The sequence below is a fragment of the Pseudoliparis swirei genome, chromosome 20 (genome assembly GCF_029220125.1).
Source record: "Pseudoliparis swirei isolate HS2019 ecotype Mariana Trench chromosome 20, NWPU_hadal_v1, whole genome shotgun sequence".
Taxonomy (NCBI): Eukaryota; Metazoa; Chordata; class Actinopteri; order Perciformes; family Liparidae; genus Pseudoliparis; species Pseudoliparis swirei.
In genome coordinates this window covers 13,369,660-13,513,838 of record NC_079407.1, presented here as the reverse complement: position 1 = coordinate 13,513,838, position 144,179 = coordinate 13,369,660, and the positions used below count along the sequence as shown (strand labels likewise).

At 41.6% G+C, this 144,179-nt stretch overlaps 3 protein-coding genes and 2 long non-coding RNA genes across 5 annotated transcripts; 1 reads left to right on the top strand and 4 right to left on the bottom strand.

Annotated features, from left to right (window-relative positions):
- The first annotated feature begins 26,392 nt into the window (after positions 1–26,392).
- LOC130210776 (uncharacterized) lies at positions 26,393–26,803 on the top strand. The gene is made up of 2 exons (XR_008834855.1): positions 26,393–26,517; positions 26,609–26,803. It is a non-coding gene; the product is annotated as an uncharacterized LOC130210776 (long non-coding RNA).
- Positions 26,804–28,269: 1,466 nt separating this feature from the next.
- On the bottom strand, positions 28,270–29,522 carry LOC130210775 (uncharacterized). The gene is made up of 3 exons (XR_008834854.1): positions 28,584–29,522; positions 28,421–28,459; positions 28,270–28,324 (listed from the first exon to the last, which is right to left on the bottom strand). It is a non-coding gene; the product is annotated as an uncharacterized LOC130210775 (long non-coding RNA).
- A 48,543-nt stretch (positions 29,523–78,065) lies between these two features.
- Positions 78,066–83,518, bottom strand: treh (trehalase (brush-border membrane glycoprotein)). Its single transcript, XM_056441265.1, is given in 16 exon segments — positions 78,066–78,843; positions 79,093–79,146; positions 79,237–79,280; positions 79,283–79,348; positions 80,333–80,429; positions 81,688–81,746; positions 81,749–81,879; positions 81,881–81,902; positions 81,994–82,173; positions 82,613–82,641; positions 82,747–82,850; positions 82,852–82,882; positions 83,118–83,203; positions 83,205–83,235; positions 83,417–83,431; positions 83,433–83,518. Coding segments are annotated over 16 exon segments (1,173 nt in total). The 3' UTR covers positions 78,066–78,705.
- Positions 83,519–87,035: 3,517 nt separating this feature from the next.
- Positions 87,036–100,109, bottom strand: ddx6 (DEAD (Asp-Glu-Ala-Asp) box helicase 6). The gene is made up of 14 exons (XM_056441360.1): positions 100,022–100,109; positions 98,718–99,301; positions 98,534–98,597; positions 97,866–97,970; positions 96,849–96,978; positions 95,743–95,889; positions 95,072–95,166; positions 94,807–94,929; positions 94,553–94,681; positions 94,170–94,286; positions 93,496–93,559; positions 92,107–92,208; positions 91,800–91,979; positions 87,036–90,078 (listed from the first exon to the last, which is right to left on the bottom strand). Exons 2-13 carry the CDS (start codon positions 98,906–98,908, stop codon positions 91,810–91,812), a joined length of 1,437 nt encoding a protein of 478 aa, XP_056297335.1. The 5' UTR covers positions 98,909–99,301; positions 100,022–100,109; the 3' UTR covers positions 87,036–90,078; positions 91,800–91,809.
- Positions 100,110–102,302: 2,193 nt separating this feature from the next.
- Positions 102,303–116,827, bottom strand: bcl9l (bcl9 like). Its single transcript, XM_056441937.1, is given in 10 exon segments — positions 102,303–107,068; positions 107,351–107,605; positions 107,693–109,543; positions 109,546–110,125; positions 110,438–110,522; positions 110,720–110,897; positions 111,342–111,464; positions 113,044–113,452; positions 113,769–113,842; positions 114,974–116,827. Coding segments are annotated over 8 exon segments (4,587 nt in total). The 5' UTR covers positions 113,369–113,452; positions 113,769–113,842; positions 114,974–116,827; the 3' UTR covers positions 102,303–105,878.
- Positions 116,828–144,179: the final 27,352 nt, after the last annotated feature.

Sequence of the window (144,179 nt, the reverse complement as noted above, 5' to 3'; positions counted from 1 at the left end):
CTTATGGCCTGAACACGGCGAATGGTCGAGCGAGTAAACTCAAGCGTTTTGGGCGACGCGAAAAATCGCACCTTTAGAAACGAGGGGTATGTTTTTCACATACGTTCATCATGAAGCTTTTGAAACTTAGGATATATGTGTTTTTGTTGTTGTGAAATACATTACATTTTTGGAAAAAATTAACTTGGGGTGGCATATTTCTTTAAAAATCTAAATACTAAATTCTATGGGGTTGAGTTATTTTCCCTGTCTCAGTTGTTTTACAGATAAGATTGTACTACAATATATTGCATATCATATCAATATATTAACCACTTCTATGGCCTTTATTAGTTTTGCCTAACATACACTTGTAATATACAGCACATGTTCTGAAAGCGTCTGTGATTGCAGTTCCCAAAACCTCTTCAACAGCAATATTCCGCCTAGCGTTTTTGCTATAAAGCTGTTCTCTATTAGCCCTCAATATTCCACTTGTATTCATCATCTGAACGGCAAAATGCATTCATGATGAAGCTGCTTCCCAAGAGAAAAATAAATGTTTTACAGCTCCACTCGTCCATTATTGTGGTAGAAACGGAAGAGGTGTGATTACTTCTCCAGAGGTGTTTCCATTTGTGTGCAGGCGGTAACATGATTCCAAAAAAGTCATCAAGTGGGTTTTGTCTAACCCTGTATAATACTGTAGAGCCCTATATTGATTAGAAGTAGCATGTAAGCCATTTAAATGCTTTGCATTTCCTGGATCTAACAACATATGATTCAACAAGTGATTCAACTCCCATTCCTGTGCCACATGCAGGCGCATGAGAATATTAGCCAATCAGAGCAGACTGGGCTTTTTTTCCGAGAGGGGTGCTTAAAGAGAAGCCGTTTCTCAATACGCATGGTTGTCCGATCTTCTCTGTACTTGTGGACTCGTGAAACGTCATCAGTCTCAACCCGGGGACATGTTCCAATTCAAAGTTCGCTTCTCACAAAGCACGGTCAAAATGCCCGGATGTGACTTGATCCTCCCACTTTCCGGAGGATGCATCAGAGGAGACTTGTGCGTACTCTGGCCAGCCGATATCCCAGAATGCATTTCACACCAGCAACCGGAAACGATAGCGGAGGAGAAAATAAACTACTGACAGTTGACTTCTTCTAAATACTCCTGTTGTTGAGTCACGGAATGTAATTTTACGATGTTTTCAGGCGAGAAGTTAGTTTAAAAATAAAATCTGTGGAGGTTTGTTATGATTCAGCCTCATAAAGATCTGCGCCGTAGATTTGAGGCTCTGCTCGCTCACTGAGCCCCGCAGCGCCGGGCGGTCAGCGGGCTGTGTGGCCGCTGAGAGCAGCCTGATCTCAGCAGGACTTTTTTAAGTGCTCCGCTGGCTCTGATGTCTCGGTAGCGGTTAAACAGAAATAATAATTGGGTTTTGGAGGATCTAACGAGCACAAAGAGTTTATTATTTGTTCACAGTTAACGTTAAATCAGTTTGACTGAGGATTAAGATTCATATCATAATATTTTAATTAAACTTTAACGTTGAACTATAGTGCTGTATTTTTACTTTTGACCGAATTGTTTGCATATATATATGTATATAATATATTATGTATACATTATATATATATATATTTATATTATATTATATCTAAATATTATTTATAAACATATAGTTATGTCTTAGAATATTAGTTCAGTATTTATTTTTCTGTAATGCAATTAAAAAAAAAAAATTATTAAATTCTGGAAATACATGTTGACTCTGAAAATTATTGCCTTTTTTTCTTTCTATATTTGCTGATTTTGGCTACAGCTTAAGAAAACTGAAATATCCTATCTCTAAATATTAGAATATCATGAAAAGTATACTAGTAGGGTATTAAACAAATCACTTGAATTGTCTAATTAACTCGAAACACCTGCAAGGGTTTCCTGAGCCTTGACAAACACTCAGCTGTTATAAATTTTTTTTACTTGGTCTGAGGAAATATTAAAATTTTATGAGATAGGATATTTGAGTTTTCTTAGCTGTAAGCCAATCAGCAATATTAAAAGAATAAAAGGCTTGCAATATTTCATATATATAATCCAAATATATATGTATGTATATAACATATTTATATATACATATTTATATCTAATCTAAATATTTATAAACAATATATATATATATATATCTTTTTATTTTTTACACAATATATATACAATTATATGCGTATGATTATTTTAATTTGAATTGTGTGTATAGCAATAAATATATATTTATTGATGTACACACAAACCCTGAAAAAAGCATGATTGTCATATTTTGTTTGACTGTAAAAAATAATTTACAGTGAATAATTGGAGTAAACTCATGAGCAAGAACAGCTGATGGGGTGATGTCATCAAGTTAGCTGCTGTTCCAATCGCAGAAAGACCGTCCTCCCGTTGTCCCGTCCTCTCATCCTTTGGAGTCTGGACTCCCAAGACCAGACTCCGAAGTCCAGACTCCAAAAGAACACAAGTCTGTACTCGGTGTACTTTTAATTGAGAAACGGCTAGACAGAGAGCTTCAGACAGGTATACTGGTATATCCAGAAAGACAGTATGAGAACAATGATGTGGCCTTCACCATTAAAGCTTGTGAAACATGTTGTAAAAGAAACTCAGAACACAAGTTTGAACCTGAAAAGTAGCAGGTTACGTCCCCTTTAATATGTTCCCTTTGCCATTCACACTGCGTTTTTATTTCAATACAATTGTCATATAATTGCTGCACCATAGCCCTCGGAACATGTTAACCCTGCAACCTTTCACGACAAATGATTCAGTCTCTAGGCTTTAAGGCAAAAAGAATGGATGTAAAAACAGATAGGAGTTGTACAAATTAACAGACCGGTGGTGGTTGGGCGAGTGTTACAACTTGTGGACTCAGTGTGACTCAGAATGGAGCATCAACCCACTTTCCTCTGTACCCACCACTTGCTAAACTGTCTCTTCACGTCTTGCTGCTGTTATGAGTTTGAATATGGCCCTAATTGAAGCAACATAATTAGATCAACATACCCACGTGACGTAAAGCGGCTTTAGCTCACAATTCTCATAATCACATTAACATCAAAGCATTACTGTGCACGGAGAAAATTTACAAATTTCTTGATGGAACGCCTGAATTGGAGGTCTCCAAATGCCAAGCTTTACCTCCCACAGCCAGGTTTTCCCTCGGGCAAGTTATTATGCAACAGAAAGTGGCAACAGAGTGTGTTTCTTTTTCTTTTTAAGAAGCTTTGGAGACTGGTAGAGAAAGACAAGGCCACTTAAAGATCCTTTCACCCTCCTCTTAGAGCAGTTTAGTTTTTTTCTCGACACGACTCTAAACTGTGAAACCAGATCCCGCTCACACTCTATAAATTTAAGATAAAAAAGATAAAACTGTCAGCCTTCAACCACAAGGAGTATTCCTTTAGTTTGTGTACAGTCGCTTTGTTCAGTGAGCAGGTTGAACTTCTCGTCCCAAATGGAATAAAAAAATGCAACGTACGATGAGCACGTTACTTCCCCCAAAAGTCATGTGACACTTCACCTGTCAGTGGTGGCGTGAAATTACTATTCGTACATTTCTGAAATCTCAATATGCTGATTAATGCAGAGTAAATACATATTTTGATTTATATATCGGGAGTCGAGAATAAGTCAGCTGGGTTGATTTCAGGCTCAATTCTATTTGAATGTATTTTATTCTATTGAGACGAGTCGAGTTTGGTCTCGTCTGTTCTATCCCACTCTCCTCTCTTCTGTGGTTGTCTGAATATGGCTCTAATATTGTCTGTTGCAGCTAATTTGCCTTTTGCGGTGTGTGTAGGTGTTTGCCAGTGCACTTTATCTTGTTCTCTGTTGTTGTCGCCGCCAGAGAGAGTAATAATATGCATAGTTTAATCTGCTGCGGTTCACCTTATTCATATACTGTATGTGTTGCTCATTATTCTATGAAGCTGGTCGTGGCCTTTACTGTAAGTGCACCCAGCGCGAGTCCCAAACAGCTCGTTTAGTTGCTGATCACAGGAGGTAGTTTCATCAAAGACTTTTCCTGTTGGATTATGTTCCTGTCATGTTCTCCGGTGACTTTTAATTGAATTCTTTTTTTTTGGTGCACACATTGGGATTCATCTTCTTAAAGCAGCTATCTAGCTTTGAAATTATAGCGGCTCGCTCTACAATAAAATCAGTGAATTTGACAAATCCTCATCATTTTTGTGCCTCGATGGAAATATCCTGGCTTTTATAATTGACTGACACTGAGTACAGATGTGATACCAGTGATTAATTAATAAGTGTTATGTCTCAATGTCTGAAAATGTTTGAAATCATTCTTGTATGTGTAAGGTTAAATTAGGTTTGACTAAATCATTGCTTTTATAACTTTGTAAATCTTAATATCACAAACAAATGGATAGAGATGCAATAAATTAGTATTAATTAATAAACTATCCAAAACGGTTACAAGTGTGAACTTTATAAATGCAGCAACAAATTGGTCAAAGCGTGAAAGGTTTCAGTATATAATGTGTATAGTACAGAATTGCATTGAATAGAATCGCCCCATTGGCACTGATGTCCACTGATGATTGTCCAGCTATTTGAGTCACTGTTGAAGGGATATTCCAAAGTCAGTACCACTCCCTCCAGGAAATAAACAACACCGTCGTTCTTGGGTTACTGATAGATTTATTGTGTGCACCTCAGTCAGCACCACCGTCGAACTCTATAAATACATTTAACAAAGGTTGGCGTTCACATTACATAAAAAGAGTTTGCACAGAAATATGTGCGACGAAAACATTAACATAAAGAACTTACCTCGCTGGCTGCACACAACCAAGAGGGAATGGGTCCACTTAGAAATACCAATCTTACACTCACTTACACTTCTTTAGTGGACGCAAACATAGATCCCATCAAATAAACACAAAAAAGAAACAATATTCTACTAACGAGTAGTACAAAAAATAATATGCAACCAAACTTATTATACATTACATAAATAATATGTATGACAGTTAGTCAGTTTGACAACTATGGATGAAATCAACAATATAAAAATAGGTTTTCTCATATTAGTACACATCGGTTTCTGACAAATCCTTGGGAAGTTAAAATAATCAAACTGATGCCCAGTGCCATGGGCTGTGTTCCACTCATTCATTTATTTATTGATATTTTCTATATTTACTTTTTTTTAAATACAAAAACTAATATTATAAACAAGGTAGAATCACTGGGCCTAATAGTGTTTACATGTCCTAATAGTATGTAGGGAACAGGATGAATATATTCACATAAAATTAAATGACGACATCCTTTTGATGGCAAACGATTTGAACCAGATGAATTCAAAAGCAGCATGTGTGACTCTAATTGGGTTGCAATCCAACCAGTGAAGAAGAAAATATACTTGCCCAAATTATTGTTACAATATGAAAGACAAGGATGTATTTGACTGTAACAAAGAGTAGTCGTAATAAAATAATCTCAACTCAAAGAGCTTTTACGGTCTCTCGCTCATTTTGTGAAACCCTCATCATTCTCTAAACTGTAAGTGCTTTCAAGTGTTTCGTGGGACATCGCAACTCTACTGCACGCCTGCAAATGTTGGTCACTAATCCAAAATACTTCAGTTGAGTTTATTCGATCAGCAAAATATACAACAATCAGAATTAAACAAAAGAAGAAAGTTGCTGACCGAAAGGGTCAAGGCTGAAGCTATCTCGCTTATAAGTGCCATAACCTATGATTTCTCAACAAAAAAAACGTATTTCAAAGAACCATATACATATACGTATGTATATACGTATATATATATATATATATATATATACACACATACATACAGGACTGTCTCAGAAAATTAGAATATTGTGATAAAGTTCTTTATTTTCTGTAATGCAATTAAAAAAACAAAAATGTCATGCATTCTGGATTCATTACAAATCAACTGAAATATTGCAAGCCTTTTATTCTTTTAATATTGCTGATTATGGCTTACAGCTTAAGAAAACTCAAATATCCTATCTCATAAAATTTTAATATTTCCTCAGACCAAGTAAAAAAAGATTTATAACAGCTGAGTGTTTGTCAAGGCTCAGGAAACCCTTGCAGGTGTTTCGAGTTAATTAGACAATTCAAGTGATTTGTTTAATACCCTACTAGTATACTTTTTCATGATATTCTAATATTTAGAGATAGGATATTTGAGTTTTCTTAAGCTGTAAGCCATAATCAGCAATATTAAAAGAATAAAAGGCTTGCAATATTTCAGTTGATTTGTAATGAATCCAGAATGCATGACATTTTTGTTTATTTAATTGCATTACAGAAAATAAAGAACTTCATCACAATATTCTAATTTTCTGAGACAGTCCTGTACAACAGAACAGTCATGTTTCTTCTATACAAATCTCTGTTTTGGTCTACTTTGTTGTCTGTCTAACTGAATGTGTAGCACACTCAGCTTTTCTGAAAACCCAAATTAAAGGTTTCTTGGGAAAATATATACTCTACAATACAGTAGTACATAGAACAGGATATGCACTTTTTATTAGTATCCAGTAACTGTGTGTCCATGGCATAGATATTTTTGGATTGTACATGTACGTCTGGCAGATTTTGACGATTGCATGATCTCTCAAACCGTGGAAGGATGTTCCAAAGTGGTGAAGAATGTGACAGTTGCACTGAGAATCAGCTCATCATTTTTTTTATCAGCAAGACACTAGTGGTTATTGTGCAACTGTGTGCCAAAACATGTGAAATGTGCTGGAATAAGACAAATTATGATCTTGTGAACAAAGAACTCGTTGTTTGACAAAATATTATTCTTTGAGCCAAAAGGAAAAAATAAAAACTAACATCTTACCGTCTTCATCAGTGAATGGAACTGGTGTCATATTCAAGGGGCGTTGGACACAACACTTTTTAAAGGAGGGAGATTGTAACCTCCATCTTGGTTCAAGGATAATGTTATCTTGTAGATAAATTGGTGTCATTCACATGATTTTTTTTGTTTACGGTTTCATTTACGTTCACTGTGCAACGGACTGTGCTCGTGATCTTATTGTCTGTACATTCCTGATATAATATTTGATTACCAAGGTTCATTCCTGGCTTTGGACACAGTGTGACAAATGAATCCGATGTCAAAGGTCTACAGACAAGCTTTTTTTGTGCTTTCAGCCAGATCTCATTGTTCAATTTCACAACAAAAATGGCAGAGAGCCCCTACACAGCTTCACCCACAGACACAAATGGTGGTCTACACTTCGGCACCATACCACAGAATGCTCGGAGGTCAAGAGAAAGTGAAAAACGTGGGCTGTGTCTACTGTGGATAAAAGATACATTTATGCTATGTTTGAATACATGTATTATTTAGCTCATTGCAGAATTGTAACCGTACAGAAGAGGGTTAAATACTTCGGGCCGACTCGCCTGCACAATGGAGAAGTACTGACGGTTTCGAAAGAACGCTCTCTAATAATAATAATAATAATACATTCTATTTGGAGGCGCCTTTCAAGTCACCCAAGGTCACCTTACAATAAAATCAAACAGGATACAGGATAAAAGTATGAAAGATAAAAACACCATTAAAACAGAAGTTCAACATAAAAACAAGTGAAGTGTACAGGATCCAGTTATAGAGAGAATGCTAGTTTGAACAGGTGAGTTTTGAGTTGAGACTTGAATGATGTGATGGAGTCTGATTGTCTTATGTGTGGGGGGAGGGAGTTCCAGAGCCTGGGTGCTGAGCAACTGAAGGCTCGGGCACCCATGGTGCTGAGGCGTGACGTGGGGATGGTTAACAGTCCAGAAGAGGATGAGCGGAGGGTGCGGGAGGGAGTGTATTCCTGAAGAAGGTCGTAGAGGTAAGTGGGGGCCAGACGATGGAGAGCTTTGTAGGTGAGGAGAAGGTTTTTGAAGTCGATGCGGTATTGTACAGGGAGCCAGTGAAGTTGGATGAGTACAGGAGTGATGTGGTCCGATGATTTGGTACAGGTGATGATCCGGGCGGCCGAGTTCTGAATGATTTGCAGTCTGTTGATGAGTTAGGTGGTGAGTCCGGTGAGGAGGGCATTGCAGTAGTCGATGCGGGATGTGACAAATGAGTGGACCAGGATTTCGGTGCTGGACTGGGTCAGTGATGGGCGGAGTCTGGAGATGTTGCGGAGGTGGAAGAATGCAGTCCGGGTGATGTTTTGAATATGGGGTACAAATGAAAGGGTGCTGTCCAGAATGACGCCGAGGCTCTTGACTTGGGGGAAGAAGGGTACAGGGAATCCGTCGATGGTGATGGGTGGAGCTGTGGTGTGTTTGGATTTGGTGATGATGGATTTGGAACCGATGAGCAGGGCCTCAGTTTTATTGCCGTTTAGTTTTAGGAAGTTCCTGCTCATCCAGCTCCGGATGTCTTCAAGGCAGGTGATGAGGGAGGTAGGAGGGATGGCCGCATTCGGTTTAGTGGAGATGTAGACTTGTGTGTCGTCGGCGTAGCAGTGAAAATGGACCCCATGGTGACGGAGGATTGTGCCCAGGGGGAGGAGGTAAATGGTGAAAAGAAGGGGACCCAATACTGACCCCTGGGGCACTCCCAGTAAAACACCCGAACACCCAGACTTGTGGTTCTTAAGTTGAACGAATTGTTGGCGGTCAGTGAGGTATGATGTGAACCAGGAGAGTGCAGTGCCAGTGATTCCAATGTCAGCCAGGCGGTCCAGGAGCAGAGGGTGCGAGATGGTGTCAAATGCTGCACTGAGGTCGAGGAGAATGAGAATGGTAAGGAGTCCGGAGTCTGCTGCACGGAGGAGGTCGTTGGTGATTTTTACCAGGGCTGTTTCAGTACTATGTTTTTGACGGAAGCCAGATTGGAAGGGTTCTTGAAGGTTGTTTGTGTCAAGGTGGGACTGTAATTGTGCGGCAACCACCCTTTCTAGTGTTTTGGAGATGAAGGGGAGGTTGGAGATGGGTCGGTAATGGTTTAGGACAGCTGGGTCAGCACCGGGTTTTTTCAGGATAGGTGTGATGGCAGCCACTCTCTGTCCCACTTCCGTTTTCTACGCTTAAACCGCTCATGACAGGAAGTGGACTCATGATCGCCGCTCTCGGACAGGCGTACTGATCTAAAGCCGCTAAAGAACAAATGACCCACGAAGAAGGAATCATGGACGTGAGCCAGTGTGGGTGGAGATACCCAGTGCTCCAACCAGGCCGCTCTGTTTTAAACTTAGCTCCGCCTGCAGCTTTGACTTTAACCAATAGGCTCCCTTCAGGAGAACCTATGAAACCCGCTGCGCACTATAGATTAAGGGCCTTTTTTCCTTAGTTTCGTCTGCTCCCCACGAGCCGACGTAAATTAGGCCCGTGCACGTTTAACTGCCGGACAACCTTTCAGTTACTGAATGAACTCTATTGCTTGAATTGAGCTTAAACGCCTCGAACTCAGTCTGTTTTAGGATATTTCTCACTCAACACTACTACCGGACACTTGAGCACTTCGAGCACTGACTTTCAGTGCTTAGGGCGCCACACTGACAAAACCAGCAGAATTCAGTGCACTGAAAGTACCCGGATGGCGCACTGCAAACGGGCAAAAAATTTAGTGTAAAACGATGGACACTACTGGCCCTAAACGGGCGCCATCTTGGCTACATAGCGGAAGAGGAGGAGCCCTTCCGCCAGCTTTTCATTTTATTTCTAAAACAATGGCGGACGAGATGGCTACGGTAGCACAAGCGGTAGACCACGGAGGCTCCTGCCGCGATTGTGGAGGTATCGCAGTTTCCACATGGGGTGGAGAAAGGGTAAACAAGGGACAACAAGAGGGCAAGAAGTGCATTCATTTTGTCAGTTTAAGTTTCGCGGGTATCGCAAGCAGATTTGCGTACGTCACTCCCGGCTTAATTTCGCGGGTGCCGTGAACAGATTTGCGTCCGTCACTTCCGCCAAGTGGTTAACGTAAGTGTTCCATTTGAGACAGCACTTATCAGCGACGCAGTGCACTACAGATGTCAGTGCACTGTATTGCAGTGTACTTCGTAAAGTGTCCGGTAGTAGACACAGCCTTGATCTTGGGGTGTATATATGTCCCTCCCACTGATTATGTGATGCCTCTCAGGTGGTGTTGCTCCAGGCGGACCAGACCTGAAAGAGATAACTCCACCCTCTTCCTGGATGAGGGCTGTCTAAGTCAGGGGATGTAACAGAGTCAGGAAACTCTTGCCATTCTTGACAGAAGATGTTTGTCTGTTCAGTAACAGACAACATCAAAAAAGCCCACACCCACAAAAACTAATCACCCTGGTCCAACATTTAGAGAAATAGCATTCTGGAAGAGGTCCTACTGGGCAAAGAAACATGACCCAAGACATCTCCTCTTTGGTGAAGGCTATTGGTGAAATGATGGAGCAGTGGATGGATGGGTGAGTCCGTCATGGCCAAACAATGCCAGAGCCAAATCTTGTCCCCGATCTGCTGTACTTAGTGGCGGCCGAGTGTTACAGGGCTCTTTTTTTAAATGCTGCACTGCTTTTAGCTTTCTCTGTCTGGTCCCTCTCCAGTTCGCTCTGTGTGTGAGGGGCTCTTGCTCTCCGTCTGGCAGTGCTGTAAATTGCTTCTGTCGGCTTAGATAAACGGACCTCTGGATTTGTCCATCTCCCATCCACAGACACACACCCTTACTGGTTGATTACACACACACATACACACACACTCAAAGATTATGCTGTAATTGATCTATGTTTTGCCAGTGACGTGAGACGGAGTGATGGAGCAGTCGACTCCAAAAATGTATCTGAAAGATGTCAAAAAAGGATTTCAGATGTAGTGTCAATAATTGTGTTGAATTCTCTCTCCTGCATGGAAGGAAGCTTCCTCACTGCAAGTTGGGGGAAATCAAGCAGGAGAAAAAACGTCACACTGACGGAGAGAGAGAGAGATTGCAACATGAAGCATGTGGGATGGAGAATCTTCTTGCTTCATGGTGCAGCCACAAACCGTTGTGCAAACTGATTCCCCTTGACTGACGCAGTCTGATGGCACTTCTTCCTCCTATTGGTTCGGGGACGTTCTGATGTCGACTCTTCATTTCTGTTGAGATGTGATTTAGTCAGACAGTTTTGTTCCCTGTTGATTTGATATAATGAGACGAAGCAGCGTCTCTCATGTTTGTTGAAGCATTTAGCTTTTATTCCAGATGTCTCAAAACAACACAAAAAAATGAAAGAAGAGTTAAACAATAAAAGCACTGATGCAAATTAAATCTATTTTTGTAGTGAAGTGAAATAACACCATTTAAGGACTGGCAAACCGTTAAGAATGGATAGATGGATCATAATTCATTTGAAATTGTGTAATTGCTGTGTTTGCATGTGGTCCTGCTTTCACTTCAATATCTTTCCTTCATAATGTCTGCATGTATTTAAGATGAAAAGGGAATTAATTGAACAGAGACTAATAAATAATTGAGCACATGGCGATATTCTAGATACCCTGCTTTTCTGGGGAAAACCGGGAGCAGGAGTCTCAATACACAAATGACAAGATTGGAGTTCATTGTCTTGCAAATTGTTTCTCCCATTATTTCATGAGTCTATATTATATTCCCTTTTTCTTCAGCACATTAATTAAAGCGCAGTTTGAGAACATTGCCGCAAGAAGAAAAGGTTGACCCATAACATAACGATAGCCATAGGCCACAAGTATTCCTAATCAGCAGTTCCATCGTCAGCACTGCCAATAGGAAGTAAATCCTTCATTAAGCTGGAGTTTCTCGCACTTGTTTACCACAACCCTCAAAGCACTCAGCAGCAGAGGTGTTTTGCAAACAGGAAGTGCTGCTAGAATAGCCGGGCCTTCTGTGTCTGAGGGACTGAATTTGAAAGCTCAAAGTGCTGATCGCTTTCTTTTTTTATGTCTCTTTTGGCTTTTTGCCAGCACCTTTTTTTTTCTTCTCTCATACAAAACTTAGCCACACAAAGGAAGACACTTTGATGTACTACTGTGTCGTATATATACACACACGTGGGCTCATTTGCACAAACACGCACCCTGGAGGTACACTGAAGATGAGGCACAATGAGGGACTGGTTTCCTCCTGGAAAGCTCAGCAGGGCTAAGTGTAATTGCATAGGTGAATGGGAGTCTAATGTCGGTATTATGGAACCAAATTATCGTTGGTTTGCCTGCAAAGATATTCCAGTACAGCCTTTTTCATGGAGTTGTTAGGTTTGTCCTGAGGGGGTACAGCTCAACATCTTCTGTCTATCTTGCACTCCCTGAAACACAGACTCTCTTAGAGCTGAGATGAGGTACGAATTGGAAATTGTGTGAATATAATAGCCCATGGCGAGGGATCATTACAGTGCGCACTTCAAATTTGTTTGCCTTATTTTCCAACCATTTTTTTACTATGGCCTGCATGACCTATAATCGAAATACACATTTCTTATTTTTTTCCATTTGTTTAGCTTAATCACTGGTAACTAATCATCTTGCATTGCTTCCAGAGCCCGATACCCTTCTTGCAGGTCAATACATATCCTGTCCTGATTGTTCAGATTTAGTCTAAAACCAAAATTGTACTGCACTGTATCTCTGATCAAATCTGTATTCCTCTTCTGGTCATCTTCTTCTTAAAGCCTCTGTTTGGATTTTCTTATCTCTTACAAACAAATATCCTCTGAAAATAGCCTGTTTCTTAGATGATATCAGAGTTTTCACAGATTTTCATAAACTGCACTGGTTTAAGTATGTTACACATTATAGTTCTAAACTAATTTGTCAACCATTTAACCCAGGACAGACAATAAGCTGAAAAATTGCCACGATTGTTTGATTCTTCAATTAAATGAAAAATAATAATAATTTATTATCAAATAATTATTTAAGTTATCAATCAAGAAGAAAAGTGTTATCTTCTTTGTTAGGAAGATGTGTTGCTTTTTTGAACTCGTGTTTCCCATCTATGCTTTTGGTTCTGGATGGTTGGTCTGACAAAACAAGCAATTGTATGACATTTAAATGCTCATCTAGGGACGGGGATCGTACATTTACTCATTCCATAAATGTTCCGGTTTTCTGGCATTAGTTCAGGCTATATACTTGACCCTACCAAAACAAATGATATTTTAAATAAACAAGACATTGTCCCCTCGGGCCATATTTCAGCTTTTAGACATTTCATAAGCCCCTTCTGCACAGCCTATTCAATGTGTGGATATTGTGCCGTTATTCAGAGCCGAAGTACCTGTGGTTGCCAGCATGCGTCATTATGCTGCCAGTCACAAAGTGGCAACTTAAAAAAACATTTGTTTTCATAGTTCTAATCTGCAATGCAGTGACTATAATAATAAATTGTATATTGTATAAGCCTGATTTTAAAACTTTCGGTTGAATTTTTAAAACATATATGTTGGACAAAAAATCGTGATACTTAATTTGTGTTAATTTGAAATTGTGAGACATTTAAAAGTACTAAGAAGTAGAAGTGGAAATATCCAGTGCTTTCTGATTCACAAACAATCACCATCGTAACTTTTTTTGAGCAATTAAACATCTCACTTGTTCTGCCTGTTTTGTGATATAAATGCCTAAAAGGTGCCGAATATTTCTTTACTGAAATAATATCAGCATTATAATTATTATAACTGCTGATTTTTTTAGTTGCCTATTTTTTGGTGCCATACGCACAGCGCGTAGTGCGCGTTATGGTGGCGCTGTATCAAGGTGATATCTATTGATTTTAAATGATGAGTATTAAGACGCTTGTGGTGTTTTTTCAGGGGACACGCATTGAGTCTGAGGTATTGACTGGGTACTAATCCACGCTGACCTACTCTTATCACGCAGACCCAAGGTAAAAAGTTTAATGAGGATGGGACAATTAGACGTAACTACCTTGTTTCTGGGGCATGCAAAGCCATGAGAGAGAGGTCGAGAGAGGAGGAGGATGATGATAACGACGACTACAGTGAGAGACCCCCCCCCCCCCCTTTCTCCTCAAGAGAGCTGGAGGCCACAGCACAGTGTTGCAACAGTGACACTCTGTGGCAAAAACGCTCCCTGAGAGAATGAAGGCTGCGGGCATTTTTACATAAACACAGCACCAGTTAGTTCAAGAGAGGGTATCGCTAAGTGGCATGTAGAAGAGGTACATTTATTTTGGGGTAGAATAAAAAAAGACTCAAATGACCTTACTTTAACTGAGGAAACACACTCACTGAATCTATGACAAACAATTTACTAAAAAGATCACTGTCTTGAGGAGCAGCTTTATCACAAATTCAAAATAAATGAAATAAAAAGTGCAATTGAAAATAAATAAAATAAAAAGTGCAATTTAAAAGGATTCATATATACAAAATTAAGTTATTGTTATTACCTCATCAGTTGGTAAATACTGAAACATTGTGCTTTACAGAAAATTAAGCAGCACACAATTCAACCTGAGGTGTAACACTGACAGACTTGAGTCTGGAGGAATTTATAATGGGAGAAGCTGAATTTTATTTTCAGTAGGATGTTTAGTTTAATTATCCTAAAAACCCAAAGTCTCCCCCGTATCAGGATGGTTTGATCCAACCTGGCCCACGCTGCTAAAAAAACATGGAGGGACGAGCCAGCAAAACAAATTACATTCCGCTGCATACAAAATTCCCTTCAAAATAATGCCATAGGATGAATAAATTATAATAATTCAAATTTGTATTTGCCCAGGAAAAGGCCAGCAAACCCACTTAAAACGGGTCCACCAGTTGAGAATTACTGATTTAGACTTTCAGAGCATGGTTCAATGTGAATGTAGGAAAACTAACAATTGTCTCCAAATAATATGTGAAATCTAAAATATGAGATCTTTATTCCAACACAAAGCACTTCAAACCGTAACTTGTAATGATTAATGTACTATTTAGGTCAGTTATCAAGCAAAGATGCTACAAGTTCCAGCCTGTAAAAGATGAGGATTGTGTCTGTTTTATGTTCCTCCAAACTGACGGTAAACAAAGAAAACGCAATTAGAAGATGCCCCTGTGTTTTTTTTTTACTGGGTTTATTTAATAAGGGACAGTGCACATTGATAAAAACATTTCAGTAAATGTGCCAGAGTTAGCCAAGAGGCTATTTTTCATCTGTAGTCCCAATGTTGCTGATGTTAAGAACAAACCTAAAAACATAAGATTACAAATACAATCTACGGACATAGCAAATAAAATAAGGGAGAACAATGTTAAAATGGACAGAATAAAAACATCATGTCAGAGACACAACGTAAAAGCATACAGACTAAATGTGCTCTGGGAACATGTTAGGGGCCTAAACAACTCTTAAAACCTGAAAAGAAAACAGAAAAGCAAATAAGCTTGAGAAATGTCCCTGCTAATGAACTAGAGACCAGCTAATTGCTATTACTACAATGTATGTATTCATTAAACTGATTTCATTTACACTACCCGATGACTGAACAGTGTCAGGCCGAGATTCCGATCAGGACTCAAATGCTGAGGCGTCAGTGAGCAGATTGGTAATCAAAACAAAAACTCTCCTAAGAGGTGGAGGCTAAATAATGTCCTAAGAAACCAAACGCTGGATTATGAAAACTATAACAAAAATCGCTCTTTCGAGGTTGGTAATAAGTTTCCAAAAAGGCTCGGTGGCTATGAACGTGGCCTTGGTGAACGACCATGAGACGAAACACTTTGGCACAGGACAGAGGGAAGACGCAGACTATAAGCACATGAGGGTAATGGGGAACAGGTGGAAACAATCAGGGATCAGGGGAAACAATCAGACCGGTGACACATGAGGAAGGGCAAGTGACCTGAAACGAGAGGAGAGTTAGACTTCAAAATAAAACAGGAAGTTACGAGACAAAACCCCAAGACAAGACAAGCTTCACCACGGTGTGACAAACAGACTATTCGTTTTGAGGTTTGAGGTTTCCCCAACACATATGGGTATGTTAAAGCTTTTTAAGTTCAGTCCCTTTTATGTTTTTGTTTATATTTTACTAGATGGGAAACTTGACTTTGCTGGACAATAAGTCTACCTTGACTTGCTAAATCATACAGTAAACAAGAAGCAAACAATGAGGTTAGTCGGTGTTGAAATCTTTGAAAAAAAGAAAAGAATATATGAAATGAATACATCTGATGAATAATATTGAGGTGTTTTTTTGTCATTTCCATTCGGGTTTTTCTACAAACTTGGATTTACTCTTTTATTCCACCCACTGAGGTTTTAACCAACCAGTGAGATTATGTATGACTCCAGACTCTGAAATGACTATGCCTCCACAGGTTATATCAAAGAGGGTTGTGTCTCCTCTGAAGGGCTGCAACTAACGACTCTCTCCATTATCAGGTCGTTTAGTCACATTTGTCTCTGGATTGTCAAAAACGTGCACTTAAGCCGAGCCGAAGGTGACATCTTCAGTAGAAAATAAATGTATTAATCAAAAAACTGAAAAAGCAAATCACTGTCTACAAGTTGCTATAGCAAGTGAATATGTAGCATTTATAGTTGTGTTAGCAGTATATGGCTAAACGTCGGGTTTATTCATCAGGCTCAGCTTCTACCATGCCAAGATTAGCATTTAGCTCTTAGCATTGCTGTACATATAAGTACATGCTTACAACCTTTCTGTTATGGCCATTGACTCCAAGAATGTGTTGGTTGCAAAATCACAGAGAATTAATCAATTTTCGTTTTTAAGTCGGTTAACTTTCTGTTGATCGATTGTTAAAGCAATTGGTTCAGCACTAATCTTGTGCCTGGCTGTCAGACTTGAGTCCATAAGCTTCTCTGACAGGAGGTTGGAGTTGTTTTTCGTTCTTGTTGCGAGGGTGCAGTATCATTTCAAGGGACTCGCATTTCTAAACAAGTTGGTGAGAATTGAGAAAAGCCAGTGCTGCCGGCGAGATGAACCAGACTCACTCAGGGTAGTGGGGAAGAAAACGATGTTTGCAGTCTGCTATTCTGGACAATATCCTCTACCCTCTGGATGACGAATTGTCAATGCAATGAGGCACTTTCAGTCGGTGGCTCTTTCCACTGAGGCGTACCAAAGAAGCACTTCAGGAGTCCGTCTGACTGCCCACTGCTACAATGACCCGTCCCTTGACAGCCCCAGACCTTGGTCTCCCTTTATACTTGCCTGCAGTCTGTCATTTACTTATTTCTCCAGTGGGCTGCATTTTAATTTCCTCCCCTCGCACACACACACAAAACTTATCAAACCCCGAACACAAGCTCTGGCCCCGTCCGTTGGACTTGGAAGTGCTTTTGTTCTTGTTCGTCCCTCTTTCAAAATTGTCTGTTCTTTTATGTAGAGCGAAAAAGAGATACATTGATTTGACCTGATCATTACCAGCCTTTATCCTATCATCTTAGCTGGGAGGTTGTAAAGAGCTGTTTTGTCATGTACCCAAAGCCAATCTCTGTCTCTCCTCCCTCCTTTCAGTCACATCTGGCGAGGAGGCGCTCACAACATCGCCCTGCAACTCTAATCAGCTGCTAATCTGTAAAAGAACTATATATATATATAACAATGTCAAACATTAAGTAATTCGTAACAAATTGTGTACTCCGTTAGTCAAAAGTTTCTACACCAGATGTCTAACTGACAGTGCTGTAGCTAAATTTAAAGAAGTGATTCCTTCTGCATTTGATTCGATACCACGTCTCAATATAACAGAGGACTCCTGGTCTAACTTTAGTCCGTCCCAGATTGATCATCTTGTTGACAGTGCCACAGGCTCTCTGAGAATGACACTGGACTCGATAGCCCCTCTGAAGAAGAAGACAGTGAGGAAGAGGAGGTTTGCTCCCTGGTATAACCCTCAGACCCGCAAACTGAAGCAAACGTCACGAAAGCTTGAAAGCATATGGCGTTCAACTAATCTGGAAGAATCCCGCTTAGTTTGGCGAGATAGTCTTAAAACTTATAATATGGACCTGGTGGCCGGTACAGAATCACAAATAGAATTGGCTGAAGTGTTTTCCAGGTTGGATGTGAAAGACTAAGAACAAGGCTTTCATTGTATGTCATTGACATGACATACAATGTAAAATTGTTACAATTTCCCTCAAAGTACTTGACACATGCTGTGGTGGAAAGCTCCAACCGAGCATATGCAGCACACATGCTGGGAAAAAGCCTTTAATAAAGCAACCCTGTATTATAGAAATGACATTTCAACCCCGGAACTAAAACCTAAAGTGCAATTACCTTTAATAATAATAATCATCAGTCTTATATAGTGCTTCTCTAAGTACCCAAAGTCACTTCACAGAGTCCAGTAGTCATACACACACAGTCATACCGGTGGTGGTAAGCTACATCAGGAGCCACAGCTGCCCTGGGGCAGACTGACAGAAGCGTGGCAGCCAATCAGCGCCTACGGCCCCTCCGACCACCACCAACATTCATTCATCCATACGATGCGGTGCATGTCTTTATGATGGTGGGGGAAACCGGAGGACCCGGAGTAAACCCACGCAGGCACGAGGAGAACATGCAAACTCCACAAAGATAGGACCTGGACAGACCGGGATTCGAACCCAGGGCCTTCTTGCTGTGAGGCGACAGTGCTAACCACTGAGCCACCGTGCTGCCCGAAATGCTACCTTTAATTGAAATGTATGTATTTGACATTTTACAACTACATTCAAGATCAAGATTCAAGATGTTTTATTTGTCACATACACACACAGGGTGTGCAGTGAAATGAAAGTGGCATTGCTCAGCAGGAATGTGCCTATTTACAAATAAAAACAACACAATATTTACAGTAAGTGTGTGTGTGTGTGTGTGTGTGGGGCAGTGTGGGTCTATGGTCCTGATGGCCTGACCGTCTCAGTCTCTTGTTCTTGCAGCGTGACTGCCGCCTGACCGCAGCAGCTGAAACAGTCTGTTGTTTGGGTGGTGAGGATCATGATCCTGCGCTCTGGTTCTGCACCTCCTGGTGTACAAGTCCTGCAGGGTGGGGAGTGTAGTTCCAATAGTGCGCTCAGCCGAACGCACTACTCTCTGCAGAGCCTTCCATCAACATTTTGTCGCGATTTAACTAATCCACGACTACGCGTGCAGGAAAGACCAGCCGTACTTCAGGAGGATTTTAGTTGAACTACAATCAGGTTTATTCAACAGAGTATCACACAAGCTGAATACGTGTACACGGGTCTGTAGGAAGGGCCTCCGCTCGCTCAATTCCTGGCAGACTAAAGCCGGTTCTCAATATGCGTTCTTGTGTGTACTTTTCTGTACTTGTGTCCTCGTGACTCGTGAAACGTCATCAGTCGCAGCCCGAGTACATGTTCCAATTCAAAGTTCGCTTCTCACAAAGCGCGGTCAAAATGCCCGGATGTGACTTGATCCTCCCACTTTCCGGAGGATGCATCAGAGGAGACTTGTGCGTACTCTGGCCAGCCAATATCCCAGAATGCATTTCACCAGCAACCGGAAACAATAGCGGAGGAGAAAATAAACTACTGACAGTTGACTTTTTATAAATACTACTGTTGTTGAGTCACGGAATGTAATTTTACGATGTTTTCAGGCGAGAAGTTAGTTTAAAAATCAAATCTGTGGTCGGTTTGTTATGATTCAGCCTAATAAAGATCTACGCCGTAGATTTGAGGTTCTGCTCGCGGGACCACTGAGCTCCGCAGCGTCGGGCGGTCAGCGCGCTGTGTGGCCGCCGACAGCAGCCTGATCTCAGCAGGACTTTTTAAATGCTCCGCTGGCTCTGACGTTTCCGTAGCGGTTTAACATGAGATATAATTCGGTTTGGAGGATCTAACGACCACAAAGAGTTTATTATTTATTCACAGATAACGTTACATCAGTTTGACTGAGGGTTAAGATTCATAACTTAATATTTTAATTTCATTTTAACGTTGAACTCATGGTGTCATTTTATTTTTGACCGAATTGTTTGCAATTACATGTGTAATATAACTATATATACATGCATATATATACATATATATATATGTATATAACATATTTATTATACATAATCTAAATATGTATAAACTATATAAATAAATGTTTTTATCTTGTACACAATATGAATACAATTATGTGTATGATTATTTTATTTTTAAGTGTGTATATATATATATATACATAATTCAAAATAAAATAATTATATTTAAAGAATAATGAAAAAAGCAGCGTTGTCATATTTTTTTGACTGTAAAAAATAATTTACTGTGAATAATTAGAGTGAAATCAGGAGTAAGAACAGCTGATGTGGTGACGTCATCAAGTAAGCTGCTGTTCCAAATGTAGAAAGACCGTCCTCTCGTTCTCCCGTCCTCCCGTCTTGGGAGTCTGGTCTTGGGAGTCTGGACTCCCAAGACCAGACTCCAAAAGAACACAAGTCTGAACTCAGTGTACTTTGAATTGAGAAATGCCGAATCAGACCGGCTACACATGAGGAAGGGTAAGTGACCTGACACGAGAGGGGGAGTTAGGCTTCAAAATGAAACAGGAAGTTACGAGACAAAAACCCAAGACAAACCTCACCGCGGTGTGACAATTATATAATTCATCCTACTATTTTCAGAAAGGTCACTAGCTATTTTGTAATGATGACAATGCCTTCACAAAATAAATAAAAAGACAGATGAATAGATAACAATTAGAAGTAATATTTAGACCAACTATGCCATGGCCCTGCTGAGACTCCGCCACTCCTCCTCTCTACCTCCATCTGCCTGATGGATCATCGAGGTCTGGATCGTGGAATATGCCTACTACCAACTATGCCACTGCCCTGTTGAGACTCCGCCCACTCCTCCTCTCTACCGCCATCTGCCTGATGGATCGTGGAGGTCTCCATCGTGGAATATGCCTACTACCAACTATTCATACACTCTGTCATATTCATTGAATGTGTTTTAACTGTAATCTGTCCTTCTGTACACATTACATCTATTGCATCTGTCCATCCTGGAGAGGGATCCTCCTCTGTTGCTCTCCTGAAGGTTTAAACCAGTGGTCCCCAAACTACGGCCCGCGGGCCGAATCCGGCCCGCCTCCCCATTTGGACCGGCCCCCTGAACAATACCAGAGACGCGTTCCGATTTATTATTTTTTTCACCTGGCCCGCTGCCGTTGAGATTGCAGTGAGACGCGGAGAAAATGTGGAGTGGTGCTCTTCGCAATAAAACATCTTTGATGGGATTTGTCGCGGCCAATCAGCGTTCAGATGTCCACAGCATTTGGGAAGTTAGGTTAGCTTGAATGTTAGTCCGCTACATCTGCTGCTGTCACGCTGCACGGTGTAGCGATACTAACAAAGTACCCGTACGTTAAAAACGATGTGATTTCGCATATTTTTAGTATCGATACTTCATTAAAAGAGCGATCAGCGCGCACGCGCTGCATCGCTCCGTTACATGCTGTCTGCACGCGCAGCGCTCAGAGCGAGTGGCGCGCGCAGCGCTCAGCCGTGATGCGCGCGCACACAGGTGAGCACACTCTCACTAGCAGTTATTAGGGAGTTTTTCCTGATCCGATGTAAGGTTTTGGGGCAGAGATGTCTATGTGTACAGATTGTAAAGCACTCCGAGACAAATTTGTAATTTGTGAAAATGGGCTATACAAATAAACTGAATTGAAAATACCTAAATCATAGGTAAAACAATACAAAGAGTCTGCGGCCATTAGGCTCAGTAATACTTTGAGCTAAATGCTAATATCAGATTGCTAACATGCTCAGAAGGACAATGGTAACAGGCTGATGTTTTGAAGGAATAATGTTTACCCGGTTTACCATCTTACTTTAGCATGTTAGCATGCTAATATATATTAAAATACAGTACACAAAGTACAACTGAGGCTGATGAAAACCGCATTAGTTGTGCAGGTATTTGGTCATAAACCAAATATTGATATGTACCACATTTCAGGCTATCCCAGGAAGTATGCTGCTCATAATAAAGAGACATCAAAAGGCAATAGCAACTTCATTTTGAATGTAAAAATATGTTGTACTATTTAGTATTTATCAGTATTTCAGTCCATCTTCAGTATAGCTATCTGTCTATGTTGATCTTTTTGTTTAATTATGTAAATCAGAGAACTGGATTTTCTTAATTTTTGCCCGCCTGTTGCGTGTCAAATCAGTCACCACCAGTTTCACACAGATGGAGAATAAGATATGCAGCCAATTCATTTTATTATATGTTGAGGGCAACATTTACTGCAAACGCATTAACCAGTGTGGGGAATAGAAAAACAGTCCACAAGATTAGTGGCTTGGGGTTCAGCACTTAATATTCTACGTATAGTCAATGTTGATATTTTTTTAATTAACTATAACAGTAATAATCCCCATTTTGATCAGCTAATTTGTCCCAATTTTTTTAAGTTTCATCAGCCCATCATGTAATTGACTCAACTGAAGAACATAAGATGGAGAAATTAAATGAGATACAAAATGACTCATATCATTGATATATAATATCTAAATAAAACAGTCAAAACCTATAATATTGTAAAGCTTAATCACTTTTAAACAAAACTTATAGTTGCATTATCAGCACTTGTCTTTCTCCTGATGATTTGGAAATCCTCCTCTTCTCACACATTTGCATGGGGAAGAATCCAAATCGTGGGCGAAGCCGGATGTTCCCAGGGCCAACCAGCGCTGAAGCTAGAAAGCCTCACAACATCTGGGGGGGGGGGGGGGGGGGGGTTACCGACTACAACGGGAAAACGCTCCACGAAGATGTAACATCCACTTCACGTTAGCTATTCTTCCACCTGAGACTACCACGAGTGAAGAGAGTAAGTCTGGGTCACTTTTTTCCGGCGGCAGACTAAGGGTTTATGGCAAGAGCCTCATCAGCCAGGAAGTACGTGCAGGTTCAGAGACGTACCCGACAACGCACTGAAAAATTCAATGCTGCGAAGAAATTAGAGTCACTGCCTGTCTGTCAACTAGAGAAATTTAAAATGGGTGGCCAGCTGTCCACTGGCAGTTAAACCAACAGTGGTGTATCGCTCCAGTTCATTGCCGTTGGCCTTTGCCTTCCTCAGCCCTGCATGTTTGGCAGCAATTCAGCTTTCGTCCCACATCTCAAATTAACATTTTGTAGGGTTGCAACATAGTGTGGGTCTGTAATGATGCTTGCAAGCACCGCAACGAAGCAAGCTGGCACCCAATGCACTGTTAGCTCTCTCTCTCGTTTCCCCTCTCTCTTTTTGTCCCACTGAAACAACCTTGAACCAGTTTGTTCGCATCCCAAATGAACAAATGTTGAGATCTGAATAGCATAAATAAATGAATGAGCAAAGAGACCAGCACACGGACGACACCGCTCGAGTGCCAATCGAGGGCTTGCACTCCCTGTGTAATGATCTGCAAATAGCTGGCTGCTGAGATGAAATTCAATTGAAACTACAAACTGCCACTGTCGGCCACATGGCAAATAGGCTGTTGTAATTTCCACCAAGAGATTTGCCCAGCACCTGGTAACATCCAAACACTTCAAGTCAATAGGCCTGCTGGGTAGCATCATAACAAGACCACATGTTGCCTGCCTGTTAAAGTCTCATTAGTCAGGAAGCAGTTTCACAAAAACTAAGTGTTTCCTGGGATATATACTGTGTGCAGGAAGATAAATAGGGCCCAGACAAAATATGTAGTTTAGTTTTTTCAAACAATCCAAACTAAATATCTAATTGCTATATTTTTCTGGATCTTTCAACATACATTTACGAAGATTTGCAATAAAAATACTTGGTCTTGAATATATCACTATCAGCTGCAGCTTGAGTCCTCACTAAGACCAGGAAAGTGGATCACATCACTCCAGCTCTGATGTCTTTGCACTGGCTTTCTATGCAACAAAGAATTTACTATAACATCCTGCTGCTAGTTTATTAAGCACTGAATGGTTTAGGGCCTAAATACATTTGTGATCTGCTGCTACCTGATGAACCATGTCGACCCCTCACGTCATCTGGGACTGGTCTACTTTCTGTTTAGAACTAAACATGGAGAAGAAGCGTTCAGTTTTTCTGCTCCACATATCTGGAACAAGGTCCCTGAAAGCTACAGGTCTGCTGAGACCCTGAGGGACCCTCAGCTCCTTTAAATCCAGATGAAATACTTTCTGTTTGCTGTTGAACACGATTCAAGGTGATCTATCAATTTCTGCATCTCACTACTGCATTTAATTATTTTTGACTACATTACAACTTGTATTCTATTTATTGCTTTTTGACTGTTAGAAATGTTTTAATCAGTGGCGGCTGGTAATGCATTAGTCTCCATTATAGGTACAACACTACCAAATATATAAACACCGATATGGCCTCCATGTGCCTCATGTGGAGGAGGAATGCAGTAGCAACAGGTTCATCTTGGTAGCCCAGATCTTCCACTACCACATCCTCAGGCTCTGAAGACAGAGAGGATATTATGTAATCAATCCAGTGTTTTCCCCAGGGTCTTCTCCCAGTTGGACATGCCCATAAAAACTCCACAGGAAGGTGTCCAGGTACAGAAGGGATGGCGGTGCATCGAGGAGTCTGGATGGTTGGTGGTGTATCGTGGCACTGGAGGCTGTGTTTGTGTTTTCCCTAGAGGCTTCAGTGTGTGGGCCCATGCGGGACCTGGGGAAAGTGAGGCCGTGAAGCAACACTACATGAGTAGAGGCAGGAGACGGTCTGCTGAAACCTCGTAACTCAGTTACCCAAACTTAAATTTACCCATCGTAAAGCAACCCAAACCCATCATAAAAGAGACCCATTACAAAAGGCACCTGTGGTGGTCAGATGTGATCCAAACCAACTCCCACCCCTACAAAAGAGGGGGAAAAACAAAGAATGAGGAGCTGAAAGTATTTTTTCCAGTTTAAATTATGTCTCTTCTTTCGTTGCTTGTTTTTTTATAGCAATCTAAAATTGTGCACAAAAGATTTATTGTTAGAGAATGAATAATTAAATGAAAAATACTTGATATCAAAACAGAAAGCTTTGGGCCATAAACACATAGTGTGCGTTGTATCTCCTCACAACCTTCAAAGAGGATAATACTCAGCGATGCAGCAGGATGTGAAGTTGGAGATGAAGAGACTAGGCAAGGTCCAAATAAGGTAACATCTACAATCCCCTCAGTTGTTAAAATAAGGTGTAATCACCGTTGTGTGTGTATGTGCGTGCGTGCGTGCATCTCCTAAGAACTCAGGCATTCAGTTTAAGCTACAAGGAGTTGGATGCACCCCACTTATAAAAAAGAATAATCATCTTGCCAGTCAATATATATACTCACATGGCGTTAATGGTAAATGGACCTGTACTTGTAAAGCTCGATGGTGTTTTGAGCCCTCACCGGCGCCTTCCAGGCAGCCGCTGCCTGGAAGGCGCCGGAAGGTGGTCCCGCCCCCCAAAACTCTGATCCAATCAATGCGCTACCCCCACTTGGAGCGGAGCGCATATTCAAATCCACTTTTTGGAGCGCATTGCATATTCAAACCCGCGCATTTGGAGCCAAACCCACTTGGAGCGCATTTGGGCGCATTTAACCCACTTGGTTCAACAATTCCAAAGGTACGTAGCTATTTTTGGGCGGCTAATGTTGTGGTAATGTTATTTCAACCTGCTAGCTAGCAGATAGATGATGCTAATCTTAGCTGTGGTAATGTCATTTCTACCTGCTAGCGAGCTAAATCTGGTTAAAACATTAGGTAACAAAGTAAGATTAATTACTGCAGATTAATCACTGTATTTGAGTGATTGTTAATGGTTAGTGGTTATCTTTCAAATGATGCCTGTGAGGCACTTGACGTTGAGACTGGTTGACTTCCAGGCTGCTTTGGAATAAGGATACCTCTGAGGCAGCCACCAGTTTTGGATAACTCTGAGGCATCATAGGTAGTGTTGACTGCCAGGCTGCCTAGTCGTTGGTATACAGGTTAACTCACAGGCATCCAGTTGGTTTTAGATACCTGTAAGGCATCTAGACGGACATTAAGAGGGCTGACTCCCAGGCTGCTTCCTAACACTGGTTAGCTCTCAGGCAGCCAATTAGCTTTGGATGCCTGTGAGGCACTTGATGTTGAGACTGGTTGACTTCCAGGCTGCTTTGGAATAAGGATACCTCTGAGGCAGCCACCAGGTTTGGATAACTCTGAGGCATCATAGGTAGTGTTGACTACTTTATATCAATAAATAACTACTTTAAAGACTTTAAAGACTACTTTATATCAATAAAGAACTTCAGAAAGCCAGCTCCAAACTATTACACCCCAGTGTCAATAAGTGTTTCATTGTCACATTGGTATGTGCATCAAATCTGAATTTAATACTGTGTTCGTGTCATGATATGTCTTTCCCATCTCTGTTAAGGCGAAGCCAAGGACCTGTGCTCCTCCGTCGGTGCTCTGGCTGCCAGGAGCATCGAATTTAAAGAAGTGGCCATGCTGCCGGCATCAGACCCCACTGTGGCCACAGGGAGAGCCACGGAGTTCAAGTAATTTGCAATATTCCACATCCTATATCTGGGCTCTGACAGGTTTAATAGACATTATTTATCCTGAATTTATGTTTATCTTTTCCTCCAGACAACAGCTCCAGCACCTCGCCAACCAGGTGAGGTCAAATGAGCAATTTGACCTCCTCACGCACACCTTGGGGCCAGGAATGGTAGAGGTGGTGGTGGATATTTTTTAAAAGTGTGTTGACACACACATTGAAAATATTAACAATTAGCAATTTGTTGTTTGTTGTGTTCATTAATTAAATATCTTCATGTTCTACATCACTGTGTATGTGTCGTGAATTGGAAGTGTATTGAACTTGGCATCTTGATTTAACTAGTCTGATAATTTAGCTAGCTGGGCCTGAAATCGCATGGTGTAAATTACAGATCCGACATGTTAGGCATGTGGATTAAGGCAAATAGTCATGGTAACACAATATGTCAACACTAATTTCTACAGCTTCACATAAGGGTTTATTCCAGTAGAGTGTTACAAGTTAATGAAACCCCAACTTACATTAATTTTTTTTTTAAATGTATCGTCAGAGGACACACACATGATGGAGGAGAGACATGACTGATGGGGTGTGACATATTCTTTATTGAAAATAAAGGCCAAATACAACCCTCATACACAGTAAAATGGTAAAAACAAAATTTCACACGCAAACAGCTTAGTTTACTAAGCACTAAGGATGGCAGAATTTAATACACTATAAATATTATCTAAATATTTTATTGGGGCAGTGTGGGACAGGTCGGAAAACTGGGGAAAGACTAGTTACGGGTTCGCTGTCTTCGCCTGCGCTTAAATGCCCCGTCGTGATGGACAGTTTGTATCTGCCGCTTGTTGTGGTCTGTCTGAATAGTTTGCAATCAGGTGGAGCAGTCCTCCTCCTGATCTCCTCCACCGTTATCTGGTATCTTTGTAAAAATAATTTCTGAGTCACACTCAAAGAAGGTTTCAATGTTTCAACAATATTATTCGTAACAATATTAGGATTTCATCTTCTTTACATACAGTACAGTATTGTACACATGTAATGTCTGTACATAGCCCTTCTGTCTTTACTGCCATCCCAACAGATGTTCCTATAACCCAAAACTGTGATGGGCTCTGGGGAAACCAGTCACATGGTGAAAAGGGACATTGTTGAGATTAGAGTGAAAATACTAGTAGGTCGAAACTCAGTATTTTGGTGAAATTGGGTTTTGATTCAATTATTATTCTATAACATGTCTATCATCCCTAAACATATCTACTTGTTTTCATTAATTGAATGTGTTAAAATGTGCTTTATTCAACCAGCCAGTCTATTTAGAACCCCTCTCTTTAAAGTTGTTTTGTCAAAATTCTATTCCATGAAATCTAACTGATCAGCTGACTTTGGGCAATCATAACATTTGAAACAGACAAATAATGAAAACATATTTGAAACAAGCTTGAAGTCAGCTTCCAAAGGTCAAATTTCACCATGTGACTGGTTTTCCCAGATCCCATCACAAATGGTCTCAGCACTGTTACTACCACACTACCACTAAAAATATAAACCTGTCTTGAAGAAACCTATGCCTAGCTGTGCACTTCACCTTTGCTCCGATGCCCTGAGCATGTCCTCAAAAGGCTGTGGACATTCTGAAATGCCGGCTGGGATGGGGCAGTAGGGCTTGGTGGAGCAGCAGGGCCGGATGGGGCAGGAAGGGTGGATGGAGCAGCAGGGCTAGATGGGGTTGGGGCTGGGCGAGGCTCCACCAACCAGTGGTGACTGGTGGAAAATTGCGATCTTTGCAGATGGTCCTATAAAGTAACAAGAAGTAACCAAATTTGCTATATGAGGAGATGAACTAGTGTTGTAGTACTCGAGTCCAGATGGCAAGATAAAGAATAACTTACCACCTTTTGACACCTGCAGGGCCTTCCGCTTCCGTCCTACTGTATAAAGACATTGCAAGGAAATAATAAGTATTTTTGGGGGAATTATTGAAGTCATTGTTAAATGTCAGTGTGTGAAAGAGACTTTTTTTAGTCATTAAAGTAGGTCTAGGTTGAACCTTACCCTTCCTGGGCGCCATTTCTTCATAAACTGAAAGAGAAAGGCAATATGAGTGTGATTAGTATTATCACATAATGTTAGGCATATGCAATGTTAAAAATAATCTGGCAGATTTATTCAATAGGCCTATCTGTATGAGGAGGCATGAGGACAATTTAACTAAGGGATATCAGTCTACAGTCAACCAGTCTCAACGTCAGGTGCCTCACAGGCATCCAAAGCTAATTGGCTGCCTGAGAGCTAACCAGTGTTAGGAAGCAGCCTGGGAGTCAGCCCCTCTTAATGTCCGTCTAGATGCCTTACAGGTATCTAAAACCAACTGGATGCCTGTGAGTTAACCTGTATACCAACGACTAGGCAGCCTGGCAGTCAACACTACCTATGATGCCTCAGAGTTATCCAAAAACTGGTGGCTGCCTCAGAGGTATCCTTATTCCAAAGCAGCCTGGAAGTCAACCAGTCTCAACGTCAAGTGCCTCACAGGCATCATTTGAAAGATAACCACTAACCATTAACAATCACTCAAATACAGTGATTAATCTGCAGTAATTAATCTTACTTTGTTACCTAATGTTTTAACCAGATTTAGCTCGCTAGCAGGTAGAAATGACATTACCACAGCTAAGATTAGCATCATCTATCTGCTAGCTAGCAGGTTGAAATAACATTACCACAACATTAGCCGGCCCAAAAATAGCTACGTACCTTTGAAATTGTTGAACCAAGTGGGTTAAATGCGCTCCAAATGCGCTCCAAGTGGGTTTGGCTCCAAATGCGCGGGTTTGAATATGCAATGCGCTCCAAAAAGTGGATTTGAATATGCGCTCCGCTCCAAGTGGGGGTAGCGCATTGATTGGATCAGAGTTTTGGGGGGCGGGACCACCTTCCGGCGCCTTCCAGGCAGCGGCTGCCTGGAAGGCGCCGGTGAGGGCTCAAAACACCATCGAGCACTTGTAAAGCGCTTTTCTAGTCTTCTGACCACTCAAAGCACTTTAACACTACATGACATCATTCACACACTGCTGGGAGGACCTGTGGTTCCACATGCGTATCAGGCCTACCTAACATTCACACACCCTAGGCACATCTATATATGTGCCCAAAGCCACATCGGCATGGGCTAGTGGAGCCTGATTGAAGGACGACCCTGCTCGCCCTTAATACATGGTATGGGAATCATTATATGTGAACGTGAATGTTGTTCTTCAACGCCACAGCAAAAAAAGTGCTGCTGCAATTTTAGGCAGTTATTTTAAATTTAGTTCATGCCATTCTAACTTGTACTCACAAAACATGTTTCTTTAATAATAGAAATCCTAAGTGTTCGGAAAATGTAGTGCAATTGTTAGAGCGTAGCAAAATTAGATGGCTGGTAAAGCAATTATTTTGCGAACGAACTTCTCTCTTTCTCTCCTCTTTCCGGGAGACCTTTTGTAATGATTTGGCTGGGAGCCACGGGAAGTAGGACTCAATAGCAGACCATAGAGACGAGGTAGTCGGATTCGAGAAAACAAAGTTCTTTACTGGCAAACATTTAGAGACGAACCGACACAGACAAGAGGTCGACACAGACTAAATACACAGAGGAACGAGGCACAGGTGGAAACAATGAGGGTGGGGTCAGCAATCAGGGCGGCGAGGAGGAAGGAGTCTGCAACGAGAGACAAGGTGAGTGACAGCCAACACAACAGAAACAGACAGTGAACACAGAACTACCCAGAAGATCTGGGTGTAACACCTTTATTCTCTGATCACCTGTAAAATACAAGCTTGCATGCGATTGCAATCACAGCGGGAGTCCTCTCCAATAACACCGGTTGAACACTCCATAAACTTTAATTGTTATGCAGATGATACTCAACTATATCTATCGATAAAACCAGAGGAGAGCAACCAACTCGGTAAAATTCAAGCATGTCTTAAAGACATAAAAACATGGATGACCTGCAACTTCTGGATGTTAAACTCAGACAAAACCGAAGTAATTTTAATCGGCCCTGAGCACCTCAGAGATCAATCATCTGGTGATGTGGTTTCTGTAGACGGCATTGCCCTGGCATCCAACACCACTGTGAAGAATCTGGGCGTTATCTTTGATCGGGACTTGTCCTTTAACTCCCACGTAAAGCAAATCTCAAGGACTGCATTCTTTCATCTGCGTAATATTTCAAAAATCAGGCACATCTTGTCTCAAAAAGATGCAGAAAAATTGGTGCATGCGTTCGTTACTTTGAGACTGGATTACTGCAACTCCTTATTATCAGGCTGCTTTAATAAGTCTCTTAGGTCCCTCCAGTTGATCCAGAATGCTGCAGCTCATGTTCTCACTAAAACTAAGAAAAGAGATCACATCACTCCTGCACTAGCTGCTCTGCACTGGCTCCCAGTAAAATCAAGAATCACTTTTTAAATTCTTCTCTTAACATACAAAGCCTTGATTGGTGATGCACCATCATATCTTAAGGAGCTTGTAGTACCATATTGCCCCACTAGAGAGCTGCGCTCACTAAATGCGGGACTACTTGTAGTTCCTAGAGTCTTAAAAAGTAGAATGGGAGCCAGAGCCTTTAGTTATCAAGCTCCTCTTTTATGGAACCAGCTTCCAATTTCAGTCCGGGAGGCAGACACAGTCACCTCGTTTAAGAGTAGACTTAAGACCTTCCTCTTTGACAGAGCTTATAGTTAGGGCTGAATCAGGTTCACCTGGTCCAGCCCCTTGATATGCTGCTATAGGCTTATAGCTGCCGGGGGACATTTTAGGATGCACTGAGTACCTATCTCCTCTTTTTTCTCTCTTTAGGGATGAATTTTCATCTCTCCATCACACATTACTAACTCTGCTTTCTCCCCGGAGTCCTTTTGACTTCACGTCTCATGGGGTCATCGGACCCTATGAGACGGCATAGATCCTATCTGCCTGATGGATCATCGAGGTCTGGGTCGTGGAATTCCTGCTACCAACTACGCCACTGCCCTGTTGAGACTCCGCCCACTGTTGAGACTCCGCCCGCTCCTCCTCTCTACCTCCATCTGCCTGATGGATCGTGGAGGTCTCCATCGTGGAATATGCCTACGATGAACTATTCATACACTCTGTCATATTCATTGAATGTATTTTACCTCTAAATCTGTCCTTCTGTACACATTACATCTATTGCATCTGTCCATCCTGGAGAGGGATCCTCCTCTGTTGCTCTCCTGAAGGTTTCTTCCCTTTTTTCCCCCTGAAGGGTTGTTTGGGAGTTTTTCCTGATCTGATGTGAGGTTTTGGGGCAGGGATGTCTATGTGTACAGATTGTAAAGCACTCCGAGACAAATTTGTAATTTGTGAAATTGGGCTATACAAATAAACTGAATTGAATTGAATCGTTGTGGATTTACATATATTAGTACATTGATATTTGACGGTTGAACTATCTATAAGGGTAAATTCGCAAATATGAATTTTCTTTTTGCAACTTTTGAATAAACCCGGACATTTTGCCTTGGCTGACTTTCATGTAGCTCTAGTATAAACATCATCTAGGTCCACCTAGATAAGGCAAGTTGTTTTGTATCGCAAATTTCAACAAGGCAATTAAAGTGCTTCACATGAAACCATTAAAAGCATCGAAATACCCAGCTCACTCTCAAGGGCTATGCCACTTGTAGGCAACATAGAATTCCCTCCCTCGATATGGGACAGTGGATTTCGACAGTGGGCTGTAAAAGGTCTTAAAACCATCAACCAATTATTTGATGTAACAGAACTCAAATCATTTTCTCAGCTGCAAGAACAATATACACTTCCATCAATGGACCCTTCAAATGAGACACTACATTACAACCCATAAAGACAGACAATTAGTTTTAAAAAAAACTAATGTAATGGAAGACTATTTTATTAGTATAGCAGAAAACGGCTTTCCAACTAAAAAAACCAAGTCTCCCACATATATAGAAGACTTACAGCTGACAAAACACAGAATACATTGAACACCAAGGAAAAGTGGGAATTGGAATTAAATGTGCAACAAATGTCAAAGGAATCAATAGCCAATTATGTTAAGAATTTGATTGGAAACTAAAAATCTGATATTTTAATACACCTCTTGTAATCTCTTCATATGTGAAGAATCCTTCAGCTCCATTATGCGGGAGAAAATGTGGAAAAATAGGAAATCACACGCATATATTTTGGGACTGCCCAGTTGTCAAAGGTTTTTGGAAAAATATTTGAAAAGAAATCGAAAGAATTATTGAAGTGGAGGTACCCTCAGACCCATTAATATATGTGCTGGGGTCTATACCAAGAGATTTAGGGGACACCAATCTGAGGTATATTCTACGTATACTTTTAATGATTGCCAGAAAAACAATAACTCTGAACTGGAAAGATGCAAAACCACCAATCATAATTCAGTGGAGACAGAGATTAAAACAGGTCCATACAATGGAAAAAATGATTGCAAAACTACAAATGACATTAGATATCTTCACAAGAAGATGGGCGTGCGTGACGTTATATCTAGAGTCGATATTGGATGAAGATGTTATAACTGAGAAGTGACTTTTTTTTCGTCCCGATGTGCGCGCACACGCCGGCAAGGAGCTCTGCGGCGCGCGAGACAGAGAGACGAGGAGTGTTAACGCGACTCGTAGAGACAGAAATGACATGCTGCTGGTTAGAGACGATCAACATCAGATCGGTCAAGTACGCAAAGGCGCGAAGTAACACAAGTGGCATTACGCATTGTTGATTATTTTCGCCCATGCGTACCTGCGTACCAGCTATGTGCACCCCTGTATATATAAATATATTTTATTTTTTTCTAGATGTCAAGGACGAATCTGTTTGTGGAAAATGCTAAATAAAAAGTTATTATAAAAAAGCATCAAAATATAATGTAAAAACTATAAGCTCTGTCAAAGAGGAAAGTCTTAAGTCTACTCTTAAACGAGGTGACTGTGTCTGCCTCCCGGACTGAAAAGTGGAAGCTGGTTCCATAAAAGAGGAGCTTGATAACTGAAGGCTCTGGCTCCCATCCTACTTTTTAAGACTCTAGGAACTACAAGTAGCCCCCAGTTCGTGAGCGCAGCTCTCTAGTGGGGTAATATGGTACTATATAGGGGCGGCTGTAGTGGGGTAAGAGGGCCGTCCTGCAACCGCAAGGTTGTGGGTTCGATCCCCGCTCATCCCCATTAGTTGCAAGTCGAAGTGTCCTTGAGCAAGGCACTGAACCCCCAGTTGCTTCCCGGGCGCATCACTGCAGCCCACTGCTCCTTAATAACTAAGGATGGGTTAAATGCAGAGAACTAATTTCCCCTTTGGGATTAATAAAAGTGTATATTTATTTATAAGCTCCTTAAGATATGATGGTGCATCACCAATCAAGGCGTTGTAGGTTAAGAGAAGAATTTTAAAAGTAAGCAGGCCATACAATTATGTTTTAGAATATTTTTTTAATTTGGGCCCAAGTCCGCTCCAGACCAGCAGGGCCCAAGAAAAAACAAACATTGTCAATAACACACCATCATTTCCCTAAGAAGGTGAATAAAGTATCTTGCATTCTATAGATGGAACATTTACATTATAAGATTATAGTTTCGCATTCACACTTCTGGCTCTTTTTTGCTGCTGCAACTGTGTTTCTTTTAGACAGATTGTGTCTTTCACTTTTTATGCAATGGTGTAGTTTTCTCTTCGTCCGTAAAGTAGGCTGACAGCAGACCTGTCCATGTTTGTGAATGGTGATATGATGCAAACCCCGCCCCTTTTATGTGAACACGCTTATTGCCAGATTGAGAATCTCTGGGTTGACTTACCAAATGAATAACTAGCCGGATCACAGTTGTTAGGGTTGGTCAAGACAGATAACCAAAAGACCCCTTGGGGATGTTGAACTCGCTTGGTCGTACACGGCCTTGATTGGAAAACCTGTGAAAAAAACGAGCAACATGACTGCAGTTAATAAGATCAGTGTGGTCCAGCAGGCATGTGTAATTCTTACATATTGCCCAGAGGGACACAGAACAAGCTCATTCAGGCCGTCTGAGAGAACATGTTCATCAGGCCGACTCTTAGCTTTTGCTTGCTCCGTTGTTTTCAGCTCCTTGTTCATGTTCTCTTTAAATGGGCTTAACAGAGAGTGTGTACCCTTTCAATATGGTGAGCTAGCTGACAGATACTTGTAAGACCTTCTATTTCACACTTGGCGTATTCTGTAGATGAGGAAATAGTCAACTTTAAACTGAAGGATTTGTCACAGTAGCTGAGAGGTTTGTAGTCAAACCAGCTTGATCCTGGTCCTCTTTGCATGGACTTTTTTCATGCTCTCCTGTCCCAGACAACCCAAAAACACACTAATTATTTTATTTGGAAACTGTGTGTGCCTTTTCCTTTTTTACTCCTTTTTTTCCCGAAAGGGCCTTTGGTGTTTCTTCTTAATGCATGCAGCAATAGTTGAGCATCAATGTTATGAAAAAAAAGTAAATTACAGTAGACAAAATGATAATGGTTTCGGGGGTCTCGGGGGTCGCCAGCTGTTTGCAGACTATGTGTTCATGTTGGCCCCCTCGGGCCGTGACGTGCAGCATTCACTGGGGCGTTTTGCAGCTGAGTGTGAAGAGGTGGGGATGAGAGTCAGCGCCTTCAAATCTGAAGCCATGCTGCTCTGCTTGAAACAGGTGGATTGCTCCCTCCAGGTGGGGAGTGTCTACCCCAAGCGAAGGAGTTCAATTATGTCGGGGTCTTGTTCACGAGTGAGGGTAAGATGGAGCGGGAGATCGACAGGCGGATCGGTGCGGCTGCATGTCACAACAGATTCTATCAGAAATCCATAACATTTAAAAAAAACAGCGTGTCGGAGAAACTCAATGGGCAATGCATGTCATTCTCTTCTCTGTCTCCATGACAACTCACATTATACGCTTCATGTTAATTTGAGGAGGAAAATGAATTCATGAAATTTGCAACAATGACATTTTAGGTGGGATTATTTAATTGCCATGTTGCTCCAGAGATCTTGCTGCTTGTGATGGTGTTGTTGAGAATACACTCACAACAACAAGAATAGATTTAGCTGTCGGCTTTGGAGGTGATTGAATAGAGTTTGTAGTTTTCTCACTGAAGAAGAAGAGCGGCTGCAGTCAGCTTTGAATTCAGTTAATTTGCAATGGATTCCAATAGTGACGTCATTATGATGGAAAATAGTATTACAATTTATAATAAACACTTTAAAGCAATCATAATACACTTCTCTGTTTCCACAGTGATAATATAAAACTGAATTATAGAAGGTACTGGTGTGTTGCAAGGACAAATTCAGAATAACATCACATAGCAGATGGAATATGTGTCTGATAAGAAATATTATGACTGCTTCTCCAATGCTAGGTACTCGCCTCACAAAAAACGCAACACACATTATGTTCAGTTTTTCAATTCAGTTTATTTGTATAGCCCAATTTCACAAATTACATATTTGTCTCGGAGTGCTTTACAATCTGTACACATAGACATCCCTGTCCCAAAACCTCACATCGGATCAGGAACAACTCCCAAATAACCCTTCAGGGGGAAAAAAGGGAAGAAACCTTCAGGAGAGCAACAGAGGAGGATCCCTCTCCAGGATGGACAGATGCAATAGATGTCATGTGTACAGAAGGACAGATTTAGAGTTTAAATACATTCAATGAATATGACAGAGTGTATGAATAGTTCATAGCAGGCATATTCCACGATGGAGACCTCCACGATCCATCAGGCAGATGGCGGTAGAGAGGAGGAGTGGGCGGAGTCTCAACAGTGGGCGGAGTCTCAACAGGACAGTGGCGTCATCGGTAGCAGGAATTCCACGACCCAGACCTCGATGATCCATCAGCAGATAGGATCTATGCCGTCTCAAAGGGTCCGATGACCCCATGAGACGTGAAGTCAAAAGGACTCCGGGGAGAAAGCAGAGTTAGTAACGTATGATTGAGAGATGAAAATTCATCCATTAGGAGAGAGAAAAGAGGAGATAGGTGCTCAGTGCATCCTAAAACGTCCCCCGGCAGCTATAAGCCTATATATATATATAGAAGGGCTGGACAGGGTGAACCTGATGATTCTATATCATAACCTATAAAGAAAAGAGTCTCTTAGTCTCTTAAGCGAGGTGACTGTGTCTGCCTGTGTCTGCCTCCCTGAAGCTGGTTCCAAATGTATACCACAGTGTGTTGAGTTAAAAATGTTTGTGGTAAACATACAGTGTTGAAGTGAATTGACTTGAGTCATGACAACGTTCACTGTTACTTTGGAAAGCCACGCCTCCCTCCTTCTCCTTTCAAATTGAGGTTCATCACGTTTAATTCTGGAAATTCTTTCCAGAATTTCATCACGTTTAATTCTGGAAATAATTTCTCTAAATCACTTTTGTATATCAAATGTTGATATTTCAGCAGAAGCAATATTTTAGAATAACTCTATACTGAGTTCAACTTACACTCGAGCTGTTTTTGTGTCATGAAATATCGAAATGCAGAGGGCTGACGTGACCGATTCCTTCAATCTAAGCGGGTTCGTGGTTTAATCCCCGCCCTAGTCGATGTGTCCTTGAGCAAGACCCTTAACCCTGAATTGCTGTACGGTGTATGAATGTAACATAAGTCGCTTTAGATAAGTGTCAGCTAAATGTAAAGTAACACTGAACATAGTGTTAACATTTCAGAGTTAACGGAACTCTGGTAAGAGTTATTATTCTACACTGAGAAGTGTTCATTTTTAACACATGTAGTGTTATTCATATTTGACACTCGGACTAGTGTTAATGAAAATTAACACTTCTCAGTGGAGTGCAGAGTAAAATAATAACTCTTATCAGAGTTGCGTTAACTCTGTGATTGTTATGTGGTGCAAGGTTTGGACCCAAACGCAGCAGGCAGAGTTCTCCGAAAACACAGGATTTATTATTAAAGATTTCACAGGAACAGGGACAAAAACCAGACAGGAACAAAAACGAACAGACACAGAACAAGCAGAAAGACACAAGCTAAATACACTGGGGAAACGAGACACAGGTGGAAACGATCAGGGCGTGGCTGGGGACAATCAGGAACGAAACAGAACAAGCACAGGGAAGGAAGCGCAGGAAAACAGGAAACGAGACAGGGACTTCAAAACAAAACAGGAAACACTCCAAATCATAACAGAGATGTGTTCAAATGTACTCTTTAAGTGTTAAATTGACACTACAAATTTTACTGTGTACTCGACAGTGGTCCTTTATATTTATATATATCTTAATAAATATATATATATTATATATACATATATATTATCGATATATATATATAAATATAAATATATATATATAAATATATATAAATGACAATGTGAGATGTGTGTCGATTATATAGTGATCAGCCTCACCAAATAATCGACACATCTCACATTGTCATTTCCTACATTATTATTAAAAAAACATAAATAAAAGATGCATTAAGAAGTATAGGAGACAGCAATGGTGTCTGAATATATAATAAATATGGATGGACTGTTAACATACAGGTATGTGTGGAAAATGCAATGTATATTATAGTTGTACTTCTATGTTACAAAAGTTTGAGAAGCATAGAAGAAATCAAAACCATAACATATACTTTTTGATTGCAACCTTGGTCAGTTTCTAACGTGTGTGCAGTCTTTGAAGTGAAAAGCATAATCATCCCATTCTGAGGTTTCAGACACTTTTGAATCTGAAATCTAACACTTTTGTCTGTCTCACTTAATCTTAATCAACATAAAACTGCCTGTCATTAATCCTCTTTTTCTTCACTCACTTAGATCAATGTTTCCTTTTCCAGTGCAAGGATAGTCATTAATCCCCAGTCCTACAGAACCTTCAGGCATGACCATTTGTCAAAGACCCTGATCAATTCCTGAGCCTATTCTTCTGTTTTCAGAAAATGAGCAGCCACTTTTTTGTGGATCATGTTTTACCATCAAATGAATCAATGAGTCTTATGAGGGCCATATAATTAACGCCTGAGCACAATCCCCCAAAGATATCTGAACTCTTATGGAACAGTTTTCTGATTTAAAACTTGGACCCTCAAGGTCCTAAAAATGTGTTTGGAAGGGGTTTGAATTGATTTGCTTCCTATTGTCTCTGTTACAACTTTTTCAACAATAAATGGTCTATATTCATGTCTTCTCACTTCATTGCTCCCTCATCGACTACCCATTAATAACATTTCTGAAAAAAGATGAATAATGGATGTTATTACCGATGTAACTTATCTAAGAGGAGTTAAACTTGGAGGAATAGACATGCTAACGCCTGGTAATGCCAGAGTAACCTGGGCACAAGAGATGGGGAAAGAAGTGAAGGAGTGAGGGGACCACTGCCTATTTATCAAGAGTAAGGTCCATGAAATTGGCTCTTAACCTCACAGTTAGAAGGTTTAATTGGAAATCGTTGCTACAGGAAGGAGGGGGAGTTGTCCACACTGGCTGATGAGTGCCTTGCCTTGGGGCTTTGCGGGGCACGAGAGGGGTGGGGGGGACGTGTTGTTGAGAGTGAAATGTAGGTGACAGCTCTGGTCACGGCAGGAGGTGAGACTTCGGGTTGAAGCGAGCAGGTGATTGCAGCTGAAGTGCAAAACCACACCTCAATGGCTGTAAAAGCTGTTATCAACAGGGGGTTGAGGCCAGTGTATAGGCAGGTCCAGGATCAGCAGAGCAAACAGGCTGGCAGCAGACTGAAGTCTCTTGTCATCGAACATGGACTCAAAATTCTTTGATGTAAATTCAACTTTGATGTCCTAAAATCTAAATAGTGTAGTGTGTAAACTTGACAGTAAGAGCTCCCTAAATGTTCTGACGTTGACAGCATGTGCTGAGTGAGGCAATACAGTTGAAATCTCAACATCTAAAATATGAGTATCCTCTGATCGTATGAGATGTATCGTATTATAGTTTTTTTTTGTAGTATTGAAAAGTGTATATGTATATATATATATTTTTTTTTAACTTAGTGGACTGTCTTTTATCGGAGCGCTGAGCTACAGACCTGTGCATTGTGACTACAGCCGGAAATTGTGATAAAATCCTTATTGCTGGTCCGTTGAACTTCAGTGCCATATTAGAGGCTCAGTTAACTGGTTGTTAACAGCCACAATGTGCCGGAATAATTTCATTTAGGGCCCCAACATTGGTAGCATCAAAAAGACAGGGTTGACAGAACAGCATGTCGATCCTCATGCATCCTCCACAGGGACACTGAGAATGAATGAAGTGAAAGCATCAGCATGATTGGAAAATTCCGCTCTATGAAAACAATGTGCCTAAAATATATTGCTAGAATTAGTTGTTTCAGAGAAACTGAAGAAAACCGATGGGTAAGAATGTAAATCATATACAGGACTGTCTCAGAAAATTAGAATATTGTGATAAAGTTCTTTATTTTCTGTAATGCAATTAAAAAAACAAAAATGTCATGCATTCTGGATTCATTACAAATCAACTGAAATATTGCAAGCCTTTTATTCTTTTAATATTGCTGATTATGGCTTACAGCTTAAGAAAACTCAAATATCCTATCTCTAAATATTAGAATATCATGAAAAAGTATACTAGTAGGGTATTAAACAAATCACTTGAATCGTCTAATTAACTCGAAACACCTGCAAGGGTTTCCTGAGCCTTGAAAAACACTCAGCTTGGTTCAGTAAACTAAATCACAAGTATGGGAAGACTGCTGATCTGACTGCTGTCCAGAGGACCATCATTGACACCCTCCATCAGGAGGGTAAGACACAAAAAGAGAGGCGCAAAATCCAAGTTGCTTGAAATCCAGTGTGAAGTTCCCACAGTCAGTGATGGTTTGGGAGCCATGTCAGCTGCTGGTGTTGGTCCACTGTGTTTCATCAAGTCCAGAGTAAATGCAGCTGTGTACCAAGAGATTTTAGAGCACTACATGCTTCCGTCTGCTGAAAAGCTCTATGGAGATGAGGATTTCATTTTCCAGCATGATCTGGCACCTGCCCACAGTGCCAAAACCACCAGTAACTGGTGTACTGACCATGGCATTACTGTCCTCGATTGGCCTGCCAATTCCCCTGACCTGAACCCCATAGAGAATTTGTGGGGTATTATGAAGAAGAAGCTGAAAGACACCAGACCCAACAATGCAAATGAGCTAAAGGCCGCTATTGAAGCATCCTGGGCATCCATAAACCCTCAGCAATGCCACAGGCTGATTGCCTCCATGCCACGCCGCATTGATGCAGTAATCCGTGCAAAAGGATTCCCAACCAAGTACTGAGTGCATTAATGGATATTTTCAAATGTTTGATTTTGTTTTGCTGTTATAAATCTTTTTTTTTACTTGGTCTGAGGAAATATTCTAATTTTATGAGATAGGATTTTAGAGTTTTCTTAAGCTGTAAGCCATAATCAGCAATATTAAAAGAATAAAAGGCTTTCAATATTTCAGTTGATTTGTAATGAATCCAGAATGCATGACATTTTTGTTTTTTTAATTGCATTACAGAAAATAAAGAACTTTATCACAATATTCTAATTTTCTGAGACAGTCCTGTATATCAATTACAGGCCCAACTGTATACGGATACCTGTGTACAGTTTTGCCACATGGTCTTTGGGCAATTATTTGGAAATTATTTGGAAATTCTGAGTAAATACGGGAAGATAATGACTCGTTGTAGGTTCTCCTTCTGTTAAATGTTGTCCATCCTTTATTTATATTGCTAGCATTCAACACTTTATTCATCAATTCAGCTTGACTTTTAAAACACACTATTTTGAAAAAATAGTTCACCACACTCAACAGTTGGCTGAAGCTCTCCAGTGATACAGAAGAGAATAAGTGCAGTATTTTAACAACCAGCCTGTCCGAAAACTACTTCTAATTCTTGCTCAAGGGTTAACATCTGACTAATGGAGTAGGCTCTTGTAAAAAAGATATATGAAAGCTGATGGGAACAACTGTGAAAACATTCTGATCTGAGTTTCTGCTGTTTGACGCATTGAATCAGCCGCACGTTGGAGGAAAGGAAACCGTCTTGTTCTGACTAACGCATTGATGCCGATGTAACTTCGCCAGCACTCGACCGGAGACGACTCTGACCTTTGACTCAATGAGCATCACACGAAAAGAGGACAGACTGCTGACACAATTTTGAAATGGAGTGAAGATGTGAATGGCATTTTGATTTAGAGTCAGTTGAAAGTTACAGGATGTTTCATATCCTGGAATCGATTAGCCATTAGCAGTGCAGAGGCAGAAACCAAGACGCAGTCACCCTTTAAACAATGTGTATTGGCATATCAACTTTGAATGATCTTTGCTTTCTGTGAAAACTGTTCTTTTCGTGTAAAAGCAGTCAACCAAGACTTGGAAAAACAAAAGAATACAATACAAATTGCTAATCATATTAGCAGTTATTTTAGGCACACTGGCCTGTTGATGATTTCTTTGCTCATTTTTCATGGTGATACATTTTTTCATTTAGTGGGATTTCAGCCTCATTGGTTGTCATGCACATTGATCAACTGGGGCCGGTATTTCAAAAATTATCCCACAGGATTAATCCTCCTGGATTGGATTAAATCCTGATCAAATCCTAAAAATTGGTATTTCAAAGCAAATCTGATCCTAAAGATTTAGATTCAGATTTGGTAATCCAATCCTGCCTTTGATCCAGATTAAACACTGCTGTTGAGTATTTCAAAACTTTAGTGGGAAATCTGGATCAGTTTGATCCTAAACATCAGGATTACCCTGATCCAACCGCAGAGGTGGATTTGAGGGAGATTACATGTAAAGGTTTGACCAGCCTAAATGTAACTGCTCACAAAGTTCCATATTTGATAGATAAACACTTCACTGCTGTTTGATCAATGTTTATTTTCTTTGCACGTTCCTTTCTTTTTCAGCAAACACCGTGAATAACTGAAGTACAAAAAAAATACAATGTATTCTTTAAAAATGAGTCAAATGTATTAATAACATGCATTCACCACACACACTTAATGTTCATAGCCAAAGCTCAAAGGTTATGCCATTTGGGGCAGGTCTTTGTTAACTGTCTTCTCTTTCCACAAACATCTGTAAAGAGAACACATATTAAGATTTTAAGCTTTCCCTTTTGTTGAAAACTGTTTCCTAAAAATGTAATTTAATTGAGTTTATTTTGTATAGCCCATTATCACAAATTACACATTTGCCTCAGAGGGCTTTACAAACTGCCCACATAGACATCCCTGTCCGAGGACCTCACATCGGAGATATGTACAACACATTTTAAAATCTACACACAATGCATTGCGAGTAAATGCATCAAAATGTGTAGGCTACCGCGACATACAGACGATAGCCTCTTTACTAGCGTGTTAGCTCCTTAACACAGAAGTCAATGGAGCAGCATTAGCTCGCGTTAGCGCAAACTCGGCTTTATTTTACTTCGCCAAGCTCTTCTTTCAACTTTGTGCGGATTTACGTAATTTGTTAACTCAATATAATGATTACCTTTCATCTCGTTTTAGGACGCATCAAAACTGACCAAGATTATACCTACATTTAGAGACAATATTATTGCCAGCGTCTCCTTTTTCCGTAAAATGTTCACTCCACTTCCTGTTACCCGTCTGTGATCTAGGGGGCGGGGCCGGATTTGGAAAAAGTTTTGAAATACCGGGATAGATCAGGTTGATCCATGGCTGTCAACAGAGGGATTTGGTCATCCGGATCATTCTGATCTGGATTACAAGTTTTGAAATACCGGCCCCTGACTACTACGTTTGGCATTTCCAAATTCCGGTTGACTGTCTTTGGTTTGACAGTTATTACTGCTAATATGTTAATGCTAGTAGGCTAGTGCTTTATATGCTGTGGCTAAAACTGAGACTTTTAACATCTAGATTTGCCCAAAGTGATCCTGCCATCCTCTTTGTATCAACCAATGGAGATACAGTGTGTGAAATTGCAGATTTTGGTTGTGCAGAAAAGGTGACTAAAGTGTGAGTTAACACAAATACAGTCCAATAATAATATGAATGAAATGTCTGCCCTCTATAAATTAGCTGGGGAATGTATGCTATCTAAAGAATAATCCAAAACTGGTTTGGCATCCTAGTAATTCTCCTCCAACCTTGTCCTCTCCCTGCTTCTGATTCTACTTAGAGAAGAAGGCTTAGTCTGGTTCATCGTTCAACAGAGGATACATCTTTCAATCAGTGCCAAATAGTTACATTTCAAAACCAGGGATGTTGATATAAATATATGACTCCCTGAACCTCACCGTTTTCTAATTATATTAGGATTAATTGGCTGGGGTTCAAGGGACTTCAGTCAATGGTGTTAGAGCATTAATGCACAGCACACCTTGTTGGATGGACCCTAGACTCTGTTGAAAAGCCTGTTCATTAGGCCTGTGGTGAGGTGTGATATAAAGGCAGCAGTACATAAACAAGCCCCAGCAGAGGGAGAAGGCTCAGGTCACCTGCTGCCGAAACCTCCGACAGTCTCCACCCGTATCGCACAGGGCCACATGCTGCTCCTCTGACTCCAGGGATGGCTGGCGAGGGATCTTTAATCTCATACCTGTCCAATTGATTTAGCTTGGGGTGTGTTTCCCACCGCCCCCGTTACCATCCTCAATATGTTTCTGCATCCCTCGGGAATCTCATCCGTCCATCATAAAGTTAAACATCTGCAAGCAACATGAACACCTTTAATGAGACTTCCATGCTAATTTCATGCTCAGTTTTGTTCTTCTTTTTTTTCTAATGCTTTCTGGGCTTCTCCTCTCAACTGAGAGAGCAGCTCTTACCATCAATCAGCCTTTTAGCGCCTGTGAACTGGGAAAGTGTCATGCTGGGCTCTGTGTGTTACCAGACAGGACCAGTGTGGCCTCAGGTTATACTCACACTTCCAGTTTAACACCCCTAATATTGACTGGTTGTAGAGAAAATTGAAAAATACACCAGAGTTTAAAGTGGGCAGACAAGTCAAACTTTGTGAGTGTTTACTTCCAGAGTTTGCAGCGAGCACTTCTAAGATGCAGCCAACAATATGTTTATCTAGGTCACATTTTTGTGTGTGACTGTAATAGATGTTTTTAATTCCATTTTTGGGCATACTACTGTATATTTAATGACTTGTTCATGATATGTTCGTGCAAAAGACGTGTATGGTATAGACAACATGTTCCTAAAGAAACATAAAGACCCACTCGCGCTCCCAATCACCAGCATAATCAATAACACCATTAGGCAATGTGTGTTCCCTAAAGGATGGAAATCAGCCATAATAACACCTATCTTTAAATCAGGTGATAAAACCGATATTGCCAACTATCGGCCTATCAGCATCCTCCCAGCTATCTCTATAATAGCTGAGAAATCCCTAGCAGAGCAACTAATTGAACACCTTAACAACTCGCCTTACAAGCTACATCGCATGCAGTTTGGTTTCCGAGCCAAACACTCCACTGACACAGCCAACTGCTTTCTCCTTTCTAAAGCTTAAAATGGATAAAGGGGGAGTAGTAGGAGCAGTATTTCTTGACCTCAGGAAGGCTTTCGACACAGTTAATCACAATATCTTGATTAGGAAAATGTCAGATTTCAACCTCTCAGCTGAATCTCTAGCATTAATGAAGTCCTATCTGGAGGGAAGAACCCAGTGTGTTAGAGTAGGTGAGGCTATATCGCCTATGCTGGGATGTGAAGTGGGTGTCCCTCAGGGTTTGATTTTGGGACCATTATTATTCAGCCTGTATATACATGACCTCCCCAGTGTTTGTAAGGGATGTAGTATCCAAATGTACGCTGATGACACAGTGATCTATGTCCATGCAAAAAGCAAAGTCCAGGCTGCACTTCAACGAACTGATACCATGGTCCATGTCTCTGAATGGCTCTCAGATTCCTGTCTACAACTAAATGTGAAAAAGACAGTCTGCATGTTTTTCACAAAGACGGCATGTAACTCACCTGAGCCGGATGTCTATGTCTCTGGTCAGCGGCTCCAGATAGTGCCTGAAAATAAATACCTAGGTATCTACGTCGATTCACACCTTTCTTTTAAGAAGCAGGTAAAAAATGTGGCAAAGGTTGTCAGATTCCATTTATTCAATTTCAAGTACATAAGAAATAATTTAACTATAGATACTGCAAAACTGTACTTTAATGGAATCATCATTCCATATCTGACTTACTGCAAATTGACCTCAAGGGTAAAATATGTTAGTAAATATAAAGGTAACAGGAGGGTTAACCAGCTGGGCTCAAGCCAGCAGCACCACTCTGAAACCAATTCAAATCCTCCATAAGCAGGCTCTTAAAATACTGGATCAGAAGCCCAGGAGTTATCACCACTGTGCCATTTTAACTAAATACAGTCTCCTGAACTGGGATAACCTCATTAAACTCTCCAATGTGTGTCTAGTTTTTAAAGTTCTTAATGATATGGCTCCTCCCCCTCTTGGTGAATTTATTAAACAAAACACACAGAGTAGCAGACAAACTAGATCTGTGGAGAGAGGCGACCGCGTCATCCCATTTAGGAAGAGTTCTTTTAGTCAGTCTGCATTTTCAGTGAAAGCAGGACACCTCTGGAATGCCCTGCCTCTGAATATACGCACTAGCAGAACTGTTTACTCTTTTAAACACGGCCTGAAGAATTGCCTTTTTACCCATCAGATGTGTGAGCATGAATTGTGACTCCCTCCTCAGTGATTATGTAAATACTTATTGTTTTTTTTGTCTGTTTAAAAAAATATATATATTATGATGAGGCCAGTATTCGTAACCTGTATGTTCATTGCTTTTTTATAATGTTACTGTGTTAACCTATCTCTCCTTTAGTGAAGGCTGTAACATCTGGCCTCAGGGACCACAGCTGAAATTTAGCGTTAGCTAACGTTAACACATTTACCCATGGGTTGATTAATGTGTACGGTCCCTGTATGAATAAATAAATAAATGAAATGAAATACTTTACTACATGTATAATAACCTTTTCTTGGCAGACTATACTATTGCTTCTTAATTACTTTTTCAAATATAGTATGCCATATCAAAGTCAGAGCATAGTATGCCATGACATGCAACAAAGATTTCATAGTATAGGCATAGGATAATATGCTCTAAAAAATCAAAGTGTAGTATGCCATCAAAGGGACTTTATTAGTGTGCCATAATTAAGTGATAGTACAGTGTGTCATAAATAAGTAATAGTATAATATTACATGAATTATGTTAAAAATTGAACAGTATAGTTCACCATTAAAATATAAAGTTATCTAATACTATGACATACGCATCTCATAAAGAGTCCTAGTAAGCAAGTACATGTAAGTATTTTGCAACCCTTAATTCATATCCTGAGTACATTGTCCCTATTCTTTGATTCTCTATTGTGAGTGTAACCCACTGATTGGCTCAGGGAGGAAACACTTTTAATTGGCCAATCCAGGACCCGAGTCCTAATAAATATCTGGGTCAAGGGAGGTCACTTCCTGTTTCGTTTGGGTGCAGACAGCGGTCAGGTTTTTGAGATGATACAAACTTTGTATCCGATGAAGATGGCGAGCTACCCACGAGTAGGATGAACACAACTGCCCACTGTGACAACGTTTCTTTTCATTATAAATATGTGTACTTGATTTATTTTTATGTTCAGTAAAAGCCCTTAACCTCAACGATTTGATTTTGTGTTTTTCGCACACGACTTGAGCTCCATAGCCGAACCTGGAGACAACATCATAGACTTTGGAAAATAAATCTTAAAATTGAGCCACAGGTTACATTATATTATATTAACAACAAAACAAATTCCAAGTATTTAATCACATAACTTCAATAATGAGAATAACTTGTTCATCTTTTAAAATAACAATCATTGGATAATTCAGCTTTAAAGTTCCTAAAGGCCTGATAAAGAGATACTGAGATATATCGGAGCAGTCAGCCAGTCAGTGAAGGGATCAGTGGTCTCAGTATCTCTTGAACACTGCTGGACCCTGCAGTTTTTTCATCCATGCAAGCTAAGTCGTACGGTCAAAAGCCTGCTTCTCCCATCTCTAGACCGTTGGTGTATTTATTTTACTTTTTATATATCAACATATCAAATCAAAGTTTAACAGTTAAAAAAGTCATTTTTTCAGTTGGAATACAGTTTCCTGTAATATTCCATTACCATCCTATTATTATCTTGTAACTGATGTTCGTCTCTTTGCAGTTGTTGCTCACATTTTTGTTGGACAAATGGATTGAAACATCCGACAATATGTTGTTACAGTGACAAATCCTGAAACAACACACTCGAGTTCTGTGTCTGTCACACTCGCAGAGTTACCTGATTGAATTAAATGCCAGATTACTTTTGCTTTGGAAAAGCTCCACACATTAACCCCAGTTTCTAAAACCATTGCAGCATGTTTGTCAAAGGCGCACTTTTGAGAATTGATTTGCCATCAGTTTCCCAGGGCGAACCAACTGGAGGTAATCAACCTATCTACCCCCACAGCCTCCCTCCTGCACCCCCCACCCCTCGTTTCCGCACAACGTGTAGTCCACTGATTGCTCCTCTGGATCCACAGCTATTTTTAGTCGGTAGATTCTCTTTGCTGCTATTGATGGGCCACCTGTGTTGCACATTCATGACGCCAGGGGGACTATCTGCAGCTAGGGCTTATATTTTCAAATGAGGGCGATGGTTATATTGAACATTAGACTTTAAATGGTATTTCATTCAGTTTGGGTGTGGGTCTATTTTGTTTCCCTGTGAAACACAAAAGGTTAGAGGAGAGGTTAAACAGGGGTTATGTCTTTCACTTGGGGCTCAGCTCAAGGATGTTGTCCTACTCTTGTCCCTTTCCTGTTTACAGCCAGGCCACAGGAGTCAATATGAGAGGAGGCCCCTTTAAGTCAACACACATTGAACAAAAGCAGGCCACAAGACCATGGAGGTAAATAAAAAGGTCCTGCATTTAACACATACCTAATTTTTGGACAAATCTAGCAAATTACATTTATTTACTGTGCACAATAAAACAAAATACTTATATATTCTCTTGTCATATATATGTTTGTGTGTCAGCTTCTTGAGCCGAATGTTGTCTGGAATCCCGTAGACTTCATGCACGACCTTGCGTTACTTTGCTACCGGTACATTAATGTGTGGTGTGAGACACATACAAGTTATGGAAGTAAGCAGGCTTAACCCATAAAAGTATGTATTAGAGTTTTTTTTTTTTTTTGGGCCCAAGTCCACTCCATACCAGCAGGGCCTAAGAATGAACAAACATTGTCTCAAACACACCATCATTTCCCTAAGAAGGTCAATAACGTATCTTGTATTCTATAAGAATACATCTGAGCAACACAATAAACAGTATACAGACATGTAATAACAGCAGATGTAATTGCTCTAGATTTAACATTTATATTATATGATTATAGTTTTGCATTCACGCTTCTGACTCTTTTTTGCTGCAACTGTGTTTCTTTTAGACAGATTGTGTCTTTCACTTTTTATGCAATGGTGTAGTTTTCTCTTCGTCCGTAAAGTAGGCTGACAGCAGACCTGTCCATGTTTGTGAATGGTGATATGATGCAAACCCCGCCCCTTTTATGTGAACACGCTTAATGCCAGATTGAGAATCTCTGGGTTGACTTACCAAATTAATAACAAGCCGGATCACAGTTGTTAGGGTTGGTCAAGACAGATAACCAAAAGACCCCTTGGGGATGTTGAACTCGCTTGGTCGTACACGGCCTTGATTGGAAAACCTGTGAAAAAAACGAGCAACATGACTGCAGTTAATAAGATCAATGTGGTCCAGCAGGCATATGTGTAATTCTTACATATTGCCCAGAGGGACACAGAACAAGCTCATTCAGGCCGTATGAGAGAACATGTTCATCAGGCCGACTCTTAGCTTTTGCTTGCTCGGTTGTTTTCAGCTCCTTGTTCATGTTCTCTTTAAATGGGCTTAACAGAGAGTGTGTACCCTTTCAATATGGTGAGCTAGCTGACAGATACTTGTAAGACCTTCTATTTCACACTTGGCGTATTCTGTAGATGAGGAAATAGTCAACTTTAAACTGAAGGATTTGACACAGTGGCACAGAGGTTTGTTGAAGTCAAGCCAGAAAATACACAACTACATACAGTAAGCACAAATATCAACAGGATCAAATCAGAATTGGAGCCAAGATTCAAAAGAAGTAGCTATGCAATTTCTGTTACCATTGAAACCCCGGCCGTTGAAGAAGACAGAAGGCTAAAACATAATACAGGACCAAGTTGTTAATCTGCAAAGAACACCAGCTTTTGTTTGTGTTGCTCTGGAAGTCACTCACTGGAGATGTATGCAGGATTGAAAGAGATGTCACACAGGGACAAGATTAACTTTGAGGGAAAATGGAATCTGTTTCGGCTGCCTTTGCATTGGGTATATGAGCGAGGACTGCAATAGGCGCTTGACTTGCAAGACGTGCAGCCTAAACCATCCAAGTCTTCTTCACATCCACCAGAGAGAGAAAGCAGTCAACACGGAGTCAAGCCACCAAAGGGAACCATCATTGACTAGCGCTCATGTGTCTCTCTACATGCATGTGGTCATACAGGGGCCGGACCAGATCAGGCAGGCATCTGCTTTTTTGGATCCAGGCAGTGCAGCAACATTTTGTTCTGAAAACCTGGTGAGGAAGCTTGATCTGAATGGACAGAGGACCCAGGTCCACTTGGGAGCTATGGGCTCAGGAGCAGCAGATTCCCAGCTGCATGTTGATGGATTTTCAGGTTTCAAGTCTCACAGGGAGGCGATTCTGTCTTTTGCCCGAGGTCTGTTCCCAGGGGAGGATGCCTGTAGGCACTGATGACCTCATCACAGAAGAGGATCTGGCAAAGCGGCCGTACTTGGATGGTGTGAGTGTTCTGAGGATTCAAGCTGATGTGGAGTTGTTGATAGTGTGGGTGTATGAGCAGAAATAAATCAGTCCAAGACGTTTTGGGTTTTACTCACAACTTTAGTTCAACTCCACTTCCAACTGTACCGCACACAGCGGCCAGACTGGGTCTTTACTCCATCGAAAACCAGTACTTCCGGAGACAGTTCACTGGCAGATCCTGTGGCGGTACTGTGTCCCACGGGTGTTATGGTCGTGGCAGCCCTTTGAGTTGGAGGACAACCATTAGTCTGAGCCTTATCTGGAGGCACAGAGCATCTTGGTGCGGCTGGGCTCCTGTAAACATACGGTCTGGAGCCTGATAGTGCAGTAGGCAGTGAGGGAGCTGGACTGTTTGTTGTTGTATCTCCTCCTACAGGTAAAGGCAGATCTTTTCTAGTTGACCAACCAGACTGATAGGGTTTCAGGCGGTTGTAGTAAATGACCTTAGGCTTCGCTCTCGGATTCCACTTGTCCAACAGTTTATAGTCCACTCCGATGCCACCCACGTCTGAGCCTAACTGTTGCAGTATTTGGAACGGGCCCGACCACTTTGGTGGCAGCTAATGTCTAACAAGGGCTGGAAGGTCAACCCACACCAAGTCACCTGGCTCATAGGCTGTGTGTTTCATCCGACGATCATAGTAGTGCTTTTGTTGAGCACTTGCAGCCTCAATGTTTTGTGCAACAGAGTGAAACGCAGCACACAGTCTCCTCAATACACAATTGGCATATTCACTCTGCGTACCTCGAGTGGCATTTGAAACTGCCTCTCTGGACACCTCAGAGTTAATTTCTACATTCACACTATGACTATTCACATTAGGCAAATAGAAAGGCTGTGGTCTAATCATGCATTTGTCAAGTTTGTTTGTTTGTTGAAAGTTTAAAGGTCCAAAATCCTTCCCATTGTGTCATTATTCCACTAATCAACATGTGGCGGTAAGATATGCTGCATTGCACCAACAGAGGCATAAAAGACTTCAAGCAAGTAAACACGGATATAAACAACGCTGGATTTAGAAGATACAAAATTGTGTTTTTGCAAACATATTTTTTTCGAGGAAGGAAATTCACTCAATGCATTCGTTGTATCTCGAGGATACACAAGTTAGTGTTGGTGAGTAACACAGAACGTAAACATAACTTTTGTTTGTGTACACAAAATTAATCATTTCAGCAAAGTTAAAAGTTTAACCCCTGGAGGTCAAGTTAGTCTCTCGCTCATGGAGCTCAATTGAGACAATGCAGACAAACAACTTAGTTGACTATTAAAGTACTACGACTTGTCCTGAGCAGTTTGAGAGGACTAATTCAGTTTTTCAGTCAACTTTGCTGCATCTATAAATCTTAGTCTGTGAACTCGTTTGGTGTGCGTTCCCATCCCCCCGCTGACATTTAGACTGAAGGATCGTACAGTTTGCTTAGATGATTCACAGTATAGCAAGAGCTGATTTGTTATTAATTTGTCCTTAGAATGTTAGAAAATGGAGTTTAGCACTGGTAGTCTGCAGTATATTTATAGGACAAAGGAAGACCAGACTGAGCACCTTAGAAATAGCTTTACTTAAACCATTTAAAGTATGACAATTCAATAAAGATCAAATGATCCTGTGTCTTCATTTAAACTGCCCTCATGCCTGTGTGAATAAGTACCCTTCAGAGTAAATATGAGGGACTGTATATCATTCTCAAAGCAAAAATCTTTCAGTAAATCCTCCACTTTCTTCCCTGCGAGCCCGTCCGACTGTGGAACCTGAGTGTCTGTAAGCTTCTGCCTCCTCAAGGACTCAGATGGGTCTAAAACTCTCCATGAACCCTCATGAAATATTCATCAGCCCATATAATGTTTGCAAATAATTTGATATAGTGGGGAAAGATTAATCTTAGGAGCAGGAATTGGGTAGAAAGAAGCTAATGTGTTTATTATTCCAAGATAATGGCATGAAATAGAGGCCACAGGTGAAAAATGTGTATGAGTGTTTATACTTTATATTCATTGGAGGGTGGCATCTGAATGCCTCATGGTCACATGATGGCAGATGTCTTTTGAATGCAATGTTTTCGTGTATGTGCATATATTTGAGTGCACATGTATACACATACAGTGAAACCTTTGAATCTTGTGTACGTCTTCAAGTTGAGATTTTGTGTAAAAGCAAAGACTAGCCCAGTCAAGGTTTCAGTCCACGACAAATGTCCGCTCTTACGGCTGTTGTTGGGAACACAATTCAATAAACATTGCAGCCACTTCTCTCCAAGCAACCGCTGTTTGCCTCGTTGAGCTTCGAGAGGCAGAGATCCGTCCTTGTGTCGCTAACATCGGTGCCATGACGACGTTGCATCAAGAATAGGGAGCAGCATTTCCACTCTGCGCTGGCTGCTGTGTTGAAAAGAGACGGGAGCTCCATACCGATATGTCAGAGGGGAGATGGGATCTTGCGGCTCAGCCATCTGGAAATAAAAGCTTTTCTTTTATTTATTTATACATTTTTGGAAGCACTTTTTTATGCACCTTTGAGATTGATGCTCTCATTTGATCTACACTCATCAAATACATCACAGTTTCTGTGACCAGATTGAGGGCAACCTCTGTGATCATGTGCTCCTTTTTCTTTTAGATTTGAGTTGTGTACTTTTGTCATATTTAAGAAAAGGCTGCTTGGATTTCCAGTGCAATCTTCGTAATAATTCCCCAATGCTGAACGCTAGACATTTTGTGGTGATAATATATTCATATTGTGCTACAGGAATGTGTCTCTTCTGTGCCTTTCATAAATTGGGGCCAGCTGATATCTGTCAGAGCAAAGAATGTGCTTATTGCTAAGTCATGTTGACATTTCTTTTGGAGAGGAAAGCACAAAATAAAATAAATATACCAGGAGACAGTGAGGAAAGGGAAATTAAATGGCTTCTCCACAGCCCTTGTTAAGAATAAAAATTAATCAGGCAGTCTTCAATTCACACTCACAGCTCCACACATAGTAAAGAATATTGCTATTAGTATTAACAAATGCACTGTTCTCTTCAGGTCTGACGCTGTGGGGCCAGTTCCAACTGTGCTGATATAATTGTTTTCCTCATTTACAAACCAGTTTGAATTGATGGAATCAAAGCTATTTTAACAAATATGGCTATTAACCATGATTGAATAGGCTCATGGGTATTGTGAAACTAAAGAAATAGAATTCCCTGTGCCGACGCATAAAACCTCCATCAGTTTTCTCCAAATGTGTGGATTTCATGTCAAAAGTAACCAGATCCTTTGTAAACCAAAAAATACCCTAATTGCGAAACGTTGAGTCGTTATCTCTCCTTGAAGCCTCTGTGATAAGTCTAATTTCAGAAGGAACTAAACTGTCAGCACTTTGACTGTAAGCGCCGTGCTTGTGTTTGGCGTAATTTGGGAGTTATCAGGCTTATTTCCCCTTGAAATCCCTTCCAGTAACATGAATAAACCAAAAAAGCGGGTATCCGGAAAAATAATTTGGGAATCGTTAATAAAACATGATCTAATGGGGCTCAACCATATAGGCTAGCAATCTCTAGAATTTAGCATTCCTGCTTGGAAGGGGTATAAAAAACAGGGGAAAAAACTACTTGTAGCCCAACATGTACAAGATCAATATATATGTTTATTATTATGTTTTAGACAGTTTAAAACAGTTTTAGACAGTTTAAAACTACAATGTCCAAAAAGAGCCCCAATTACATTCCCCCACAACTAAAACCTAATGTGCAATTACGTTTGACTGAAACGTTTTTCTCCCCCGATTACGTTTGTCTTTGACGTATTACAAATACGTCTCTAATCAACGTATCTTGTTTGTTGTCTCACTTTTCTACAATGCTGTTATGAATTGGAAAAAAGCGACCTTTAGTCTTATTTATTATTATTTAATATGTTGTATCGCCTGCGTATTATGACAGCAATAGGCGTCTTTACTTCTCATAAACCAAAAAATCAGGTATCCGAAAAAATCTAGGAAATAATTTGGGAATATTTAATAAAACATGATATAAATCAGGATTTATAAAATAAATACTGGATCTATCAACTTCTTTTTTCAGTCCATCCGTTCCTGGGCCTTGTCCGGGGAAGGCACAGTCTCCCTGCATTGGTAATATCTACCCGAAAATATATTAACCTCTATCAATAACGTCAGGCGAAAATCACCCGAAGACGTGTCTGTTGAAAAAAAACTGAAAACCAGGGATTGGTTCAGGGAGACACGCCTACCTTCGCTGACGTCAGTGAGCAGATGTGTCATGAATTCATTCTTCAATAAAAGATGAATGTGAACTCACAAGACCAGAGAAGAATACATGTTGTAACAGTGTGCTTTTATCAATTAATAAAATGTAGATCAAATACAGCACTGTGTGTCAAATATTGGAAATCAGAAATGATAATCAATGAATTAAGATAAATTCTGACACACTAACACATCTTTTCACACACATGCACACACACACACACACACACACACACACTCCTCTGCAGACTGACCCTTGACCTCCTAATTGTCTCTCAAATGAACCTTACTGCTTTATATTCAACATATTATATTTACCTAAATATAATACATTGAGGTCATGGGGTGAAATTATCTCCAAAACCTTCACAAGAGGAAATAGCACCGTGGCAATGTCCCTTATGAAATCCTTAAAACCAGTCTTTTCATGAATTTGTCATACTTTCAATCAATTTAGAGATGTGGATCCACTTCAGATTTAAAAAGGGGCATCTGAATATGAATACCCCAAAGTTTGTGACCGATAGCTGCAAGTTCAGGGCCCCAAAAACAGGTCCAATGGGTCAAATTGGGCCTTATTATATACAAGTGCAAAAATTGTCATAATCTCCTAAATATGAGTCCTGTAAATCCCAAATTGAACATTAAAATGTCCTCAAACACCCACAAGAGTTATTTGGCTGAGACACTGTTAAGAGTCTGCATGGGCTGATTTTAGCTTTTTTTTCTTCCTAGAACATGTCAGAGCTTAGCTTCCTTTTCCAGAGTTGTAGCCACTCCCAAATGGGGTAGTATACTATTGAGATGTTTCATATATTACAACATCTTGAGGAGTGAATTTTGTTTTTTTCCCGGTTTTTAAATCCCTTCGAAACAGGGATGCTCGAGATAGCCAACATGGTTGGGCCCCATTAGATCATGTTTTATAATGATTCCCACATTTTTCCAGATACCTGCTTTATTGGCCAATTGCTGTCATAATACGCAGGCGATACAACATAAATAATACATACGACTAGAGTACTACAGCATTGTAGAAAAGCAAGACAACAAACGTGAAAGATACTGTAGAAATAGATTAATATAGGTCGTATATAGACACTTTAGAATCATAGTGGAACACTGAGCACATTGGCACTCTCTCTGCCACACACACACACACACACACACACACACAGATACACACATTGGCCCTCTCTTGGCCTCACACACACACACATTTGCCCTCTCTTGGCCTCACACGCCTACACACACAAACACACCTACACACACACACATTGGCCCTATCTTGACCTCACGCACACACACACACACTCTGCCCCCCCTCACACACACACACACACACCTGCTCTGGCTCTTAGTAACTATCCTGGGAGCGACCTTCTTGCTACAGCTCGTCCCATGCCGAAGTTGGTAGCACTATCTACAAAGGGACTTCCTCCCTGTAGTGAATCACTCCTTTAAACCTGCACATGAACTCTTCAAGCAGAATCAATAAACCCCATATGCACTGAAACGAGAAACAACATGCATACATTACTGATGGCTGGAGAAAGAAGACTTGGGTGGGGCCTAGAGGGTTGGACTACACCCTGTGCTCCAATGAGGCTCCTAAATCTAAACCACGGGCCGCCTCCTACTTATTATGCACACCAAACACGGGCTGTCAAAGTCTAATACCAGGAGAAGCCCCAACTTATTATCATCTAATCACAAATGCTCTTAAAGACTTTATATGCATATCAAATTTTTTTGAATTTTAAGCCATTTCTCAATTCCAAGTACACTGAGTACAGACTTGTGTTCTTTTGGAGTCTGGACTTGGGAGTCCAGATTCCGAAGGACGGGGGGTCGGGAGGATGGGAGAACGTTTTTTCCGCGATTGGAACAGCAGCTGACCTGATGACGTCGCCACATCAGCTGTTCTTGCATTAGTACAATTATTCACTGTAAATTATTTTTTACAGTCAAACAAAATATGAAAACCCTGTTTTTTCATATACCGTATTTTTTGCACTATAGGGCGCACTTAAAAGCCTTTAATTTTCTCAAAAAACGACAGTGCGCCTTATAATCCGAAGCGCCGTATATATGGATTAATTCTGGTTTTGTTTACTGACCTCTAAGCGATTTTGTGTGGTACAAGGCGCTCACGGCGCTAAGTCAAAATGTTTTAGTACGACTTTGGTAAACTACAAAGCCGCACCGCTTGCAGCGTTACGGCTACCGTAGCCAGGAGCGTCGCGGAGTAATACATACTGTAGCGACCCTGGGTCAGGAACGCTACGAGACGTAGATGGCTTATAGGGTGTTTATTCAAGGAACATAGAACAAGCTACTGTTGGCCGTAGCCTACGCCAAAACGACAACAAACCGCCGTGAAACCTCAAAACCAGCTTCACGTCTGCTCCGAACCCGCGGAACACAACAACACACACACAACAACATCACTCGCTGTCCAATCACAGACACGCCTCACAGCTACCAGCTCGTGAGACGTTCAGTTACATCCGGACATAACATTTCCCTCAGTCCGTTACAATACTGTGCTTCACCATAATATTACAGTGTGTGTATAAGGATCCCAAAATACAACTGAATAAGGTTGGTAGTTATTGTGAATACGCTCATTAACGTTTGAATAATGTTGAGAATTATTGTGAACGCGTTTAATAAAGTTTGATCGACTGACTTATCTGACTGTTTTTTTCCCGCTTAATGCGCCTTATAGTCCGGTGCGCTTTATAAATGAAAAAAGATCGAAAATAGACCATTCATTGACAGTGCGCCTTATAATCTAGTGCGCCCTATAGTGCAAAAAATACGGGTAATAATTTTATTTTTTAATTGTGTGTGTGAGTATATACAGTCGTATGCAAAAGTTTGGGCACCCCTGATAATCTCCATTACTTTCATCTATAAATTGTTGGGCATTTGGATCAGGAACTTCTTTGTCATATATATAATACTTCATGGACACAGTGATATTTTAGCATTGAAATAACGTTTATTTGATAAACAGAAAATATGCCATATGCATCATAAGAGAATTAGACAGGTGCATAAATGTGGGCACCCCAACAGAAAAATCACATTAATATTTAGTAGAGCCTCCTTTTGCACAAATAACAGCCTCTAGACGCTTCTTAAAGCCTCTGATGAGTGTCTGAATTCTGGATGAAGGTATTTTGGACCATTCTTCCTTACAATACATCTCCAGTTCAGTCAGGTTTGATGGGTGCCTAGCGTGGACAGCCCGCTTCAAGTCACCCCATAGATTTTCAATTATATTCAAGTCTGGCAACTGGGATGGCCATTCCAGAACATTGTAGTTGTTCCTCTGCATAAATGCCTTAGTGGATTTGGAGCGATGTTTCGGGTCGTTGTCCTGCTGGAACACCCAACTCCGCCGTAACTTCAGCTTTGTTACAGATTCTAGAACATTATTGTCAAGAATTTGCTGGTACTGAGTTGAATCCATGCGACCCTCAACTTTAACTAGATTCCCAGTACCTGCACTAGCCCCACAGCATGATGGACCCCCCACCAAATTTTACTGTGGGCAGCAAGTGTTTTTCTAGGAATGCTGTGTTCTTTTGCCTCCATGCGTAACGCCTCTTGTTGTGACCAAATAGCTCTAGCTTTGTCGCATCAGTCCACAGCACTTTGTTCCAAAATGAGCCTGGCTTGTTCAAATGTAGTTTTGTATACCTCAAGCGAGCCTGTTTGTGGCGTGTGTGCAGAAAAGGCTTCTTCCGCATCACTCTCCCATACAGCTGTTCTCTGTGCAATGTGCACTGAATGGTGGAGCAATGCACAGTGACACCATCTGCAGCAAGATGACCTTGCAGGTCTTTGGAGGTGGTCTGAGGGTTGTCCTTGACCATTCTGACCATTCTTCGCCTTTGCCTCTCCGATATTTTTCTTGGCCTGCCACTTCTGGCCTTAATAAGAACTGTGCCTGTTGCCTTCCATTTCTTAATAACATTCCTCACAGTGGAAACTGATAGCTGAAACCTCCGGGATAACTTTTTGTAGCCTTCCCCTAAACCATACTGCTGGACAATCTTTGTTTTTAGATCATCCGAGAGCTGTTTTGATGCCCCCATTTTGCCACTGTTCAGAGGAGAATCAAAGAGAAGCACAACTTGCAATTGGCTACCTTAAATACCTTTTCTAATGATTGGATGCACCTTTCTATGGAATTGAAGGCTTAACGAGTTAATCAGACTAATTATGTGTTGCAGTTAATCAGCATTTAGTAGGTACAGGTATTCAAATCAACAAAATGATAAGGGTGCCCAAACTTTTGCACAGCCTATTTTTCACATTTGATTTAATTTCACACAACTAAATACTGCTACACTAAATATCTTTGTCTGGAAAACACCCCAGCACTCAGTGTTAACTAGAAAATGAATATTACACAACTGTGATCTTTTTTTGGTGAAGAGAGTAAATTATCATGCAGCCTCAGAGGGGTGCCTAAACTTTTGCATACGACTGTAAATATATATATATATATACATATTTATTTATATACACACAATTCAAAATAAAATAATCATACACATATAATTGTATATATAGTGTGAAAAATAACATATATATTGTATATAAATATTAAGATTATATATAAATATATATATGATAATTATGTTATATACATACATATATATATATTTGTATGTATACTGTATATAGTCAAAAGTAAAAAGACACCACTTTAGTTCAACTTTAAAGTTTAATTAAAATATGAAGTCATGAATCTTAACCCTCAGTCAAACTGATTTAATGTTATCTGTGAATAAATAATAAACTATGCTCGTTAGATCCTCCAAACAGAATTATATTTCAATTCAATTCAGTTTATTTGTATAGCCCATTTTCACAAATTACAAATTTGTCTCAGAGTGCTTTACAATCTGAACACATAGACATCCCTGTCCCAAAACCTCACATCGGATCAGGAACAACTCCCAAACAACCCTTCACGGGGAAAAAAAGTGAATAAACCTTCAGGAGAGCAACAGAGGAGGATCCCTCTCCAGGATGGACAGGTGCAATAGATGTAATGTGTACAGAAGGAATCATTACACACACATTAAAACACAGTAACAACACATTCAATGAATATGACAGAGTGTATGAATAGTTGGTAGTAGTCATATTCCACGATCCAGACCTCGATGATCCATCAGGCAGATAGGATCTATGACGTCTCATAGGGTCCGATGACCCTATGAGACGTGAAGTCAAAAGGACTCCGGGGAGAAAGCAGAGTTAGTAATGTGCAATAGAGAGATGGAAATTCATCCACAAGAAGGGAGAAAAGAGGAGAGAGGTGCTCAGTATATCCTAAACTATATCTCATGTTTAACCGCTACGGAGACGTCAGAGCCAGCGGTGCATTTTAAAAAGTCCTGCTGAGATCAGGCTGCTCTCAGCGGCCACACAGCGCGCTGACCGCCCGGCGCTGCAGAGCTCAGTGTTTCTTCCCTTTTTTCCCCCTGTGAAACGTTTTTTTTCTATTTCTTGGATGTTTATCCTGATCCCATGTGGGACAGGGATGTCGTATGTGTACAGATTGTAACGCCCTAATTTATGATACTGGGCTATACAAAATAAATTAAATTGAATGACATTGAGGTCAAAATCTAAAATGTATATAACATTGTCACATTGCCTGCAATGGCCTCAGAAAGACATTGGAGACATTAGAGACCACCCTATCATCAACGTCACCCAGGCCCTTTGTTTAGGCAGCTTGCCTTTTCCATTCATTCCATATGAACTCAACGTTAACAATACAGCCGTCACTCTAAGTGTTGTTCATTTTTTAACTGCCGCTTTTCAAAATTCCATCCTGGAACCAATGTCTCAACATTTGCAAATCGCAAAGAAATAAAATATATTATATAAATATATTTGTGCAGATTAGATTAGATTTTACTTTATTCATCCCCAGGGGGGAATTTCTTGACGGAGGAGCCAAACATTATTTACAAATATGCAATACAATAAAATAAATTAGCAGGGCATATTACATTTAAGAATTTAAATAAAGGAAGTGTGTACAGTACCTCTAAAATATAAAGTGACAGCAGTGCACGGTTTATTGATGAACAGTTGCAGCTCAGCAAGGGGGGCAAAGGGGGAGGTGTTTGGGAGGTGTGTTGTGTGGGGGAGACATGAGGTCTGTGAACGCAACCTCTTAACGAAGCAGTTTAGCTCGTTGGCCCTCTCCAGGGAGCCTCCTGGTTGTCTCCCTTCACCTTGAAGCCAATTACCTGCTTTATTCTGTTTCACTCCTCCCTCACATTGTTCTGCTGGAGTTTGGCCTCCAGTTCTTTCCTGTAGGGGTCCTTGCACTCCCTGAGATTCACCTTCAGGTCGCGCTGGACTCTCCTGAGCTTGTTTCTGTCCCCAGCTGCTTTCTTATTACTAAGACGTGCTTTTAGGTCACTGGTGATCCATGGTTTATTGTTCGGCAAACAGAGTACATTCCAGGGGGCTGCAATCCCGCCAGGTAGCTGGGCATCATGCACTGTGATCTGAAAAGGCTACACGAACGGAAATCCCTCTCTGTCTTTACCAGTGTGCCAAGCTCATCCGTCTTATTCGCCAAAGACCTCACGTTCCCCGTTAGAATCGCCGGTACCGAGGATTTGTGCTTCCTCACTTTATCTCTCCGCTTAGCACCTGACCTGGAGCCCCTTACCCTTTTCTACAGCTCCTTCGGGATCCCAGGCCTGGCGCCGGGCAGAAGCCATGGTTCGCTAAGCGCAATCAGCTGATTGAGGGAATAGTCAATGGCCCCGTTTATTGTGTGTGGCTCCCCATTACAACAAGAAAAGTAGTAGAAAGCCATGACATTATATATATTTTTTTTAAGTTACGGTTCATTTTCCAAATAATTTAAACCAAACGTGAAAGAAAAGAGGAGACAAGTGAAAAAGAAGAAGGGGAGAGAGCTGCTGGCCACTTGTCAGAGAGCCAAACAATGAAATCCACTTCATTCTATGCACTCTTCAGCTGCCCTTGACACTCTTTTGTTGTAAAGGAGTGATACTGTTGCAGCATAAACAGAGAAAAAGTTCCTGCCAGTGTCACCACCTCCCCAGTCTCTCCTCGTGGTTAATTTCCTTGGAGCCTGCAGGGCCAGCTGGTAGGGGCATTTGACAGAGGACTTCTGACAATCCTGAGGAGAGCTGACACCGAGAGCGCCAGTGTCTCCATCGCTCGCGGACAGATTGGAAGATGCTCGGCATGCAGAGAGCAGATGAGACAATCCAGAAGAGCCAGGAGGATTGTTGGTGCACTGGCTAAGCCTGAATGGTCTAAAAGGGGCACTATGAGCACACAATGCCACAGAGGATGCAACTCATACCTCAGCCACAGCTTGCAACTAAATAAACCTGGAGTCACTACACATTTTATTCCATTTCTATATCATTCATGAGTTAGATTCTCAGGAAGAAAAATATACCTCCAGAAAAAAGGAAGTACAACGAAGCAGAACAAAGATAGGGGGAAAGAAACGTGCAAAAGCTATATGGAATTCATTTGAAATCACAAGTGCATATACAGGACTGTCTCAGAAAATTAGAATATTGTGATAAAGTTCTTTATTTTCTGTAATGCAATTAAAAAAACAAAAATGTCATGCATTCTGGATTCATTACAAATCAACTGAAATATTGCAAGCCTTTTATTTTTTTATATTGCTGATTATGGCTTACAGCTTAAGAAAACTCTAAAATCCTATCTCATAAAATTTTAATATTTCCTCAGACCAAGTTAAAAAAAAGATTTATAACAGCTGAGTGTTTGTCAAGGCTCAGGAAACCCTTGCAGGTGTTTCGAGTTAATTAGACAATTCAAGTGATTTGTTTAATACCCTACTAGTATACTTTTTCATGATATTCTAATATTTAGAGATAGGATATTTGAGTTTTCTTAAGCTGTAAGCCATAATCAGCAATAAATCAGAATAAAAGGCTTGCAATATTTCAGTTGATTTGTAATGAATCCAGAATGCATGACATTTTTGTTTTTTTAATTGCATTACAGAAAATAAAGAACTTCATCACAATATTCTAATTTTCTGAGACAGTCCTGTATATACATATATATACATATATATATACACAGTGGTGGGCCGTCAGGGCCAGCAAGGCCTTCTCTGCTGGCCTAAACATCATCAGAATATAATTTTTTTTAAATATATTTTCCCACAAATATGTATTAAATTATTCCCCAGAGTAAGAGTTATTCTCTTTATTTCATAGCTTTGCTCTTGGTTGCACTGCTTCCAGCCCCAGGTTGAGATTTGGAGGGCTGGTCTTTATGTTAGATCTTGTATCCAATCATATTCAGCCATCGTGTGTTGCCAGGGGTCTAAAATCTGCCCTCAGGCCTTCAGAATCAACATTGCGGGCGCTGGTAGCTTAAAGTGAATGGAAATGAAAATGTTGTGTCAACCAATCAGCTTTAGAGTTGGCTCCTGAAGGCCTGCTAGCTGGCCCCGGAACCGGCACAGGAGCCAGCTAGCAGGCGTAGTGCGTGCACGTCTTTTGATTGGATTACCAATATTGAGAGGCGGGGCCTATATGCAGAACCTCAGAACTAGGAAACTGAATTTGATAAACGAATTAATTTGCGTACTACTAAGCTGTTTTTTCAACCCACAATGGCAGAAGGAGGAGAAGATATCGATTTGGTCGAGGATATATTTATAACGCCATTCTCAAGACGAACTTTAAGACCGACGCCGACGCTACAAAGCCCGTCACAGGCGGGAAAGGGGTTCGTTTGCCACTTTCAAAGTTCCAACTACGAGCGCGACCGACGGCTCAGAGGCTCCGAGAAGCTCTGCACACCGGACTGCTGGGAATGCCTATTATTTGCAAGTGATCGATTTGGTGTTGGGAGCCACACTGGCTTTGGAAACTTGAGTTGTCTAACCGAGGCAGCAACGAGACACCAAAGTACGGCTCGGCACTTACAAGCATCGGTGCTTTGAAAACTTCTGGGGACACGGAGCGGATCTACAGATCAACGAACAAGCACGCAGGGCAACGGATCTGCACAACGAAAAGGTGAAGAAAAATAGGGAAATATTGAAAAGACCCATTATTGTGTCATGTGTTTGGGTCAACAGGAACTTTCATCTTCATCATCATGGTGAAACTGCTTTGGGTGACAATGCGCTGTTTAGTAAACACACTGTAAAAAAAAGTTGGACTTAAAGCTCAAAGTTTGTGGACCAGAAATGGATAGAAGACGAATATTAATATAACTCTGTTGCACTCGAGTATGTTATTGCCTATTAGTTGAACTGGACTGTATTGTAGTCTTCCCCTGCAATTCTCTGAATAAAAATGTCAATTTCAAGGTGACGCAACGCCTGGTTATACTGCGTCTCTGTCTACCTGTCTCGTGTCTAGAGCCATGGCATCATAATGATGGTAATAAGAGGTGGATTAATACGGATGGGACTGTGTAGGACCTCACTGAAGGCCCAGTCCCCAGGCCCACGGCACGCCACTGTATATACATATATACATACATACATACATATATAAATACATATATATATACATATATACATACATACATATATACATACATACATATATAAATACATATATATATACATACATACATATATACATAGATATATATATACATACATATAAATACATATATATATAAATAAGAAAATGAACAGCATGCAGCGATACATCTGGGATGAATATAGTGATGGAAACGGTTAATTAAAATGCATACTCAGCAACTTTTCTGATAACAAAGGAGATATGAGCTGCGTGTGACAGTGTGAGTAGCTATTATTGGAGCCCTATTTAAAATGTGGCACCAGTTGGCAGCCTGTAGCTCACATACAGTATTTTCAGTCGTGTCTTTGTGACCTTTCACAGCAGAATTTACATTTCAATTTCAATTATATGCAAGTTCCCGCTTTTAAAGTGAAATTGCGAGACCAAATCTCTTTTCTCCACTCTATCTACAATTCTGCTACTTACAATTGAAAAGGAATACCATGCTTCCATTTGGACCCATACATGTCTAATCACGGCATAGTCAACCTGAGTCAGAGGAATATAAGCCTATTGTTTGGTACAGACAAATGTATAGTACAGGGAGAAGAATAAGAGATGCTGATGGATTGTGATTCGGAAAGAAGAAAACATGTCACTCAAGTGAGGTATTAAAGTTTGGCAGACGACAATCTACATGTGATAGAAAAGGTTGTTTTGACTCGGGCAAAAAAAAGTGTGGCAAAGAAAAATGTGGATATTTACTCAAAAAGGAATAGTGTTCTGCCAAAAAGCTGAATACCATATACACACTGACACCCAAAATGCAGGAGAAGATGGTTCAAGAAAGACCTCTATCTGCCAAACAGTCGTGAAGTTGTAACAATCATTGCCCGAGTCTAGTACAAGTTTATCGTAAACCTACCCAGTATCTTAGAGCACATACGCTTTGCTTGGAAGGAGACGCTAAAGGGAGCTTTCCATCTGCGGCGTAAATAACTATCACGACAACACAGGATTGTTGTCACAAGCAGCAGAGCCAAGTGTTTTGCAATATTGTTGCTGAAACTTCTCAACTTACTTAGCTGTAAAATCCATCACAGTAAATGTCAAGTCTGCATAATTTCTGACATTATCATAAAGCACATTTCAACATAAATGTGTTCAAAGTGACTCTCAGGGTGGTGCTAACTTTGCACTCACTACATATATTTAGAGACTCTAGGAGACGAGGACCCACTGAAAACAGCTTACATTGAGGGCAAGCTGTACGATCTGGCTTTCCAAAAATGAGCTCGATTTATTTGTATTTGAGTCCAACCAAATGTAAACCAAGAAAATAACAGCCTGGAATAGCTGTGTTGGTTAAAGTCATTTCATAGGATTGTACAATTTGCTGCCTTTTTTTATTTTTAGATTGGGTCTTAATGTGTTATGGTAAACGTATAACCGGGAGCTAAAACCGGGAGCTAGTGCTTCTTGCTGGTGGATCACACATATTGCAATTCCTGACATAAATGGCGTTTTACACTTTGTTCATGCGTCTTTCTTGCTGTATGGAGAGCTGAATGTTTAGTGCAGTCAGCCTCCGTCTTTTCTTCTAGTAGAGTTTAGGGAGGTGAAATGAATGCACCTCAATTGTAAGTACAATGTTTTCAATGTCTTCAACTACTGTTGAACACTTTCGTAGTGAGCAATTATTTAGAAAGAGATCCCTTCTGTGTTTGGATGAATTTATTGGTGAAATTAGTTGATCGAAAATAAATCAAATAATTTGCCAATGCTTATTGCTCTCTTCTTTATTATATCATCTAAAATGGAATATTGAATACATATATATTGAATAAAGAAAGATTTGGACTATAGTAATAATGTGTTGTAGATTGGTTTTAATATGATAAAGTATGTAAATCATTAGTTTCAGCCAAAGATAATGTAAATTCAACGTTCAATGTTTTGGGATCTGACATATTTCACAATATGTCACTGACCCCCAAATTACGACGTTGTTTGATTTGGTCCGAGGACACCAGAAAGATGGAAGATTGTTGATAAAGTACTGAAACAATTGTTGATATTATTACCGGGAAAATAATAGTTGTCAGAATTAAACTTCATTACAACAGAACTTCCGATACATCCCTTAAATTGTGAACATCTCTAGTTCATTGCATTTAATTTCAGTTCAACTATACTTCTAATTTGTAAGGAACCTCCTGGTTTCCTCCCCAGGATCCCTCCTTATGATCCCTAGATCCCACTATGGGAACTGCAGCTCTACCTGTACAGCAACACGTCTACCTTATTATTCCTCAGTGAGACTCAATTATTTATATTCTAAGAGTTGTTTCACATTCAGATAGCAGTAGGTGTTCGTAACTGCCCTCGTGGGATGGTAAAGATGTGTCTTCCTTCTCTCTGTTCCGATTCCAGACATTCACATCTGGGTGCCAAGGTGAGGGAAAATAGCCAAGTAATGATGTGTGGGAGTGAGAATGTGTCCAGTGCAGCCAAAGCCACTGCTCCTTCGACTAATACTGACCAAGTCCAGCCTCTCATTAATTAAACATCCCTTGGGGTCAGAGAGTCGTGGAAGGCAATGTAATTTATTATCTGGCTCATGCGTAATGGAGTGTGTCCTCCTGCCGAGTCTCTCATTAAGAGTGATAAACTCAGCCGCTGCATTCCAAGGCCTCTCTACAAAGCAGCGAGGCCAGGGAAGGCATGTCATAGCCTGCTATTTGCCCCTGGAAACAAAATGGGTCTAATCATAATCACCAGGCTTTCACCTTGTAAGAAATGAAACAATATATAGTGTAAATGTTGTTAGGGAATGTGTTGCCTTCAGTAGCAATGGGTAGAAGAAATATTGTAAGCACGACATTTGCAACTAAGCCGCCACTAAAAATACTGCTACACATAATATATGGATCATAATTTAGTTGATGTCATTTATAGCATCATTTATCAAATCCCTGCATGCAATTACCAGTTTATCTGCTAACTATTAACTTTAAATCCATTTGCAATTTAGCTTGATGGCATCCTATCAAAAGTAAACTGCTCTCTCCGGACGGGTATCTTTCATCATTGCAAGAAAACTGCAGCTAGTAGACACACCTAAAAATGAACAACCTTAATCCAAGTACATTTAGCAACGACAGACTAATCTCCAACCTGATCTTCCTAAATTGAAACGACTGAAGTGCTATCTTACAAATACTAATATTTATAATAATTCGAGTGTAGTTTCCACATGTCTCATAGCACAGACTCTACAATACACAGATAGCAGGCCATTTGAATCCTTCCTTTATAATCAAAGTTGTATTGACACTTGGGGACTCCAGCCAACAGTCAAATAGTTGTGTTGGGTCCTGCAGGGCTCTATCCTGGGTCCTCTTTGATTTATCCTTCATATGCTTTCCCTTGGCTATGTTACCAGCCACATAACATCAGCTTCCATAATTATGCAAATGACATGCAGATTTTCATCTCACTATTCACTGATTACTTCCAACCCATGAACTCCATAGTCAGCTGCTTCGAAAGAAATCCACCAATGGTTGGCTTACTTCCGCTGAAGAGCAGAATGTGAGTACGTAGTCTAGATCACAAAAACACAGGCACAGATTAAAAACCTCAAAGTACCTCAGCTTCAAGGATCTTGTCAGCAGCATCACCAAAAAAGCCTCTTTTTTTCCAACTCCGATACATGATAATATATAATAATACATGTTATTAATAAGGCCCCATACAATGGGTATACACAACAACACATGAAATAAGATTCCATCTCTCTGGCAATCTGTTTTTTCTAATTGACTTGACACAACAACACTAGCATGTCTTTCACGATGATATGAAAAACTTGTTATTGTGTAGTTTCATATTTACACATCGAGCCGATACAGGAGCAATACGAGCTATTTATGTCATTATGAGTGTTGTTTCTAGCCACCTCGTGTGTGTGTGCTGCTGTTGTTGTTGTGGTGGTGGTGCTGTGCAGGTGGTGTGTGCTTTTTTTTAGAGCTTTTTAACTTCAAAATAAACACCTGCTGCAGATGAAAAATGACACTGCGAGTGAAGCAAAATGGTAAAGTTGTGTAAATCTAAACAAATAGCAGCAAGATGATATAATGCCATAAGAGCTGGGTTGAACTGCAGTTTGAGCTGTTAATTCATCATTACGAGCGAACACTTTCCCCATGACAGTCATTAGATCCATTGTTATTGAAAAGATATTGATTATTCCCTGATTTTAAATTATCTAATGACTACCTCAGTATCTGTGAAAAATTCAAATATCTAGGACATTTCATCACAGCACAAATGACCGATGACGAAGACATCTATCGGCAATGTCGAATGACGTATGCGCAAGTAAACATTCTCAGGTGCAGGTTTGGTATGTGTACCGACAAAGTGAAGATGTCTCTGTTTAAAGCGTCCTGAACACGGCACACTTGTGGTCGAACTACAAAAAAGCAAGCCTACGGAGACTGAAAGTGGCCGATAATGATGCCATGAGGATATTGTCGAAGAGACCGAGGTGGACTAGTGCCAGTGAGATGTTTGTGTCTGCAGGAATCAACACATTCAAAGCGGTTTTAAGAAATCTAATGCATAAGTTTATCTGCCGGGTTGATGACTCAGAAAATGAGATCAAGTTTTTAGCAAATATAAAATTCAGCACAACAGGCTACCTGTCCCAGCTGTGGAGACACTGGTACAGCTGTCTATTTAAAAAGCATGTGTAGTTGTTTGTTTGTGTTTTACTTGTGGTTTTGTATGTATTTCATTATATTTTAATGTTTTACACTATCTTGACCGTGAGTCTATAATTAAAGTTTTATTGATTGATTAATATGGCTGCTTTAACCCTCCTGTTACCTTAGGGTCAATTTGACCCCATTCAATGTTTAATGTCGGTGTTCTTTCGGGTCAATTTGACCCCAGGCTGTTTTTCACTGTGTCAAACATATAAGAAATATCAACTTTTTTTATATATTTAAAGGGCTATTTAGGTCGTCAACAAACAAACATAAAGTACCTCACACTTAAACTTGGAAAACAATATTAATTCTAATAATTTTCTGGAGGTTTTAATTGCTGGGGTCAAATTGACCCCAACGGTAAAATATGTCAGTAAATATAAATGTAACAGGAGGGTTAAACATTGAATGGGGTCAAATTGACCCTAAGGCAACAGGAGGGTTAAACTTGCTAAACTGGCACACCACTTCAAAGGATGCTATTTTTAAAACTCCTTCAGTTGAGTAAACGAGAGCTTAATGGTCAGACACTGGTCATGGTCACTTTTCTTTGTATTCGGCATACCGTATCTTAACTATTCCAACATAATGGAAATGTAATGTGACACAACCGGACCAACCTGATGTCACTATTAGAGGGAAAGAGATAATGAAATCCCTTTCATCTCAGTGTAATGATGTGGAAAAACCTCACCAAGGATAGTCTGTTGTGCCAGATTGTCTGCTATTGCAAATATTTCTTAGATTGACAATTGTGCTTTTATATGTCGCTACAGACTCTCCAGATGGATTGCAAAATGTCTGCAAGGGCAAACTAATTAATCCAATTTAGATTTTCAGTTTTGCCTCTTTCATATCTACTCAAATCTTTCGGAGCACCAGCCCCCTGTTATGAAACTGCTGATTTATGTAAGAGCCAAAAAGTGTTGCTTAATTTGAACCAGATGCTGACGCTGTAAATTAGTACAGCCTGTGATCAGATTTTCCCTTTTGCTTCCCACATGTTGGTAAGTGCAGCAACGAGGAGCACGCCGCTGCTTATTTCCTGCCATTTCTAGGCTTCCCCTGTTGAGCTGCGTAGGCAAGACTCAAGCCAACCTCTCCCTGCTAGGCAGAGAACAGCCATGGGGCCCACAGGTATACCACTGCTGGAATATCAGAGCATCTGTGCCCCCTGCGGCTTGCCTTTCAAACCGCACAAGACCATCTTCTCCCAGCACCAGCATCTTTCAAAAGGCAGAGCCATCGCTGAGGGAATATATTATCATCGCGGCCCGAACCCATCTGGTGGAGCAACTCAGGAGGGGAACTCTTGCCCTACAACACTAATTCACAATCCCTTCATCTCTATTAATGTTTCATCATTAAAATGAATTTGATTAATTTTCAAGTAAAGGTGACTATTGTGTTTTAAATGTCTTTCATCTGAGTTCTGATATCAGATATTAAGTGAAAGGAACCATGAGCTATTTCTTTGTTGCTTGTGCAAAAAATCCCAAAAAGGTGTGTCAATGAATAACATGCCTTGATCTAATTCGTCATAAGACCCAAGCACATTTTCATTCGGAATAGATGACAATCACAGGCAATGAAAGCTGTGAAGCTCCAATATTTCCAAAAAATGAAATGCTCTCCTCTTGAAGGGTGTTTTGGCAGGATTTGCTCATTACACGGTTCACATAGCTTTGACTAAAGAGGAAATTGGTTTCTTCATTTTTCCCTTTCACCGGGATACAACAGGTCTCTAACGGACAAAGACGGTTTTGACCTGACATTTGTAGGTATTCCGATGTTTTGCATTACTAATGAGACATGAAACATAAAAGAGGAGTGACAGAAATCACCACCATAGTTGTCTTTCTGGGGAGAAAATGAATTAGCTTCTGCATCAAATACTGAGTTTACAGGTTATGCATGTTAATTACAGAATAATGTCAGAAGCACAATTGTGTTCATACACGGGTGCACAAGAACACTGATTGTGTATTGATTACAGCCTCTGGATTATAATTAATGTGTCTTATAATGCACATTGATTTATTTTAATGTACTATGAAAGGATGGGGACCGAGCGTCCTGTTCTGAAGAACGGGCATGCTGTAAAATCAGTGTTGGAACACGAAAACAGATGGAATGGAATCTAAATGATCCTTTGCATGCTTCTTCATGCAGATACATTTGTTGATAGATTTGATAAATGTTCCCCTCTGTGGCGTTTGTAGGCGTCTGCAGTCTCGTGACACACCACAAGTGGACTAAAGCTCCAGGTGCTGTTCAACATGGTCAATATGCTCATCAGAAAGCCCTGGTCCGGGTCGATCCAGCCCCTCAGAGAAAAATCCAAACTAGTATCTCCAGTCCCCAGGTGGTGATCCCTGTCTTCTCAAGGTCCTGTGTTCCCAGAACCGGCTCACTCAGCAGAACGTTAATTCATTACATTCTGTGATTGTTGACTGCCAACATTTCAAAATGATTATTCCTACAACACACATGGTTCGGGTATCCGCCAGTACCAAATATCCCACCGTCACCATGACGACGCACTGTGGTGAAAGGACAGGGATCGTCTTTTTCATACTCAATAAATGTATTAAAAAAACAATTTCACTCAATTACATTTTTTCATCATATCTTCTTTTAGGAGACCGGACATAAAGGAGATGCAATCCTAAAAGAGACTTGAAGAAGTCCACCATGCGCTTTACATGTCATCAACAACGGGGGTGTAGAAGCTGGACATTATGATGAGTCATCATTCTGGATAACACTGGATCTGTGGCCTGAGCTCCTTGCCATGAGGCCGGGACTCATAGGCACTGAACACATGAACTTATTCAGAACCGCTCTTTTCCCCCAAAGAAATTGGTGCAAAGACCAAAATTAGTGCTGGATTTCTTCAGCCGTTCATGTTAAGCCGCATTATTATTTCTGGTTGAAGGAGAACATTTACTATGACGTGAAATGCAGCCTAAGGAGCTGTTGCAAGCTGAAAAAGTGTGTTGGACATTAGTATTAACACCAGTGTGAACCCTGGATATAGGCGCTCGTTTTTTGAGAGACATTGGGTATCTGATGATATACGGTATATGATATTGGGTATCATATTCACGCAACGCATACTTTTGGGGTACGTATTTGCTGTCATGCAGTGATAATACTCGTGCTCTGTTCTTTTGAGGGGGAGAGCCCTTCCACTAACCAACCAACCACTCAAGCCCACCCTCTCGACCACAAAGGTTCTGCATACTCTCAGCTACAGACACCATTTACACTTTTAAATGTTGACAACCTTCAACTATTACGGTATGATTCAGCGTTTTGATAATATTTGTAATACTTTTTTAACCGTCACCGTTTATGTGTCAAACATAAAAGGCAAATGTGCCCATTAGTTGATTCTTTGGTTATAAACCAAACAAAAAAAAGAAGCACCTTGAAAGCTATGTACCGGTACTAAACAAATCGTGCCAGAGAGGAAAACACCACAAATCTTCAATTTTAAAACTAAACTAATCATCTGACAAAAAATGGAAGTCTGCCACCAACTCCATCCACAAAGAGTATATGCCACACCAAAACTCGTACCACGGTTAACACTCAGAGCTTTTGCAAAGGCAACGAAATAGAAACATGACAGTCAACGACAAATTCCAACACTTGATTGATGTGATTTATTTATCTCCAAATAGCCATGTGGGAAATAGCACTTATTGCAACATATTCGTCATATTCGTGCGTGTCATTTTCCTAAGTATTCTTTTGAACGATAATTTCAAATAAATTGTTTTTCTGAAAGCAATATCGTCAGAAGGGTGATTTCAATATCGCCCAACCATAAATAAGCAATCGTGGGAAGTAAGGCTTGAATTCTTGTCATTTTTGATTGGCGGTTTAATATTGGTGTAACATTCAGGTCTAATGGGATTTTAGAGTTGTGCATGATTCTTTTTATGATTTAGTAAAATGAGGTGAAATTGTTAGTCTAAAATTTTTGACATCACATTTGTTAAATTTGACTAATCTTTCAATGAATATTAACAAACGTTAACAAAGTTAGCATTAATAGCAGCATGAATATGAGCTTTCAGCTAATATGTAACACTACATGCATCAAACATAATAGCTCCCATAATTTGTTCTCGTTAATTGTATCTTCTACATATTTAAATATTTTTTACAACATTGTATATATTTTAAATACTGTATACCAGACTTCAGAATGGTATTACTATTTGTATCGTGTAACGAGTAAACATGGGCTAATTTCCATTTGGAAAAACAAATCAATAAATGTAAGGAGTGGTACAGCGGGTACCCTCACAGAAGACATCTGCTCAGTTTTCTTCCCCCACCACTGTGTAAATCCCAGTCGGATGAGAACATTAATTCTTCATGTGGTGCATTGACTCAGGAGGATCTTGTTTACGTCTCTGCACCAATATCAAAAACACACTCCCACGATGCTGCGACATACACCATTCTTTCCTTTAGCATTGTAATTCTGTCAAATCTAAAAATCCCAAATGTCACTTATCCAAATTCTGTATATCTGTAAATCAAATTTTAACAAAATAAGCTAGAAACATGTTGATCATCAAACACATTACTTAAAACTAGAGAGCTGTGATGCTTCTGTGTCCACGTCGATTGCCCTTTTTTTTCATACGAGAAGTCACCTTCCTCTTATAACTTCTGCATGTATCACTGGTCGGCAGACTTAATGAATATCGGCTGTGCCTGGAAGAATAGCTTACAAAGCACAAAGTCGGGCTTATTCAAATACTGCTCCCTTGCAAATGCAGACTCATGAGCTCCACCGAAACCTCCCAGTAATTTGATTTCCCTCCTTTCGCTCCTCCTCTCGTCCTTGCTACTCCGACCCTCCCTCGTTTTTGGAGTGTTCTTTCCCTCAGGACCTTCCACCTTATGTCACTTTATCCTTCCTACCTTTTGAATTCGGCTTCCATGCAATGGAATTTATATTTCACAGACTCCTCAGCCATTTTTCTTGCTGACAAATTGGAGGTGGAAAGAAAGTTTCCGACCAGCAGCAGAACAATACATATTAAAGTGTTCCCCTTGGAAGTTCTCCTTATGTACACTGTCACACACGTGCTCTTGGGCCATTTCTCTCTTCCCCCGTCTTCCTCTCACTCCTTTTCTTTCCATCTATCCCTCACATCTCATCTGCTGCACCATCTGTGCAGCTGAAATAAGCAGGACTCTGCATGTGCTCTCTTTCGCTCCCCTACTGATTCTGGCTCATCCCTCTCTCCAGGCATGGCCCCTCCTTCATGGCTGTTTTGACACGATTTTCCCACGATGGGGCTAGCAGGCAGACATGCGTACACACACACACACAACGGGCTGCTATTACACAGAATGCTTCTTTCATCTTTCAGTATAAGCATGCGGCGAGGCAACTTTGCGATGACCTAACTCATGCTTTTCTTCCGCGGCGTGTACAAGAAGCTTGATCACTCGCAATTACGAAAACCTTCGATCTCACAATTCAAGTCTTCACCATCAGCACACTATTGATCGGAGCCAGTCTCCACACTGACATCCCAGTCAGCTGGATAATTGGGAAATCAGTGTGAAATATTGTGTGAGATTTGAAGCGTTTGTCTTTGGCCATGTAGAGTGTCTGGTTAAAACAGTGAAAATAGTGATGGGCTTTTGAGGTGTCCATATGGAAACGAAGATGGCATGACTGGGAAAACAAGGCGTATCATCCAATACAACAAAGACCTCTGCTGCCTCACAGTGGTACATTTGGGTCGCCGGAAAGGACAAAAAAAACAGAACTGTGTGTTCACCGATCTGAGAGGTCTGGAGAATATTCAACCAACAAATGGGCTAGTCTGACCAAAGGGAAACGGCTGACAGCCATGTGCGCAGTATGGTTTGTTGTTCGTATTCATGTCGAAATAAAGAAATACTGATCAATTTAATTCTCATTTTAAGATATGACTTCGTTTTCAAATAAGGTGGGATTCAAAGACAAAACATGTTTAAATACCTTAAAGGGCCCTGATGAGGTATATTTACTTAATAAGGCTCTTATTCGGCGCAATGGGAACACTATTCTCTGCAAAATTAGAAATCTAATCCATTTCACACAAGATACCTTTATTTTTCATTTTTCTGTGCTGACCTCACTGGATTGGGCGAGACTCAAATAGAAAAAAGTACCGTCATACGTCTTACAGCTTACGTTTGGATCAGACGTTGATGACAGATGTGGAGTGATTGTGCTGCCAGCAGTCAAATCAATGGGATCAAAGGCCGCCCACACAATCCCATAGAAGCAGGAGTCGCAGGATTTCTTTCTGAACTTTAATTGTTGCATATTTAGAGGTGGATTTTTTTTTTAATTAGAAAAATAGTTCAAGAAAAAGAAAATCATACACACTATTCCTATAGTCAAAAATATTAGTAAACATGAAGTCCCTTACAAATTAAACAATTGGAGCACAGATATTCAGTGATTGAATTTCTTTAAGGCCAATTAAATAACATATTGGTATTTTTGAACCGGTGGTTTTGCCCTTTGAAAATGTATTCAAGGTTGTTAAGGCCTTAATGAATTAAAATAAACTGTTGGTAAGTTTAACTGCTGCTCTTACAACATTATTAAAGATATTAAGGGTTTATGGTGTGTCCCGGAAATAGACATGCTGTTTGAGAGCGAAGTCGCTACATTTATTTAAACCATAATGAAAGAATAAATTCATAGCCGCACTTGAAAACTGCTTTTCATCAAGTTCAAGACCAGCCGAGACAAAATAACATTTTTCTTCCAAATATCCTCTGAAGCAGGCAAAATTCTGTAGAGTTATTGATTAGAAAAAGCTTCATATCTCCGGAAAGTGGCAGATCAATGTGACTAATCAATCGCATATTCAGCTGTATAATGCCTCAAGTAAGCCAATCCTTCCAGTTTAGAAGTCAAGGATTTGACCTATTCTCCACACAATTCACCTACTAAACCAGAGATAAACAGTTTTTTTGTGGAGGCCACAGTTATAATTAGGTAAACGCATAACACAGGAAGACCGGCATGACGACTCAATAAGTCATGGATGACAGCATATTGGATGGAAGTCGCTGGTAGCAAAGATTCACCAGACAGACAGCCAGCCTGCACATCCCCCATCCGGTGTCCACAGACAGCAGGGATGCTGCTGGGTGGGTGGGGTTCAGAGCAGGTTCCTGCAGCACCGAGCGGGACTCGGCAGCACCGGGAGAACTCAGTGGATAATGAGCAGCCTTTGTGATGTGTGCTGCAGGGGCGAGTGAAGGCTGAGCAGGGGAACAGTAATGAAGCCTCTCCGTCTGAAGCCGCAGACACTTCCACATTCGTTTAATATTTCACACATTTCTGCACATAATCCTGCATCGTATTATTGTATTTAAATCAGGGGTTGGGTACTTGGGTGACTAGGCGGTTGTTTTTTTAAATACATATCTAATGTGTTTTATAAAATAAAGTCGCAGAGATACAAGTAGAATTTTAAAGACGCATGAATAAAATAAACTGCCTTGAATTCAATTTGTTTTCTCTTTTTATTAAAGACTGCTTTCTATAGCCATAAAGACCAATACATCTGAAATGTGAAACACTTTCTGAAGGAAAAAAGAGTTTGAATGCAGTCTGAGCTGCTGGCTCACTGGCGAGGACGAGACACATTATGTAATGCACTCGTCACCGCTGCTTCACACTTTACGCTCAGCCCACGGAATGCGCCTCACTCACCGTCGTCCTCAGATTTGTGTCATTAACGAGGGCACGTGCAGACAAGAGCACGGCTGCAGCTCATCGCCACTTAACTGCCGGACAACTTAATACGCAGCTACATCTCATTAACTGAACACAACGCATTTCCGCTACAGCGACACGGTAATGTGCGAGTTATCAAAAGGAGCAGGTTCTACTTGAGTTATTGCTGACAGCGAGGCCTGAAGACATAACGCATGCTGCCTAAAGCGCTCGAACACAACAGAGGACACACGGATGCTACTGTGTGGGGTCAGTTATGCATGGGGATGAAAGAAAGATGACACGGCCGATAGCTGGACTCAAAAGCATATTACTTGTGTGATTTGTTATTTATTTTTTTCATGGACCGCTGCACCCATTGGCCTATTTATAGTAGATTTGTTGTGTGCATTCATGCTAAAGGGAGAGACGGCGTAAAATCCCTGCTTGGGCCTCATCTTCATAACCAAGAGGGATGCATTTTCTTATTTGAGGCGCAGATTTCTCATTACTTTTCTTTTTGGAAAACCGTTTGAATATCTATATGACTTAATTTCATGCTTGACCTGCATTTCACCATAGATGTAGAGCAGAAATAGCAAAGACAGAATGGCTGGCTTGGAACAATCAGAAATGGCAAAATCAGTGTTCTTCTTTCCTTTGAGTTAAAATCAAACCTTTTCGCTGAAAGTAATAAATCCAGGTTTTTTTCATGGAATTCATGGTCGTAATTTCTTCTTCAATAGCCATTAATTGTATATATAGCCAGTGATAACTAATCTCATATATACATACATTTACAAACACCCACACGCACAGTAGATGCAGTATTAGTATTTTCAGTATACAGTAGTACTTATCGTTCGTGACAGATTCTGCCGTTCCCATGCTGGATCAAATGACTTTCCTATTCACCAGGGATTCACAGGAAAACAATGCATGGCAGTAATCAATGAGATTTTATATCCAAGATATCGGCTACACTGTTTGTTTACTCTTTCCACCATGTCACAGCTGTATTACGTAAACAATAATACAAGACAAACATCCTACTGCTACCATTTACCATTGGAGTTTTAATCTGGGGGCAGTCTGTGAAGTAGCCATAGACATGCGCAATAAAACTTTTTTTTAATACAACAAATAGGTGTCAGTTTAATGTCATGTTGCAGTTTACATCCATGTTTGTCTTAAATGCCATCAGCTTATCCTTTTATCCTTTGATAACTGTGCGTGCCATTGTCATATTTAAGTGAATTTTTGAGGTTTTGGCCAAAAACATGTTTTGAGGTCACAGTCACGGAAATACAAATCCATAACAATAATGCATCAGGCCGCTGCTGGAGCAGAGGCAGAAAAGAAAGGAACAAAGTACATGTAATACATGTAAGGTTACATTAAGTGTTGTCTAATAAGCACACGGTAGAGGGCTTGCGGTCATAGACCGCTTGTGCCCAAAATGTTGTGCGCGACCCGCTGATGTCATTGTGTTCGTCAATGTATTTAACACGAGTGTCTTCAGATGCATGCAAATAGAAGGAACGAGTCAGGCTGCAGTTCAGCAACACACTGATCATTTACCGCCAAGAATAAATACTGAATTATTCATCGAGGAAATTCTTTGATGATAAAGTATACCCTGTTTACTCACAAAAGTGATCGTAATCGTATTTGATTCGGAAAAATATCCAATCGTTTAAAAAAAAAAAAATACAAGAAACACAATTTAGTTGGATGTTTCATGTTCACTCGTTTGAAGTCTGCCAATGGAAAGGAGTGATGCAGTGCAGTGAAACCACAGATAATAAAATCAGACCTCCTTTGGCCTCTCACTGGAGCATGAGAGCGGCTGAGATGACGAGAGGCAGCAGCAGGCCAGAAGACATCAGTCTGCATCCCGACGTGAGAGTCGCCCCGTACTGGTCCACGAGCTGCAGGGCCACACCATTGGTCCAGCCAAGACCCAGCTACACAAAGGGCAACACAGACGCTCGCAAGGGATGTTGAAAAGTAGACGACAACAAGACCCAACAAGGTGAGATCATTATATAATTTTCTTTTTTTTAATAAACAAGATGGATGAGGACAAGGTAGTGAGGAGGAGTGAGAGTATCTGTGTAGATGATGAGCATGCAAATATGTTTACGATGCGGCAGCAGTGAGGCAAAGAGAATCGATGGGGCTCGGCGTGAAATCAAAAAGACTTACCTGAGTACCTGAACTTCATATTCTCCTCCACCGCCGGGTTTGCCATCGCCGTTCACGTCAGACTGCCATGAGAGAAAATGACACATTCCGAGCCAGCCGTGTTATCACTGTGCAGCACAAGCTCCGACTCACCGAAACCTCAGACGACTCACCCTTTCAAACATGGCTTCATACTTCATGTGTGCCAACCAGTTGTCTTGATCCAACGCTGGGCCAAACCAAATGACAGTTGCTGAGCATCCTCTGAGGGCAGTTTGGATAAACCTGGAAATATAAAAAGTATTCTTTATCCACTCAAACCTACAGTCTTTTTTTCACATGGCTTGCTGGTAGCACTTAATTTTGGTAACATTCAGCAGGATGGTGATCATAATTATACAGATTTTGCAGCCGAAGAGTTTTTAGAACTAAAAAAACTCAAGTGAAATATAACTTTATTCAAATTGCCAATTAAATTCTGTCCCCTTTTTAAAAAAGCTATGCTGTGGGGGTTTCGACTACTGTTCGCACGAAGAAACCATGTTCTTACATGTTCCTTCGTTTTCCTGTACTGTGACGCAATACATTTTCCTGCAAATGTTTTTTACACTCCTCCACTCCAGTGACGAGGTGGAAGTAATGCACCAAGGAACAACGTAAAGGAGACGATGTGGACACGCAGAGAGGCTGCCAAAACTTCTCATCAGATCCTAATTCAATCGTGGCACAGCCGTCGGGAGGAATTTGGTGTTCAGTATCTTACCCAGGGACACTTGGACATGTGGAATGGAGGAGCCGGGGATCCAACCACTGATCTTCCGAGAAATGGACAGGTCCATTCTACTGAGCTTCGGCTGGATGATAACGATGCCAGTTTAAGATTGGCTTTATTCATTCGCCTTTTATGAGGGATACATTCAACATGCTTTCTGGACCACACACACACAAACATTTTCTAGGTGGGTGTGGAAGATAAAATGTATTGTATGCTGCCATAAAACAGAGGAAAGCGTGTAATACGTGTGCATAGTTTTATAATAGGCTTGTGGTGTTCCAGTATTAACCGGTAGAAAGGAGACTGTAGAGCAAGGGCCGGGATGCTGAGACAAAATAACGATGCGAGAAGTGACGGGGAGACGTCAGCTAGAGCAGCCACAATCCTCAAAGTACGTGATTGACTATGCCAAGGCAAAAGCAATGCGTTGATCAACCGATAAACCATCAGTTCAGGTTGCAAGAATGGTGGCAGATCCATTTAGGTCAACCTACCGTCAATGAGCATGTGTTGCAGAGGAGGCCACGCGTTGGGGTAGTCCCACTGCTGCCGAGACGCTGGCACGCCATTGGGGAACTGGCGAGCACCACTCTCTTGTACAGACGAGAGAACCATTAACCATAAGACGTGCTTGGATTTGACCGTTGCAGCGTGTGTGCGCCATCTGCTGGAGCGAAAGAGCACAGCTCATAAAACACACAGCATCCAAATAGGGAGGTTTCTCAGCAGGAGGAGGATTCATGGCTGGTAATGGGGATCAATACAAAAAATCCATCCATCAAAAGAACAAAAATCATGCCAACTTGTATTCTTCATTATTAAAAAAGGATGTGCATTTAAAGCTGTGCGTCTGATTGACAGCAGTTGCCACCGTGACGTGTTAGACCACGGGGAGGGACAAGGTAAACTAACTTGCCGACATGTGGTGGTTAGTTGGTGTATTGTTGGTGGTATTTGGACAATACCAGCAGTACCTGGACCAAAGAGGCATTTGCAGCTACGTCTACATGCGGTGGAATTTGCTGTAACGTTGGTAAATTGGCCATCTAGCCTGCAACATGATATGAGCCGTGCACTTTTACTTTAAAGTACACTAAACCTGGTAGCGCTGCAGTGGCTAACAGGAGACGAGACATACTGGCCCTCTGTGTGCAGAGAAGGAAAAATAAATCCACACTCACTCAAATTATCTCGATAAATGCAGGTTAAATGCATACACAGACTCACATCAGGTACACCTTTACAATCTGATGCAGTTAATGCACACTACAACTCACATACAACATTCTGTCATCGTGGTGGTGTTGTACTGGACTTTATTATATTGAGAGGCGTTTCTAAAACTCTTCCTACCTCATGTACACCACCTTTATCTCAATAGTCAACGTAACCAAGTTTACACTCATTCTAACTGTCAACCAAAGCTCAACATTTTCGGGCAGTAGTATTGAATAGCAGTATATCGTAGGGGCGCACCTCATAAAGATGTCACTGAATGCATCTTCTCATACCCTTAATGGTATTGAGCCACACAGTTTAGGCTTCAAACTACTTCTGCTTTTCAACGACTTTATACCAACCAATATCAGTGTGTTTTATAGTACAAGGGTTTTTCTTCATGTAAACACAAGCTGCTGTAAACATATTTTACAGATTTCTCCCATTTGAGTAACAAATCTCTCAAAACCTGCTCAAATGAACCTGAACATAAAGTATCCGTACATCTATATCTCATTGGAGTGGGGGAAATATGCATCTTGTAAACAACCATTTAAATAAACAAAATGATCTATGATGCATCGTTTATTTCTGAACTGAGACCCAAATGGAGCCCAGAATGTCGACCGACCTTCAGATACTGGACTGCCTTCTCTCCCATCTCAGGCCGAGAAGAGCACGGTGACCAACGGGTGCCAGGTTGGAGGGGGGAAACTCAAAGTGTTTGGAGTGCGTCATCAGGTTGAAGTCAAAGCAGGCTCCCCTCTCAGCATCCCACAGCACAGACTCCATCGCCTCCAGTCTGCGGGCGGCATTCTAGTCACAGTGCAGCTGAGTCACCATCACCTGGCAGGAAACATCAGCGTTACGCAACACCAGTTGGGAGATAAAAGCAGACACAGTTGGTTCAGAGGTCAAACACTGATGGTGCGCTCACCCAGTATCCTGTGAAACGATGCATGAGTCCTCTCATTGAGGCACAGAAGAGCGTTGAGGTCAGTGGGCAGGACCTGATTAGTGCCGGTGTCCCCGAGGCCATCCGTGGACCAGCGGGACGCGAAGTCCCAGCCAGACTCTGCATCCGCTTGCAGATCCATCCACAGCCGCTCATTCCAGTCTGAGGGCAAGGAGACACACAAAGTCTCAAGTAGACACACACGTTTTCATGTGCATCTTGTTTGCTTACTGCACGTGGCAACGTAAGCTATGCACGCTCCGAAGAAATGTCTCCTATGTCGACTATTTGCGATGGAGAAAAAAGATCATGACAAAACGGGAAAAGATCTTCAGAAATGCACTTTTTTTTTTCTGACAGTTTTATTTTATAAACAACATTTTACGGGACTGAAGAATATTCAGAACAGGTTTGTTTTGCACAGATGATCTTTTAAATATATTTCACTTTCCTGATGAGGAGCGATGCATGGTTTACCCGACTCATTCCAGAGGAAAGCACCCCACAGAGTTAACTTTATTTGTAATCTCTCGTGGACCATAGCAGGGTGATACTCAAACTTGTATGTGGACTCAATCAATAAATACTAATAAGTCATTACCATCTGTGAGTCCATCAGCTCATTCCAGACTCAGGCCTCGAAAAAAAGAAAAGAAACATGGTGCCCGTAGGTTCAGGCACACCCTACAATACCCCCACAGACACACACCTTTTGAATTCATTTGTATTGTCTACATGATGCATTTCAGTACGTACCTGGGCAAGCCCACCTGCACATGGTACCGGTTCAGTCGATGTGCTGCTCCATTTACTTTCACAGTAACAGAGCGGTTCTGCATTCAAAAATCGGTACTCCTGCTCCAGAGCTGCTCTAAACCACGTGTGTACAGACCGCAGGGAGCCCTGGTTATAATTCAGACAACTTGTCACGCTCCTCGATATCGTCACAGATGTAGAAGTGTCACATTCTAATTAAATACTGGCGGCGCAGACAGACACGAGCGCTGCGATTTCATGTGCTCTTTTTTCCTATTCTGGGAGGGACCCAAGGCAGCTGGAGAATAATGATGTGTCTGGCAGGACATCAGCTCAGATCTAAATACCACCTGAGGAACTTTTTATTCTTGGTTGCTTTATAGTAGCTGTCCACCATTAGAGTGAGGAATGGAGGCTGACTGCGTCTTTTATAAAAAAATCCATCCACCATTTGGAACGAAGTCATATCTGCAGCAGAGTGATTGATAAATAAATTCGACCACAAACCTTAAAATCCCCACCCGAGAGCTCCGTAGATAAAGTGTACAACTGGAGGTTGCAAAATGACTTATTATTCAAAAGTAGCCTGTTGCACGACCTGCAGCGAGCTGGACTTTTATTTAAAGATGAGATGTTTTTTTAGCCTTACCTGTTGACAAGGTAGAATCATCCCGTGGGCCGTGTCTGTTATCTCTGACAGCAGGAGCCGCTTGAGCCAGAAGGAGTCCGTTGGGCCCAGAGAGGCTCGCATCACTGTGTGCACACGTGTGTGTGTGTGTGTATATATATATATATATACATACACATATACACACACGTGTATACATATATATATGTGTGTGTATATGTATATATATTTCAAAGTTCTACATCATATTTTATACTATTGGATTATTGATACTGATTCATCAACAAGTGAGCTGTATTTAAATGAAGCATGCTGTGCAGTTGAAAGTAATTAAAAGCATCCTACGTATTGTTGGGTATCATTGTTCACTCTTTAAAAATGATTCATGTTTTATAAAGGTAACGCATAGTTTGGGAAAATTTAAAATATTTCTCTGCAAAGTGAATAGGAACTATAGCTGTCAAAAAAGTGGAGTGAAGTCAAGTGTACAGTACTTTCCAGTGTACAGTACTTTCCATATATATATATTGCCCATGTTGGCTACCTCTGATATATATAGCATTTATAATTAACATTGAAAGGCCAGCAGTGCCTCAAACTAATGGTTTAGCTGTCAAAGTGTATTGAAGTCAGGTGTACAGTACTTTCCTTTGAACTGTATGTAGTACAGTGGAAAGAGAAATAACACATTGTATTTTACAGTGGGAACTTTCCCTCCAGACAGTGATCTTTTTGCTATGTAGCTGTGTGTTTGAGCTATTATGATTATTACTATAGAAATTAGTAAGTATTCTCAATATTTGACAGAAGTGTGTTGACAAAGTTTTACGAAGAGACATTCCGAATGACTTCCTACATGGACTGGTGTCGACTGACCACATCCTCAATGTTGGCTAACATTGAGGATGTGGTCAGTGATCCTCCACCACCTCCGCCTCATCCAGGATCCTTCGATTCTGTCGACTTTGACCCCCTGACCCTTGTACAGCCAGGTCCTCTGTACAATGAGGCAGCTTATGACGATCCTTTTAGGCAGGCAGAGGTCAGATACTGAGAAGAGGTTCGGGAGAGTTGTCATTTAAAGCTGAAAGCTTTAGGCCATAAATGATATGTCGATATAGAACTAATTGGATAATCAATGAATTGTATTACAGAGTGTTTAAAATATGTGGAAGTAGAGAATATTTGGCCCAAGTTATTCTTTTTTCTTGAGGAATGATATAGATGATTGTTTTAACTACTTGTTTGGTTTAGCTGTTGTGTGTTTCCATACATTTGAGAGGAGTGTTTTCTGGCCTTCCCTCTTTCTTCACAGGACCAGCCTATCGTTGATAGCATTCCATCCGGTGACTGCAGCTCCTCCACAGCCAGTAAGATACATTTATTTCTTAGGTTAAATAAACAATGTATTCATAAATGTATGAACTGGCTGTCTAACCTTCTCTCTTTCATCACAGGACCAGCCTATCATCGATACCGTTACACCCGTTTACGCTGCAGCTCCTCCACAGACAGTAAGATGCATTTATATTTTAGGTTAAATAAACAATCCATTTATAAATGTATGAACTGTCTGCGTCAGAGTTACACTTGTCCGGCTGAGCTCAAGTTCAATTTATAATCTTACACAGCAGCAGATCGAGACCCAGCCTTTTCTTGGATACCGGTCCAAGAAACAGGACAGAAACTATTACAACTAGAATGGGCACTCGGTAGAGCGCATACCTTCGCATATCACAAGATTGGGCATTGAATTATGAACATTTTGGCATTAGTTGCATGCCAATTGGATAAAAATTGACCGTGCTATGGTAAAAAAGAAGATTTTGAACTGTTCATGAACTTGACCTTTGACCCGATCGATCCCAAAATCTAATCAAATGGTCCCCGGAAAATAACCAATCACAATTCCGAGCAATGCGACTTTAAGCAGTTACCAATGGCAGGGCTCCAGACTGCGACCAAATGGTCGCATTTTGCGCCTAAAATTAGACAGTGCGAGTAAATTGTTCATCAACTCGCGCATGCGCGACCAGTAAATTAGCAGATTTTTTATTTTTGAGTTTTTAAATATTTTTGTTGCTGACAAACTTGTTCTACACTTCAGCCCACTATAGTTAGCGGTAATGCCTGAATGACTGGTTTGCTAACCGACATTAACTCCAGAAGAAGAAGAAAGGAGACGAAAACCGAAGAAGAAGGCTGGCCTGTGTGTGAGAGCGGGGAGGGGGGGGGGGATGATTGACAGCGGGAAGGGGGGGATGACCACGGTTATAGGCTAATGTGTGAAAAGAGGCGGGTCTTGTGGGTTATCGCGCGAATCCAAAGATTTGACATAGCGGTGTCTCCTGTAAACAATGGACAATGGCGAAGCGGACTATCAGTTAGTACTTTCTTCCTAAACCTAATGATGTAGAGAAGACAAATCCATAGAACGAGTCAGACTCAGATTGTGAGGAAACTCTCGTGGCGAAAAAACGCAGGAAATTCAGCTTTCGCGATGAGTGGCTGCGCGAGTTCACCTGGCTGAGGTATTTCAGGGAGAGCAACTCAATGAACTGTAAATTCTGCTGTCGATTCCCACAACATGCTGGGAACACGAAATGTGCTGATAAGACTGGCACAACACAATTAAAACACGACACGCTGCTCAAACACAACGCCAGTCTGAAACATAAAATGTGCCGCGACCTGTGCAATGAAAGTGCAGCTCCACTCCCAGTCGCATTTAGAAGACAAGAGGCTGCTAACCAGTGCGCCGAGGAGGCCGAATTCAGGGCTCTCAAGTGTCACGCATTGAGCGTGAGACTCACGCATTTCGGTCTTACGTCACGCACTCCCGCCACACATCGTATTTCTCACGCTGAAAAAACCTCTCGGCTATTTAATGTTTTAATTTGCCGCAGCGCGCAAACATGAGCTGGCCGCGCTGCCCTCACCGTGGAGGAATCAAGCGCTCCCCTGGAGTTCTGCTGTGAGGAGCCACTTATCAGCCAATCCCACACAAAAAAAGGGGCTCCACAATAGCCAATCAGAAAACAACCCGTATCTGTGTAAGATTCAATCCAGCAACCAATGAAAATATAGCATCCTGGAATTGCGCGCGACTGACTAATATCCGAAAATTGCGTTCTGGGGGGGGGGGGGGGGGGTATTTATCAGTAATACAGTAAAAATGATGGGAACACTTTGCAAGTCGATTTATAAATTTTCTGCTTGCGCCCCTAACATTTTAAGTTAGGGGCCACTGTGCTCCTAATAAAAAAAGTTAGTCTGGAGCCCTGAATGGAAGCATTGACATGCGAGTTCAGCCTGATATAATTACATTTACACAGCATTAAGGCTTAGAGGATACCTGGGAAACTCATGAAATCAGGGAAAGGTAGACTATGAACAGATGATTGTTTTAGTCATTGAAGCAGTTTTAACCAAAAACTAAATGAATTTAAAATGACGTCTCGTGAGGAGAGCGTAGAAGACGTGCAAATTCAGGGAGTATTAAGTAAAATAAATAAGTGGTATGTTGCAGCGAGTGCAACAACGTCCAGCCTCACCGCAACAGGTGAGGAAGTCCCCGAGGCCTTCAGGCTGAGGGCAGCAACGAGCCGGCAGAGGGAACCAACAAGAACAACAAACACAATAAATTTCAGTGAGCTTTATTAACAGAACTTTCAATCGAATTCAATAATATTCAAGACATCTTTTAAACTTGAGTCCATTGTAAAATTAGCGTCACTGAAAACGGTGCCAATTAAATAACCAAATATTCATAAAAGAAACTCTGGCTTTAAATTCTTCCTTAAACTTGGAGACTTTTTAATTAAGGTTAACTCCACTTGAACGTTTCATTTTGAAAGCTAAAATAAAATCCAAGGGCAACTTTTTTCAATCCTTTTGTAACTATTAACATAACTTTGGAACTTTAGATCTTATAATGTTTAATTGCCCAAAGGCTCCTCCCCATTATTTTTAACTGATGCATCACTGAGGAAAGAATTCCCTAACGGACTCCTCCCACATCCTCGGAGGAGGATCAGCGGCCAGATTGAACACAAAAGCTGTGTTTACGTAAATGTTTCAGAACCATCGAGAGGATGAACGTGTGCATCAGGGCAGCAAGAGCAATAATTTAGCCAGCCCACAAATTAAAATAAACACCTTAAAGAATGAGACAATTTAGTTACACAAACTATCCAATTAAATTGCCCGATCTGACGGGAGATGCTCTCGTCTCAGTCTTTAAGGTTCTCAACATGGCAGCCAGGCAGTGAAGCAGCATCCCATCAAAAGGCAGCAACACACTGAATCTTGATCGTAAAGTTTAGCTCTGAGAGGATCTGCTGTGTTGTTTCCTGCCTCTGGCTGACACAACAGGCAGCTGCCAGGCGCCTGCAGTGAGATCCCCGTTCACTCGGCTGACGCTGCATTTAGTTTGAATACGTGGAACAAATGCAGACCTCCCACCCAACCAAAACAGCCGAATTAGAAGTACTTGTATTTAGGACGCATTAATAGAGCCGAGAGAACAGGGATCAGTCCTAACCAATGAGAAATAAAAGTCATTTTTAAACTCGACATTATCACACGATTTGGATTAGTTGTTTTTTTAAAAAGACGTTCAATTAAATGTGCAAATGTCCGACTTCTCATCGATTAGAACAGTGTAAAGAGCATCTCACCATAACAAAGGGGAACCTCAGTCACAAAAAGGTGTCCGCTGACCAACCGAGTGGTCAGAGACCTTAATGCAGAACGAGGTCGTCGTGTCGCATGAAAACACAAAACTGTATTCCAAACCCAACATCACAATAAAGGGCAGCGAAATAAACCGTGAACTCAGCAGGCTGAGGGGCCCACGTTATTTTCTTCAAACAAGCAGTCAGACTAATGGTAATCTGTCATCCTTCTCGCCCATTCGCCCGCCGTGCCATTTGTTTAGATTTTGTGCCTCACACTTTCTTCCCATTTGGGCGTTGTGGGCGCACAGCGCAGAGCGGCCCGTGTTATTGCCTGATCACGTCTCTGTGCGTTAAGTGCAGTTCAACCTGCTGAGGTTGCATTTTCTTCTTTTAAATGAGGCATCTTTTGCCAGCTGGATTAATTAAAGCCAGCTAGCACACAATGCACAGAGTGGATTCCTGCTACATTTGAGGTCAGATGCATTTGGCAAACGTCTTGGAAAGGGGGAACATAGATCCACAGCGTAGTCAACATTTGTGAAGTGGCGTCGCTGTGCTTAGAGCAGAGAGAACGTAACGGCCAATACCGCCGCGGAAAACTAATCTGACAATTTTGCTGCACCGAGAGGAGTAGTACGACTACATGATAGAATATCATTCATCTTGCGATCACAACACTCGCTATAAGAGATCTTAGAGTGCGTCACAAGGTCGGTTTCAAAAGTTAAGGCTGGGGACAACAAATAATTCATTACTCAAATGCATGAGCTTGACAAAGCCACCTGTCAAGACTGAACACTGAACTGGGAGCAGAAGGGCAACAATTTAAAGAATCTTAATTTAAGTGCAACATTGAAGAATTGCACTCTGAAGGGGCTAAATATTACACGTGTACTTCACCTCCAAAGAAAATGACATGCACAAGCCATTTTACAGGTTTTAGATTCTAATAAATTCTGCAATTTCTAAAATGATAAATAAATTCACAGGCCGATATTGCAGATCAAACAAAGTGAGGCAAACAGCCTCCAGTGCCAACAAGAGGGGGGTGTGGGGTTCTTTTCAGTTTGTTGGCCAGTCTTTTCTACTCGTTTAAAACAATCTTAAAATTAAGGTATTTACACAAGGTGGAAGGTGCACCCCACATGTTGGCTGCACAGCTCGCAGAATAAAGTATGGCCATCCGTCGGAAGGTGAAACACAGGACAAAGAAAAAGAAAAAAAATGCGTTCCCACAATTAAACTCCACCAGAAGAGGAATCCTCATGACTGCTGCGGCTGCATATTCATTTCAGTGTTCCGACACTGAAGCCCAAGGGAAGGATGTGGCTCTTTTAGAAGCACAAGCTTCTCCACCAGCTACCAGGCAGTCTGGCCGTCTCTTGAACTAAATCCAGCATCTCTGTCCATGGAACATCCAAGCGGGTCCTCTTTACCAGCCAGACTCAAGTGCAGCGAAGCCAGCAAAAAAAAGATCAGACCGGCTCTCTCCTCATCTCCATTGATGACTCAACCAAAAACAGATATGAAATCATCTATGCGGTCGGACGCTAAATTAGTGAAACAAATTTTCAAGTCGGCAAATGTGAGCGAGTGGTATGAAGCAAGATGGCGAATAATGAAGGGTTGTTACTTTAGAACGAGTTGATCTGCTTGTTAAGGCACTTGATACAAATTTGTTAAAACTTCTCAAACTAAAACATGGAGTTGTATAGCGGTCCGTTGGTGCTGGCTTTGCGTCGGTGGTGGAGTCTTCACAATGTGCACTGATACATTTAGACTTGGTCCCGTGCTTTCCTCCCAGTGCGTATGTCTTCAGGGTGTGATGGCGCAGCACAGAGCCCAATAAAAGGGCAAATGAGTTCTTCCGAAACGCTTCGAATCAAAATACACATTCCTTATGGTGGCATCCAAAATAGGAAACTGGACATAAAAAATTAAACGAGGACTTCAAGACGGGGGTTCGGGGGATGAACAAAAAAGGGGAATGGATGTTGGACTGATCTGTGAGAGAAAAGAGGAAAAAATAAGTTAGTTGCTTGGATAAAACAGTCGCATAACTACAGCTCTATTTACATTAGAAGTCCAACAATGACAAGTTTAATTAGACACTATGTAGTTCCCACAACAGTGAAGACTTTCCTTGTAAAATTCCAATACTAAAACATGCATTTCCTAAACCATAAGAGGCATTTCAAATAATTTCCACAACAAAAAGAAAACACTTGTGAGATTAGTTATGTGTAGACAGCAATATATACATTACTGGTTGATGGATATGAAAGACTGAACACAGAAAATGAATATATATATAAAACACTTCCAGGATTAGTCTTTAAAATTGCGCAGCCGAATGAGTTCAGAACTGTCATTATCCCTCCAGCCCGAGTGCCATTCGAGTCTTATGCAGCGTTCACCCCTAAAGAGGAGATCCCACGCAAAGTCAATGCACAGAAAGAGTCTCTTGACGCCGAGACGCTCTGCCCGTCATCACCGACATCGTCCCGTTGGTGAATCCAACTGGCTGCTGATACTCTAGTAGCGCTGGAAGCGGCAGTTATTCAGAAGGAGTCGGTGAAATTCACCGAGCTGCGTGCCAACTAGGGTTGGGTACCGAAAACCGGTGCCAATGTGGCACCCGGGTCAAAACGCAACGCACATTTCGGTGCCTGAGCCGATTGAAAATGAAAAAAAATATTTTTAACTTCTCTGGTGACTCCGCCCTGTCAGCAGGTTACGAGCCTCTCATATTTAACTTTGACAGCGGAGGCTGCGCTGTGTGTGACTACGTGAACCCGTGTCGAGCACACCAGCGTCAGGCTGGACGAGACGGGGAGGCCGTCACCGGTCCCCCTGAACACGTGGAGACCGATGATGACGAGCAGCCGCAACTCAGATTAGTACCGGAACGTGTATTGCAAGTCTTGCATTCATAAAAGTAGGCAAACAATGATATATACGAAATATACACACATATATATATATATACACACACATATATATACACGTGTACACACAATATTATTGTTATGAACACAAGCACGTTGGATGTTACGTTTGTGGGACGTCCACAACGAGTAAAACGCACAAATAGTGGTTAGTTCTTCCATGGTGGAAATTATAAATTTACAGAGTAAAGCCATGGAGATAAGCCCCGCCCCCTCTAAGGCACAAATGATGCTAATAAACTACAAATAATAAAGCAAGTAAAGCTTTAGGTGAGAACGAAGCAGAAGAACAATCCTCTTTAATTGTGAGGGTCTCCGAATGAGAGTGAGCACTTTCAGCCAAAGAGAATCATCACGCCTTCATATTTGGTAACAAGGTGGATCTGATGCGCTTGAGACCGACTGCACAAGGGCCGTGTAACTCACAACCTCCGGGGGACACTTCTCAGTGATGCTCAGGAAGTTTACCGTCATGTAGAAGACAAGACGGGGTGTATCCCTTTCAAAGTTCAGTCAATGGAAGGAATCGTTTGTCTGGTTCATATTTTGCTGATATTTTGTCTGAGAAGAGATTGGATGGTTGCTCCTGAATCTGTAGGTTGTGAGGGTTAAGATACTCTTCAGCGTTTGCATGCAGCCAGTAAATTGTTGATGGCAGAATAAATAATATTACCCTTGGGCCGATGTATATTTTGTAATCCAAGATGTACAAAAATATTGTATATGGATTCACCGACCTCAAAATACAGGACATTTGAAAACAAAGAGTGAACTTACTGGCTCACGGCTAGACCTCTTCGCCACTCTCACTGTGGTACTCTGCCACATATAGACTCTTGTCGATGATGCCAGGGATGGGCTTGATCTCCGTTCCGAGCTGCTCCTCAATCCCCTTCAGATTGAAGCGATCATCATAAGTGATGAGGTTAATGGCGAGACCCAAGTGTCCAAAGCGGCCTGGATATCAAGGATGTGAAGGTTTAAATTAATATTGTATCATTGTTTGCAACCCACAATAAGTCTTTAACCAAGAAGAGCGGCAGCACCGAAGAAAAAACTAACCACAACCAATATGAGCTCTCACCAGATCTCCCAATGCGATGAAGGTAGGTCTCTCCCAGCTTGGGAAAGTCGAAATTGATTACAACATTCACAGCTTGAATGTCAATTCCTCTTGTGAAGAGATCTATAAAAAATAAATTAAAACACAAGAAATTAAAACATATTGTGCATTTGGCCCAAAATATAGTATCTGCAGAATAATAATTTCTAGACAAGCAGCAATTTATTTCAACTGAACGGACTCAAAAATATTTAGGTCAACAAATTGATAGTGAATAGTTTCAATACTTATTTTCTGCAGTATTGAAGTACAAGCTGTGCTTTCTGCCTTTACATTGCAGCAAACCATGTTTGGTCACCACTAGGGCTGCAACAACGAATCGCTAAAATCGATAGAAATCGATTATTAAAATAGTTGGCAACGAATTTCATTATCGATTCGTTGTGTCGCGCAATTATTACGGCACTCAATAAGTCGCGGAGTAAAAAACAAAGTTGAGTTGAGCGCAGAGCGGCGCAGGGGAAACCAGAGCGGAGGGAGAGGAGAGGAGAGACGCAACGCTGCGTTGTGAGAGCCAATCAGCGCTGAGCTGCTCCTCTGTTAATGAATCTAATTGGCTGCTGCTGCTCACGCGGCGCTGGAAGCGGAAGTCCTTCACGTCGTCGGAGACATTCACGGAGCTGTGTGCGCCTACGGGTGACGTCATGAACCCAGACACCAGGGCGCTACATGTTACGATGTGTGTGGCATTTCCACAAGAGTATAACGTAGAAAACGTGGTTATTTATTCCGTTGCGGATGGCGAAATCCGTATTTTTTTCAATTACTTTTCTTGGCCTGGAAATAGCCATTTAAAAACTCCATGACTTTTCCAGGTTTTCCATGACCGTATGAACCCTGTTTTGAATAAAGGGTTGAAAATTAAGTTTAAAAAAAAAATCAGATTAATCGAAAACATAAACAGATTAATCGATTATCAAAATAATTGTTAGTTGCAGCCCTAGTCACCACACCAGGTCGTTTGCAACCTCAAGCTTTTATAACTAGTCTTTTGATTGCTCTGACAAATTCTATACTGATTATATACAACATGGTTAAAGTCATTCATGAACCAACTTCCTATTCTTGGCCGTTTAGCCATGAACCTTTTCCTTGGTCTTTTCTGCCTCTGCCTCCTGCTCGGGTTGTCACGATACCATCATAACTTTGACACGATACCCGTCATAAATATGATTTCCCAGATACTAGAATTCGATACAATACCATGAATACGATACTGGTATATTTATCTAATAGTAATAAATAACTTATCTCTATGGTTCCCTTTTTACCAGCGTGTTCCTGTGCAGCTTTATGAACACTTAACAAATGGTATTAGCCTACAGCAAGATATTTCGCTTCACCACTTACCAGTGCAGACAAGATTCCGGCAGAGGCCGTTTCTGAAGTCATGGAACACACGGTTGCGATGCTCCTGGAGAGCAGAAGAGAGATGTCACGTGAACCTCATGTGGTGGATTCTGGTGTAAAACTTTAAAATTGCTGTGGAAGCAGGGTATGAGTCTATCGCTCTTTTGTTATGGTCTGTAAAACATTTTACGATGTAAAATACAATCCAAGCTTCCAAACTGAGTCATAATTTGAATACTTTACATTCATTGAAGAGGTTTGCCGTGGCAACCGAACCCAGTGCTTAGACGTGAACCAAATCCATTTGCCTCTCCTGATGCTTGTAAAAAATATGTATATATATATTTTCGCTGTCTGCCAAATACAGAATAATCCCTGATTAAAGGCAACCTGTAATAGTAAATGACAATACGTGAAGTATATGTTGTCCAGTTACCCAGGTCGCATCTGGAAAAAACTAGTAGTGGCAGCAACTCTCCAGAATTAGAGCATTGGTGTGACCTGAAGTCCGACACAAATAAATGGTACACGCACATCTGTGCAATGCACCACTTTAATTAATGCACACCAAAAGCAATTGTAGCAGCTGTTCTAGGACACAACCATGGCCACCCTGTGTATTTTGGTCTTAAGCTGGTAGAGCTGGCATTTCGGAGGCAGTATATCGAGCTGACCTGTCTCATCTTGGCATGAATGTAGAAACACGAATAACCAAGCTGGGAGATCTTCTTGGCAAGGAGTTCCACTCTCTGTGAGGAGTTGCAGAAGATTATCGACTGGTTGATCTGGAGCTGTAAAAAAAGAAAAGAGCACCAACAGCAGTAAATCCTGGTGAAATTGTGAGGATTCTAGCCATTTGTCTAAGTATCTTATCATTTACATTTAATGTGTGCAATTCAAAACAAAACTGCCAACAAAATGAATTAGGACTGGTAAAAATACTCATAGGACAGCATTTGGATAAAAAGACTGAGTGAAGTTGGCATTTTACAAAAGTTTTAATGACAGATCTGAAATTGAATAACACGATCATAAAGTGCAGAAAGGCAACACTTACCCGAGAGAACAAGGTGTTAAGGCAATGGACTTTTTGCCTCTCAGTTACATAAGCATAATACTGAGTCACACCCTTGAGTGTCAGCTCCTCCATCAGGTTGATCTCATAGGGTTTCTGCAAGTGTGCATTCTACAAAGCAGGTGAAGACAGGAGTTGTATTAAAGTTGTGCTACATATTATGGAGGCAGATTTGCTAGTTAATAACAAATGTTGAAACGGTACTTTAAAAAAAAGGTTTAATGAATAATATTTACCATAAACTTCTGAACGCTGACAGGAAAGGTTGCAGAATAAAGCAAGATTTGCCTCCGTTTGGACAGGAAGCCCAGCATTTCCTCCATCATAACCACAAAGTCCTGAGACAGGAGCTTGTCAGCCTAAGGAGCAGAGAGACAGAGAAAAGCACATTGAGAGCCGTCGAAAGAGAATGATTCAATTGTAAAAAAAAAAAAAAAAAGGTCACTTTTATTTAGGAAAATGCCATCCTGGTCAAACAGAATAAAACAAACAGTTACTTACTTCATCCAGAACGACCATCTGCACTTGATTGACTTTGGCCAATCCTTTCTTGATGAGGTCTAAAATTCTCCCAGGAGTGGCAATGATCACATGTACTGTAAAATAAATGAAGCATTGGTAGAAAAAGGCAATAGATATTAAGATACACAGGATCTTGACAAAAGAAAGGCAGTGTTTTGTGAATGTAAAGATCATGTCCATCACAATGACAATATTCAGAACAACCACCTAACATTGTAGTTGTGATGTGATCTCTTTTTGACAATGTTCAACCAAAGAGAGGACCCCTTAACATCCAACCAAAGACAGAAACATTCAACATCCAAGCAAAAAGGACAGAAACCCTCGACATCCAACCAGGGACAGAAATCATTAACATCCAACCAAAGAGGACAGAAACCCTCAACATCCAAGCAAAAAGCAAACATTTTTTTACATCCAACCAACGATCACAGACACCCTTCACATCCAACCGTAGAGACAGAGCCCCTACTTGTCCACAAGGTTTTTATTTGCTTATCTAAAAACCCATTCTGTAACAAACTGACACATTCATTGTCTTTAGAATAACATGAACATTTTGCCCTTTTAGATGGAAATGAACACAGCATTTATAATTAAGACTGTTTTACAACATCAAGGTAACAACATGTGGCAATTGTGAAGTTTACCCGTCTCATCGAGTCTCATGATGTCATCGCGTAGGTTGGTTCCACCTGTGGTTGCCATTACCTTTACTCCACCCATGTGTTTGCTGACCTGGATACTTATTTGGCTTACTTGCAGAGCCAGTTCTCGGGTGGGTACTATGACCATAGCTGGAAATATAGAGACAGATACTTGTGATAACACCCACATTACCCTGCACTAACTTAGTAATTGTGACACTTGGCACATAGCTTTTGCTTAACCCTTAAACCAATCAACACACAATTACAAGGAGAACCATCTTAGGTACGAACACAATTTAAGTGGTCATGTGCAATTAGTCTGCCGATATCTATAACAATCTCTCACTTGTAGATTGTACATTTCATAACTTTTGAGCAGATTTGTGTTTGAAATCCTTTGATTATCACCTTCTCATTGCAGTCATCTATTGATTTGCTGTGTCAATTATTTTTTCTCCAGAGATTTTTAGAATTAAGCATTTAGTCTTTATTTCAGTGACGGTACACCTTGAGTGACAAAGCATTAACGGCACAATATTTTCCAATTCCAGGTCTCTTAACTCTGCTGCTGACTGTTGGCACTTCTGGATATATGGGGCTGGACTTGCATGCTATTATTGGGGCATTGCTTGTGCCAATCTTCTATTCTCACGAGCCAATGCTTATTTAAGCACGCGCCCTTCATCATGTTGGTCATTTACATTGTTTTCTCAAGTTAGAAGTGTTTTCTGAATCCGACGTGGCACACTCGAACGCGCCGGACACGGAAAAAATGAGAAATGCAAGATAAGTATACAAATATGTTCTTGTCTTGATCCAGTTTAAGACGCCTCGATTCATGTTTTCTGGCATTAGATACAGTGGCGACAGAAAGCAGTTGTACACATTGGACAATTAAATTAATGTCAATACTCCATTTAAATGAGCACACAATACATCTGCAACAAACCAGGATTTGAACTACAGAGACTGATTTACTACCAATATTCCCTTTTGAAATGCTGAACCCTTTAGAATTTGACAAATGAGTGATTAATTAAAATTAGGAAAGAGTGACATGTGACATTTTCTGCCACAGTGAATGTCAGAAGGTTGAGCTTCCTCACCTTGTATGCAGTCCCTCTTCAGGTCAATGCGTTCAAGTAAGGGAATGAGGTAGGCTCCACTCTTTCCCGTGCCATTTTTGGCTCTTGCCAAGATATCTCTTCCTGACAGTGCAATGGGAATGCTTTCCTCCTGCGCAAAAAACAGTCATGACAGATTTATACAAAGTACTACTTGGTATGGATGGGTACAGTCAGTGCATGTTTGGCAAAGTCAATTATGTTTGCTCCAGCAAAAAATGGTCAAACATTCAATAGTTGGTCAGTTAAGTAACATGTAGAGTGACTGGATGGAAAGTAAAAGAGCAACAGTCCAGGGTCACAGGCCTGATAATACTGGACATGCCGATCAGGCTGTTCCGAAAAGCAGGTTGAACCCTTTTGGGGTAGAACGAAATGGGTCAGATAAGGAGGACTCGCAGGATCATCAAAGTAATTAAAATACAGTATGGGACCAAAAATGTACAAAACTTCATGGCAATCAATGAGTTTGAGATGTTAGTCTGTACCGCAGTGGTGGACTGACCAACATTGCCATGACTCTAGTCACAGATGTTAATAGAACATGGGAGACAACTCGAGACTGCTTTACAGTATTTATTTTCTCCTGCAGGAGACAACTATAACTCTAATGTCCTTCTGGTCCCACTTGTTTCCCCTCTGCTCCCTCAGCAATGCAAAGAGCACTGTGGGGGCCAGATGGAAGATATAAAAACATTGGCGTTCCAGAAGCAGTTATGTGCAGCAGCATTTACACAGCAAACAAAGAATACTGATTAAAAATAACAAGATCACACACCCAACATCATCAATCAATTATAAATACGATTCAAAAGTATGTTGCTGATTTTGAAAGTCAGTCAGTTTTGGTAACATATCAAAGTCATGGTGCTAGAATGACTGCCAGGGTCTCAAATGCACCCAACTCTAGAATTATGAACACAGGCACTTCCCCAAGCACAAAGACCGTCTTGGTCCAGCTGTCACAAGGGATCAAAGCTGAGTTTTGTCTGCATGTACCTGGATTGGAGATGGCTTTTCCCAGCCCATCTCAAAGATTCCCATGAGCAGCTCCCTCTTTAGGCAATAATCTTCAAACTCGTTGCCTTTAGTTGAAGTCACATCCTACAATCATAACAATGATTAATTAGCATAGGTTTGGCAAGTTTGACAGATCATGGGACTGTAAACTAGTGGATTAGGTTCTACTGACAATGAAAGGGTATACAGTTAATGCCACAAACTAGCTACAGTTTGGAAATTAACATAACTCAAATCAATCCTTTGCAGATCCATGCATTACATTTCTCTTTGAGCTTGAATAGAAGCAATGTTGACACTAAAGCATAGTATGCTGAAAAAATAAACAAGTTAAGAATTGCACCTTGTTTATGATAAGAGAATATATATATATATATATATATATTCTCTTAATAATAATAATATATATATATATATAGTGCAAGAAGGCCAGCCAATTCAGAAAATGTGCTGGGTGTTTAGGAACAGTTTAGATAGATAGATATATATTTTATTAATCCCCAAGGGGGAAATTTGTCATAGCAGTAGCAGCACCAATAAACCAAACACATATGAATAAAAAATATATATATATAAAAAAATTAATTAGTCTTCATAGCATTAACAATTGAAACTTCCAAATAATAAAAGAACCATCTTGTACCAACCGAAGTTTTCATCCTCGTGTCTTTAGGGGGCAACTTTAAACTTTTCTTCCAGTCATCTCCAGGCCTGTGTAGGGTTAAGTTAGTGTAAGCAATATGCATAGCAAGGAACAGTTTGTAATAATTGTGCCAAGGTGTAGAGAATGTCAAATAAAAATTCTTGTATTTGTAGTATTGAATAACTTACTTGACAGCATTACTTGTCGGGCCCAGTTGGCCGTTGCCATTGTTGATTGTGCCTTTCATCTGAATAAGTTGCTGTTGAGGGCCTCCTCCACCTCCACCTGGTGCTCCAGGAGGCTTCACTGAGCCTCGAAGCTGTCCATTCTGGTTGGACAAGCCCAAAATCGCTGGGGTCTCTGTCCTGGCGGTACTCATGCCTACTTAACTTTTCGAAACCAATAGCAAGGATTTGTTGAGACACTTCTCTAAATGAAGAGTCCAGTCTGCTGCAACCCTTCTAGATTTAAGATTGCAGTTCCCTTTTCGGGACTAAGAATGATCCAAATGTAAATTGTTCAAACGTGTCACAAGTTGAGCAACAATGTCGCTGTGTCTGGACCGTCAAGTGTCAAATTAAGCAAATGCACCCATTTAATTTTCAGGAAGCGTGAAAGAACGTATTCCTTTAGCAAATCAGGTAATCTGCCATTGTCGTATGGAATATACCAGAAGGCGGAGCAAGCTCTCAAGTATTGGCAGACTGTTTCGCTAACTAGCCATCTTGTCGAGCTTCACTGAGCCGCTACGTCCTCTCAGGTTTCTCCAACCCTGAAACATACAGAGACAAAGTGTTAAAAACATCACAGGCGAGAAAGCATGCCACCTGTGTGGCAGGAGGCGACGTGCTGCTTTGAGAGGGTACAGATGCGCATCGAGGTCAAATATAGTCCAGCGGATACATAACCAGCAGTAGCGCAGGACTGCAGCCCCAAGTTTTGTTGAGCTGGTTAACATGAAAACAACGTTGATATTGAACATAAAAAATACATACGTACAGGTGACGCAATTTGAACGCATGTGCAGTTTAGTGGATGAATATCTGGACACATGTACGTGTATGTTATACCGGGCGTCTCACTAACGTCAGAGGGGAACCGAGCTAACTTAACGTCTGTGCTAACCACCGGACTAACGTCATCTAGCTCCGTGCTAAAGTTATGCCGTTTCGGTATACAACGTTACATTGGTCTCAGAATATGTTAAATACAGTCTGTGTTTCATAATGCTGGCGAAAATAGAGCGTGACACTTTTCCTAATGTTAGAGAACAAACCAACACAACTTGATATCCAGCATCAACCAGTTAGCTCGCCATCTTTCCTCGGCTCGCTCAGCCGAATCGAGGGCTCGGTTCGGTCTGCTGGCGGCTAACAAACCGGCTAACGATGGCAAACCGTAGACGCTGATTACAAAAGTCACCGCAAAACCACTGAGAGTCTGTTTAACAACCACCCAGTCATGTAAACAGCCTAAATGTGCACGCACTTACCTTGGATAACTGCGATAATCGGTTCTCTATGCTGTGTTTTTAAGGTGTACCAATCTTTTTTTAGCTGACTACGAAAGAGTCTCGTCAACCAAACGTTCAAGATGGCTTCCCCTCGTATTTGTAGCCGCCCCCATCCAACTCATCAGCTGATTTCATTTTAAATCAGCGAGTTGACGACAGGGCGTCAGGGCTAAACGAAACTTTCAGACCATTTTAAATTGGCATCTGCTGATCCCCATCTAGCAAACCCGTAGTTTACTCTTTTATTCAAATGTTTGTGGCACACTATGTTGATCTGCACTTCACACATTTCATTTACTTACACAACACACATACACACACTTCATTTTCATTTACACTACACACGTACACACACTTTGCATTTTGCACACTGTCTATATTTAATATTTTTATATTTAATTTAATTTGTCATTAGTATTGTATTGTGTATTGTGTATGCATATATGTTGTATAGATACATATATATTTTATTTTATATTTTACTTTGTATACTTCTTGTATACATCTTTATCTTTCATCCCTGTTTTTTATATTTTATTTTTTATTCTTGTGTGTTTAGTTTATTGGTGCTGCTACTGTTACGACAAATTTCCCCTTGGGGATTAATAAAGTCCATATCTATCTATCTATCTATACACTCGTGGATTGTGCGCGGCCTCAATTTATTGTTCTTTCCAGATTGAAAGTAACAAAGTGAAAATAAAAGGGTGTTAGAAACAAATGGCAAACCCAGAGGAAATACAGCCTATACATAAATAGTATGTCCCTGTCACCCACCATATTCTTTATGTACTTTATGTTAGAATAATATTGTTGTTGTTGTATAGATAAATAACGTGACAGTATTGTATATGCATTGCAGTTAAGTAGGGCCTACTGCTCCATATCATACTGTAAAGCTAGGATTTTAAAGCCTACATAATAATGACAATAATAAAGTATTTAGGGCGGCATGGTTTTTCTGGTTTCATACTAGAGCTGCTAGCAACAAAATAGCCACAGTCTGGTCTGCTGGCGATGGAGCAGCTCCACTGGGAGCTGGAAGAGGAAGGCCTTGCTCAAGGGTTCTTCAGTGGCTTCCACCGACGGCTACAGTAGCAAACTTGACTTTCTGCTCCGACCCAAGTTTCTGTAGAATCATGGTAAATTAAAAAATAAGGGCTGTATTACCTTTTTTATTATTTTTTATTAAATAAATGATGCAATCAATAAAAATAGAACTGATACCAGTCACAAAGCTGGATGATGTCTGTGGTGATTTCTATCACCAACATGTTGTTGTTATTGTATTGTTGTTATTTATGCCTGGATGTTGTATTCATTTGTGAGGGTGTGTCTTTTTTTCCAAAACATATTTAAATATATCGGACCAGTTTAGTAATGATTGCATTGCTTGTCAAAAGCTAAAATGCACGGTTGTGTGTTTTTAATCGGAATACATGACTGCTGTATCATGTTTATTATGGAAAGCCGTATTTAAAGCTTTTGTCTGATTTGACTTGCTGTTTCTACCAAGCGCACACCCTCAATAAAGACATTAGCAAAGCAAATATAGGACCAGCACTAACAGCACATTTCACGATATGTATATAAGTAACCCAAATTGTGTTCTGGCTTTAGAATGTTTTTGACAATCAATTTTGTTGCCTTTGTTGAATGTTTTTGCCTGCCTTAAGCGAAATGTATCTTGTTTCCTGTTATAAGAAACAATGCTTTTATGTTAAACGCAGCTCGCTGAGTTAAAACGGAAGTCTTTTTAATGCAAATAGAGACCGTAGGCCTAAAGGTATTAGTAGGAAATAAGTTTTACATGTAAAACAACAACAACAAAAACAGTCAATTGCTGGACCATCTTTCCGAGGGATATGCTAGTGTAAGATATACATTCAAGTGACCACGATTTACCCGCATGACGGTAACAAAAACCTTCATCTTTGAGGAAAGACATAATTAAGAATTTAAGTGAAAGGTAAGGTCTATTTTATACCCTATAGTCGGCCACAATCTGATCTAAATCCCATTTTAGATGTGCCAATGTGGCATTCAGTGTGTATTTTTTTCAACTTAAAATAAGTTACAAGTCTTACTGTGATTTAATGTCAATGTATTGTGCCCTTTAACTGCTAGTGGCCACCTTATACTTTCTCAGGCACTATAGCAAAACTATAACTTTCACTTTTTCTAAGCCTCTGCTGCATTTGGCATTTTAATGCAAGACATGTTAAGGTTATACTGTTGAGACAAAATGGTGGAAATATCAAATTGTGCCATTGTGAAGTTTTATTTCAGTTCATAATCAGCTCACATGATTTTGGCTGGAAGACTTCAAGTCCCAGAATGCACCACCAGCAGGTCAGTGCAGGCAGTTGATTGATATAAGTGGGAACACCTGGAAGTGGAAGGTCTCTCTCAGAAAATCTCTTAAGAAACACTTCAGCAGAGAGAGAGGAACCAATTCAACTTATGGTACATCCAGAGAAGCCACTGGTACAGAAACAACACTTTTGTAGTGATGTGCTTTTTTGTTTGAATACATTTTGTTAGATTGAACTTATTGAACGTTTATTTACATTTTTTTATAACTTTTGCTTTTTGTGTTTTGAAGGTTTTCAACCTGATGATGCAACCAGGCAACAAATAAGAAAGAAAGAATAAATATTGAGCTGTGTTGAAGAGTTGTCCTGTGCGTCCTTTGGGGTAGAACTAAATGTTCAAGGCCGTTTCAAGTTGGGCAGGAGTTGAAATGAAAACGGAACTTGAAGCTACATGTAGCTTCTTTCTATCTAATTAGGAATAAACTCATATCTTTTTTTAAATAGTCACACAGGTAAGAAGCATGATGCATTGTCTATAGTAGCTTACATGACTGAACCTAAAAATCTACTGAAACAGATGCAGGTTTGCTTCATTTGGTGAAAACTGCTTCTTTCTGTGGTAATTCACTGTGATATGGTCTATAATATATTTATCATGAAAGGATGATAGATTACATATATCTAATCACAGGCTTCAAAAATCTTGCAATTGATTAATGTAAAATGTACAATTTATATTATTTTGCACTAATGGTGCTATCCGTGTTCAAATCACACCCCATTATATTATCTTTCTGATCTACATGTATAGATTGTGTAAAAACTTGATTTTTGGGAAGGAAATTACATCCTAAATGTTGTTAAAACATTATGATATATAAAGACGTTAAAGTAGTAGTAATTATGAACTTTAGGATCAATAATATTGACAGTAACCGTAACAATTAGTATCAAACAACATTTTTCGTTTATAAGAAGGGGAACTGTTATAAGAAAAGTATAATGGGGAAAAATCTAAATATTAAAAATATATATTGACCAGTCATTTCTTTTTATGTATTCAGGGTTGTACCATTGGCTGTTTGCACAACATCACATTGTGTGTGTGTGTGTGTGTGTATAATATATATATATATATATTATACACACACACACAATGTGATGTTGTGCAAACAGCCAATGGTACAACCCTGAATACATAAATATATATATATATATATATATATATGAAGGAAGATATACAGAGATGTTTTGGTGTTACAAAAAAAGTATAAAGAAATAGTGTTCATTTATCAGCCAAAGCCAAAAACATTTCCAACTTAACTGTTAAGGGGAAGTGAACACAATCTGGCCTATTGTGTGTTTCCTGCCTCATAATTTGACTGACAAAACCAGAACAAAGACAATCAACGCAGTGCTTTTGAAGCCAAGCTAAAGAAATTGTGAATCTTTCATTTCATTATTGAAAAAACATTTTAGAATTAAGCAAAGGACAATTGTGTATTATTCTACACACAAGTGATTCTCAATTATGAGGTTCCTAAAATGACCATTTCCCTCTATATTGCACAGCTGGCAGACACAGCTATGGAGAATTCAACATATGGGTAGTTGACAAATAAGGGTGAAACAGTATATATTTTTAATAAAGTTCTAATGAGGATTACAGTTGTATGAAATTATAATGTTGAAATGCTGACATTTTCTAAACTGCTAGTGTTCCGTTGATTTTATGTATAATTTCATTATTTTTTAAGCTTTTCTTATCAAATGTGTCCTGTGGTGTGACATGTCACTATGACAAAAATGTAAATATTTTACCATTATTGATTTGAAGTACAAATTAGGTATGTTTAAAGTTTAAGAAGTCCTCTTTCAGAATGTTCATTAAAATTCTGCATATGATTATTTTTCACAGCTGTTTTTTTATTTGATTAATCACTTGTGCCATCTTTCATCACTCATGTTTAATTAAAAAAAATATTTTTGACACATTTTAACTGCAGCTGTCACACTACAGGACTCTCAAAATATGACACATTCATTGTCTGACAGAGACAGTGAAATTTATGAAATTAATCAGAGGTAAACACTCATCTTTCAACCTTCACTGTTCATTCCAACATCTGGGGGGGTTGACTAAGGACCCCTATAGTTGTCCATGTAACTGCCGTTTAAAAATCTGATTTTCCATGTCACGCCACAGGACAGCATTTGTGTTACGAAAGTTATTTTGCTGTAAATACTAATTTACTAGTTTTGCGCATATTGAAACCTAATATTAATAATGTAAATATATACAATATAATGCCATGGCAGTTATTAGCTGCTCCAGATATTTCTGGTTTATTTTGTTCATGTGTAAGTTTCCTACCTCTGGCTGTCATGAGCTACTGTTACACAGCAGTGATAGCTACATTGTGCAAAGGTCAGTAAAGGCAAGCAAAGCAAGGAGCAATTAAACTGGCTTTACTCCTCACGCTAGTCTTTTTCTGCTGTTGGCTGCCAAATAATATGACCTTATTGATCAAAACTATGGCAGACATGGATGTCATCTCATATGAAACCTGCGAACCTTACGTCAGACTGCAAAAAATTGACGTGACAAAAAGCCTCGGCCTCTCACACTGTTGCCTGAAACCTTTCTCGTTGTGCGCTTTCGCAATGAGCTATTGCAGTTACTTTGTAAATTGGGCTGCAGCCATGTTTGCCTCCCTTTTATCCGAGCTCGGGGTCACAATCGACCATCCACTTCTGACGGAGCAACCGCCACCAGCACCACGCTCATCTAATTCACGCTCGTACAATGTCAGCTGGACAGTACAATACCCACTGCTACTGTGATTGCATTTAAAAGATGTTTTATTTGCCCAGTCAAGAAAATGGTTATCGTTTGGCCAGACACTGTTTGCTTGTACTTTAGCTACTGCTAATTAAATTCAAAAAAAGATGTCAAACAATATACAGCAACCATGTCCCTTTGTCAGTGTTCGGAAACAACAGTAATTGACACAATAACCAAAGCTAAAACTATCGTGAAGATCAGTATTATTCTATTTTTAGACTTCTATTAAAACACTGTCATACAGAACAACTGCAAACAATCACAAATTGCATCTTATATACAGCAAGTATATATATTATATATATATATAATTCCTTTGCACAACAGTTTGGTAGTTGAAAAAAAAAAAATGATATTAAAACACAGAAATTTGAGGCACTCCTCTCCTGTCTGCGACTCTGTTCCCACGACTACACACATCTTTGAAATATACATATTTTACAGTGTTTTAGAAAATGGCTTCAAATGTTATTGAACTGTGTTACAGTGCTTTTAAATATTACATTTTGAATCAGTTGTAATCGGTGTATCTTGAAGCATCACTGATTTATTGTTTTTACAGTTCCTCTTCGAATAACGGCAAGAATAACATTAATGAAAACATTTGGACACGATGGTAAGGTAACTGAGAGGATACCTTCCTTTTTTTTGTTTTTTGTTGTTTAAGTGAGCTAGATCAGAATGGCATATGGGCCACACCTCCGGGGCCATAGCCAAGGGGACTGTCAAGGGACATTCCCCGTTGTCTGAGAGACTGGGGGGCCATCATACCGGCCTGTGGGTGAGAAGGGGCCATCATCGGACCTTGAGGGGACATCAGAGGACCCTGTGGGCCAAAAGGATCCCCCGGAATTGACATGCTTCTCTGCTTAGCCTGCATCATCATAATGTTTTGCTGTGCCATCAGATTGTGTGAGTGCTGCTGGGAAGACATCATGCCGGGGTATGGATTGGAAGGATGGTGAAGAAGGCTGTTAGCCATCATGACTTGCTGTTGCTGTAGCTGCTGTTGAGGCGCCATGCCTGTCCGTCCCATCATATGTCCAGCGGGGTACATGGGGCCCATGCCCCCACCAGAAACCATACCCCTAGAGCCCCCCTGAGGAATGCCCATGTTTTGACGAATCCCAACATGTGAGGGGTGAGGCGCCAGCTGCTGTTCAGCCATCATATTCTGTAGGTTTGCTAAGTGTGGGTTGGATGAGGGGCCGCTGCCGTGTGGAGGACCGGAAGAAGACAGCTGTTTAAGGAGCTGCTGTGGAGTGGGTTGCTGGGATAGTGGCCCCTGATGCTGATTCAGATGTGGCTCACTCTTGGGGAAATACTGAAGAGTGCTACTGGGCTTATCAGAAGGAATGATGCGGGAGAGATCAAACTCAGGAATCCCGGAGTGAGTGTGTCGTATAACTTCACTTAGATCCGGACCATCCCCCATGTGCAAAGAGGCAAAGGAGTCTGATGGATGAGAGGGGCGCTGGTGAGGATGGCCTTTTCGAAGCAGACTCAGGTGCAACTGCTGTGGATGTAGAATATCCTCATTAGAATGGGAGAAATGATGTGACATTCCTCCAATAGGCGAGTGCATGGGCCCATGAGGTGGTGGCTGTATGCGAGAAAAGCCGGCCATTTGGTTCTGAGATATAGGTGAAACATTGCAGGGCCCCATTCCGTCAGGTGCACCTCCCCCCATCATGGCAGAACTCATGGCAGGCATGCCCATTTGGTTTGGTGAAGAAAGCGCAGGTCCGGATGCGTCATGTGGCAGGTGTTGCTGACCGTGGCTTACAATACCCATGGGGCTTTGTGGAGCACTGTGGGGCCCAATGGAGCCAAGTATCTGGGAGCTCTGGGGATTCCCCATGTTTCCTGGTGATAAAGCAAGAACAGCACGTGAAAAACCACACAAAAAGATTACACCATTATACTTATGAAATATTAATTGGAGGCCTATTCATATTTTCAAACAGCTCCACTAAAATACAAGGGTTTAGGCTACGAGAAGGTTTGCAATAGTAAAAACCATGGATTTAAGATATATTTATTTAGAATTAAGAATGAACACATATGATTCTTCGGCATCCGTTCGACACACTGCCAGACTGTATACGGTGGTCTCCGTCTATGTCACAATGTGTCCTTGTTTCATACCTCCAATGCTGACACCAGATAGAAGAGGTCGATCTGGCAGTATCTCGTCATCGGAAGTGGCAATTGTTTTGATTGCGTCATGGTAGAGGGGAGTAGAACTGGGCATGGCATATTTGGACATCTGAGACATGATGAGCGTTAACGGATTCTGAGTGGGATGGTTATCGGGAGAGGAATTGAGTGGCATACTAGGATTCATAGAGCCTGGCTGGCTAATGGGTGTAGAGTTGGAAATCCTGGGGGGAAGCGATTGGCCTGCAAAGCACACACAAAATAATGTATTAATATCACAGCAATACAAGGAACAGCATTAATGATGGTCAACTTGAATTGTGAGTGTACCCGTCTCAGTGGAACTACTTCCTCCATTGCCCAGTATCTTCCCACCGGTTAGAACACCTGGACTTGGGAGCGCCGTTTTAGGAGACGCCCAACCTGGAGAGCCCACAGCCATGGTTGGGGACTTGAGTTGTCCAGGAGAGGCAGACGGAGAGTGCAGCCCAAGGCTGGAAGACCCTATTATCTGGGGAGACTTCATGGAAGAAGAGGAAGGAGTCCCAGCACCAGACGCAGAGGGATGCGTTGGGTGATGTCCTGCAGAGGACATCTGTGAGGGTGACTTTAGTCCTGGAGCAGAGGGGGAAGCGAGAAGTGGAGATGGCTCTCGGTTGAGGGATGGAGATTTGAGCTGATGAGGACGAGGCACTGAAGGAGAGCTCCGGGGGTTAACATTGATTGGTAAGTCAGAGGGGTGCCTGGGTCCAAGGTCTACTCCCCTGAGGACTCCGGTCATTGGCATATGACTAAGTCGCGATGTACCTCCCATTTGATTATGATCTTGCTGGTCAGGCCCAAACATCTCAGGGCCAGGTTGCTGAAGAAAAGGCCCTTCCACCTGACCACCAGAGAAGGGACCATGATTGGGGAAATGGAAGGGGCCATCCGGTCCAGGAATAATTGCCTTATTTACGCCTCTTCCATTCTGTGAAGCCCTGATTCGTGAAATCTCTCCATGGCTAAACATGTCACCTAAAGTTGCCCCTCCAGCAGGACTTCCTCTGAGCTTCTGAGATAGCATCATCTGCTGCTGCTGCTGCTGCTGTTGTTTTTGTTGTTGTTGGTGCTGAACATTTATCTGTGGGTTCATGTTCATTGTGAGGCTGCTCCCCAGAGGAGAATCCACCAGGTCTCGCATCTGAGGACCCCCTCCAGGAGAGCACATAATCTCCCTTGAACCTGGAAAGTCAATGGGGTCTCCCCGAGTGGAGGGTGGACCCCGACCCATTCCCATATTGTGAAAGTCTGGCCCCTCGGAGTTATCCATTATTCTCGAGCCCAGATTGCCCTGTTGCTGCTGTTTAGCTAATCTGTCAAGTTCAAACCTGGAAAGCCCCTGCATCTGCCGTTTTTCCATGAGGCGAAACATTTCCTCATGTGTTAATAGATGTTCTGGGTCACCTTGCAAGTGCTGAGACGGTCCACCAGGGTAGCAGCCATGAAATGGACCCCCACCTCCTATGTTGTTGGGCATATCATCGAGCCAAATCATCCCTGGCCTGGTGGGCCTTTGGGGTCCTAGACCCTCCACTGATAAAACTCCCCCTTTACCACCAGGAAAACCGCCTCCTCCAGGTGGCCCTCTCTGCATCTGTCCCAGGAACCTTGGACCACGAGGCCCCTCTTGGTGTATGTCTACCATTCGTGCATTTCCACCCATTCCCCCTCCCATCATATTGCCAGGACCCCACTGCTGTTCTCCAGGCTTGCTGTGGTAGGGGGGAGGGGGTCCTCTCATCATCATAGGACCTCCTTGCATGCCGATCTCTGTCATCATTCTTAAGTGCTGTGGATGTGAAGAGGGTTGTATTTCCTGTTGTCTCTTCTCTTGGTAGTATTCTTCTTGAAGCTTCCTCCATGCTATTTGCTCTGGGGTCAGCCCATCTGGTCCAAGTAAGTGACCCATGTCGAGCCCAGGTGAAGACAGCTGGTGATGGGGATGTTGTGGTAGGTTATGGTGAGAGTCCATGTGAGGGTTGTCAAGGGCAGGTCCAGCAAGGGACTGTGTTTTAGAAATCATGGACTGGAGGGGTTCTTCATATTTCTTCATCCCGCCCATCGAAGCCAAGGCTGACGACAGCATGTTACCACTACCGCAGTTTCCAGAGCTATTTGTACCATCCTCGAGAATACCGCTCTATCAATATTGTTGTTATTATTTAAGTTGGAGGAGTTATTAATAGCATTGCTGTTCGGGGCTCCTGTGTCTCCAGGGCCTCCACTTGCCCCACTGCGCAGAAGGAGCCTCTCGATGTCTCTCAGCGTCTGCAAAGAGCGCTCCCTGTGTTCCAGCTGCTCTTTAGAAAGACCATCCATGTTGCCCGGGCCACTCCTCTGGCCTGGATCACCCTGTAAGTGTGCAGAAAGGATGGAGGGACTCTCCGAGGGAGAAAGGGTAGCAACAGGAAGAGCCATACCTCCTGCACCCTCCCCATCGCCAGCTCCTGGGAATGGGCCTGCAGGTGTGGTCGTACTCCCTCCCTCTGACCTATGGGTGACGATGCTGTTATTGCTGGAGGCTCCGCCAGGTCTGTTCTGGGAGGATTCATTATCGGAGTGTCCTGCTGATGACGTTGTCCCTGCGGGATGTAATGGGCCTCCAACACCTGCGGAGGCTGGCCGTGGCGTTCCACATTGGGATTTTGGGGTGCCTGTGGGTGGAGAACTGCTGGAGTTTATCTTCCCAGATAGGTTGGAAAGCTTCCCTGATGAGTGGCCCTGAGGCAGACAAAAGAAGAAAAAACAATTACATTAAGTTGTAATGCAGTTATTATATTATAAAGTATATTGCCTATTTGTTAATCTGCCAAAAAACATATATTGCACTTTCTTAGTACAAGCATTTACAGCAGTCACAACAACTGCTGATGGAAACAGGAACAAAGAGTTACCTGAGACCAAAACAAATGAACCCTAGCGCATAGTTTGCATCTGTGGTCTTTACTGTAGAAAAATACTTGTACTCCCACGTGGATTAACACAAACTAAGACAATCTTGTTTAAATTGATGCTGAGCTGTGGATGTCTGACCTGCTCCAACTTGGGGCGTGAAACATTTTGCTGGTGAAACACAAGGATGGAATCGGTCTGTCCTTTCATTACTGCCTCTGCAGCGCTGTCAAACAAATAGAGCAATCATACAAAATAAATATTCATAGCTGTTACACAATTCAGTGTTGAACTGGAGATTGAATCGTAATGCAAAAGAACTAAATAAATGGGTTGTTTGATGAGAGAAAGCGCAACAATCCAAACATCTCCACTTCCGACGTGAATAATCACCTGCATTACAGGCCTACAAATAGTTCTCACCTGTTAGCTAGGCCAGTTGTGAAAACATACACCACTTGCTGGGAAGGCTGCGATGGCTGCTCCGTCTTTAGTCCTGGTCCCACTCCACATCCCATTACAGGACCCGCAGGTTCAGACATGGGCCCTGCAGACAGGCGATCAGAGAGCCCTTGAATGGGACCTGCCAGCCCACGCTCTCCTGTGAAAAAGCAGCAGCACACCGGTTTCGTTTTGGATAATTGCAATACCAGTACATCCTTTTGTTTACAACATCTAAACACTAGATGGAGCTAAAACACATGTATCGGCATATAAGTGGTGAGGAGGAGCAGGCGGCACTCCAAGCCTCTTTCTTTCAGTGTGTGTGTGTGTGTGTGTGTGTGTGTGTGTGTGTGTGTGTGTGTGTGTGTGTGTGTGTGTGTGTGCGTGCGTGTGCGCATGTGCGTGTGCGTGCAGGATCTGAAAACAGCTCGATAATTAACGGCTTTAGCCTGTTGTTTTCAGAGAAAATAAAATTGAGGGGGTAGGGGATTTCTACATGTAATTCATACAGCCTTCAAAGTTACGGTCACAATGACACGATTGTTCGTGAGGAGTGGAACTGCCAATGTGTTCCCCCCTCTGTGGAGATAGACGGACTCACGGTGGGTCGCAGTGTGCGGCTTGTCTTCATCTTCCTCCGTGTCAGGTCCAGAGCACCATTCATCTCCACTGTATGGCTGCTTCTTCTCCAGAACACAGCGCCGCTTACTGCGCATAACACCCTCTAGAGGATAATACACACATCAACTGTTGGACAACAACTAGTAGAGTATAGAAACACACTTACTGGGTATTATCCATGTTATTTTCTTTGTATAGTTGATCACCAATAGTCTAAACACAACACGGTATTTTACTACTATCTTCTCGAATACATTTGGCTTCACTTGCTGGGCGCTATAGGATCACTCTACAGCTGCCTGGACAAATGTAACATATCACTTTAAATCAGAACAGGAAGTCAAATGAGAAAATCACTTTAAACTAATGCCATTTGTTTTCTGTGCAAACAAAATGAAACATTTGAAATTACAAAAATAGCCGAAGCTGACTCATAAGAAATGTTACTTCATTTTAAAAATTAAATACCGCAATTATTTGCAGTTCTGCTGATCTCTCTATTGATTGCATCTTCATTTTCAACAATATGCTCATCACATATCTGCAAATGCAATGTTTTGAGAAGCATGAGATGAAATGGCAGGAAACTACTTTCCAATGAACACATCAGATGAGCTCGGATAACCACAGACTTCTAAAAACACATGCGAGTGTACAGTAAGGAAGAAGGAAGGATGCGTGCAGTGACAATGCAGAGAGAAGGACAGCAGAGGGAGGGCTGCCTCCTCGACACAGAGGCAGCATGACAGCGCCGACCTCGTCTTCTGTCAATGTTTTTGTTGCCAGCATTCAGTGGTTCATCTTAACCAGAAACATGAAAACCCAACTGTGCTCATATACTTTGTCTCTGACTCTACATGTTTGCAGGTTTGGTGGAGGATTGAATGTACTTCAACGAGCAGAAATGACATCACAGAGAATGAGACAGAGAGAGAGACAGAGACAGAAAGAGATGAGAGACAGAGAGAGCGACGGAGACAGAAGAGATTTCCATATCTCTCATTTTCTTGCTCTTTTGTCCTCCGTTGGTCTGTATTTTTTGACCACGCCTCTCCGTCGGAGTGTGCATGTGTGTTTAAAGAGGTTAAGTCGTACAGGAAGCTCAGATGAGTTTAACAAACTCACATTGTCGTCCAGTCATGCAACGACACACAAGCACATTAATAACAACCAACAAACGCAAATCAAACACGTTGCACCGAACCACACAAAGACAAATATGTAGCGAACACAAATATGTACTGAGGAACTCGCAGACAAAAATAACTTTAACTCTTCCTAACCACTCATTGTGTCTGCTTCAACAACAACCTCTCGATGCTTACTATGGTTTTGCCACAATCACAAGCCGCCTCTCCCTCCGAGCACGGCAGAAAGCCCAGATGCTTTTTCATCTGAGACACGTCAGCGCGGGCACAAACTATCAAAGGCCAGGGGGAAATTCTGATGCTTCACTGAAAGGTCAGGGCTTTTCAGCGAGAGAGAAAACAAGTTATTCTGTCCTCTCAGTCCTTACCTTCACTTCCTGCAGTGGAGGAGGTGAATGCACGTAATCTGCTATTTCGGGTAAAGATTTTGGTGATAGGAAGGTGAAGGAAGTGAACTTCAGCACACTTAGAACAGAGAAACACTGTCTATACCTCGCAGATGCCGACAGTTATATTTGGGCGTGCATGCCTTACCTCCTTTGGCATCCGTCTCCAGGGCTGGAGGAACATCATTTCTTGAGTCCCCAGAGTCGATCGAGACGCTCCGCTCCCGCTTGGATTTGTTTTTCTGCATCCCTCCAACGCTGCTCACCGATTGGCTGACGGCCTTTAGCCCAGGGTTGCCGGGAGAAAGCTGGCTCGCTTTGACTCCATGGCTCCCGGTACCGACGACCTTTGGGCCCAAGTGGCCAGCAGCTCCTTGGTGCTGCTGAGCCTGTTGGTTTACACCGGGTTTTTGGGATCGGCCGTCACTGGTGACCTGCTTGCCATGATCGGCCAGCTTATTGTCTGGGTGCATTTGATTGCTTGGTGATTTAGGTGGAGGTTTGGTATGGAGAGAAAAGCTGTTCGTCAGTGGAGCTCACATTGCCAAAAGGCGACACTGATGGAGAAAAGAAAAATCATGAGCATCAGTATTTCATAATCAAATTCTCCATCAGGCCCTGCGGTTTAAAGACACATTGAGATCACCTCTCCCCAAGGCCTAATCTGGGAGTAATAAAGTGCTGTAGGAATGAGGCCAAAAGCATAAATTAGCATTTTGGAAATTCCAGTTCGCTCACATCAGGAGGTTTTTGTGTAGATTCCTGAATAAGCTCTGCAGTTATCACAAGCTTTAACATCTTGTGGAAGGAACCAGAGTGTTGCCATCTTCCAGGTTAGGCCTTGAGAGCAAACTCTTCAGCCTGTTCACTCACCTCATCTCAACCCGACGCTCAACTGATACATTGCCATGCTGCTCTCCAGGACGCTTCACTGACCACACATGGACCTGGGGGACAACAACAGGGTAATATCATCAGTGGAGCCAGATAGCAACCGTTACAGTTATCTCTCCATCTGTCAGTGTGTGCGTCCTCAGCCTGTGACTCAACATCAACTTCATGAGCGCAGACGGAAAAGAGAGAGAAGTCAAAAGATTGATAAGAGCGCAAGGCTAAAGAGACACTGAGGTAACTGTCCCTTTAAGGGAAAGAGAGCAACGTTGAGTTGAGCCGGGGGAGGGACCCGCAGCCCAGAAGCAGCTGGCAGTGTTTTAGTTCCCTCCCACTACCAAACACTTAGCAAACCACAAAAACTCCAGCACACATTCCACAACACTGGCTGGAGCAATACCTGTCTCTCCCTTCCTCACTGAGCGAGATTCTCTCTCGGTTTCACACTGAGTGAAAGCAAAAACAGGCAAAACAAAAGGAAAAAAAACTCAATAGAAATTTGAGTTGGAAGTAATACTTAGTCTATTTAGACACACCACCAATCCTCATGGCTTAACAGCGTGACCCGCATTGTAGTGCGACCCAAGAGCGTAGATGGCGTCGCCTCAGCTCTCAGATATCCAATTCTAGCCATGCTGGTGATGTCAGCCTTAAACTGAGTAGGATTCAAGCACAACATCAAGAATGGAGTACACTTCCAAGCACATGATTTTCATTCTGGGTTCAAGTCCATAGCTGCAAGCGGTCGCCCTCTTGACACCACCACCTGCCTGTGTCCATAACCCCAAGCTTCTGATGTTAACCTTTGCCACTGGACTGTGCTTCTCAGCGAGTCGACGAATCGGTGTGCAGTCTACAAACTAGTTGCACACATAGCTTTCGTTGTGTAACCAACAAAAGCCACTTGTGCACAGAGCAATAAAAGCCGTATTCAGTATCTGCAGGTCTCAACAAGACTCTTTAACACCTGTTGTTGGTGAACAATGGCTGGTCAAAACAGTCATCGCAGCCCGTTGGAGAACATCCAGCAGAGATACTTGTCTGACATAATGCAATCTTTCGTGTCAACATTTCCACTGGCTTCCATTTTTGGCCGATGACACAATCCCCGCCGGTGCACACGACACAGTGGAGTCACTCGAGTCAGCTGTCCCGCTCGAACAGAATCATGCGTACCGCTCACTCACCTCGACAGGTGATGGTAAACACAGCACCGTCATTAGTCATTAACCAATGCCGGCTCATGTCGGCACAGAAAAGGTGCCTTGTCTATTGGCGGAGGAGTTCGTCACTCATTAACCCAGTCAGACGTCGCTCCTGTTGACAGTGTGACTCACTGGCTTTTGTGCAACACAAAGTGGAGGCGGACTAATCATATGGGGAGTCGGTGACCTCCGAGTGGACAGTCGAGAAAAGATAGGCCTATCTAAAGTGAAGAACAGCCTTAGTAGATACCAAGGAGAGTTAGACAGTCATTTCTGTTGCAGTTGATATGATCAACAGGGGAAAAGGAGTAATATACATTGAGTAAAATAACTTTGAAGCAAATCACAGAAGGCTCTAGTGAATCTTCTCTTTCATCCAGTATTTTGTAAACCTGGAGTACCATTAGGCTATATTTAAGTGATCAGCCAGGAACAGGACAGTGACTTTAGAACAGTTAGAGCCGTTCTCAGACTGGATGAGTTTTTACTTGAGGGTTGAGTTGTGTGAGTGAATGGAAATGATTGCGACTATTTAAACCACCCTAATGAATAATATAATATCTAATCAATGTTGTTCCTTGACCTTCTGGAGGAGTAGCTAGACAAGGTGCTGGCGTGACTAGCAATTCTTGGTTAGCACATTAATGTTTAACTGAACTATTATGTAATCACAGGTCTCAAACAAGGCAGCGTTCCCTTTCCAAGACAAGAAATTATTTTATTTGGAAGAGTCAAGATCTGGAGAAAAGAGCCGCAGACAAGATCATACAATTAAAACACAATGTCCTACCTTACTTTATAGAAGATTAAACGCAAGTACAAACGAATAACTTGAGTAAACAAATTAAGTAATCTGAAGGCACACGTTATTCATTTGAGTCTAATGATTGTAGTGTTAAAAAAATCATTGTCACTTCTTGATCATACACACAGTTATGAGGCAACCTGTAAAAACAACTGGTTTCACCGGTGATGGCATAGGTGCGTCGAGGCTGAGTTTGAATTGCTTGTTTGCAGTCGGGACAGAGACACTATTTTAGTTTTTACTTTGTGAGAGTGTGTGTGGGTGTGTGTCCCGGGGAAAACACACAGATTTTGAATACTCTGTCGGGTGTTCACATTTCTGTACGTCTGTCTTTGGCCAGATTGTGTCACCTTGATAGCATCACAACAATGCAAGATGCAGCGGAAAACATTAATGCGTGTGTAGTCAAGATCAAAATGACGGCCGAGTGCACGAGGGGCCATTGGCTCCACCACTGCCCACCCACAAAAAGACAACAGCCGTTTCTCAATCAGCGTTCTTGTCCGTACTTGTGTCCTCGTGACACGTCATCAGTCGCAGCCCGAAGCGCGGTCAAAATGCCCGGATGTGACTTGATCCTCCCACTTTCCGGAGGATGCATCAGAGGAGACTTGTGCGTACTCTGGCCAGCAGATATCCCAGAATGCATTTCACACCAGCAACCGGAAACGATAGCGGAGGAGAAAATAAAGAACTGACAGTTGACTTTTTATAAATACTACTGTTGTTGAGTCACAGAATGTAATTTTAGGATGTTTTCAGGCGAGAAGTTAGTAGTTTAACAATCAAATCTGTGGTCGGTTTGTTATGATTCAGCCTAATAAAGATCTGCGCCGTAGATTTGAGGCTCTGCTCGCTCAGTGAGCTCTGCAGCGCCGGGCGGTCAGCGGGCTGTGTGGCCGCTGAGAGCAGCCTGATCTCAGCAGGACTTTTTAAAATGCTCCGCTGGCTCTGATGTCTCCGTTGGGGTTAAACATGAGATATAATTCGATTTAGAGGATCTAACGAGAACAAAGAGTTTATTATTTAATCACAGATAACATTAAATCAGTTTGACTGAGGGTTAAGATTCATAACTTAATATATTAATAACATTTTAACGTTGAACTATAGCAGTGTCTGTTTACTTTTGACCGAATTGTTTGCAATTACATGTGTAATATAACTATATATACATACAAATATATATACAAATATCAATGTATGTATATTACATATTTACTATATATACACATATTTTTATATATATATATATAATCTAAATATTTATAAACAATATATATATGTTTATATTTTTTACACAATATATATACAATTATATGTGTATGGTTATTTCATTTTGAATTATATATATATCCACACATACACAATTCAAAATAAAATAATCATATTGAAAGGATAATGAAAAAAGCAGGATTGTCATATTTTGTTTGACTGTAAAAAATAATTTACACTGAATAATTGGAGTAAACTCAGGAGCAAGAACAGCTGATGGGGTGACGTCATCAAGTCAGCTGCTGTTCCAATCGCAGAAAGACCGTCCTCCCGAGTCTGGACTCCAAACTCCAGACTTCAAAAGAACACAAGTCTGTACTCCGTGTACTTGGAATTGAGAAACGGCTATTGTCTAAATCAGACACACCTGGAGAACCAACACCACACTTGATTGGCATCATCTGCATTACTTACATCCTGACCTCAATTCACAAACTGTACATGACATCAAAACCTCTCAACATCTTAATTATGGTGACATTTGAGTAATACATTTATCAAATGAAAATGACAGCAATGCAATTAATCTGCAATAAAAAAATAATGATTAATGAGGTGTTCTCTTTCCCGCCCCTTTTTTCCAGACCGTTCTCTGACAAAGTAGATTTGAACATTCATTCTCTGTCTGGCTTTTGCGTCATGATGATAAAGTTGCAGAACTCTATCTGGCCTCACAGATGTTTGGTTTTACGAAAGTCCGCTGCTCTCTTGGAGCTTGTTAAATATTCAAGTTTAACAACTCCAGTCAAATGTGGTCACGCTGTGTGAAGAAGAGATCAGGGGTCGGTCAGAAATCAGTATTACTGACAGTGCGTCCATATTACGGTAAGAGGGTTACATTTGTGAATAGACTTTTTTTAGCCCAAAAAGGGATCCCAAAACATCTTCCAGGATGTGTAAATTCCAAAGCATCGGCTATAATCGTACTTCTGATGGATGGCAAAAATACTCTCAACAGCAAATGGTCATCACAAGAAAGTCCTACTCTGAAAACATGGAGGAACGTTACGATGGACATTTAACAACATGGAGAGGATAACGGCACCTGTCAACTGCAGACTGAAACAATGTTTTGGCATATTGGGAAAAATGGATTACATGCCTAATAGTACATTCATAAATCAATGAATGTACCTGTTGATTATGTGTGCCCGAGACACAAGGAGCCAGCAGAGAGACTGGAAACCAAAATAGGAGGGCTGGCTTCATGATGTCCACAGTTCTTCAAAAGCATGGACGCTACTTAATAAACCGTCAACAAGAAATGCTGCTGCTGTTAAAAGCAGAGTTCAGCTGAGAATCTTTTTTTCTACAAAAGGTGAGCCGTTATTCAATCAACAAATGTGTTTGGGCATAACATGTCTGCATTTCCCTTTCCTCATTTGGCATTTTCACAAAAATTTTAGGAAACAAATTCAATTTTAAAGTGGCACCATGTCCAGATGCGTCCAATCACTGCTCCAAAACAAATTAGGGAAATAATTCAATGAGATTCAAAACCCACTGCGCATGGTCTTTACGTCTGAAGCAACTCCTTTTGGAACAGGATTCGCACACAGCGCACGCACAAAGCAGGCAAATGCGTCACACAAACACAAAGCCCTGTGCATTCCTGCAACATCAACGGAAACCAACAGTATTGTTCTCCGTTTGTGTGTTTGGTGAAGGAGTTTAATTAAGTGTGCAAAAAGTAAGGAAATCTTCGACATTCTATTTATTTTTCCTTCAGCTGACCATCCGGTAACGTTGTCTTTTAAGAAAGTTCATGGATGATTTGATTTCCAGGTTTCAGTGTGAATCCCAGGACAACGATACAGCAACCACAATACAGGTCAGTGTGTGTGTGTGTGTGTGTGGAGAGGCTGAGGTCCTATTTAGTCCCAGTGGGTCACACAGTGTCCTGTATTTTTAGAGCGAGCTGGTATTAATAGAGCCAGAGAGCCCAGCGAAGTCGGGGCCAACGGGGAGAACAGAATATGAAGCCAAGTCCAAAACACAGATGCCACAGGGCTGCTCTGTGGATTGACACCAATAAGCACTGAGGCCAAAGTGTTTAACAGGACTGATGAATGAATAATGTGTATTAACGCAGGAGCACGCGCAGCTGTACAGTTGAGGCCTTTTTTTCTTCTTACATCAGCGAGTTAAACTGCATTTGCACATGGCGCCAATCAGATCGCCTTAGAAGGAACATTGGTAACTTTGCTCCCCAACTCAGGACAAGGCCACGGCTAACACAGCATGTATGACTGTTAACATAATAAATCTGTGAAGGACTGTTATCAAGTTAAAATGTGTCCTTGCGGGGTCCTTCTTCAGTTTGTAATCAGATATTATGGTGATCTAAGACAGTCATTCCCAAAGACTGGATCAGGAAACACGGCTTGGTCGCCAAATACATTTGCTAAATGTATTCCAGTTCTTTATCTAATATGTCAACCTGCTGTAGACCTTGGGGGCACATATAGGAGTCTGAATGTTTGGAGTGCTCTGACAATATGGCCGATTTATAACATTGAATTTATTATGAAAGTTACATTATTTTTAACCAAAAGACGAACAGCCTGTTAACTTTGACTAAGTGTATTTAGATGTATAGGTTTTAAATAACAAATTCATAAAACAAGGTTATAATTTTTTTTAAACATATATTTTCTTTGAAATGGCTGACAAGATAACAAGATAACAAAGTGATGCGGAAATGGCAGAAAAATGGTCAACAACTATTCATTTCTGCAAAGATGTGCTGCTCTCACAATTCATAGAGAAGGTCTTTTGTGATTGGGTTGCAATAGTTTGCCATTTTTCGTAACGTTTGGGGAACATAGGCACTTTTAACATTCACGTCGGGTCATTCAGAGATTTGGTTTGGTTCAGTTGGAGTTCCTATTCCAAATTTTTTGAGCATCAAACATGTCTGATCGTAAGAGCTATTATATTATTGAACAATTGAGGAACTTCTTTTGGAACACTCAGTGCGGTTACATGCAATCGAATTATTGGCTTAGTCGGACTGAAATCGAATTATCCGTTTCATGTAAACACCTTAGTCGGACTATGTGCGGTCCGACTTCGGTCCGATTAAGACCCCTGGATAGCTCGGTCCGATCCAGTTGATAATTCGACTCTCGCATGTTCACATGCAGCTCTGGTTTATCACAACCTGCTCAAATGAAGCGCACTCGACACATTTGATGCTGGTTTTATGTTACAAACGTGTAATGTGGCTGGTGTCACGACTCCCTTCGTGTCCACACACAAAAGGTTTCAAACCAGCGAGAACACCACTTACCACCGAGATAGAAACACTGAAGTCTATGTTTCATTTATGCTGGGCAATCGACCTGTGAGCCTTCTTTAATAGCAGATATTACAAATGTTATAAACGCCGATGTGACACGGACAGCTTTCAACTCGTTTATGTTTTGTGACTAAAACCGTATTGAAGCTGCTGTAAGATAAAAGTGTGATTGATGCACCGCAATAATATAGGAATTGTTAGGTTGGAGTGGATTATATGTACACTTGCACATGTAAATAAGGAAGTCTTATGTCTTAAATAATGCATATAGAAAGGTAATTTACATGGGAGATATTATCAGGAATATTCTGAAGGATGCAATATAAAAGCATAGAACAGTATGATCACTATTATATTTGTAATTCATGTTGATTGCATGTCTTATTGTCATAACTATAGGATGTTGATTGGATGAATGATATGTTTTTATTATGGCTGAGTTACGTTTCTCTTGAGATTGTGGCCGTTTCCTGTTAAAGCTCTTATTCTGACAAGTCTAAAACTGGAAGTAGAACTCTGCGTACTGGAAGCGGTGAACAGCTGCTATCTCTGAGGCGCGAAGCTTCGGTCTCTTTAAAATGCTGGAAGCAGAGGAGCATGGCAGCGGGCGACGCATGACAACACAAGACTGATGGGAGCTTTAAGCTCATCGAAAGGTGGATGAGAGTATTAACACGATTTTGAAGACGTTAGATTGGTCCTCTGAGGATAGACGATCGACAGAAATTGTCTTTCGGGCGGGCTGTACCGTCGCATTGAAAATGCGGAAGGTTATGTTTTGATCGCCGTGTATTTATTTATTTATTTGTATGCGTGTTACTCGCATAACTAAAAAAGTATTAAACCGAATCGCATGAAATTTGGTGGGATGATTGGTTATGATCCGGGGACCATTTGATTAGATTTTGGGATCGATCGGGTCAAAGGTCAAAGGTCATGAAAAGGTCAAACTCTTCTTTTTACCATAGCGCGGTCAATTTCTATCCAATTGGCATGCAACTAATGCCAAAATGTTCATAATTCAATGCCCACTCTTGTGATATGCGAAGGTATGCGCTCTACGGAGTGCCCATTCTAGTTTCTGATGCAAAGAGACGTCAGAATGATGACCGTATCTGGGTCCTTAAAGACAACCAGGGTAGAATGCTTGTCAATGTTAAAATAAACACTTGTTTGTACCTCTGGCTTCGAAACTTCTTCCACAAACACCGGGCTCCGCTAGACTCTGTACTACATTTATCAGAATCAAAGCTACAAACAGCCAGTTGATGGTCGAGTTTAGATTAGGCCTAAACTTAGTGAGAATCTGAATATACATCTGATGATGAATTTCAAATATCACAACTGGTACTCCCTCTGATGTGAAATCTACAATGAACCGGCTCAATAAAAATGGCTGCACTACCTTTATGAGAGAAAAATTGGAAAAAAGGTTGAAATGCTTCTGTCTGCCATTGTGCTGTAGAGGGCTGAACTGATTTGCACACCGTGCGACATGAGAAGAATCAGCAAGGATGATGACAGGGGAGCTCAGCTCGGTTTAAAGATGTTGAATCGGCGATCAAGCCCCTGCCAACTTGCACAAATGGAGAAAAAATATATACCGACACCGAGGATGTGAAATGGCTTCCGAGTGACAGCCTCCAGTACCTTCTGAATGATCCTTGGTGCCAGCACCCGATAAATCACAACCTTCAGGCTCTCTTGAACACGCAGTTCCAGATGTTGCACGACTCCGTTGGAATCCCAGAAAACCAATCAGTGAACATTTTAATTCCCTCATGGGAACAATGTGACCACTGAAAGGTCACCGAGTTGAAAAGCACCAACCTTCCATGTCTGATAATATAGCAGCTGATCGCAGGTTATGAACTGAGAAACTACCCATCTTCGGGAAATGATCTGGTGTTGGTGCAGCCAATGTAAACTCAAAACTCTTTAACTTTTAGGTCGAGAGATTATAGACGTCAGCGAGCGAGGAAAGGACACAACTGGAATGTTTTCAAAAGTGTTGCAAGAGGAAGAGAAAACACAGTATACGGCATGTTTGGTCAGAGCACTGAAGCGAGTCTGCTAAAAGTGTTAAAAGGCGAGGAAACCCTATTCATGGATTAATGACCCCAATCAGTCCGATAGCGATATCTATTTCTTGCTTTTTATAGTCCTTTACATCACCTTTTTTTCCTTTTCTCTTCCCTTCCTGCCTTCCTTCAATCACATGCGTGTTCTCTTCTCCCAATATGCACTTTGTTTTTTGAGGAATGTGTAAAGTGTACACGTAACACATCAGAGGTTACTGCAGGTCAGCACCCATTTCAATAAACACTTGAGAATGAAATGGATTCAGTTGGTTTTATGATCTGTCTCGTTAAACACCGATTAAAAAGTATTTTTAGTTTTATGAGATTTTAATCTACAAACTGGGTGACGTCTGTATAGCCTTATCTGCACTCCCAATTCTCAGGCTAGTCGTCAGACTTGTTGGTGCTAACTGCAGTGCATTGTGGGACATTGCACAGGTGACAGCCAATACTACAGCACACTAGGGGGGGTTGTGGCAGGTTGCTGTGGCAACACAACATGTCACGGGGCTGAGTAAATATAGGCTAACCAGTAGGCGATGTGCAGAGAGAAGGGCCTGCAACGGGGGAAAGGCCACAGAGAGAGAAAAATGAAAAGTGAGACATTTGTGAAGATCTCAGAGCAGCGCAGTCTTTTGATGTAGCAGGCCAGCGATGACTCAGGAGATGACCTAAGATATGCCTTCCTTTTTACACCGAGGGGAAAGAAACATAACGAACGGTACAAAAAGTACCAAGTTAAGCCGAGGACAATTCATTTTTAGCTAAAATATTAACTGATTCCGTGAAGCCAACCCTGATCGTATGTGCTACCATCAGGGCGAGAACTGTATGCGTTTGTAAAATATGTGTTTCGAAGTTGTTAAACTGGGATAGACGTGGTAATGTGGGCAATCTACACTGGATGTATTGCCTATTCCACACAAACGTTGATAAAGACCTCCTCCAATTCAGTGGCAAGAAGGCTGTAGGCCCCTCTTCCCTGGTTTTGCCTCAGCTTGGGTGACAGGGAAGTACTGGGCTCATTTTGTACAGAGGGTCAAGGGTTGTATCCTTTCCAACATATTCTGGGAAAAAAGCCAAATAGAGCAAGAAAAAAGAAAAGAAAGACTGCAGCCTCAGAACAGATAGAGGGCCGGCATTTCGAAGCGTCACAGAAGCAGCAGGTCGATGGACAGAAGCCACTCGAGTGAACACACACCGGCCAGCCAGTCCGTTCAAGTGTGGACACCCAAACTGTCCCATCTCATACGGTGTCTCGCTTTGCGAGAAAGCACTCGAAACAATGCGTGAGTTGGTCGAGACGCTTTAAATACCTCTCACACTTTCTTCAGATGTGGCAAATAAACCAAGTACGACACGTTGTTCTCCTGGGGAGCAGTAGAGTTCGCACACAGCGCCTCCTTCCCACCGAGCGCGTTTACAGGAGCAGTAACCAAAACGTTAGCCTGAGCATAACCTGGGCTGTGTCTACTACCGCGCACTTGAGCACTTCGAGCACTGACTTTCAGTGCTCGAAGTGCTCGAAGTGCGCCACACTGACAAAACCAGCAAAATGCAGTGCACTGAAAGTACCCGGATGGTGCACTGCAAACGGGCCAAAAATGTAGTGTAAAACGATGGACACTACTCGCACTAAGCGGCCGCCATCTTGGCGACGTAGCGGAAGAGGAGGAGCCCTTTCGCCAGCTTTTCATTTTATTTCTAAAACAATGGCGGACAGCACAAGCGGTAGACCACGAAGCTACAGACCGTAAATGTAAGTATCAGCGGTAGTTACACATTGTACTGGTATTACAATGTACTACTAACATGCCATTCTCAGATTAGTGATCATACCTAGGTAGCATTAGATGCCATTGGATCTCCATGGCAGTTATGATAAGCTAGCTGGGTAATCCACCACCCGGCCAGTCCGACGAAGGTGCACTTTTATCGGACACTTTCCGCTTGACGAGCGGGGCAGGTCGGCTCCAGGCGCTTGCTCCAGCGGCAAGTCCGACGACAGATAGCTATGTCAGTCATCGGACAGTGTTAAACAACGGCTGTTCTGTTAACCAATCGAAATAGCAATTTTAATAATGGATTAACAATGGATATGCTCAGTTTAATAACGGGTTAACATGACACCGCGAACGTTTACCAACACGCCGCCCGATAATTAATACCGTTACGATCGCTATCTAAGCTTGTCCTTCTTGAAATAATTGTAGCTTTCAATCATTGTTGTGTTGTTTTTTTAATGTCGTGTATGTATTAATTTAAATGTAATCGTGGTCTGGGACAGAGCACTGAATGGCTATCCTATTTCTGTTTCCTGCCCCAGAGACGTTTCCTGGAGGTGCTGGCTGGTCCTCTGCTGCCCTCCCGACATCTGCATCTGGCTCCAATGACCTCTGGCACAAACCTCACATCCACCTCCAGGGCCTTTAAGAAGATGGACCGCCATCGCGTCTTCAGTATCCCGAAGGACCTCTCCACAACACACCTCGCCTTTGACAGGCAGTAGTTGTAGCGTGCTTGGAGGTGGTTGCGGACAGGCTGCCTGAAGGGGTCATGAGGCAGATGGGTTGGGACAGGCAGGGGGAGCCACCATCCCCAAGGATACAGTATCCTGGTGGAGGGTATGACTGCTCATAGAAGATGGGGCTGTTATTCAGGACCCTGGCATCATGCACTGAGCCCGGGGCCTGTCGAAGGCCCTGGCCACCACCCGATAGGAGGTGGCGCTGGCAAGCCAAAAAATAAAAACTAGACAGGAGATCTCGGGGCCCCAACCGTGGTCAGTCAGTGCCCAGCACAGCCATGAGGGCGTTGAATGACTCTCGGTGAGCCTGAAGTCCACCCTCATGTCACTGTGGCCATCACAATACAACGCCAGCAGTGGCATTGCAACATTGATACGGCAGCGCCGCCTGGGACTGGGTGGCTGCTGTAGAGTGTGTGGGGAGGGGAGGGGAAGGGAAGATTATATTAATATGTAAGTCATTTTATCAATAAAATGTTGTCATTGAGGTTTTGTAGTCTTTTATTGCGTTTTCTGATTTATATTAGAATTGATGCATGTTTGTAACAATAATTAATATGCCTGTGTGTTCAATTGCTAATTGATTCCTGTATCAGGGTAAACTTCACTACAACAGAGATGTGTATAAAAGTACAGTCAGTCAAAGTTGGCCTATTACTGTGTGAATTCAAGCAGATGATGCCTATCATTTCAGTGGATAATTCTTAAAACTAATTGGAATCTAGGGACAAACATGTACAGAGTTGTCATGTTTTATTTCCATATGGTGTGTATGTGGATTGCAAAGAAGAAGGCTACTTCTGACAGATAATTGAGAATTTAGCATACCTAGCGAGGAGAATTTAATTGCAACTACTACGTGAAGCTATGCTGTGAAGGTAAGGCAAAATCACAATTAAATTTACATATACCATCTCGACTTCAGCCAGAAGGCGGAGGCTCCTGCCGCGATTGTGGAGGTATCGCAGTTTCCACATGGGGTGGAGAAAGGTAAACAAGGGACAACAAGAGGGCAAGAAGTGCATTCATGTTGTCAGTTTAAGGGTTAGGGTATCGCAAGCAGATTTGCATATGTCACTCCCGGCTTAATTTCGCGGGTGCCGTGAACAGATTTGCGTCCGTCACTTCCGCCAAGTGGTTAACGGTTAAGTGTTCCATTTGAGACAGCACTTCATCAGCGACGCAGTGCACTGCAATGCAGTGCACTGAATTGCAGTGTACTACATTGCAGTGTACTTCGTTAAGTGCGCGGTAGTAGACACAGCCCTGGCCTTTAATAAAGTAACCCACCCTGTCAAACTAATTGGGGAACAGAAAGACGACAATTAGAGTTAGTTGCATCTAACCCCAACATGGCCCTGGTACAAGTAATGACTGTTTTGAAATGTATATAAATAAAGCAGGAATTACCTGCAAAGTGTTTACACATGCTAGGCTTATTGTAAGTGCTCGATAGCAGACACTTTTTTCAAACAGCCAGAATACTTTTTTTGTGGGGGGGTGTTTGTTAGGAAATAGTCGAGTGTCTCAGAACCAGACGGCGCATCCGGATGTGCTGTAGAATCGCAGTCAGAGCCTGTTTGTTTGTGCATTAGTGTGTAATACAATTTGCAATTCACACTGCTGGAGGGAATAATGGTATCCACTGATAAAGCCATCCGGAGCAGCACAGGACCCACACAAAGATGAAATACTTGTGTGCATTCATTCAGCATGCAGAACAAGTCAACATGAGAAGAGTTCAGCATTCACACACACTCGGAAGCAACGTGGGGATTTTATGCAAATGTTGTGTATCGATTCTCCAACAGCACCTGGCCTCACTGTTCTGTGCTGCTAAAAGTCAAACAGGTATCAACCACTCAGAGACAGAAATTGGACATGACCAACCCCACTTTCAGCGAGAGAGGTCCTGCACACTTCTATCAACAAAAGAAATGTAGCTCCACAAGCATGTTGAGCCCTGCTGAGGGTTATAATGGCAGTCAGTTCTGTTCAAAACACTGCGGTTGGTTGGGCTTTCAGAGTCACCACCACACCCTCGAATCCTCCAATGGGTGGAAACATCTGCATGGATAAAGGAGTATATCTCCCGGTGTATTAATGTATTGCATAAGTAGCCAATAAATTATCAGACTGCGCTTGAACACTCGAAAGCCATTGATCTGTCTGAGCATGAGAGCATTATGTCATCACAGAATCCACCACATTTAAAGATAGGGTGGTGAAAATCCAACTGACATGTTATAACCATTCATATACTGAAGTTATGGAAGCAAAGTATTCCGACATCTCCAGGATTCAAGTATAAGCCTTGCCCAGTGCTAGTAAAATGTCATAAAGTGATTGTATTATAGAAATACATACATTGTTTTCTTTATGATGAAAGTACTTTAGGATTTGGCCTTCTTTTATGCATCGTTGTGTTGTTTTAATACCTGTATGATATTTTTTTTAACCCCCTCTAAAAATGTAAAGCGTGAGCCATCTCGCTTCACTCTCATTTCTGTTGAAAGTTGCACATGCACAGTCGTCGGGTGTCAGAGGGGGCGTGGGCAAAACGCAGTTCACCGCAAGATTCAGAGCAAGGCAGACAAAACATGGTCATTCAATTTAGTATTTGTTGTTTTTTGATAAAAGCTCATAAATAAGACAATTTGCATAGGGGAAAGCAAAATTGACTCTAGACAAGTGGATTTCTTACCCACTTTTCCCGGCTGACTTAGTTAAAAAGCCTTGCTGTATGAGGGAGTTGGAATTTCAATGTGACGTGGAGTCACGGCGAGCTCGATATTCTCTACATCCTTCACGAGACTTGTGTTTATTATCTCAAACATGGGGAAAAGGTGATGCTCTCAGTTCCCACAATGTGTCTCACACTCTAAGAGCCGACGTAGCTTAATATTGTTAAAAAGCTTTGATGATCGGTTGTATCTGATCAGAGCTTGGGAGGAACGTGCGCTTGTTGGTCAACAAGCCTGTGCTCACACGTAAAGTGCGTTTTGTATCTGGAAGACTTTACGGGAACGCAATTTCCTGTTCGAGTCATCCAGTTGAACTCAGACCAGTTTTGGATTTGTAAACAAAGTCGCACAGATCCACACGCATCTTATCTAATTGAGCAGGTGATGGGGAAATTCCATGGAATGACGAGTCAAAAGAAAACAAGATTCCTCTCCTTGTAAGCACTTGGCTCTACTTTTAAGTAAATCGTAAACTTTCTTGTGAACACGTCAGCTTTGAATTGATGAACAAATACCGTAATATCAGCATCCACGGAGACTTTGTGTGACAAACAACTTTCCCGGAACAGGTGTGCTGGCAAAGAGGTGAACATCTATCGCCCAGCACCCATAAAACGGTGTAGAGTATCTGAGGGTTTAACACCGCAATTTGCTTGTCAAGGGATCGAGACCTGCATGCTCACAAGGTCGCGGTGCGGCTATTAGGTCCACACCTGAGTTAAAGAAACATCGTTCTTACCTGACCGGACAAACTAACGTTACGCAGAGCCTACATGTGACGCCTTGTGTGAGTAAATATATGAATGCATTTTGAAAGGTTCAGGACCAGAAGCAAAGTGGACAGAGTACTCCTTTTTCACAGAGACTGCATCGAACGAAAATATGCAAAAGATAGGCTCAGAGAAAGGCAAATTACCACAACAGACACTGGGACAATTAATGTGAACCAGAATGCAAGCGTCACAAAACAACGCTTGGTCTATTCAGGGATTCCACCAGGGTCGTTGCCTTTTCTTTTCCGCACAGTATAATATTAACACTAGGCCTACAGAGTCCAGAGCTTAAGTGTCTTCTGCCGTGTGGAAACATTCTCAATATCACATTATTCTTTCATAGCTCACCTTAGCAGTGCTCCCTGTAACTCACCCCAAAGTTCTCAGATCACCTCACCAGATAAGAAACACTTTGTCAGCAGCGAACTAAATCGGTCTCTGCTTGCACGGGGAGTCGTCTGCGTGGACATGCAGTCGCTGTCACATGCTTGTTCGTTTCAAATCAACTCTGGACAAAACAAAAAGAGGCATGAAAAAGGCTTTTCATTCACACCTAGAATATGTCAATCAATATGCGCAGGCTGGCATTTTTCCCTGCTGTACAATTATAGACACATTAGCCTTCTCGCTGCGACAGGAAGACTTCTTCAGTGTCACTTGTTTTTCCATGTCTTTTTTTTTTATGAAAGAACAAGCTGCCAAAGAGCACACAATTGCTGAAATATCAGTTTATGAAGTGCTGAGCAATGGATGGACGACAAATTAAATGTGTTCTATTCAGCCCCGTCATACTAACCTGTTCATCATTATCCACAACAAACACATTTCCGAGGAGCCCTGAGGATAAAACTCAAGACATAAACACAAAATAAAACGTGCACCTACAGGTAGACACTGGACTGTCCTTAGAATCAAGATGCTCTGAGATATCTCACCTCCAGTGGAAAGCAACGGGCCGTGTACTGTGAAGCCTCGAAAGACAATTCAGATCAAGTTGCAAACTCTGTTAGGTGCTATATATAGCTCGCCAGGATATTGTAGAAATACAAGCAGCATGGAGCTCCTGTGCACACACACACACACACACATACATACATACACTAAAAGGCAGTGTAGCTGAAGAGAAAAGCTGTAGTATCTGTCTTGGTGAACAGGTATCAGACCGTATTCAACAAGCTGGACCGAGGGTGTCATGAGAGGTAGATAAGAAAGAGATGAGGGTAATTTAAGCATTGTATTACTGTATGCAATTAGAATAGCTACCATTGCAATAGAGGCAACGGTTTATAGTCACATTGACCTGTGTTACAATTAACTTCAGCCAGCATAACGTGTCAGTTGACGTTATAAACGTGGCGTCCCGTATACGCTCGTCTAAGTGGAACCGAAAAACACAGCGGGGTAGAAAATGTCCATTAAAATAAAATGTAATATATACGTGTTCTGTTACATGTCGATAATCTTACGCCGCGTTCCACGCTATAACGTTGACCACGCAGACGGTGCGAGGCGGCGCCAGTATCCACAGCGTGTGTTCTCCCAAAAGCCCCCACGCCGAGCTGGAGTGACAGGTAACGCGGTGGTCACGCAGCCGTCAGCCCGCCGAGCGTTTAGCCGCTTAGCTCAAACCCACTCGAGTGTCGCCTCTGTCAGCTTAGCTCTCCCGAACGAGCCCGTATTAACAATGCACGCATTTATTGCGGGGCGGCCGGGTGTACGCATAATGTCGAGCCAGCACCGCACACACGCCGCGAGGGGAACGTAAGGACACATCATGCCCCTGGCGTGAACCCCGGCGGCGCTCACGAGCGGAGACTCGCTGCGCCAGCCACTTCCACGGGCTAACTTAGCATGCTAATTCACGTCTTCGCTAGGCTACTCGCTGGTAAACCGCCGTCGCACCACATCTGCAGGCGGACCCATGCTAGCTAACGGGGGGTGCGGGGGGAGGGGGGATTGGGGGGGTTGAACTTTGTTACAGGCTCGCTAGCGAACCGAGTAGACTTCATAAAAAGGAAGGGAAAGTTACACGAGCGGACGCGTGACGGGTGCAGCTCGTGAAACGGGCAAAGACGGCTCGCGACGCGTCGGCGGTGACAGTGTGTCGAGAAGCCGTGAGCCCTACCTGGTGCGTGAGATCAGAAGAGGCCGATGTCAGGACTGACGGCCAGTCGACATTCCCCGGAGTGGCCGCCACCGCTTGCTCCGTTCGCCCGTGCTCACTGCGCAAGATGGTCCCGATCTCGTTTGTTTGATAAGGAGAGAGAGCTGGTGCCGTGTTGGGGTTTTTTTTTTTGGACGGGAGGTTCAGATGGTGGTAAATAACACGGCGTGTCTAGGTTGAAGTTTCGGTTGAAATCAAGGGACGCGTCACCTTACAGCGGTTCATGACTCCCACTATTCAAGATGCAGAAGGGCAGGACGTTGCATTTCTCTGCGAGTCCATATCACTCCCAGTCGCTGACAATAATTAGTGTGACCACACGGGCATCCGTATGTCACTGGACTGATATGTCATACCGGACATCTGTGCTGGCGGAGAGTCGTTTTTTTAAATGTGTCGTTATGATAATGGAAATGTAAGGGAAATAACTTCCAAATATATATATATTTTTAATTTGCTAATATTTTCAGAAAATTGTGATGTCAACACCCATATATTACATGTTGTCCCCGAGATTTAAAAGGCACTGCAGGCGCATTAAACAATCAATACAAATAAATACATATCTCAGTATTATTTCCAGGATTATCTGATGCAGCAAACCAATCACCCTTTCCACCTCGCACCACATTTCTGAGGGACACCATCCTGCAGTAGAATTAAAATGAGGAGAAGTAACCGAAATCACAAACCACTGTAAACTGAGCTCAGACTCTTCAGCTTTAGGGAATCCATTATAAAGTTAGTCAGAGTGAAGATCCAGTTGTTGCTCTGTTAAACCTGCGCTTTTTTTCAGTTGATTACTCCCTCTGGTGGTTTGGGTAGCAGTAGGCTTGGCAGCATATACCTTCAAGTGAACTTGGGATAACAACTTAACTTAACCCCACCAAAGTAATTGCCATAGTCATGGGAACATGGGACATCGTTCAGTTGAAGGGCAATATATTTGTTTTGGTTTTCAACCAGATGTTGCAAGGATTTGCACCTGCAGCAGATGCTTCTATAACCTCTAGGATGCAGCTTTCCAGAAAACCCACAATGAAAGGTGTTTTGTACCTTTTTTTGCTGAAAGGATGAATAAGAAACCCTGTTTTTAATATTAGGGAAGGACACAACAAGTCATAGGTCATTGAAGAGGGAGCTCCAATGATTTATACTGAGATGAGATAAATATAACTACTGGTCTGAATGGAACTGTGAAAATAGTCACAAACCACAGAAGGGACTTGCTGAGGCTTGTGACCTGCAGACAAGGTGCAAGGACAGGCTGGTGAAAGGCCTGCAGGAGACTGACTCCTGCCTTCATGACCTTCTCCTTCCAGACAAAACACTGGCATTAATTAGCCGAGGAAGCCCCATCACACCTGTTGGCATCAGACATGTTTAATCATTGAGTAATTAAAAAGCCTGGTATTTTAATCATGCCATTGGGTAGAGATGTAAACTCTACATTAGTCTGTCATATGCCAAATCATAACGGATGTAAGCCAATATATGCTTTTATTTGCTTGAATAGCTAAATTAAAGGATTATAAAACAGCCCTTTGATCTGTGCAGGTTATTATGTAGGTACCAACCAGTTGTTAATCCACACAAAAAACAATACTCTGCTGCACATTGTTTTGATTCAATAATTTGTCTCAAGGCATCACCTCGCTAAATAAACCAACCCGAAGATATTTAAGAGCAAATAATACAGCCCACAGATAGACTATCCTGCATTTTGCGATGAAAATGCAAAAAGATGCTGTGGATTCTATCCCACTGTTTCCCCTGGGATATGTTTTATCCGTCCATTATTCTCTGCTGGTATATGGCAAGCAGAGGAATGAGCTCAATTATGTGAGGAAATGAGAGGAGAGGAGGAATTTGGACCACAGTATTTGGAGAGAAGGAAAATGAAACATTGGAGGAAGGTCAAGAGAACATAAGGAGCAGAGGGGAATGGGAGGATGAGGGGGAGAGAGAGAAACAGAGAGGATGAGAAAGTGAAACTATGTTGTCATGGAAACTGGCATGGATCTGAAGAGCAAAACAAGAATGTAAATTGGTTTACCCTTCGGGAATGTGATGGTGCTACAGGGAAGAAATAAGCCAGGAGGTATATTTAAGAGAGCACCTTCCATAACTTTACATGCAAAAAATAAGATTTGAAACAAAAATAAATGTATATTAGTAATGATGATGACAAAACAATGGATCTTTCAGGTTAGAGGCTTGTATTGACTCATCTACATCGTACATTGAGACAGAAGCTGAGAGAATGAGCCTCAAGGCTGAGCCGTTTCCTGCATTTCTAATTAAAACATGGATCAGTTTGGGAGGTGCAGAGGTCAGTGTGTGAGTGAATTACTAATACGAGTAAACAACTTGTGGCTCGGCTATACTGTCGTTTCCCAAGTGCTTCATTTTCAGATTGACATTTAGTGACGGAAAAGCATGCAAGTCCTTTCACGCTTTTCATTTCAGAGATCTCACAGATGGACACGACTCAAGCCAAAATGGCGGGGTTATTGTCATTAGAAAGCCACCTGTCAGCATGCTGCAAGAAGTCCGTTTTTAGGAGGAGGCACAGAAAGAAAATCCTTTCTGTACCTCCTCATTATTTTACCCATCACCTTTGTGCTTCTTCACACTGCCAAAGCCTTTGCCCGCACTTTGCTCGCAAAAATATCCCTCTTTGAGCCGACTGCTGGAATCCCACCATTAGATTTGATTTTAGTTGACAACAGGAGTGTTGCCAAGAAACTCAGTGTCCCTTGTGGTAAACAGTACTTCCATTGTGTGTAGCAATGTAGGAAGTCAAGTCTTTCAACCTACTACCGTTTTCAGAGTGAAAACCGAGGGTCTCTGCGTACTCAACATAGCCGGTGTTCTAACGTGTGTACACAAGTATCATACATATCTCAGATTCATTCACATGAATTCAACTATTCTTCATGCATAACACATGTTTTTGCACAAAGTATATACGCTCAAATTGTAGAAGGTGTTTTCAGGTTGAATTTTACACATAATAATAGCAGAACACACTTAACACACATGTCAAGAAAAGAAGTAAAATACAGGACTCTGCAGCACTCCTGATGAAATTAAACTACATGAAAACTAAATACAACATTGGAACACTGTAGTTGTCTTGACGTATGTCACAGCATTATCAATCATAATTGTATATATCTCAAGCAGAAAAGGATCAACTTGAGAATGCATTGAAGCACAAAATAAATGCCAATGATACATATAGCTGATATTGATGAATAGCACGAATAACTTAATAGTCAGCAGCCATGTGCAGATTAGTTTATTCGGTCAGTCTGATGGTGTGTGTGTGTGTGTGTGTGTCTGTGTGTGTGTGCGATTTTGGTAAGGCTCATTGTAATCAGGGAGAAGCGGTTGCCGTGGCGGCTGGTGTGGGCACCGATGCACTGGAGTGGTACCTCAAACAGGTGCTTTCCCAGATGGGCAAAGTCAGCAACAATCATGTTTTCTCTCTCGCCCTTACTTTGAACGTATAGAGGTCTTTGATGGAGCAGAGCCAGCAGACACAGAAAGGACAAACTGGAGGAGGCAGAGCGAGACCAAGCAGCGTTGGATGCTGAGCAGCTTTTCATCGATAAAGATTTGGACAATTTGCTCTGTGACATGTGTCGGCTGCCGGTGTTGAGACAGGAGGAGAATCTCTTAGTCGAACTGGAAAACCCAAGGTGGTACTGTTGATGCACGGAGAGCCGAGCATCTGGGTGCTTGTGGAAGTAAATTGAATCTCCACGGTCTTGTTTGTGTTAGGATCAAGGTTGTTGGCGCACCTAAATACCTATGCGGCCAATTCCCTGCAGTCGACGGCCAACATTTTTGGATTAGGTCCAGCCTGGAGGTGAGTGAAGTTAATGTTTAGTTTGGGGTTCAGTGATTATCACTGACAGCAGACTGTTCATTGAAAGACAAAAAACAAGGAGGTCACAATCGCCTCGCTGGCTGGTTAAACACAAAAACTATACAACTAAAGCTGGAAATGAATTCATGGGATTGAGAAACAAAATACAGACCAAAATAAATCATACAGTCAGATTCAGGGAGAGAGGGAAAGAGGAGGATTTCTAAGATGATTAGCTTCATGAACCTCTTGCACTAATTGAAAAAGCTCGATGTAATGCCCCCATAATGGCAAAACCCCCACGATCCATTCAACGTCGAGTTGGAGGCTGGTCTTCTGGTCGAACTGCACAAGATGTGATTTCAGGAGTTGCCCTAGACCCGTATCATTGCTGTCAGGTAGAGTAAACGCTGCTCCTCCTTCATCCTACTGGTGGTCAGAGTAATCTCCTCCTGCTCAAGTTCTAACATGAAGCTCCACAACTCAACAGGAAGTGGGCTCTCTTTTCACTGTGGACCACAAGGGCATGCAGTAGATGGCAGTAGAGCTCCTCTGATGAATTTACATCACGGTCTCAGTCACTGTTCCCATCCTTCAGTGACAGCCTAGCTTTGCTCAAACACAGATATGACTCATTGAAAAGCAGGAGAGGAAAAGGCAAGGTAGAAGAATGTTCACGTCGGGCTCCAGATGGTTTTCAAAACTTGCAGATTTTCTTTTCTTTGCATAAGCTGCCATTTGGGTGCCGTGTTGGCATCACATCCTCTGCGACGCACTCCACCGGCACACAACTTGTTTAGTCCTGGGGTGAAAGCACAAGCGTATCTTTTGTGGGTAAAATTAATTGCAAGTCCATAAATTAATATTGAACACATTGAAAAATGGAGTGAAAGTAAAGCAAATAAGTACTACAGTATAAACAGTATTCTGTTCTCTAATCTGGTGGAAAGAAAGGTCTGTTTAATGATGGACAGCGGATAGCTTCTTTGTTTTTATAATAACTAATAACACTAACAAATAATGTTTTCAATAAATCAGGCTAATCCTATACTCTACATGTCAGAAGCCTACAAATCAAAATACTGTCGCACGATGACGTGCAACATCCGACCAGTTGCAAGTGTGTGTATTTGTGGGTCACGGTGACACTGAGCAGGCCGTGCCTATGAAATTTAACCGGGCCACATGAGGCGGGGTCCTGCTCTATTTGTGAATTGAAAGCTTGACCCTAAAGAGGTTAAGGGGACTGGAGGTGTTGCCGTGACCTCTCGTGGAGCTCTGAAGGCCCGGCCAAAGCCGCTCAGGTCTCCAACAAACACAGTGAGCGCAGACGTTCTTATGGCAGCGTCTCCCTTTGAAACAATCTGGATCGCGTTAAATCCTTTTGTCTCTCTCCCATTCTCCCCGCCTGGTCTGTTTTTACTTTGTGTTATTCATATTTGTTTCCATGACGACCCTCCTCCACCCCCCTGCGTCTTTTGGCATCCCATAATGCATTTCGTCGCCACTGACTGCGGGACAGATGTTTTCGCATGGTGCTGGTGAAGGTTATAACATGGGAACAGAAATGTTCAATAAAATTGGATGTTGAGATACATTTTATAATATAAAACAGATAGTGGAAAAAAAAGAGAGAGACAACAATCTCATTGTATTGATCCTGGCAGAAATCCTTTCCCCAACCCACATGACAGAGCAGCTGGCGGGGAGTGGCCTCATCTGGAACTGCCATCAGTCGCTTGTTAAATGCAGTGTGCGCGTGGAGCGGGAACAGGGCAGCATGCGGTCTCAGCCAATCCACAGCCAGACACTGGGAACCGTGCACACAGGCTGCAGGTCACTGAGCAGTTTGTTTAGTGTGTTTGTGTGTGTGTGCTTGCATGTGGGCTACATGCCTATATTTTGGACCGGCCGTGATATAGAATCCGGCCCCCCCTCCCCAAACCCCCAACCCACACCCACACCCACACCCATACCAAAACACACACTAACACACACTCTCTCTCCGAATCCTGTCTAGGTAATTGATCCCAGACTGGACATTGGAGTTGCCAGCAGCGATTCATATCGTTTTTATCTTTTAGACAAGCCTTCTACAGCTTCCAGATGGGGGACGCACTCCGGGGTTTAAGTTAGTTTTTGAAGAAGGAAAAAAAAATGTGTAATGCTTTAATGTCTTTACCTTACAAAAACCATGCAGCACGAGGAGAAACCTACTGGAGTGTAGAGGATTTGTGTAACTCATTGGCCATGAAGGCAGTTTGTTTACCTCTGTTGGTGTTTGTTTACGTGGCTACTCTGTGTGAGTGGAAGCATGTCGGTGACAGTGGTTTTGGAAAAGGGATGAAGTTGTGAAGCGGCTTCCGAGTACAGCTTTATGTTATCCTGTGTGGAAACAGGAAAGGAATTACAGAACATCCACATCTATTCTTTTATATTCCATCTTTTGGGCAAATTAAATGTATAAAGTAACATGTTGCTTGGTCTAAAAATGTTTGTGCACACACCCATTCCACCAGCGTGCTGACGGTAAGTACTGCAAAGAAATACTTAGCGCCATCATTCAAACTGAAACTCTACAAACAAGTCTGTGATTCACTCTGGGAAACAAAGTCGTGAATACCAACAGTTTATGTTCCGACTGTAACAACACAAGTCTCTCTCTTCTCATCATATTCATTGGGTCTAAATAATGAGAGAAGGAACACAATTACTGCCAATTTACGGTCACCTTTCCCACCCGAAAAGCTCTCGTGACCTCCTTCATATTAATGGCAGAAACCACGTCGGAATAAGCAAGTCTCCATTTTAGGAGCTTGTAAAGGAGCTGAAGGGAAGAGCAAGACGGGAGGAATTGATGGTGGGCTTTAAGCTTTGTCTTTAACATCTGTCACACATTACATTGAGGTGTCGGAGATCACAAGAAACTGTCCAGCAGAGTCATGAATACAGATGAATGACAAGCATATTGTTCATTAAACATATTTTCTCTTATAGTAACTTTAGCAGTGCAAACATGACTTAAATCATATTAATTTTCATTGCCCTGTAAAGACATTTACTTGAAGCCAAATGCCATCTTATTACTGGTCTTGAGTAAAAGTAGCAGTGAAACTCAGAGGGACAATAAATCAGTTTTTCAGGTATTCAAGGGAACCATTTTGTTGGTGAAGTATTCCTTTAAAAAGTTAACCAACCTAAAACTCCACCATTATGTGAAGACAATATGAAATGACTTTTGTTTCTTCATTATTCATCACTTTGAAATGAAATCAATGAAACACAATCGGTTTGTTGTCCTTGCTGCTGGCAAGATTTCTTCAAAACATGGCGTGTAGGTTAATCCTGCTTTCACTCCCTCAAAGTCACCATGAAGCTTGAATCGGTTCCCTTCTTGCAAAACAAAACAAAGAAGCAGGGGTTTTATTCGTGTTTCTTCACAGCAACAGAATCAGCTGCATTTCATGAATATGTCAGCGTAAAAGCCGATCACCATGTTGTCGTGGTTCAGACTTGAGCCAACGGACGGGAGGGTAGTGGCTGCACACACACATGAGCAGCTGAGCAAGAACGTGTTGGGAGTTGTGAACCGAGCTGAGATCATAGTTGGTCCCATTAAATCACATTAGATTATAGATATATTTCCTCTTAGCCTGAAGACACGTTGTTAGGTTCACAAATTCCTATGAAGTCATAATTATTGTTATAGGTTGTGTCATTGTGAATTTGAGTGTGATGGCCTGCTTATTACATTTTAAATGAAAGAAGATTTTAATTATTTTAATTATATTCAATTGTATTTTAATGCACTTTTAACCTTTTTTAAATATACACACATATATATATATATATATAGGAGAATATTGTGATAATATTATTTTTATTTAATTTATTTAATAAAAAAAAAAAAATGCACATACTATCATTTCATTACAACTAAACTGAAATATGCAAATTTTTTTATCTTTAATATTGCTGATTATACAGCAGCTAAGAAAACTCAAAATCCTATCTCATAACATTTGTGTTTGTCAGCAGTGTTGAAACCCTTAATTAGACAATTCATGATTTGTTTTTTAATATTAGTATACTTATTTTTTTATATTAATATTTAGGATTTTAATTTTTAGTTTTTATTTCTGTGTTTTTTTATTAGCCAGCCATAAAGAATAAATAAGTAATAATAATATTCGCAATGATTGATAAATATCCAGAATGCATGACATTTTTGTTTTTTTTAATTGCATGACAGAAAATAAAGACCTTCATCACAATATTCTAATTTTCTGAGACAGTCCTGTACATTACAAGACATACAAATACACATCACAGAACCTTATTCAATCTGCATATTAAGCGGTTCACCTGAGATCCTGACCAAGGCTGTGAAGGCCTATCGGTTTTCTGCCAGTCTTGAATCAGCGAGCAACGTTCACCCCCCCCGCACAAATTACTGGTGGGCTTGTAAATTATGGACATCATTTTTGTTCCCTCCCCAGTAAACGAAGGAGTTAAACCATGTTTGACAACTCCTTTACACCAGTGGAAACAAAATAGTAATTTCACTTTCATGCTTGAAGCATTTTTTAAGCTAATTTTTGGTTTTCGGGAAACGTCTCCAAATATACATTGTTGACATGCAACACAGTGTTGGCTCCTGTTGAGGGAGTCTGATTTGCAGTCATTCATTACACATCTGAAGATAAATTGGATAATTATTCAAATTATTCCGCAAATGCTGCACTAGAAACAAGGGTCACAGCGACAGGGAAAATGTCTTCTGATACCGAAAATAAAAATAATTCAGCATCCAAAAGTAATTTAAACCCCTGGGTTTCTGCATGTTTGAGCCCATTGACCACAAAAAGTCATGTGATGTGATTTTGATTAAGTCATCACAGTGAACTGATTGACTGAAAACGACTGCACATCTCTGTCATTCTTTTGCAAAAAAAGAAGAAGATTATATTGCATTTATTTAGAAGATGCCAAAGAATATAACAAGTTATATGTCTTCCAAAAATAGTAGGGAACATTTACATCTCAGCAGTGTCAATGGCGTCATTCTAGAAGTGTTGTGTGTCATGAAGTATGAAATGATTGGCTGGAGAAATCAATCAATGTTTTGGAAAAATTGCAGTAGGAAAATGATCAACAGATAACTTCACAAGAAGATTAACAGTCATATAAAGACTCTGTGAGGTTACTAAATGCAGCAACGTAAATATATTGTGTGAATTATTGAGCTTTTGAGACGTATTTCTTTTACGTTTTGGACAATCAGGCTCGCCGTTTCCCCTGATTCCACTAGTTATGCTAAGTTAAGCAAACCAGCAGTATAAATGTAAAAGAAAAAGTTAAACTATTCCTTTAAATCAAGCAACGCCACTGGTATGGTCCTTTAAATGATTGTCATGACCACCAGTCTTAATACAACTTCCTGAAAATGCTTATTTAACATATAAAAGAAAGTAAAAAAGAAAAGAAAAAAACACTACCATCTGTTTCTTTCGCAACTTTTTCACAGGAAATCACAGTAGTTATAAAACATACCCAAATGTCATAAAGATGGAGAGGAATATGTTCCAATATGTTATGTTGTCCGTTTTGCCAAAATACACGTTGCGTTGTTGTCACGGAGCGATTAGTATGAACCCAATAGCACGACTCGAGACACGAGACATAACTGCAGGGATACACTGAGCACCTCTCTCCTCTCTTCTCTCTACCTATGGATGTATTTTCATCTCTCCATTGCACATTATTAACTCTGCTTCCTCCCCGGAGTCCTTGTGACTTCACGTCTCATGGGGTCCATTGGACCTGGCTGGGTCTGATGCTATGGCCCTGCTGATGCCCCGCCCACTCCTCCTCTCTACCTCCATCTGCCTGATGGATCATGGAGGTCTGGGTCGTGGTCAATGCCTACTACCAACTATTCATACACTCTGTCATGTTCATTGAATGTGTTGTAACTCTGTAATGATTCCTTCTTTACACATGACATCTCTTGCTTCTGTCCATCCTGGAGAGGGATCCTCCTCTGTTGCTCTCCTGAACATTTCTTCACTTTTTTCCCTCTGAAAGGGTTTTTTCTATTTCTTGGGAGTTTTTCCTGATCTGATGTGCGGTCCTTGGACAGGGATGTCATGTCGTGTGTGTTCAGATTCTAAAGCCCTTTGAGGCAAATTAGTAATTTATGATGTTGGGCTATATAAATTAAACTGAATTTAATTTAATTGAAATAATGATTTTTACTCAAAGTTCCGGCAGGAACAGAACAGGCAGAAATAGAATATGGACCACTGGAGAACACAAGACTATATGGCAGAGGACAAGTGCAAGTGAAGGGACCTAAGAGTGAGGGACCAATGAGGGAATGGGCAACAGGTGAGACGGGCATGAGGACCAGGTGAAGGGACCGAGGGACGGACTAGGTGGGAGTGATGAGAGGCAGGTGAGAGAATAAGGTGAATGGAGTTGGACTGACGAGATGGGAAGCAGGATCTGGAATGGCTTGATCGTTAGTGAAGTAGGAAGACAGGATGAAAACCACTAATAAAAGAAAGGTGTGGAGCTAAACTGTTACAGTTGTAGTAGCGTTGCAGCAGAACCTCTGTAAAGGCACACAGGCCCAAATAAATGCTCATTGAGAAAACCACTATCTCTCGCTCCCGATCCGATGACTTTCTGACAGAATTAATTAACGAGAGAGAGTGGACTAAAGCGCTGGATTATTACTGCTTCTCCTTCTTGTCTTCTCCTCAGCTGCCATTCGGAGACTCTGGAAAACAAAGAGGCCTACGACAGACAGATCACCTGCTCAGAGAGGATTGTGGGTACCAGCTACTGTACACCAAACAGCTGAACCGGGAGCAGTATGAGGGTCCCGTGGGGGAGAGAGGCCAGCGGGGGGGGGGGACGGTGTTTGAGTGGGTTGGGGGGGTGGTCGGCTGGTCCAGACCAAGTGGTCTTGTGAAAATGGTTACAGAGGTTGTGGCTGCACGTGGCATATCTGCTCCCCAGATCCTGATGGACAGCGGTCAAGTCGGCGCTCAGTACATAAATACTCCACGCTACATTAGCCGCCAAAGCCTTTCCACATGTTGTTGGCAGAAGGCCTCCATGGTGCTTAAACCCCAATCCCCATCTGGCTCTTTCCAGGTCAATTCGTCCAGGACTTCACACACGTTCCCCGACATGGACCTGCGTTCTGCTTCACAAGAGTGCCAGGCCCTCTGTAGTCCTGTGGTTTACATCCCCAACCTGGCACGTCGCAAGCGCCACTCAGACCAGTGCGCCGTCAAGAAATGACCGCACAGCCAGGCCCCGTCTAGCGCTACACTGTGTCTTGACATTGAATCCCTCTGAAACCAAAATAAACAACTCCTGTTCGATCCAATGTGGGTTCTATTGTTACGGAGCTCTGTGCGTGTAAACATCTTAAAACGAGGCAGAATCAGAGGTTCTTTCCCCGAGTCTCAAGAGAACAATACTGGAGTCAAGTAAATCGTTTCCACAAGTGGATTTGAATTCGGAACAAGTTCAATAATCTAACCCTGGTAACAGATTTGTGTTATTGTTTAGAAAAACAAAACACGATGTCCACCCTAGATATGAAACTAAAGGACTTGCTATGCTGTACATGTTGCGCACTACAGTTTGGCCGTCGGAGCACATTTATTTACAGTAACGGCCTCTGAAAGCCAGTTGAGCTCATCCATTCAAAACGTCAACACGTCCTCTCAGCTATTACAAAGCATTTCATCATTACAATCGCTCATTTGCTGGTAGATGGATGTGTTGTAACCTTTGGACAGGGCCAGGCTATCCATTTATAATAGTAGTATTTTCTCATCAAAATCTTGAGAAGAAAGGGATTTGACTTATTTCCCAAAATATTTAACTATTTAAGCACAAAGATGTGTGATGCTCTATTTTTCATGATTTCTTTTAACGCAAGTCACTTGATTATAATGCTTTGAACACCCCACTGACCTATTTAGTCACTAATTATAGCCCCACACTTGACACTTGTGCACGGTTGCAGGACTGCAGAGGTCATCTGTGAAACAATATGTTGTGCCTGTGCACTCCTGGGGCTGAGTTGAGGAGAGGCCCCTTCCTGCTGCTGCCCTTGTCCCAAGGCCAGTCAGCTGTGGCTGTGCTCTGGTCTGTGATTCAGGTAGAGGCCCAACAGGGAGCCTTCTGCAGAGGCGGCCAGCGGAGCGAGGTCTGAGGCTCGGAGATGAGTGAGCCAGAAGGGGGGAAATGGGGGTCATGGGTCCCGTGCTTTACGAGCACAAGCCCCTGCACGGCCTTGCTTACCTCCGCTCGGCTTGCCTGCTAGATAAATGATGATAGAGCAGAAATATATACGGTGGGCTGGCTAATATACGTTACCCTGCCTGCCAGTATGGTACAACAGCCTCACAATGTGTGGTCCCTCACATAACTGTCAACTCAAGAAAAAGGGGGGAAACCTCACAGCATGAGACGTGTGAGGACGGCCACATATACGAGACGACATTGGACAACTCTGATAAGGCCTGAGTTACAACACTAAACACAGAGGCTGTACAGCACTGGGAATCTCTATCTCATTAGATGATAAGTGGAAACACACATCCTCACTGTGAGCCAAGACTATTTTTCTCATCCACAGATTGAATCATCTGCTGTTAAGCTTTAAGCAACACATTCCAATACAGGTGGTCCTCTGAAATGAGAGGTTGGCGTTGCTTTCGACAATGCCAGGGGTAATGACTGATCTAATCACAGGGCGCGCTCACGCAACACACCTGTTTTTCCAGCTTCACATAAAGCGCAGCGTGGCCAAGCGCTCACAGTCGTGGGCGGGTGGCACATGTTGGGGTGGCAGTAATGCGTTACCCAGATCCCTATATAGTCCCAGCATGATCTTGGTCGAATTCCACGCTCTCATCTGCTGCCAAGAACAACGACGAAAGTTGCTCGAGCTCGGCCGGATCCACTATCCACTTAATGGGGCTCTGCACCTGAGAGCTTTTACAGGAGACAGATAAGATGCAACCCGTATTCCTAACCCCACCCCCCCCACACACACACACACGCACACACCAAGGTCAACCAACACCGGCCACCATCCAAGACGTTTTGTTTTTCAACGACTCATATTTTCCAGTCCCCTGTTCTTCCCTTTACAGTTTTCTTCTTCTTCTTTTTTTGGGTTTTTGTTCAAAGTTACAAACAGACAGGCAACAAATCCGGCAGGCAGCCAGCAGATGTGGCAGGCTCTTGTGTGCAAGACTGCAGCACTTAGAAAGGATGTGCTTCACCAGTAAAGAATTCGGTCAGCTCTTCGTCCAACAGAAGAGGACTTACTGGTCCCATTAATGGCACATCACACTAATTCTCTCCGTTAGTGCTTGGACATTATAGCCTGGGGTAGCAGCTGCCCGACGTGATATTGTCATGGTCGTGTCAGCGACCGAGCCACACTGCACACGGGCTCACATTTCTACGATGCACAAAATGAATTTATTACATTGAGGATAATTGTCTTGCTTATGTAAGTCCGAGGTCAGGTCAGATACAATAAAGCTAAAGCGTTTTTAATGGGTTTCTGGAAGGCGGGGATGCGTAATGCTGCCCTTCACAGT

Excerpts from the sequence above, each read along its gene's own strand:
- ddx6 (XM_056441360.1), bottom strand. The coding sequence starts at position 98,908 with ATGAGTACCGCCAGGACAGAGACCCCAGCGATTTTGGGCTTGTCCAAC. Across the intron at positions 95,890-96,848 it reads GAAGAGGGACTGCATACAAG|CTATGGTCATAGTACCCACC; the intron begins GTGAGGAAGCTC and ends CTATATTTCCAG. Across the intron at positions 91,980-92,106 it reads TCATCGCATTGGGAGATCTG|GCCGCTTTGGACACTTGGGT; the intron begins GTGAGAGCTCAT and ends CTTGATATCCAG.